The following is a 144179-nucleotide window of genomic DNA, read 5'->3' on the forward strand; positions in this document are numbered from 1 at the left end:
CGACTTGAAACACTTGAACAATAAGTGGCCCGTGGGTCTTGGAGATTGAGCTTGAGCTCGCCTCTACATTTTCATTATGTTATCGGAATAACATATTCAAGCCTTGAGTGCTTGCACACTCCGAATCGAGCATTGAAGTAGGATTTTCCCCGAACTAGTGCTTGAGGTAGATAGGTAGGAAGTGACAGAGTTGAAAGACGTATTCAATCTCCGTAGGAAGTGACAGAGTTTAAAGACGTATTCAATCTCCTTAGCAAGTAGTTTTTGGTTTTTGGATTTGGAAAAGTAGGTTGGAGTAGTGTAGGTGTTCTCTTTGTGATTTGGATGCATTAGGGTAGGAAAAAACAAGGAAAAAAAGGAAAACATGCATTACGGTTTCTGTTATCGCAATAGGGCAAGAGGGTTTGATTCATTTGCAGATTTGTATTTTGGAGTTTATTTGCTATTCCACGTATACACAATCCTTCATTAAGGTCTATTCTTACATTCTAGAAGTTTATGCGACCCCTCATAACCAAAATCGTTAGAATCCAATTGATTTTTGTCATCCTTGAGACTCATCTATAGGAACCGGACACTGTTACCAGAGTCCGATTTCCAAAATTGAACTCGGTCCAATTTTCGGACTCGAACCAACCCATCCTATCTGATTGGACATACCTTGTCTGATTTTGAAAATCGATCATCCCAGAATCGGTCACACAAAAATTGGACCATCCAGAATCGGACACTCCAAAATCAGACACCTATCAAATCGGACGTCCGATTCCTAGAATCGAACGCATCATAATCGGACGCACCAAAATCAGACCACCTGAATCGAACTATTAGAATGACTCAAACCGCCAATCGCTGCCGATCAAACCAACCCAAAATCAGACGTCCAATTTTGATAACTGGACTCCTGAGAATCAGACCTTTGAGAATCGGACAGAAAACTGTCAAAATCAAACAAGTGAGCAAAATACAAAATTGACGCATCAAAATTGGACCACCTAAATCGAACTACTAGAATGACTCAAACCGCCAATCGACTGCCGATCGAACCAACCCAAAATCAGACGTCCGATTTTGATAATTGGACTTTTGAGAATTGGACAGAAAACTATCAAAATTGAACAAGTGAGCAGAATACAAATTTGACACATCTAACCCCTGAAATCGGCCCAGAGACTGTATAGAGTCGAAAGCACATCATAGATCTATCATTGGGCTGAAATCTAAAGCAAGTAGTTCAAAACTTGGCTACGAACAATCCTTCAAATCTCACATGGTGTTTACTGTAATGGCCCTACAGGCCGAGGGGGATCGCCCCCCCGAACCCCCATGGAGGGGGCTCTGCCCCCTCGCCCCTCCACACCTCCCCCAAGTAGGCTAGAGAGAGAACGCGTGCCATGATAGGTCCTCCAAATTAGATCCTAGTGTAGTAATGGCTCTACAGAAGCATAGATTCTCACTTGCAAAACAATAACTAAAAGCCCATACCCGAACAAAGACAAATAGAGACCTTAGAACCTCAATGGGCCAATCTAGCCAACAAAAGCAAAAAGGACAATCTAGCCAACAAGGGAAAAAAGATTCGGACTGCATCTAGTCAAAGCGAAAACGAATAACATCAAGCTACAACTGCAAGGATGACTAGACATGACAGTCCTAACAATAAATACACATTGAATGGCATTGCACAAATGACCCAAGACATCAATAGAGAATCCATATCTGGTTGTGCAATTGGGGACTCAAAGGCATGTATAAGAAGGCTTGAATTCATAAGCCAAGACCCAGAAGCCAACTTACCTTAGGGTCAAACTCACCACAAAAAGAGAGAATAGTGTCGATACTCTCATCGATGAAGGAGCAGATTTCAATACCTTGACCTATGAAGCATGGATGCGACTAGGCCATCTAGAGCTCACACAAACTAATGCAATTCTTAGTCCTTACAAGGGACACCCACAAGCACTTATAGGAAAGTGTAAAATCCTTGTAACTATTGAAACTGAAAGCTTGCCTATCCTATTCCATGTTCCTCCAAATAGTGTTGATTGTGAAAAAGAAACCCTCCTAGAAAGACCCCTCAAAAGGGCGACGAAGTCTGAGGTTGATTATGTAGCACAGAGGATACACTTGACACTACCAGGTGTGAGGACAATCACAACCTTTAGCAAGGGTGACCTCATTAAACCTCAAGGGAAAGACAAGGAACATTCTGACATATCAGGCAAGCCTAGTAATAAGAGCAAGGACTTGTTGAAAGAGTTGATACAAGCGCATGTTGAACAGAGAAGAGAACTAGTGAGCGAGGCCATACTTGAAACAAGAAGGTTAGGAGACAATGCCAAGGATAAAGGCTTTGGACTTACAAATATTGTAGAAGACCACAAAAGAAGCCCAAGCCTTATAGACAAAGGTATCGATGGAGAGTTAGCAGAACGCCGCAATGGATATCCAAAGCGTTGCTATGCACTCAAGGGTATTACGTAGGTAACTGATGGATTTGGGTGCCAAAACCCCCTCCTAAACCACCTCTATCAGCTCAAGACTAGATTGTATCAAAAGCAAAGATGCGCAGGAGGAAATCTAAACAAAAATCCAAGTCTTCACTCAACAAGGTTGGAGTGATTAAGCCCCTCATGATTGAAATCAAGAAACCAAGCATGATTGTTCGCGAAAGGTAGATCCTCAACCTAGCATGCTTAACAAGTGGATATCGGATGTAACCGTCAAGTGTGCACAAAGACCACTAGTGCCCAAGGAGCCTTTCACTTCCCAAGAGGATAATGAGCACCACATGCACACCATTGCTCATGACAAGGCTGATTGCTCAACAAAGCAAATGGCAGAATTGTCAAACAGCAACAAGCAAATCTTCTAGCCAGTGCCAAGTCCACCTAGGCGTCCCAAACATCCTACACCCTCTTTCCCTAAACAGACACAGGAAAGGCACAACAACACTCATCAAGTGCAACTACTCAATCCCAATCTCTATCTCCATCTAAGCTTCCAAATGTCCAAAGTGCGGGACATGACAGCACCCCCTAATTCTCAACCTAGGGATATGCCTATGCAATCCACCATGGCTAGCTTGGTCTGCACAAGTGAATACTCAAAGGGAAACAAAAGACATGACCATTTCCGATCTGCCTAAGGACTTAACACCACAATCCACCAATAGTAGTTAGTCCACTGAACTAACTGCTACTACTTCCAATCAGGACAGTCACACGGCTTTTGGCCGTGACAACACCCCTTGTAGAACATGTCCTTAGCAATTCACCTATGGAAGAGGTGCTGCAACCAACATCCTTAACACCTTCAACACTTTCAAAGCACCTAAAGCCTAAGCTTGAGGAGAAATCTCTCAAAGATTTGGCCAAGGAGATGGCACATCTAACCAATGAACCAGATGTGAAGTGCATGATGAAGCTTGCCCATAAGCTGACAGCCATCACATGGGTATACATCCACGTGGATATTGGAAGGCCAACACCAGAGCACACAAAGCTCATAGCCAAACCCCTGACTTGGGATGAGCAACAACATGTTTACTCCTACTATGTAGCTATTGCTGAAGAAGTCATAAGGACATCCCAAAGGCCACAACTAGAGAATTGTGCTTAATACCCTCACTCTATACTGCTCAATGTGAGACAAACAAGGAAAACCTCGAAGCAATCAAACAAAAAGGGAAAGGACAAGGTGAGTTTGTGTAGAAATGATACTCTAACTAGAGTTTGGTAGTCTGAATTGGCTACTGACTAATGACACTCACTGAGCAGAGAAAAGCCATTTGGACATCAATACATGATCCCACGTATGTTGCCCCAACCTCATTATGAGTGTTGGCAATGGTCCATGAGGTCCAGCTTTCTGCCACTGTCCAAAAACATCCCTTGTACAATAAACTACTTCTAGAAGAAGATTGGCACGTGGCTAGCAGGCTAGGAGTAGAAAGCATGGTACTTGATGTTAGCGTATATGCCTCGCTCAAGACCCTGCAATCCTAGATCTTTATGCTTCCCATCAATACAACCCTGACTTCTTTAGTTGGTTTCGTCCAAGCTTACATGATAGGAATCCTAAACTGTCTCTTGTTTCTACACTAGAGTCACCCGAACCTCTAGAGCAAGAGAAAAACAACTCTAAACATGACACTCGCTCTGATAAGAAGCAATGGAGGCATGTTCCAGTGGATAAGGACAAGAGTCTAGAGAAAATCCCTAATGAGGAGCAATTGCCAATGCAATTGAATGAGGGGTTAAATGCAGGGGAATTAGCTGAAGAGCTAGACTCTTCAAAAAGAGAGGGAGTTGTACCCTCACAACCTAGCGAGTCCGTTTAGCAAGGCCGCAGCTATGTCCCATGGGGACACACTAAAGAAAGAGAATGCTGAGGCCCAACCAAACACATCAACGGCTAACCTAGTTCAAGGTCCTGAGTCTTTAAAGGATACACCTCCATTGCCCAAGAAAAAGAGGAGAAAACAACGAAAACAATGGCAGTTGCAAGTGGTTGTAGACACCAATAAGAGTGAGGCCAAGAACATTAAATAGCTTGGGAATAAAGCATTGAGTCCACCCACACTTCCATCTCTCCTAACAGTGGTGAAACATTAGACATATCCGTGTGTTCTGATAAGTCAAAGCAACCATTACCATCAACGGTTGCTTGCAACACTCAATCCATCGACAACAATAGAACTTGCATTGACCAATCAAGAGAGGATACAACACTGTCACAATAGGGTGACAAAACTATACCAGTCACATACGAGGAAAACCAGGACACAATAGCAGCAAAGCCTCAAGAGAAGAAACATGAAAACCCCGAGGACATAAGCAATCCTAGCATTGACCAATCTTTCTCATCTAGGCATGAGCCCCTAGCTATGCTAAAGCCTAGGGAAACTCCCAGAACCTTGCATGAGATAACAACCGAGCAAGCCTTCATAGAACATAAAAGTGTCACAGAGTGCTTGACTGAGTTAGATGCTAAACTCAAATTATTTGCACGTGCTTACGTCCTTGCAGATATGGGCACATTCCCTAGGGAGCAGCTTGAGGAATACTTGCCATATCCTCTATCCTTGGAAGAGCAAAAATATCTTGACGAGCACTATGACAAGCTCCTACATGAACGCATGCAACTCATCTCTGGCGAGGAAGCCGACGAACTACGCTTAACTGTGACATTCAATGATGTGCTTTGCCAACCAAATCTCTCAGAGATAGAGAAGCTAGAGTGACAATCACAAGGTCAAAGTCAATTTGAAAAATGTTGGTTTGAAAACCATGCTACAATGGCAAAACTTGGAGCCCAAATTATGGCAGTCTCAAAGAAGCAATTGGCCAAATGGCAGTCTCAAAGAAACTCGACCTATGTAGTCCCAACTTCCTTTCAAGTATTGACTGTCGTTTGGGGTATGGACTTAGCCGGAACTAGCGAAGAGAACTCTCTGATTGATAAAATTCTCACTAAGGAGGAATTACATGTTGCCAGTAGACTCGGTCAAGGTACCATGCTACTCGATGTTACAAAATATTTGTTGTTAAGCAATAGGTTGCCATGAGTACTAGATGTGTGTGCCACACTCCAGTACAATCTTGAGTTCTACAATTGGTTTTTATCCTCATAAAGTGACATGGATTTATAAATGTGTATATAAATAAATAATGTGTTTTGTGAGTGTCTATAGATAATACCAAAAAAGTAAAGCTAGCACATACACAAGTGATAATAATCAATCACAGGTGATATGAATCAAAGTCAACACCACATAAATCAGATAAGTGATGTCTTTTGAGCTAAACCTATTCATTATGATTAAAGCATATGACTCGCATAGAAGAGCGCAAGCAAACGCCAAAAGAGGAGGAAGAACAACTAAGGCAAAAAGGGAGGAGGAGATAATTGAAGATTTAGCCTACAAGCTAGCACATCACTGCAACATGGGCTCCATGCCATGACAACTAAGCCTAACACTGGCTTAGGAGTAGAGGAGCAATGTACTCCCCTAATCTCAACTAGCTGAACCTCACAGGAACTCTCCTTGCTAGGGGCTTAGGGAGCCAAAAAATAGCAAATACAGTTGCCTCAACAGGAGCCACTAGAGCTGGTCCACGAAGAAGGGCGTGACTCTAAATCAGATCAATGAAAGAAAGAACGAGTGCAGGAACCAAGCCCCCTCCGTGGCCACAACAAGTATAGTCATAAGAGAAAAGGGCTCCATGCCAAGCCATGCATTTCTTGTGGTAAATCTCTTAGGCTCCCTCGGAATGTAAACTACTGTAGAGCATCAGGATCTCCTCCCTATGCATCTCCAAATACAAAAAAAAAAACAAAAAAAGAGAGAGAAAAAAAAGAGGAAGTGCAAACAAACAAAGACTCACACAAAGAAAAAGGAAAGAAACACTGAGCTTTTCCATGTGTATCAAAGTGCCACAAACACTACACCTAGGGATCCTCAGGTTAGACATGTCCAGTGGCCTTAATTAATTGGCTTCGTGCCTAACTCTCTAGCCCTTCTTGTCCACCCACTTCACACTTAGGGCACATTAAGGGCATGACACATTTGGGGAGTTTGTGCTCACCTACAATTAGATCTGTCTCCCTAAGTGACACCCACACACCCCCCCGTACACAAACTGGATCCTCAAGTGTGGAACAACACCATAGGCTCCCTTGAGGTTTGACCCAACTCCCAGTTTCACTAGCACAGAAACCATGCAACACTACACAGTGAGATAAACACACCCCAGGTAGTGCACTTCCTTTTTCTTTTTTCAAGTAGACTCAACATTGGAGATCCACCACCGACATTGAAGGCCACCACTACCCAATCAAATCTAATATCGGCATCAATGAGCTCAATTATGCTCCATTGTGTTGAGAAAAGCACAAATAATGTCTCAAGAAGCCTTCAAGTGTACTTCTCCTCAACATCAACAATTTTTTCCACCCCATTGAACCCTTGCTTTATCCACACATTGCTACGAGGAACCAGACCAACAATCTTCTAATTATGTAATATCTAAGTATGCATGTGCACTCACATAATATCTGCACCACAATCTATACACAATTTGGGTCCTCAAGTGCGGGACATTACTCTCAGCTCGCCTCGCCTAGAGTTCAACCTGTCTTCCAAACTAATCAAACTATGTCTTGTGCACGATAAGAAGACTAGCACTACCCCTAGGGAGAGACTACATATGAGTGGTTTTCAATTGCAGATAGTGAAGACTCCAACAAAAGTACCATCAACTCTTCATCAATACTCAACTTTGAATTCTTATCCTTTATCATCCTACAAGCCCACCAAAGAATCGTCGCCTACAGAATCCCCAAAACATCAACACCTGTGCCAACCCATGAGTGCAACTCCCAATAAAAACCAACCCTATCACCAACTTCAATAACCCTATGACTAACGAATCATGCCAACAAAGTGCCACCAACCACCTTCATCCGCACCACCACCAAAACTCCTCCAAGGCAAACCATAGCAGTCCCTTCCACCCACATCTTCAGTGCATGCCAAAGCCTACTACCTAAGATAGTGAGTGCCATGGGATTGGCACTCATTAGGGGGGGGGGGGGGGGGTGAGGGGGGGAGGGGAGGGGAGCTAATGTTAATCCTCAGACGAACAAGGTGGAAAATCCACAAAATCTAAAGTAGAATACAAGGCCAAGGCAAAAGTGAAACGGAAGATGAAGATGCGCCAATAAAAATATGGAAACAAAAGAAGTGCATAAAAGTCCTAAATCAAGGAGAAAGACGCACAAGTCAATAATTTTGTAAAAGAGCAGAAGGCACACCATGAGTTATTTTAAGAGCACCCATCTCTCACCTATGCAAATTGTAAAGGCAGATGGGTGATAGGAAGGAAGCTAGGAAGATAGGAGGACAACAGGAAAAAGGGCCTAAGCCACGGCCGGCCATATAAAAAAGGGGATAAGGGGATGATTGCCCAAAAGGGATTCAGGGTTTTGTATATAAAGTTGAAAAGTGAATGAGAAGCTCATTCTTGTGTGTGGCCAAAAGTAGCTCTCCTCTTTTTCTTCTTCTTATTGTTCTTGCTTGCTTGAGCTTGTGCTTGAGAGAGAGAGTGTGAGAGTGTGAGGGAGTGAGTGTGTGAGAGTGAGGGACCGTGGTAGAGAAGCTCACCATCTTCTCCTCTCTTCTTCTCTTCTCTTCTCTTCTCCTCTCTTCTCTTGCTCGCAGCAATGGAACTTGAGAATGGAGCTTGCTTGAAGCTTGCACTTGGATCATGGAGCTATCAAAGTGCTTGGGAGAGGAGGCCACTCGATTGGGCATGGAGGTAAGCTCACTACACTCGTATAGAGAGATAGTGCATCGGCTATGTGAGAGGTAGCCATTAGTGCTCGACTTGAAATGCTTGAACAATAAGCAGTTCGTGGGTCTTCGCAATTGATGCCTCTACATTGATGTGCTTGTCAAACCAACGTTTATGTCTTGCCTTCTCGCATATTAGCTTGTGGGTGGCTAGAAGTCGAGTTTCCAAGAGGCATTATAGCTCAACTAGATGCTCAATTCATACCTCCTTTACATCCCATCTCTCTTGATGAGCGATTCTCAAGCTAGGAATGAAGAACTCTACAAGTAGAATTGCTTCAATCCCGTAGGTCAACTTGAAGGGAGTCTATCACATAGCCATTTTATAAGCAGTATAGTAGGCCCATAAGGCTGCCATGAGTTTGTCATCCTAGTCGTTGCATGAAGCAGAGACTATATTGGTAAGGATGCTTACTAGAATTTTATTCATAGACTTAGCCTAGCCATTAGCCTGAGGATAGTATGGTGAGGTTTTTCGATGGATGATTAGAAAGGTGGATAGGAGATGAGCGATCACTTCATTGATGAAGTGTGTGCCTTGGCCGCTAACGAGTTCGATGGGGCAACCAAATCTTGAGATCACCTGCTCCCAAAGGAACTTGGCAGTGGTCCTATCATCATTCTTTCTTGTAGCTCGTGCTTCCATCCACTTCATGAGATAGCCTATGGCAACAATGATGTACTTCGCTTGTGAGTATTGTGCTGCGGGACTGATTGGTCCAATGAAGTCGATTTCCCATTTCTCAAATGGTTGCCTTGCGATGATTGGACTCAACTCCATTTTTTCCTTAAGCGAATTGGTATATTTGTCCTTTGGCACTCATCATAGTGCTTCATGAATTGTGTTGCATCTCGAAAAAGAGTAGGCCACCATAGCTGAGACTACAACACCTTGTAGGCTGTTGTGTCTCTTCTAAAATGTCCTCCTATTATTTTGTCATGTGTCTCTGCAAGTGCATCGTCTATTTCATGCTCACACACACATTTGTGCAGCAATTCATCTTACCCTAGTCGATAGATTTGACTTGCTATCAATTGATAAGGTTGGATTTTGAGAATGAGTTGCCTAAGTTGAGCTTTTTTTGTTGGTCGTTTAGGGAGTTCGTGCTCAAGTACTTGAACTATGTCATCTACCCAATAAGACATCAAATTAGCTCTAAACAAATCTCATTTGCTATAGGGTGAATAGATGGGTGTCAGGTAGTTCATCTACAATGCCTTGTCTAGCAACTTCTCCCCTGGGGATGTGAGTCACACAGTCAACCATATAATGTTGCTTGACTTTACGTACAACCATGGAGAAGTTGAATTCTAAAAGTAGAAGTAACCATCGAGCTATGTGTCATGTAGCCATGGTTTATTAACAAGGTAAAACAAGGCTTGATGTTCAACAAAGAAGGTGAAGGGCGTAGCCAAAAGATCATGTCAAAACTTATTTATAGCAAACACCATGGCTAAACCCTCTCTCTCCATTGTCAAGTAATTCATTTATGTATCTGTGAGCTGTCAGAAGGTGAAGGGCGTAGCCAAAAGATCATGTCAAAACTTATTTATAGCAAACACCATGGCTAAACCCTCTCTCTCCATTGTCAAGTAATTCATTTATGTATCTGTGAGCTGTCTGCTAGCACAACTCACAGGATAGTCTAAGTTGTGTTCACCAAACTGTCACAACATAACTCCTACAGTGAATTTAGAAGCGTCAATGTGAACATAGAAAGTGATTGCCAGTCTGGGGCTCATAGAATTGGCATAGTGGTTAGAGCCTCTTTCAACTCATCATATGCACATTGGCATTCCTCAGTCCATTCAAATATAATCAGTAGCTTGTATAAAGGTCTAGCAATCAATGCATAGTTCAACACAAACCGTCGATAATACCCTGTATGGCCTAGGAAGCACTGAACTCCCTTGTAATTAGTTGTGGTGGAAGATCGACAATGACCCTGACTTTCAAGAAGTCGGTGGCAATGCCGTTCTTTGATACTACGTGTCCTAGGATGCATCTATGCTTTACCTATAATTGACACTTTATGGGGTTCAACAAGAGACAATATAATTGACACCGTTCAAAGACATCCAAGTGTTCCTTCCAAGTAGAGTGAATGCACAGATCATCAACGAAAACTCTAACTCCTTCCTAAGCATATCCTTGAATATAGCACACATGAGCCCCTAGAAGGTGTTTGGCATGTTAGTCAACCAGAAGGGCATGACTATGTAGACAAAAACTCCCCACTCAGTGGCAAAGGCGATCTTAAGCCTATCGTCAGGGTGCACTTGCACCTGATTGTACCCCGAGAAGCCGTCTAGGAAACTGTAGACCTCTTTACTAGCCACTTTCTCGAGCATCTGCTCGGTGTATGGCAATGGATAATTATCTCTCTTTATAGTAGCATTTACCTTTTTGTAGCTAATGCACACTCTGATCTTCCCATTCTTCTTCAGTAGTACGATTACTATGGGTGAAACCCAGTCCATGTGCTCAATCTCATAGATGAATCCTACTCTCATTTGCTTATCAATTTCTTCCTTGACAACGTGAGCATGCTTTGGATTCATGGGATATGATTATTGCTTGACTGGCATTGCCTCGGGTGTCATGGGTATATTATAAGTCACTACACTCGAATCTACCCCTTTGAGTTCCTCCAGGGACCAAACAAAGATGCTTATATACTCTCGCAAGAGAGCAATGAGACTTACTTTCTATTTCTTGGTCAGGTCATCCACTATAAAGACAGGTCAGGGTGTCTCCCCCTCCTTGGCTAAATTGACCTCCTTAACCTTGGCGGGTCCTTCTATTGGTTCACTTGCTTGCCCCTGGCATTTGACTTCTAGCAAGATCACTAACCTATTGCCTTTCTTGAACTTAGTGAATCTCCTTGGTAGGTCTTGCGGTGTTCTTTGCTCCTCTACCTGCATGTCCTTAGGTTGTTTCATCCTTTAACCTCGGTGCTTGAGGTGGATGAGTAAGTCCCCTTTGGTGCATCTAGTCTTAGAAGGTCGAGGTATTTTGGGATCACTATCTGAGTTTACTTCCAATTCGGAATCAAACTCTCCATCTTCGCTAGAAGAGGAAGTCTCTCCCAGTGGTCGTAGTTCCAATGGTGAATCCATCCTAAGCAATGGCATGGCACTTGGTTGGCCTAGGCCTGCTTGCTCAAAATCTATTGCACCTATGTGCTTCAACCAGGTGCAATCGCAATCCATGTATATGACTCCTCTTTCGATTCTAAAGGTATTTCCCTTGCATGGTTTGCAGGTCTGCTCATATTTGCTCTATCACTCGTCCCTCATTTTCGTATTCTATCATGTCAATTTTCCCTTCACTCTCATCACTGAAGGGATGACAATCCTCATATTCATCGTTAGAGCTATCTTTGTACGACTACTCGTCATCTCCTAGATCTTGATATGTCTTGTTCTTCTCGTCGGTGATTAAGGCCCAATTGTACATCAAGTTTAAGTCGTGCACTTTGGTCCATCGCTACTTAGGTTCATTCAAGAGATCTTTGAGTGGTTTAAGGTTACCAGCTAACTTGTCGATCAGGTACTCCAAGATCTCATGGAGCTCTCGCTTGTTCTCCGGTACTTGGAATATAAGTGGATTAGGTCATCTTTGCACGCTCCTAGCCATCATGCAGATTGGCACTGAGAGCTCTTCTCGAGCCTTGCCAATCGCCTTAGTAGCTTTCTCATATTCCTCGTACTTTGAGAATGGCACGTCGATTGTAGCAAGGACATACATCCAATCTCTCTCGTCCTCAAGTCAAGGGATATACTTAGTCAATGGCCCATAAGATTTCCTATTATGGCCGTCACCCTTTAGCATAATGGAGATGGCATCTAGGTCGATCGATGTGGTTTTCCAGGTGTCCATCTCTACTATTATGGCTTTCATTTGATTACCTAGGAAGATTAGACTATTGCCCCAATCTTCTATGACTCTCGCATTGTGCATCTAGGATCGGTCTAGCAAGATGTCATAGTCCAATCCCTTCATGACTATAAAATCAATCGAGAATCAGACTCCTGTGATCTTGACTAGCCAATTCTTTGATATACCAAATGGCTTCACTTTCATCCTATTAGCCAATGTGACGTTAAACCTGGCTGTCTCGATTGGTGGGTTACCACAGGTCTGGAGCACTACATGGCTCAGTACACTGACTTCTAATCCCATGTCTACAATTCCTTTCCTTATGGTATCACCTAGAGCCAAGATCGGCAAGACAACATGCATTTCAGTGCTATCCCAAAAAGCATTGATGTGTAAGGATTTTGGCACTGAGTGTAGCGTTAGACTTGGTATCTGCGTCTCTACAGCATGTTCGTATAAGTCAACGGTAGCTTGCTCTATTGACCCTTCAACCCACTGTTTCAGCTCTTGCCACAATGGTAGATACTGCCTTAGTAGATCTCCTAGGCTTAGCATCAGAGGGGTGGTCAATAGAGTATTGAGGAGGTTGCTAGTTACTCACCGCTCTCCTATCCATGTGTTTCCTGGCCAATGGCCTTGACCGATTCGCTAGCCCGTAGTGTTTAGGCTTTGTCTAAGCAGTAGTTGCTCACCGCTCTCGTATCCCTGTGTTTCCTGGCCAATGGCCTTGACCGATTCGCTAGCCCGTAGTGTTTAGGCTTTGTCTAAGCGGTGCTACTTGTGGTGCAATTGCATCTCTCAATTTCGGTCCATGGAGGCAACGTTGGTGTGTTAATGCTTGAGAGATCATCGATCTCGTCTTCCAATATGGGCTCGGCATCTTTTAGGTGTTCTTGGGCTTCATTCATCCACTCCTTCACCTTTTTGATGGCTTTGAGTTGGCGCTTTGGGTTGGAATACTCCCCGCCTTCACATTTCCCTTCTCAGCCGTCCTTGGAGCTCACATTTCTGCTTCTGCATCTGTCACTTTCTTTCCAGCAGGTAGCATTGTAGCACTCATAGTTTTCAGTGTGACCTTTGCATCTAGTTTCTTTTTTCTTCTCCTGCTGATTTTCTTTCCAATTGAGGTTGCATCTAAGTTGTTGGGCCTTAGCAATGATATGCTAGTCTGCTTTGTCTATGCACATGTCATGACATACAATGGGATATGCGTGGCCTCATAGATGTGGCCTCCCCATTGAGTGTCTCAACACCAAACAACCCCAATGGGGCCGATGGCTTGTTTGCAGAATTAGAGAATGGCTTCCATCTAGGGCAATCAACAAAGAGATGTGTGATTCCACATTTATTGCATCTCAAATCAACCTTGCCTTGATTTGCTTGCTTCCTTTTGAGGCAGTGCGAAGAGACATGTCCTGGGTGACCGCAAGTCCAACATGTAATTGGCTCTTGGGTCTACCCTCTTAAGCCTCTACCTCTTCCTTTGTCTAACGCTATCACTGGTACTGATCGGTAGTCCATAAGGACTGCATTGCTCTCTTCATTATACGAGACGTAAGGGTGCATCTAAGGCTCTTCGTCGTTCGGCTCTTCCACATATTGGACTAGAGTGTCACTTGGTGGATGGGTCACATAGGGTCCAAGTGGTCTCGGTATGCCCATAGGGTTTATCTCCATCCTAGGAATGGTTGGCTTGGCATCATTGGGTGCTGGGAGAGCCAATAAGGCCCCCCTTCCAAAGAAGTTTGGCAGCCTATTCGCTAGGTAATGTTGATTATATGGTTGCGAGTACAGGAGTCTCCTCAGCAATTTGCAATGCATGGCATCGTGGCCGAACCTTCCACAATTGCTGCAAGGTCAAGACCAAGAAACCTGACACTCAGCTATTGGTAGGTGGTTTCCGCCACAATACACGCATTGGACATGAGGGTTTGTTGATCATCTCATCATCTCTTGTAATCTAGCTAGCTCCATCTTTATCTGCAATAGCTCTTGGCTTGAGTTAGTGCCCTTTCCTTTATCCTGAGTACTTGGGCCTGATCTTTTGCTTGTCATCAGAACTCTCTCGAAATTCCTAGAGGTAGTCTCCTCTCGATTTGAGCTCCTGAAACTTCTCTCCTTGAGTCCGTCGTCCACTCTAATGGCCTCTTCAAAGATCCTAGCCAACACGTCTCGATGTAAGCTCGAGTTGCTTACCAAGGCCTTGTAGAGATATTTGCTTCGTATTCCATTAATGAATATTGTGGGTACTGCTCTTTTGGTTGGTCACTCGTCAGTTGTTGGGATTCTCTTGAAGAGGCTCCTCATGTGGGTCACGTAATCCCGGATATCTTCCTTATCCCTCTACTTGGCATTCATCAACCGCACTAGTAGGTTATCAGAGTATTCTAGCTTGGAGAATTTCTTAATGAAGAGATTTTTAAGGCTATTGAAGGTGGCTCACTCACCAACATCTAGACTTGTGTACCAAGTCCTTCCCTTATTGCTTAAGCATAAACTGAATGCTTGCAAGCCTTGAGTAAGGTCAGTGAGATCGTTGGTCTTACAAACTCGCTCGAACTACTCCACGAAGATGTACAGGTCGTCACTCAGTTGGTATTTATCTAGTTGTTTCGAGACAACAAGGATTTTTGATTGGCTCTTAGAGCTCTGGTTAACTCCTAGTCCTGCGAGTTATCTAGCAATCACTTTATTAGAAGTTCACTCAAGATTAGGTCCCCTTCTAGTGCTCTCTCCCTCTCTATGTTTGGTCTTGTTCGATTTTTGCTTACTAGGGCTAGCACTCGTTGGATCTCTCGCATTTCCATGTTCTGGCATAAGCTCCTAGACAGTTGATCCTGGTTATAAGCCATTATGCCCTACAAAGCCTTGCGTGCTAGCTTTGTTTCCTCTTCTTGAGATGTACTATGACAGCCTCCACAGGTCTGCCATGGTGGTCTAGCCAAGTTTAAGCACCATATTCATTCACCATTTATTGGATCTTCTCTGGGAAACCTTCCAGATCAAGCTCCTCATCACATTTGCAATCTAAGTTAGTCTCTGCCATTTTCACGGTCTTGTGCTCCACCAAGTTGTTGATGAGATTGATTAAGTCAAGGAAATCCACTTCTCCGATGGAGACTATCCTTGCTATACCTGGCTTCTCTATTGCATTTTCAGCTTGGTCCTACGTTTGGGGTTTCAATCATCCAACTATGTCTTAGGGTCCTCTTCTACTGATGGGTTCCTTCAGGTTATTACATCTAAGTGAGTTCCTAATTACAGGAAATTCTCAAATTTTAGTCACTCAATGTGTGTATGTGTGTACTCTTTTCCATGCACCGTGTGCAATTAGGCTTTTAACTTTTATTAAGTGTACTTCAAGTGTTGGAAAATAGTACGAGTGCGAAGGCAAGATGGCCATTCAGCTTCTGCACTCCTACTTGTGTTCATGGCTTGATAGGGCTCTAAGCTTGGTTACTAGCCTTTCTTACAGCTTGCTAGGGTATGTGTCATGTCGTTTAGTTTGTTCAGGGTCATGGTTAGCCTATGGCTCCAAGCATGGCGAATTTGTTGCTAAGTGTGTCAACACTGTTCCTCTCGACCATTTGGCTACAATTTCTAGGTCTGAAACTATCTGTAAGGCATTCAGTGAATTCTCCTAGTGCGGATCATGCTCTACGTCATCTGAAATGTGTCAAATTTCTAAATCTATCCGTTAGGGTGTGTTTGATTGTACAAGGTTCAATTTTGGAAATCGAACGTTCGATTTACCAGTGGTTCAATTGGTCTAGTCCAATTTAGGTATGTCTGATTGTCACAATCGGACAAGGTGTGTCCGATTTGGGTATGCCCAATTTTTGGGATCAAACGGGTCAATAGTGGGTCCGATTCTCACCTGTCCAATTCTCAGAATCAAATAGGATGAGGTGGTCCAAGTAGTGACATGGTAGAGTCTAATTCTAGTAGTCCAATTTTCAAAATTGGACAAGGCCTTTGGTCCGATCGTCCAATTCTAGGAATCAAACACTTATAAACCCGTCCAATTTTGACGGTCAAAATGCACATTCGATTGTGATTTGATCCTTAAGCTTTCTACTCTAATTTCTCGATCCTAACCTACTCTAAATGCAACAAAAATCAAAAGCAAAGTACCGAAATGATTTCTCCCGCTCAACTAATCATTAAACACCAAAAAAACTTACTTATGGCACATATTAAAAACCCAAAACCTCCTATCTAACTCAAGCTCCGGTTCGAGGATGAAACTCTTACTTCGATGCTCAATTTAAGGCGTGTAAGTGCTCAAGCTTGAATCTGTTGGTTCTAGCAATGGAACCAAAATGTAGAGGGAGCTCACACTCAACTGTCAAGACCCATAGACCTCTTATTCCTCCAAGTGTTTCAAGCAAGCACCTATGGCTATCTCATACCTAGCCAACACACTTTCGATCCTACTGGGGTGATGCCCAAATGAGTTGCCTCCTCTCTCAAGCACTCCGATAACCCCCTGATTCATGATGCAAGCTCAAGCATCCTCAAGCCTCCTCCTCCAATATCCATCCTCCATAGCCATGCATGAGACGAGAAAATAGAAGAGAAGAGAAGAAGAAGAGAGGAGATGATGGAACGCTTCATCTCCAAGATCCCTCACCCTCACACACTCATTCCCTTGCTCACTCACACTCCCTCCCTCAAGCACTCACAAGCGAGCAAAGAGAAGAGAATGAGAGAAGAAGATGAGTCCACCTTTGCCACACACCAAAGAATAAGCTCTCATTCATTTTTTGGAGTTTATATACATGCCCTAAAATCCATTGGGCGCCCATCCCCTTTTTACATGACCGGCCACTGTGGCAAGGTTGTCTTTTCCATTTTCATTCCATTTGCCATACCTTTTACAATTTGCATAGGAGGGAGCTTGGTGCTCTTTTACAACAGTTTTAGGGGTGCCTTGCATTTAAAAATGCGCTTGTCGTTCCCCCTCCTGCCTCTTCCATTGTGTCCGATTTCCTACTGGGCCACCTCTTTTAGATCCCAACTTGCACTTTTCCACTTTTTTTCACTTTCTTCTTGTGCTAAGGTTAACGTTTAGTAAGATTGACTAGTGTCACATTAAAATGAGCAATCTCAATAATAGGAGGATTGTCCCAAGCTTGCAGAACCATATGACTGAGAATGCTCACACCTACTCTAGTGTCCATAATCCTTTTTTGGGTTGTATCTTCTAATGCAAGGATGGAAAGGACTACATGCATTTTGGTTCCTTCCCAAAAGGCATTGATTTGTAACATTACTAGCATGGGGTTGAGGGTTAAGCTAGGTATGTGAGTTTTGGTGTTTTGCTCTTGCATGATTAAATCAATTGTTCATCACACAAGTCCTTCAATCCACTCCTTAAAAGCTTGTTATAACTTCAGGTTTTGTTTCATTAGAGGGCTAAGTGGGACTAAAGCGACTAGTGAACTTGCATCCCTACCATTGTACTCTATGCTTTGATCCCCTATCTCTTGGGCTCATAATTGTGATATGGTAGGGCTATGTTATTTCTTGTCTCCTCAATGTACTGGTCAGATGCCTAATTCCCCTTTAATCCTATGTACATGAGAGAAAGGTGGGCTCGTGCTAATCAATTCATGTATCTCATCATCTCCTATTGAATCAACACCTATTGACGATCTTATGCTTCTGAACATGGTTTCTAACCTTCTCCACAATCTTGATCTACTGTTTGGGGTCGTGGTATTCTCCTATCTTCATGCTTTCTTTCTCTTTTCTTTTGGGAAGAGAGGTTTTTATCTTGGAATCTAGGACTTGTCTTCCCATAAGTACTATTATCGCACTATTAGTTTTCAAGGTGAGCTTGGCTTCTACTCTCTTTTTCCTCTTCTTTCCTATTGATAATGCATCTAGATTGCTTGGTCTAGGCACTGAGACACCTGCTTGCTTTGCTTGGGGGCCCTTGTTAGTACATTGAGTAGTATTAATGTTGCATCATCTTCTAGGTTTTTTATTCCAAAGAGTCTTAATGGAATTGCTAGTGCCTTTTGAAGGTATCAAGATGATATGTGCATTGGGTGGCCACAATTCAAATAGGTCATTGGATCTTGAGATTGAGTTTCTCACGTGCCTTGACCTCTTCCTCTTCCCAATGCCATCATTGGAATGGAACGATAGTCCATTAAGATTGGATTTTCATATTCATCATAGGACACATAGGGGTTCACGTATCCTCATCCATTAGTTCTTCCACATAATTCACCGATATGTCACTTTGCAAATATGTGACAATGGGTCCAAGTGGTCTAGGGATTCCAATTGGATTTATGTCGATCCTAGGTATGGGGGATTGTAGCTAGATTTATGTCCACATCCTAGGTATGGGGGATCTCTAATCATTCAATTTAGTAGTGCCAATGGAGCTCCTCTTCCCCATAGTCGAGCTACATGTTCCTTGGATATAATTGTTGTGGGTAAGACAGGGCATACAACAATCTTCTTAGCATTTAGCAATGCATGGCCTCATGCTCAAATATTTTGTAATTAGTGTTAGTTATTGACAATGGATCATTGCATTCCATTGAAAGGTGGTTGCCTCCACATTTATTATTCGGGTTGTCTCAAGGTATCCTAGAAGTTTGCAAGTTCTAGCTTAAGATTTGACATTTCTTGAGTAAGGTCCATTCCCTTCCCCTTATCCTACAATTTGAGTATTCTTTACTCACTATGAATAGTGGATCTTTCACTATCTATGGAAATTATGCCTATTGGTTGCATTGTCTTGGCATTCCTCTCTTTCATTAGGTCTTAAACTCTTATGGCTTTGTCAAATAATATATCTCTTATAGACTAGAGTTGCTAGCTAGGGTTCTATATGTCTTTGTTCTTGATCCCATTTATGAAAATAGTAGATATAACTTTTTGCATTTGACTTTTAGCTATGGGGGTCCTCTTAGAAAGGTTTTGTACATATGTTATGTAATCATGAATCTCTTATTTGTCCTTCTAGTTCACATGCATGAGCTTGATAATGAGGTTATCCACAAATCGCCCTTCTAATAATCTCTTAATGAAAAGGCCCTTAAGCATATCAAAGTTGTTTCTCTTGGCTTTGTCTAGACCAATGAACCATGTTTTGCCCTTTTTCCTTAGACGCCACTCGAAATCTTGTGCTTGTTTGTTTGTATTCTAGAGATGATTACCCTTAAAAACTGGCTCAAATTCCTCCATGAAACTATAGAGATCATCTCCCACCATATACTTCTCAACTCGTTTTGTCACAATAGTGATCTTCAAGTGGCATATTGAATTAGAAGTCACTTTGGCTAGGATAGAGGCAGCTAATGAGGCATTACTTACAAAGTGATCCAATAACTAACTAACATTCAGATAGATGAGGTCTATCCTCAATGGCTCTTTTCGTATCAACATTCTCTCTTAGCCTCATCCTTCTTGTAAGAATTAGGATTCGTTGGACTTGTTCTACCTCAACCTCTTTCCTTTATTTATCTAGCCTTTGGGTCAATGTAAATCTTGCAATTTGTCTTAAAAGATCTCTACTACTTAGTCTTCTTGATTTCTAAATCCTCGGTTGAGTGTTTACTCTCTCCTAAGCTTGTTTTTCTTGCCATGAGCTGACTATCCCACATCTTTCTATGCTCTTTAAGTTTTGATATTCAACTCTAATTAGCATCTCTCTTCCACAAGTTTTTCATTGAGTTTCATCCAGATTCTTTAAGGGGTTTCACATCTCTTGATGAGCTTGCAAATTCTAGGGTATGGGTAGGTTCAAATTAGTTATTGTTTCCCAATTTAGCTCAATGATATGTGGTGAGTTCCATCCTTGAGCTTATCCCTTAAGAAGTGATTTCTTGTTGAGTTCAAACAATGGGTGGATGAGATGATAGAGAGACCTTTTAAGGCTAGGCGAGTGTCATTTGAGCTGGCATATTGTCACATAATGGATAAGTGGGCCAAGCATGAGTCATAAGGGGCCAAAGTGATAGCAATGGCCAAATAATAGGCAGTGTGGCATGTTCAATTTGGCCAAGGGCCATGTGGGGGGTGGCCAACTTTGCATTGGATTGAACACCCTATTATGGGCTAAGTGTTATAACGTGAGTTGAGTCAGCTATGGCCATGCGATCAAGAACCACTTTAGGGTGATGAAGCTAGCCCTATGCTGCTTAAGGTGTCAAAGTAGGACATGAGCTGGGGGCCAAGTCATTGAGTGGCCATGGCCAAGTGCCAAGGCCTTTGGGTGGCCAAGTCAACCAATGGCCACATGGCTAGCAGTAAAAAAAAGTGCGTTAGTATCCTACATAACCAAGTTGGTTGTTGTTGGAGAGGGTGGACAATGGTCTAGTGAGTGACTATACTGAGAGTGTGGGATAGGGTGATTCGAGTGCTAGCTATGGGATGCCAATCCAAGCAAGGTGATGGTTGAGAGCTATAAGGCCATGTGGCTTAAGTGATTTCTAGTGAGGTTGAACATTTGTAAAGTGGGCCAAGTGGTGTAGATAGGGGTGTGTGGTTAGTAGTTGGCCAAGGGCTAAGAGGAAGTGGCCTAGCCAAGAGGGCAAAGGCTTTAAAGCCCATAACATTGGGGGATCAAGGCAAGGAACCAATTGACTATGGTCTATACAATAGTCTTTCACATAGTAGTGACCTCAATAAGGCCTATACACTATGGCCTATGACCATGATTATGATGAGCATCATGTGGAACAAGGGTGATTGAGTAGGTCAATTGAGCTATGTAGAATCGTAAGAGCAAGATAAATAGTCAATAGCTGTTGCATGGAAAAGTTTGTTTATCCACTAATGGAGAAGGCATTGATGCTGATGGTCTCATCTCCTTTTCCTCTTTGTTGCGCTATTGTTGAGAGTAGCAACACAATCTCTTTCTTTTTCTTCTCTTACCTTCTTGCTTTTCATCCCATGTAGAAACAAAAAACAAAAGTTGGAAGCAACCTACTTTTCCTCCAAGACAAACACGAAATTAGGTGCCCTATTTCTCTTGCATTTTTTTTCTCCCAAAAGCTCTCTTCTTCTTATGGTACACTACCCTTTATCTCAGACTCTCAATTTTCCTTAATATTCAACCCATAGAGGCTTAAATAAAGAGTGTGAACTCCTATTGCATTGCACAATAAGAAATTGTGGACTTCAATAGTTGATTCCATCCTTAGTCCCATCAATGGAACCAAAAATGTTGCATTTTATGATTGCAATGGTAGGACATTGGATAAAACTCTTATTGTTCAAGAGCTTTGAACCACCTTGGTCAAAGCTACCTCTCACTCTCTTGCTCTTTCTCTATAGAAGTCAGAGTATAGTAAGAAGCAAGAGTGCTTCGATCAAAGTTGCTCAACCAAAAATAAGCTCCTCTATTACTTTTTAGCATTTATATATAAGGTATTGAATTTTAAGGCTCTCTCCAAAAGTTGGGCAAGTTAGCCCTCTTTTTGGCCTTTGATTGGTCATCCTTAAATTTGCAAGCTACTAGGATTAATTGGATTGTCCTCTTCCAAAAGTGAATAGAGACACCATGCCCACAATCTCACGTCTCTCCTCAAAACATAGTTACATCATAATATTCTTGAAAATTTTACAAGTGCTTCAAAAAATAATCCTTAACAAGCTCTTGCAAAATTTATTATCATCCTTTGATTGCAACACCTGTATCTTTGCTTTGAGTTTGTGAGAATCATGAGCTTTGCACATGACTTCCTCAACCTTGATCTTGAAATATTGAACCCTTTGAACTTGTGAGATGGGTAATAAAGCGATTGATGTTGCATAAAATAACCATGTTATATATGCACGTCTCTTCCCTTTAGAAAATTTCTATCTAATGCCCACCTGTGATGACATTTCATGCCCCCTATTTTGCCTCCCCAAACAAGAGTGTTGGATTTTGTTGTCACATCACAAAATTATGTCACTAAGTCAAAGCGAGTTTTAACAATTTATCAATACTTGTTTTCCTTGAAAAGGTAAGAAATAGATATCTTCATTGGAAATAAGGAAGCCCTAAGGCCATATCGATATTTTTAGATAGTAAATGGTTGTAAGTCTTATGCTAGATTGTAGATGTTGTTGGGGATAAAGGCGCCTCCACCTAGCCGCCCATGTATCACTACACTGACAGTATTCACCACCACTGCACACTACAGGTGACAAGCCCCCGTCACGGTCACTTATTCTTTATTCTTTTAGTGACAGTTTGAATAAAGGAAGGCTCGGCCACACATTGTGGTTGTTGGAGTTCCCATTTCTTCTCTCTCTCTTTCTTGCTCTTGCTCTCCCGCCATAGCTCTTGAATGCAAGCTTCGATCTTTCTCACCTTTCAACTGGTATCAGAGCAGGTCCTTCGCGAGCGCTTCTTGGACTTCCTTGACATGTACACGAGGTATAAAAGCTTGCTTCTCACTCAGTTCTCAGCCATTCTTTGACATGAACAATAGGGTTTCATGAAGAGGCAGCCATAACTTCCATTATTGAAGCTTGTTCTCTTCACCTCTTGCTTGGGCTTGTCCTAGGCTTATGTAGGCCTATTGTAGGCCTTCATTGGGCTCTTGCTTATCCCCTACCCACCTTGATTTGGCCCCTCAAGTACAGCAACATGCTCACATTTTATTTGCGCCTGTTTGCAAAAATAGCTCAAAAATCACTCTTTTTTGTCATATCTTGGGCATTTGGAACCCGATTCAGGCAAGGTAAGAGTCTAACTTGGGGCTTTGGCATGCTCTAGATGCAATGGTGATGTCAGATTTACCAAATTCTGATGATAGAATATTTTGCAAGAGATTTCAGGTTTGAGACAACATGTATTTGTATGCCTATGGCTTATGTGATGCTTCTACTAATGTCTATTGATACCGGATCACTTGTGGATGTTATGCCTCTTATGTGAGATGCATTTGGAGCTGATTTAGCTCAGACATTGATTGTTTTGAATAGTCCCAGATCTGGCCAAAACAGGGCAACACTTATCTCTTGAAGTTTATGCTTACCGAGATTGATCACTTGATGTATATTGATGCTCGGATGATGTCTACATGTATGGAGATGCTATGTTAATGGATTGCCATCATTTTGGTACTGATTTGAGGCCTGAAATACTTAATCTGGAGTAGTGAATGTCTGCTGTAAACAGTTGGGGCTAAAGCTATTCTACTCATGTATGTTTATGCCTATGCTATTCGGGTCATGTCTTGGAGATGTACATTGATGTGTTGACCATTGGGGATTGGAAAAGAGTTCGACATTTCTTCTTAATCATTAGTTGAGCTTGAGCTCTGCTTTCCATAGCATTTGGATATTTATATTAGATGTATCTTGACACTTATCGGCCTATGCTTGACCGCTTTGGACATGCACTTATGCTCATGTCACCTACCTATGTCAGTTACATTGTTTGAGCTTGGATGCTATTGGAGATTTACTTGGGCTTGACATTCGATTGTTTGGAGCATATTTTGGAGATTTATTGGCTTGCCAGAGTTTATTTTGGGATATACTTGATGTCTATGCATGCTACATATGGACGTCACACCGCCTCCATGTTCGGGATGTCTCATTGATGCCTGATCTTGGACACTTGTCAATGGTGCTTGTACATGCTTTGTTCGAGCTTTGTTGCTTTATGTTTACAGCCTTTGTGCTAGTGGGAGCATCTTTGGATGCTTGACAGATATTGAGTAGGCGGTCTATGCTATTTGAGCTTTTGAGACTATTTGGGATCTCTTACCTTTGGGATGATGCATGGTTCATATGTCTTGGTTTATTTTCGATGCTTATGAGTTGACTCTCTGACTTGGGTCCCTCTCTTTGTGAGCTTACACCTACTTGTCAAGTCTTGGTTTATTTTCGATGCTCCATTGAATGGGGGGTGTGCCTACTCATTGGCAGATATTTCATGACATGTTTGGGTGTTGGATTCATGCTTATCAACTGTCATATGCCTATGTTATGCCGGCATGATGCTGGTTATGGTCTTGGCAGTATATGATTGACTTGGAATCCGCTTCTAGCACAGTTAGCTCTCATTTACTAAAATCTGTCATTTATTATAGCAAGTAGAAATCTACAGATTTTGAGCACTTCTCTAAGGGCAATGCTTATTATTTGATGTTATCTTGGTTATATTTGGTGGATAAGTGATTCTCTTGGTAAAATCCACTCTTTCAGCCAGTTTTAGTAGTGGTTTTAGTGCATTTTCTGCTAATTACAACAACCTGCAATTTTACCTTTTTGCATTGATTTGAGTGCATTGATTTGAGACAGTATGGCTGGTCATCTGAAAGACACAGCTCTCTTTAACATTGCCAAGTTGGATGGTACTAACTATGGGTCCCAAACATGGCAGGTTTTGATGCAGAAGTTGTAGATTAAACCCTTGCGTTTCAAAGGTGTCAAACCTGAGGATATGGATGATGATGTTTGGATGGAAGTTGATGAGCTATGCAAGTCTACCATTATTTTGTCACTCTCAGAAAAGGTCCATCATAATGTTGTTGAAGATGAGAATTAGAGTGCATGGGATTTATGGGAGAAGATTCAGGAGCTCTATGCATGGCAAAGTCCTACGTTGCAGATGTATTGGTTGAAGCAGTTAATGGATCTTCGCATGAAGGAGGGGTCATCCCTATCATCTCATTTCAGTCAGTTTCATGCTGTCATGAAGAATCTATTGTCGCAGGTTATTGAGTTCAACGATAACTTGCACCCGTTATTTCTGCTTGGCACCCTTCCTGAATCATGGGATGTATTCCGTACTGCCATATGCACGAACAAGCTTGATGGGTTGAAAATCAAAGATGTTGAGAGTGCTTTATTGACTGAGGAAATCAACAGGAGAAACAGTGATGCTTCCCGTTCTTCACATGCATTGACCGTTAGAGGTGGTGGAAATGGTAGGCATGATAATGATCATAAGGGCAGGGACTCTCAGAAGTCTAGGTCTAAGTCACGTGGTCGCAGTAAGTCCCATGGACGGAAGTCTGATCTTACGTGTCATTATTGTGGAAAAGCAAGACATATTAGGCCGTAGTGCCATAAAATGCGCAATGATAAGTGCAAGAAAAATGAAAAAGATAAAGTGCAGGAAAAGTCTTCTAAGCGCAGTATAGTACCTGCAAAGTCTAGTGTGAAGATAGAACATGTTAATGTCACACAGTCCACTAATTTAGATGATGATTACATACTTGCAGCTTCTTCATGCGATGCCTTACAGACTTTTGAGATACATTCTATGTATGCGCAGTGCAGGCTCTTGGATTCGGGTGCATCCTTTTATTCTGGGCATTGGAGATGCTACGATGCAGTTTCCTTTTGGCAGCTCTTTTGTTTTGCATGATGTACACCATGTATCTGCGTTGACTCGCAGCCTTATGTCAATTGGATAGCTTGATGATGCAGGGTATTTTGTGTCTTTTGGAGACTCTGCATGGAAGATTACTCGTGGCAAACTTGTACTTGCAAGAGGTGCCAAGTCTAGTAGCCTCTATCCCTTACTTGTATCAGGAGCTACATTGGATCATGTTTTGTCTGTGGGTTCTATTCCCCATGTATCCCTTTGGCATGCTCGTTTGGGACATATATCTCTTAAAGAAATGAACATGCTCTGTGCTTTGCAATATCTTCCACCTTTTGACTCTTCACATTTTGATTCTTGTGATCATTGTTTGTATGGCAGGCAGACTAGAAATACGCATAAAAATTCTGGTAAGAAACACATGGGTGAGCCCTTGGCTCTTGTGCACTCAGATGTATGTGGGCCCATGCCCTGTCAGTCACTTGGTGGGGCAAAGTACTTTGTTACTTTCATAGATGATTACTCACGTAAGGTTTGGGCTTATCCCACAAAGAGAAAATCTGATGTCTTAGACACATTTCAGCATTGGCTTGCATTGGCAGAGAACCAGTTTGAGAAAAGGTTCAAATGCCTAAGGTTAGATAATGGGGGTGAGTATGTATCACATGCTTTTTAGCAGTTTTGTGATGAGCGGGGTATTAAGCGTCAGTTGACCGCCCCTTACACCCCACCCTAGAATGGTATGGCTAAACGCATGAATAGGACCATTCAGGAAAGGGTCCGTAGCATGCTTAGCCAGGCTAGCTTATTGCAGCACTTGGGCCGAGGGAGTTACTACTACATTGCATCTCATTAACTGGCTGCCTAACAGTGGCATAGACTTTCAGGTTGCAGAGGAGGTATGGGCAGGCAAGCCCCCCTCTTATGATCATTTGCGTGTCTTTGGCTGTGAGGCATTCTGCCATGTGCCCAATGACAAACGCAATAAGCTAAATCCTAAGAGTGTCAATGCATTTTCATTGGCTATGGAGATGCAAGAGAGATGGGTTGCCGTCTATGGGATCCGTAGGCGCAGAAAGTGATCTGCAGCCATGATATCATCTTTCATGAGGACAAAATGCATATGCAGCTTGAGAAAGTGGTTGAGGTACTCAGAGTTATCTTTTAGGAGGAGCCACCTATTCCCATTTAGCCCGCTCCACGGCCAACTAGACACTGCACAGTATCACTTGATGCTCATAGCTCAGATGTTAGACATGTTGATGCTAGACAGGATGTTGGTCAGGTAGTATAGCCTGGCTTGAGGCGTTCTACTAGAGATAGACGACCTTCTGACCGTTTCGCGGCCTTTATGGATTATGTACTGGTTACAGATGTAGGAGAGCCTCTTACTTATGATGAGGATATGCGTAGGGGCGATTGTCACTCTTGGGAGAGGGCTATGCAGTCAGAGCTTGACTCATTGCATAATAATAAGACTTGCGATTTGGTTTCCTTGCCTCAGGTTAAGAAGGCTTTGCCATGCAAGTGGGTATGCAAGTTGAAACGTACCCCTGGACACCCCAAGCTGGCATACAAGGTTGGATTGGTTGATAAGGATTTTAAGCAGGAGCATGGTGTTGACTTTGATGAAGTATTTTCTCCTGTGGTCAAGATGACCACCCTACGCTTAGTCTTGGCCTTGGTTGCACAGCTTGACATGGACTTGTACCAGATGGATGTCAAGATGGCTTTTTTACATGGAGACTTGCATGATGAGATTTACATGGAGTAGCCTAAGGGCTTTGCAGACCTTGGCAGGGAACACCTAGTGTGCAAGCTAAAGAAGAGTCTATATGGCTTGAAGCAGGCACCTAGGGAATGGTACCATAAGTTTGATGTATTCATGCAGTCACAGGGCTACAGCTGCAGTGCTATGGATCCATGCTTGTACATGAAGAAAGCCTATGACGGTTCTTTACTGATTTTGGTACTCTATGTGGATGACATGCTTTTAGTAGGGACAACTCATGAGGAGCTCGATACTCTTAAGGCTCAGCTCAAGAAGAGCTTTGAGTTGGTATGTGCATCACGTGCGATAGATCTCAGGGACTCCTCTATTTGTCATAGAGGGAGTACATACATAAAGTCCTTGAGCGCTTCCGTATGCAGGATGTTAAGCCTATTGGCTGTCCATTACCTTCTCATGTGAAGATTTCACAGGCTGATTGTTCGCAGACAGATGAGCTGAGGGTCGAGATGGCCAAGATTCCCTATGCATTAGCCGTGGGTAGTCTTATGTATTCCATGATAGCCACCCGTCCAGATATTGCTTTTGCAGTTGGGGTTGTGGCACGTTATATGACTACACTTGGCAAGAAACATTGGGATGCCGTGAAGGGTATCATGAGGTACCTGAAAGGCACAGCAGATATGTGTCTTTGTTATGGGAGCCAAGATACAGGAGTCATGGGGTACACTGACTCTGATTATGCAGGACATGCAGATAGTAGAAAGTCCACTTTTGGCTATATGTTCACTTATGCTGGAGGGGCTATCTCTTGGATGTCCAGGGTGCAGAAGTGTACGTTCCTATCTACTACAGAGGTCGAGTATATTGCAGCCATAGAGGCTTGCAAGGAGGCTATTTGGTTAGGCTGTTTGATTGCAGACCTTGGAAAGACAGATGCTATGCCTACACTGCATTTGGATCTATGCCATTCAGTTGGCCAAGAATCCGGTATTCCATGCGAAGACGAAACATATTGAGGTGAGGTATCACTTCATTCGCAAGGTCGTTGAGGACAAGTCTATTGACCTTGTCAAGATTCTGACTGAGCAGAATCCTGCAGACTTGCTCACGAAAAGCCTCACTACCGAGTGCTTTGCCTTCCTTAGGAGATTGATGGGCATTGGATGAGATGACGTCTTTTTCCTCATTCTGATGTACATGTGTACATGTTGTAATGTCTTTTCTTTTTTCTCTCTCACTAGGGAAGATTCACCTTTAAGTGGGAGGTTGTTGAGGGTAAAGGTGCCTCCGTCTAGCCGCCCGTGTATTACTACACTGAGAGTACCCGCCACTGCACACTACAGGTGGCAGGCGCCCGTCACAGTCACTTATTCTTTATTTTTTTAGTGACAGTTTGAATACAAGAAGACCCGGCTACACATTGTGGTTGTTGGAGTTTCCATTTCTTGTCTCTCTCTTTCTTGCTCTTGCTCTCCCGCCATAGCTCTCGCGTGCAAGCTTCGATCCTTCTTACCTTTCAGATGTGATGTGAATACAATAAACATTTGATATTTCCATTGTCTTTGCTTGGTGCTAAAAGGATGATTAAACATGGAGAATAAAACATTTATTGTCCCTCCATAACATTGCTATCAAATAAAGGTGCGAACAACAAAAAAATGTTAGGAGGGATATTCTTATTATGAGGTTTTCAATTTTTGGTTCCACCATTTGTCTTAAAAAATTGGAAACTGGTCCATCTCAAAGGACGGGTTTTTGATGTTCAATCAAAAAATGGTATTCGATTTGGAACACAAGCTTATCAATGTTCTCAATTGAAAACCACATTGAAAAGAAGTGTGTTGATGCAAAAAAAAAAAAGAAAAGAAGAAGAAAAAGAAAGAAAAGAAAGAAAGAAAAAAGAAAGAAAGAAAGAAAGAAAAAAAAAAAAAAAAAAGAAAGAAAGAAAAGAAAAGAAAAAAAAGAAAAGAAAAGGATCAGTGTTGCAGGTGCGTGAGTTCAAGCCTTGGATTGTGCTTCTGAATAGCACTGAACTATTCATGTCTAAATACTAATATCTTAAAAAGATTTGGTGTTTGGAACCCACAAATGTGAATGTGTGTTGAATTTGAAAACCGAAAACCGATCTTCGATCTTGTGGTCTATGTGTGTTGAATTTTAAAACCAAAAACTGATCTTCGATCTTGTGGTCAATGTGAACAGCTCCTTAGAGAAGGAGCGATGGTTAATAGTTATGTTTCACGATTACCAGTGAAGTCAAAACTGGAGATGGATTTGAGTTTAAATGGAGTGCATGGGGTTGATGATTACGCCGCGTTTAAGAGGAGAAAGAGGAAGAGGCTCATCAGATGAGAGAGAGAGAGAGAGAGAGAGAGAGATTTTTACTGATGGGCGAGAGTCTCTTATTTTAGCACTCGGCATCCGGATTCCGCATCGTCATTGGGGGAGAAACCTTTTATGTTTTGAGGAAGACTTTCCTGACACACAAATTAATATCATATTCTGAAATGCGTTGCCCGGGTTGGTGAGAAAGGATCCCTCTCTTTCGTTTCAGGATTTGTGGCAACAGTCTCACCGTAACAGGCAAGGAAAGGTCCTTCCATTGCTGCCTGACTCGAGGTCGTGTTTCCATTGCTACCCGACTCGAGGTTCTTTCTGCCTCCATTCTCAATACTGTCATCGTGCTTCCATTGCTGCCTTACTCGAGGTTCTTTCTGCCTCCTTTGTAAAGATCATCTTCGCGCGCAAGGCGTTTCATCTCCTGCTCCGAGATTATCTCATCCTGCTTCAACGAGACACAGGCTCCGTCGACAGTGCGTGCCGCAGCTATCTCCTTTTAGACCGTCAAGCTGAAGCTTGATCCGATGCATCGCTCCTCGTCCTAGAAGGCACCGTTTTCGGAGAAGAAAAGTGAAAGGCGAAACGCTTCATCGTTATGCAAACATGTGACAAAGGCCTATCTGCTCCCTCGGCAGTATGTTATCCTTGTCCGAATGCAGCTCTCCACTATCACCATTATCATATTCCTCGTACGGATAATCGCAGTTGCCGTCTAGTTGAAGTTTCTGGCCATGTCGACAGTGGCTTTCGAGAAGTTTTATGTGCAATGGCTAGAGAAAATGAAGGCTCTGTTTGTACAGCTCAGGCAGGCTCTGCAGTCTAAGTCAGATGATGAAGAACAAATCAAACAGCTTGTGAACGAGTGCTATTCTCACCACAATGATTACGTGAATGAGAAGCTAAAACTTTGTCAGGCGGATGCTTCCTTTGTTGTTGCAGGGATGTGGCGTACACCTTTAGAAGCTGGTTTCCTATGGATGGGAGGATGGAGGCCAACAACTGCAGTAGTTCTGGCATACTCGCTTATGGGCATGCAAGTTGAGAGTGAACTGCAGAAATTGTTAGATGGAATTGAACTACCAACGATGGCAGCATTATCAGGCAGACAGCTCTCAATGCTAGACTCTTTGCAGCAGAAAGTTCGTGTCTCTGAAGATATTCTATCCAACCGCCTAGCTGTGTTGCAGGTACTTGATGTGATCCAGCTGTACTTGTGATATCAATCATTAACATCCTTGCCTTAAATGTGTATTTGCAATTGTAGATGCTATTGGCTGACCAGCAAATGGCAAAGGCTACTTCAACCACACCTCCACCAAGTGAATCCAAGGACCTTACAGATGTACAAGAAGCTATGGAACCTAAATTAGCTGGATTACGTGATCTTTTAATTGAAGCAGAAAAACTAAGGCGAGAAACTGTTTGGGAAATGCTGAATATCTTGAGACCTGTACAGGCAGGACAGTATGCTTTGGCTGCTTATGAGATGCTAATGGCCGTCCAAAAGTTAGGGAATCAAAGGGAAGGGAACAAGCTTTTATCTATGCCAAAAACCAGACCACCAACAAGTATTACTGAACTTGCATCACAAGGTGATGTTGTGAAGTTACAAAAGGCATTAGAGAGTGGAGTTGACCCATCTGAAGGTGATTATGATGGTCGTACACCATTGGTAAGAACTGAGTGCTCGTGATGATGTCGATGTCAGATTATGGAAATTATGTTTGGTTTTACTTGTTTGCATGTGTGGTGGCATGATCGTGTGCATAGCTGTGCATGCAAGCAAGTGTAATTTGTGAAGAACGTGCCAACTAATAAACCAGAATCGTCCTTACATGGTAACGTAAGTTCCTTCTCATGAAGTTGGGCTGACAAATAAGTAGGGAAATTTTCCTTTTACTAAAATAGGGGGAGTTCACTCTAGACTTCAAAATATGGAGGAATGGAAGAGTGTGGTGCTGACATTTGATGTGTGCTTGCCATCATCCACAAAAGCCTTGATTAGAAGTTCTAACTTGTAAGTTTTGTGTCAATTTTTGGAAGCTTTCAATGTAGAACATGTGAAGTAAAGCTGGTCATTGGATGCTCTCATTATTTTTAGGCCCATAACCAGAGTCCATAGGAAAAATATGTGCATTTTTAACTTGATTCTTTCTTTTGGGTGTAAGAATTATTCACTGGGACCTTTTGGTCTAGTGCAGATGAATTTGCTACTTGGATTGATTTCATGTCAATGATTCTTTTTTAGGCCCATAACCAGAGTCCATAGGAAAAATATGTGCATTTTTAACTTGATTCTTTCTTTTGGGTGTAAGAATTATTCATTGGGACCTTTCGGTCTAGTGCAGATGAATTTGCTACTTGGATTGATTTCATGTCAACGATGCTTTTAAGTGTTAATATCACTTTTTGGAGATGTTGGACTTATTGCTTATTGAAAGTTTCCTACTTTTCAGCCCAAAGTTGTATTACCAGTGAAGACATTGGTATATTTTGCACTAGTGTCTCACTCGTTTGAGGCAACAAGTTTTTGAAACTAGGATTTCTAGAGCATTTCCACATGTGAGCTGGTGGCAAACACCGACTTGTCCTAGCCTTTGTTGCTTGTGGGTACCCTCCTTAGCAATTGTTTAATGTTTGGATGCTCAAGGGTGACTCAAATTGTAATTAGTGTTATCGTTGCTTACTAAATGCTAGTCCTTTTATGAACTATAAAGAGGACTTGCTAGGTCAATTGGACCTCTAGTGTTTGCCCCACTCACATAGCGACATGGAATGGAGAGAGCATTGTTTTGAATCGGGGAATACTATTCTGTGACGGTCAAGAATAGAGAATGTGTTTCAAGACAAGGGAATATCCTAGTGTCCATTGCTCTACCATTGTTCTCCAGTGGAACATGCCAATCCCATTTCCCTTGGAGGGAACTTGAGGCCTTCTCATTCTTATGCCATTCCCCATTCTTGCTAGTTGTGTCCACTCATTTGTATTTTTGGTTGACTACCATCTAGCAAGTGCGCCACAATTTAGGTAATCTACCAATGCCTTTGTTTCAAACACCATTGGAAGCAAGAGCAAGAGTAGTCAACAAATATGAGAAAAGATGAAGGCTTGACAATATAAATAAAGGACCACTTAAGTACAATATCAACTTTTGCATGAGGAGTGCTTAAGGAGCTGGAGAGAATGAATTGTTGAAAGGTAGAAGTGGTTGTAGTGAATTGTGATGGCACCTTAATGACAACCATATCTTTATAGATAACACACAAAAGTGGTTGGTATAGGCTACAACTGTTAATGAGGCTAAAACTTGGCAAACGCTCAAGTCATAAGCTCTAATCAACATAGCTCTAACATTCTCCATTGACTTAGTAATAGAGGATATTGTTAAATCCTGGGCGTGTGTCAACGCTCTAGGATCTTGATGATCAAGAATAAGGAAGAGCCTACATGAAGAGTTTCCGCCCTATCATTCATGGTAGGAGAATACATAATCTTTAGCTCTTGATCAAGTACCCACTTTTGGATGTATTGATATTTGACCTTAATGTGCTTTGAACAAACATGAATCTTGGGCTTTTGGATTGGAGTTGGGAACATGTGATTCTTGAATGAAAAGAATTGTATATGGTATGCTAATGCCATGTACTAACAAGAATTTGTTCATTTTGTCGAAGCAAACCCCTCATTATCCTTGGGATGTGGTGCCCATGTGAGGATTAAATGTGCAAGGTACCACTATCATGCATGTGGAGTTCATAGGTATGGAAAACAAGGAAATGGAATTGATAAGGCAAACAACAAAATTTTGGAGTTTGTAGTAACTATAGAAATGAGAAAGATAAGTACGAAATCATGAATATGTATAGAAATGCAATTGGTGAAGTGACAAGAAAGTTGAGTTTTGGGAAGTTTCCAATAACTATGGCGGACTTTGTTACTTAGCTATTGCTTCCATATGACCATCTCAATATAGCAAAATGGTGGTCTTGTGAAGCATGATTGCCAATTGTTGTTCATATCAAGTGTCCAATGAACCATACGAGCCTCCTATAACCATGTCGAACCAAAGGTGCTTGGTGCAGACATTAGTTCAAAGTATGTGATATTCTATAGGACTACCAAAATGGTGTGAGTGTGGAGATATGCTAGGGTTTGCAAAAGAAAACACCAAGTGTACAACCATGATTGAAACACAATGAGTTTAAGCACTCATGTAGAAACACAAAATTCAGGAATGAAGATTACAAAATGAATGAAAGGTATTGAATGATGAATGAATGTATAGAGATTGTTCAAGGATAGAGTTGTTCAATAGTTGATGGCTCTTGTGGAAGCAAGCTAAGGGAGATGTTGGAGTGTGACACCCACCGAAGGCAAATCTTGAGTCCAGAAACCACTAGTTGGTGTTAGCAGTTATGTGTGTCTTGTGTGGTCATCTCCTGCCTATGAGTCTCAATTTGAGTCAAATGTGGACATTAGGAGCTTTGATGTTGTCTTTGTGTGTCATTTTATGTGTTTTAGACACTTTAGATGGAGGGCACATTAGTGTATTTCTTTTTGTGCACTCTTGGCTATTTTTTAGGGGTTTGACCACATTCAGGGTTTTCTTTCTTTTTTGCCTATATGTGGGCAGCCTGCCCTCCCACTTTCATTATCCATTATCCATCATTGAGCCTTCGTGATCAGCAAGCCCTCCTCATTCTCTCATCCCCTTGCTACCGTCTGGTGCCCACATTGACATGTAGAGTTGTGTGCTAGGGCTGATTGTTGCAGCCTTGTACCTTTAGCCATTGCAGTCACATTGTTTCTTCTCTTTCCTTTGGTCTCTTTGTCTCCTTCTCTCCATGTTCACTGTCCTCTTTCCGTTGTGCACTTTTACATGGTATCAAAGACGTTTGGGAGCTAGAGATCTTGACGAGGAGCCTGCTGTCCATGACAAAACCAGCTGGATACCATCCACATATGTTGCAGTCCTTGCGTTTGACATTCAAGAGTGCAAGGCGGTTTGTTTCTAACCTGTAGCAGGCTGCGTTTGGCATCAACATTTTGCGTTTTGCATGAGGGCATTCTTCCCAGGCTGGGTGGCCATTACTAAGTGCTGATTTGCATTATAGCAGCTTGGGCAGCCTGTTTTCAGGCAGGTGCACTATTGCCACATCTGTGTTTTGATCCTGCTGGGTAGTCTCCAGGCTGGGTGGTCCATTTCTCAGTTGGGCGGCCTGTTTTCCGTGCTGGCCAGACATTATTCAGACTAGGCGGACGCATTACAGAACTGGGCAACCTATGCGGGCATGGGTGGTAGGTTCTTGGCCAGACAAGCGGTCAGTTTTACTGTGTTTCATATTGGACTTGTTCTTTTGACCTAGGTGACATCATATTTCATCTAGGAGGCCTCCATTGCAAGCCAACTTCTAGGTAGATCTGCATTTACTGTAGGGACTGACTTTCTGGGTACTCTTGGTCCTTGGCCAGCCCCTGGATTGGTTGTGTTACAGATTGAAGATCTGTTTTCCTCTGCATTTACTGCTCCCTTTCTCTACCGGACATTATGTGTTCCCTTCGGCATTGGATACTCCCTGTCTACCTTGCCCTAGTCTCTCTTCTTTTGTATGGTGGCCCGGTGGACCCTGATTATCCAAAGACACCTCTTATTGGTTGCCTTTATTCTAGTGGCAGCATCTTCTTTTGTTTTCTTGTAGGTACTTTATTGAAGGACATCTATGGCCGACGTTTATGCTATGGGGGATCGTGTGGTTAGGGATCATTTAGAGTGACCACCGTCTTATTAATCTTTCTTGTTATATTCTTCCAGGGCTTCTAGTGTTGATTGGCATTGATAGCATCTCTTGAGCAGGTGCCAAACCTACCCTCTCTTTCCGCATTCGACAATTTGGATGGGACAAACTACCCTCTATGGTCGTTCTGCATGGAGTGTCTCCTCCACGATTGTGACCTTTGGGATTTTGTTACAATCCCTAGGGCACAGTAGTGGATTTCTTTTTGTGCACTTTTTGCTATTTTTTAGGGGTTTGACCACATTTAGGGTTTTCCCTCTTTTTTGCCTATACATAGGCAGCTTGCCCTCCCAGTTTCATTATCCATTATCCATCATTGATCCTTCGTGATTAGTAAGTTGTGTGTTGGGGCTGATTGTTGTAGCCTTGTACCTTCAGCCATTGCAGTCACATTGTTCATTCTCTCTCTTGTGTTCTCTCTTTGTCTCCTCCTCTCTGTGATTACATTCCTCTTTCCATTGCTCTCTCATAGTTGGAGCTGAATCTAAGGGAGGAGTGGCTAAACAACAAAAATGTAGCTTGTAGGAGTGTAGTTGGAGCAGGATGTGTTGAGAAACCACTTTTCCAATTTCTTCACTTGAGTTAGGGTTTCATCATGGATAGCCCAAAAAAGGGCTGGGTGTCCATATTTTGGGGCTCCATTCTAGAGTGATCAGCGGGGTGCCATCCTAGAGTAATCAGTGGTGCATCACTGTAGATAGTATGGTGCCTATAAATAGGCAATCTCTCCATTCATTCGATATCTTCTCTCTTTTCATTCATGCCACACCACCCCACTAAAATCATTCTTTACCCCTCTTCCTTCATCACTTCGACACACTTCCCTCTTCGCTCCACTGCTGCCCATACCCCTAGTGGAGGACATTGTAGTTCATGGTTACTCTTCCTTTTCTCCTTCAGGCACCCTGTTTCCATCATCAAGTATTGCGTTTGGAGGCTCCACCCTGTTGGCGTCATCATCAGACTACTGTGGGCAGCTTCACTCTACATGGCGACAACATTCACACCTTGGTGTGAGGATACAGGCTTGTGTTTCCACTTCTCAAGGATCTCCACCATCAGGGGTCTTGGCGTCATCTTGATTGTTACATTTGGTAGATTCGAGGGTTCTCCGGTCATTGGTGTCATCACATAGACTATTGGTGCTTGTGTTTGCAACTTGCCATCACTTCTTTCATTTGGCGTCAGCATCCACACCCCTAGCATCTCCATGTGCGCTATAAGCATCTGTGTTTTGTAGCTTACACGTCTTTGGCATTCGCGTTTTGTATCCAGGCCATTTGTCTAGCATTTGAGGATCGTGTTTTTTTCCCTCGACAATTCGTGATCATCTTCCTCATCTCCGATGGCATCGGATGTAATATCCCTTGCGAACCACAGAAGGCCCCCCCTTTAAAATTAAACGAAAAATCCTCCCCACCCAAATCGTCGTCGACAGGTGAGGAGGGGGAAGAAGTTGACGTGGCGGGGAGAGAAGATGACGGCAAGGGGAAGAAGGGTGGTGACGAGTATGAGGAAGGAAGGAGACGCCATAATGACACCGTGGAAGGAGAAGGCGGAAACGATGACGACAACTGAGGGATAGGTGACGTAGATGGCGGTGCTGCAGAAGGAGGCCACGTGGCCTACATCTTTCCCCCCCTAACTCGTGACCAGTTCGCCATGCATGTCCCCCACCAATCGTAATGATAAATATGAAGCTTTGCGGAGGCGACAACACGTTGAAGGAAGACAAGGAGAGGGTGATAGACAAGGTGAGAGAGAGAGAGAGGGAGAGGGTGATAGAGAGGGAGGGAGAGAGGGTGTGAGAGAGTGAGAAAGAGAGAGAGAGAATCCTTGAGAAGATTCTCCTTCTCTTTCCCTCCTAAGAGGATGGCCACACGCATCTCTTTTTCCCATTGACCGCGAATCACTATACCCTTTCTCGCGAAAATTATCCTCCCTGCGCAGCTAAATTCTCTCCCCAAATTGGGTCCGCTAACCAAGAAAAAAGTGTCAAAGTCTTGTGCAACTCGCGTCCAAGAGAGACAAAGATCGGGAATGGCCCCAAAATGGAAAACGTGACACGCAAATGGCAATGCCACAACTAACAACGAAGCTTCGAGTGAAGGCATCATTGTCAAATCAACTGTGGTACCGGTCATAAGTAATGTATTTCCAAATTGATAGATGCTTGCTTTGATTCTCGTATGAGATAGACCCCATTCTATGATGCACGAGTATAGGTCATCCAAAATGATAAATTTCATCTCACTTACTCAAAAAATGGAGCTTGCAAAGTGTATGCATGAAAGAAAGTTAATTGCACCTAGTTGCATATGACTTATTCGTCGATAGAGCAATTACAAGGAAAAATTGGTTAGGGGTTATGAATGGCATAATAGTTTAAAAAAATGACATTAAAAATTGTGCATACAAGTGCTAAGTAAATTTTGCATAGAATCGCTCTTTGATCCCAAGGGGGAGAGCAAATATGCGATGGAATTGTTATCGCATCTATTCTTGTATTGTTTGGGAAAAATACAATTGGTTTTTGTTGGTTGATTGAACAACTCCCTAAATGCTTGTACATTTAACTGATTGTTGGATTGTGGTTTGGATGATTACTCCAAGTACTTGTGATTGATGGTAAATTCATGGTAGGGATTTGTGATGACAAATTGCCATGGGGAATAAATGAATGTTTTCTTGGAAGATGATATTAGGACTGAATGCCTTGATTGTGCTTGATTCTTAATTGGATTAATTAAGGAAAGATATTTTGTGCGGGTGGATCATCTCCAAGGTCACGCCGCACTTCAACCCGAGAGGGCACTGCTCAATTCACGGGTCGAAGGTCGAGTGGTGAAAAGGCCAACCACGGAAGTTGTGTCTCACTCCTAGGTCGCTTGGGGTCAGTGGAGCTCTGGACATCCCTTGCCTAGTCCGGAACGAAGTTGTAGGCTGCCGTGAGTCCAACGTCTAGGGCGTTAGAAGATTCTATTCTAGATAATGGATGGAAATTATGGTGCCATGTGATTTGAATCGGGTATTTTTGTTGAACAGAAGGGATACTTAATTTCTCCTGTATGGGCTGGAGACAAAGATTAAGTGGAAAATAAGTTAAGGAACTTGTTTGTCAAAAGGATTGCTTGCTCTGTATTTGTATATGTGCCGTAAATTACGTGAACGAACCCTGTTCCTTAAAAGGCCTAATTAAGGAAGTTGATTTTAGATGTCACACATAAATGTGATAGGACCTAATTAGATAACTTAAGAATGCCTATTGAGGGAAGCAGATGGGCGGAATCTCGGACGGGTCCGTCCTACAGTAGGGTGGTCCTAGAGAACTGGGAGGCTTCTCACAAGGTTTTACCGACATTCGACCTTTAGGTATTGTTAGGTTAGAATCCTAATTCATGTTGTTTTATGGGACCAGAATGGGACTATGCCCTATGGGCAGAGAGGTCGAGCAGCGCATCCCTCTCGTTTTCCATTCTCTTTGAACCAAGTGCGGTATGGGTCAGCTTTGGCTTGGGTATCTCTGCGTAAAGTAGGATATCCAAGACCCGATACTAGAATGCTATTAGGAGACCTTGACCACCAGGAACCCAAATTTCAAGTTGATCCTAGTGGGTTTGACCGCGAACGTCTCGTTGTGAGTCGGACTCGGGAAACCCTAGGTGACAAACCCCGTAACATTCCATGGAAGTGCCAGGTAGTGACGCTTAGATTCGTTTCTCAATGGACCTCTAAAATGTGCTTGGATAGTTGATAGGCGGGCACGTTACATCAGAGGATTGCGGTTCGCTCCCTTGATAGCTGTTCTTCACCTTCCAGTGATTACTTCGATTGCCCATTGCTCGGAAGACAACGTTTCACTCTGTTCAGTACGTGGATTCCCATAGGTATTGTTGCTTGTTTAAGATAGGACAATGCAATCATCTTTTAAGCTTTGGCTCCATTGTATTAGTTTTTCTTCATATAGCATGATTTAGTGCTTCTTCATCTTGTTCTCTTGTGTTTTTGAGTTTCCCTTCTCTCTCAGTGTTTGTTGTACACACTGTTTCTCTACGAAAACCCTACCGTCTCTCTAGTCTCTTCGTCATTCTTTGACATGGTATCAGAGCTAGAGGCGCTCAACTCGAGCCATGAAAATCCTCTACATCATCAGAGAAAGCAAAGACAGCTTGCAGACTCGGTATCATCTACTAATTTTCCCTTTCATTTCTGCTGGATCACTAGGAGATAGAGATACCCTTCTCTTCCTCTCCCACCCTGCCTTTTACAGGTTGACACTTTGGTGCTATGTCTTCATAGGCAAATGGAAAGACCATTAGGTGCTCCTCTTCTGGCATCACTGAACTCCCCTTCAATGCTTGTTGCCATGGACCTTTGCTCCTTACACTATCGGAGTATATGTGTCTTCCCCCAGACACTTGTTGTACCACCTCTCCCTTTTGGGCCACAAAGTTTATTTCGCACCAGCTTTCAGATTTTTATGCTCAAGGCAATAGGACGTATCCGATGCGCACTAAGTCTTCTTGAGCAAAAGGAGGATCGTCAAGGGCCAGGGCCTCCTCGAGACCGTCCCAACGTGCTACGGAGGTTGCTTCTACTTCTTCTAGGGTTTCAAAAATGCTACCTCAACAACCTGCGATTTTGCAGTTTGCTCTTCTGAGAGATGGTGATTGTTGGCTACCGTTCTCTTAGCAGTCCACTCCTTCGAGAGACTGGCTACTTGATAGCTTCCATTACTTCGGCTCTATAGTCCACTCCATTGAGAGATGGCAACTGTTGCCCACCCTTGGCTTAACATCAGCCTACCCTCTTCCCACCCTTGACTACTTACTGTTAGCCGTTGGCGTGATGCATTATGTTTGCCCTTAGTATGGTTTAGAACCTTAGTCATAGTAGTTCTATGTGTAAAGCGGTCTTAAAATGCCTTATGAATTTGTATACCTCATGAAGTGGATTTTGTAGGCAGTTGTAAAACATGACGTGAAGAGGTATTGCGTGTCTTTTCTCACATATGGATCATCATTCTTGATCACGACTAGTTGAGTTTCTTGCTTAGCAATACATTATGACAGTGGGCGCCATGACTCGTATCTCTACTCTTTTCCAGCATATTCTCTAGTTTATGTATTTGATTTATTGAGTATTAGTCCTGAAGTATGCGTTCTCTTGTTCCTATGTCATTATTTCTGAGTTTCCTGCTAGTTGCTTGATGAGGCATTAGGTATTTTCTGCACTACCTGATGCAGTTTACTCTATTAGTGTATGAGGTACTTCAATCCTATTACGCATTCAGCATAGATTTGGGGCTCAAACACTCAAGTTCGAGAGGCCATCTGTTGGAGTTCTTCATCATCTTTGGCACCCCAGATACCTTCTTCGGCATGACCGGCAACACTTCCTTTGTCATTAGATGATTCGGAGTCTGTGGTCCATGAGTTCTTAAATTTCCTCTCTCGTTGAGGGGAATTCAGAGGGGGATGTGCTTTCTTTGCCCTCCGCAAGGGCTTCTACTTCTTTGGTTTCAAAGGGGACTTGTGCACCTCCACCCTCAAACGGGGTCTCTCCAAATCATGAAGTTTTTCACCCACCATTTACTCTTTGGGGATGGTTGTCTTTGAGCAGTCATTTCTCCTCTTGATACCCAGGATCTTTATGTACCACCTAGATTGGGACCTTGGAGGTTCAGCTGCAACTTGGTAACAAGGCCTTCAAATTCCTCCCAGCATGGAGTTATAGAGCTAGTGGCTTTTCTCCGGAGGTGGAGTCGGGTTTTCTAGTTTATCTTGTCTATTGTTCCTTACTATAGGTAATCTTGCAAGTGGAAAACTTGGATCTTTGGGATCCTTCATATCTCTCCACTCCTCTTTCTTAATCCCTTTTTGGGCTTGAGAGTGGGTGTTGAGAAACAACTCCTTTAGTTTCTTCATTGCAGTTAGGGTTTCATCATGGATAGTCCCAAAAAGGGCCAAGCGCCCACATTCTGGGGTGCCATTCTAGAGTGATCAGCGGGGTGCTATCCTAGTGTGATGAGTGGTGTGCAACCCTAAATAGACTGGCACCTATAAATAGGCCACCTCTCCATTCATCCGATATCTTCTCTCTTTTCATTCATTCCACACCACCCCACTTTAATCATTCTTCACCCCTCTTCCTTTGTCTCCGATACTCTTCCCTCTCCACTCCTTTGCTGCCCATACCCCTATTGGAGAACATCGCAGTTTGTGGTCACCCTTCCTCTTCTCCTTCGTGCGCCCTATTTCCATCATCAGGTCTTGCGTTTGGAGGCCTCACCTTACTGGCATCATTATCAAACTGCGCGTGATTTCACTCCTCCACCTAGTGATAACATCCACACCCTGGCATCATGCTATAAGCTTGCGTTTGCACTCTTGGAGAATCTCCAACATCAAGCGTCACCCATCCCACTCTTGGCATCATCTTGGCTGTTGCGTTTGGTAGATTCGAGGGTTCTTTGGCCACTTGCGTCATCTTGGCTGCTGCGTTTGGTAGATTCGAGGGTTCTCCAGCCATTAGTGTCATCACACAAACTATTGGTGCTTGCTTTTGCAGCTTGCGATCACTCCTTTCATTTGGCGTCAGCATCCACACTCCTAGCGTTAGCATCTGAGCTGTCAGCATATGTATTTGGCAGCTCACACATCTCTGGCATTTGCATTTGCATCTAGGCAATCTCCCTAGCATCTGAGGATTGTGGTTTACTCCCACAACAGTTGGTGATCATCTTCCTCATCTTGGATGACATCAGAGGATTGCGGTTCACTCCCTCAAAAGGTGTTTCTTCACCTTTCAGTGATTACTTTGATAGCCCACTGCTCGCAGGACTGTGTTTTACTCCCTTCACTATGTAGATTGCCACAGGTGTTGCCGCTTGATTTGGACAAGACAATGTAGTCATCTTTTGAGCTTTGGCTCTACTGCATCATCTTTTCTTCACATAGCATGATTCAGTGTTTCATCATCTTATTCTCTTGTGTTTTTGAGTTTCTCTTCTCTCTCAATGTTTGCTATACACACTATGTTTCTCTACGCAAACCCTACTGTCTCTCTGGTCTCTTAGTCATTTTTTGACAGGATGGTCTAGTAAGAGCAAGGCAATAGCAGTGGGACTTGAGTTGAATCAAAATGCAGCTGTGTGGATATTAGCAAGGTGGCAGCTAGAGAGGGCAGATTAGGTGTTGAAGATCTTGACGAGGTTGTTTGTGGGATATAGGGAGTGACTAGTAGTTAGACATCAGTTGGATAGTAGAAACACAGGCTGAAAGTGGTCGGAGATGATGTTGGAACTGATGACAACAACCGCTGGGGCAAAACACAGTTAGTAGATGCCTCCAAAATGGGAGGTTATAGCTGAGGATGGCCATTGTAGGATTTGAAAGCTGATGACAGTTGGCTGGGAACAAACGTAGTTCTTTGGAGATAGGAGTGCAGCTGAAGGATGCCCATGGTAGTAGCTAGAGATGATGAGGAATGGGTGGGCTACAATAGGCAATGGAGCTGGCAGCCATGTGATGATAGGGGATGAACTTGGATAGATTGGGATGACAAGGCATGCAAGTGGCCTAGCACACTCTCTATTTATATAGATGGAATCAACCAAAGTTGGGGAGTTAACTTATGGGGCACTGAAAGGCACTAAGTGCATTTGAGTTTTGGGGTTGTTTAATAAGCTAATGAAGGCTTAATGTGTAATGCATCTTTTTAGCTTAACACCCCCTCTTAAGCCCAAAATTGAAAGTAGGAGGGACAACAAGCAAAGCTCACTCCATTTTGCCCCAAGGGGTCACGACTTCCACCCCAAAGCTACAAGAGCATTAGCAAATGGGTGCATGTTGGCTGCCCAAGACCTGCCAAGCCTACAGAGGCAATGGTTTTCTTCCCTCAAAACTCAAAAGGCCACCCCAGAGAGGCCAAAGCATCGGACAAAGGGTGCTCATTGACTGCCTAGTGGCCTACCAAGGTTTGCAAAGGTGATGTGTTAACCACTTTTTTTTGGGTGGATGTGATGCCGCCTATGGGGGGAAATGGATGGTTGGCTCACAAATCACAAAACAGAGAGCATGTACAAAGATACTTGCAAGGGTGTTGATGATGAAGTAAATGATAGGTAGGGGAATATAGGGATATGGAGGTTGGTTGAGAGATTGCTCATGATTCGACGAGAGCAAGGTGCTCATAGATGCTTTACTCAATGAGATGCATAGAGTGATGTTGCTCAATACAAATAAGATTGCTCATGCAGCAAGGTGCCACTTGGGGGGGGGGAAATTTTCACTTGCCCCAAGTGCTCTTTGAGAAAGATGACGATCAGGCAATGCAAAGGGTAGGTACAAGGAAGGGATGACAATTAAGAAGACAATGCCGAAACTTGAAGATACCAAATGAAGGATAGAAACCTCCTCTCCACTTGTGAGCAAAGTACATCTCATGGGTGTACGAGACTCTGCAATTAGTCACATTTTTTGTTTTTATGTGAGAGTATTTGTGTAACTTGCCCGCCCCTCAAATTGTGGGACATGTCTTAGCAGTCCGTTGAGAGATATATCTAGAAGGCGCCGCCCGGCACTCCCAAGGAATGACACGGGGTTTGCCAACTAGGGTCTCTCGAGTCTGCCCCACAACGGAACTTATCCCGTCGTTCCCACTAGGATCGACCTGAAGTCGGGATTCCTTGTAATCGGGTCTTCCTAATAGTCTTCTAGTGTCGGTCTACAACTGCTCCACTTTGCGCAGACACAATTGGGCCAAAGTAGACTCATACTGCACTTGGTTCAAAGAGAATGGGAAACGAGAGGGATGCATCGCTCGATCTCTCTGCCTGTAGGGCATAGTCCCACTCGGTCCCCTGAAACGGTATGAATCAGGTTTTTAACTTTCAAGTTCTAAGATCCTTGTCTAACTAACGTTCGCATCAAATAAATTCCATTGAGGAAAGCTCTCGGCTAACCGAGACCACCCTTCCGTAGGATAGACCCATTGGTCTCATCCACCACGCTTCCCTCGGGGGTTGTTTTAGTTATCTAATTACCTACCACATTATGTTTGACACATAAAAGCAACTTCCTTAATTAACCCGTTAATCACAGGTCCCTTTACGTAATTTAGGGCACTGACACGAAGACAAGATAAAACAGGATCAAACACTTCCTTAACTTATCTTCAGATTAATGTTTGTCTCTTGTCTATACAGGAGAATTAAGTGTTCCTTTTTGCCTCCGTAGAAAAATCCTTCCGTCTCTCGGCAATAAAATCTGAAGGTTCATCTTACCAAGATTCCGCCTTGTAACTAGTATCAAGGCCTCGAGATCCCATCTCGAGTCACGTAGAACACTTGTGTAGGGTCTGGAGGCATTGGGATTTACGGCCAGAGCTCCCATTGGCACCCAAGCGTCCTCCTACGCCAAGTAATTTCCACGGAGAGACCTCTCGTAGCGGGTTCGGTCCACATTCCCGGCGCGGATTCACAGCCCCCTTGGTTAGGGTTTGGCGGTTTGCGGGGGGTAACTAGCGCCATCCTTCCTTAATTATCCCTTTAGGAAATCAACCACAGTTGAAGCAACCAGCTTAAAAACAATTACTAGGGAAAAGATCCCTTTTGTTTCCATGGCAATCAGTCATCTCAGACCCGGCCATGCAATCATCAATCACACCCCACTTGGGTTAACATCCAAAACCACATTAACAAACAGTTGAATGCACAACCTCTTGCTTCAAGGCATCGCAATCTCATTGCATGTACAACCAGAATTTAACTTGGATGTATCAAATCACTCGCTCAAGGGATTTACAACCTTTTCAAACAACCAAGCATAACTTGGGTCAACAATCCATTTACGGTTAGGTCACCAGCTTCAATTAAGCTAGGAGCGTATCCATTTGCGATAGTCCACAAAAAGATCGATAAAACAATTCGTAGGCAATTATACTTATTCCTAATGTACCGGATCTCATGAAGGTCTAGGTTTCTATCCATCGGTGCAATTGCATCCTATGAACGGAAACTAACATTCCGTGTGTTTAATTTTTATGCAGATGCAAATCATGATTTTTATTGGTTAATTTAGGAATTGCTCTACGTGAAGGTCTATCATTTTATGTAAAAATTTATGAAAACCTTATCATTTCATGTGCGTCAATCCATGCAGATTCCATTCTATTTGTCCCCTTGACTCCCATACAATCATCCCGTATTTGCAAGATTTCGTGTAACAATATTTCATGTACTAGGCTAGTCAATATTTCATGCAACTCACGCACTTGAGTTTTCATAATCATGCATTTTAAGTATAGAAGAGAAACCATGAACAGTAAGCAACAAGAATAGCGGGAGGGTTAGAGGACACCATTTTCGAGGGGGGGTGGTCAATGTCGTCTTTTGATTTCCCTTCAAGTTCTCTTCTTTCTCATCTTCTTCTTCTTCTCCTCTCTCTCGCTCTTCTTCTCCTTCCTCTTCTCCTTCTCTCTCTCCCATCCTCTTCTTCTTCTTCTCGTACCCTTCTTCTCCTTCCCTCTTTTCTCTCTCCTCTTCTTCTCTCCCTTTCCTCTTCCTCTTCTCTCTCTCCTTCTCTTCTTCTCTCCTCCTTCTCTCCCTTTTTCTCCTCTACCTCTTGTTCCTCTTTTTCTCTTCTCTCACCCTCTCCTTCTTCTTCTCTTCTTCTCTCTCTCTCTCTCCCTCTCCTTCACAATGATCCACCGGGGGGGGGGGGGGGGTTCTCTGTCGGAGCCCAGGAGGGGTGCAGTTGCAGTCCATAGCAGAGGGGGGGGGGGGGGGCGCTGTACGTCACGGCTAGGGGGGCGGCGCCTGCACAGAAGACGGAGGGGGACCGTGTTGCAGTCCAAGAGAGGAGGGGGCGATGTGTAGTCCAGGAAGGGGGGGCACTGTCATCGATGCAGGGAGGGGGAGGCTTTATAGAGAGAGGAGGTGGTATAGAGGGGGAGAGGCGGCCGTCTAACGGCTCCACCCGCCACCTAGGGGGGCTGCATGCCTCCTTTTCTTCATTACTCTCACTCTCTCTCTCTCTCCCCGCCATGTAGTCGGCAGGGGGGGAGAGAGGGAGTAAAAAAATTTCAAAAAAAAATTTGAGGGGGGGGGGGAGTTCTTATGGGGGGATAGTATGGGGGTCATGGGGGGGGGGGGGACATTACATCCTCTCCCCCTTAGAGGAATCAAGATGTCCTCATCTCGAATGCGCTTAGGGTTCATTGATATCAAGTTATCATTGGGTTCTAGAACCTGTGGGTTAGGACCCATCACGCTTCTGCTGCGCAACTCTGATCATGTAGCACAACCCTTAGCTTAAGTAGTTTTGCTCTGATACCAACTGTAACGTGTACGTCCCTCAAATTGCGGGACACGTCTTAGCAGTCCATCGAGAGATATATCTAGAAGGCGCCGCTCGGCACTCCCAAGGAATGACACGGGGTTTGCCAACTAGGGTCTCTCGAGTTTGCCTCGCATCGAAACTTATCCGGCCGTTCCCACTAGGATCGACCTGAAGTCGGGATTCCTTGTAATCGGGTCTTCCTAACAGTCTTCTAGCGTCGGTCTACAACTGCTTCACTTTGCGCAGGCACAATTGGGCCAAAGTAGACTCATACTGCACTTGGTTCAAAGAGAATGGGAAACGAGAGGGATGCATCGCTCGATCTCTCTGCCTGTAGGGCATAGTCCCACTCGGTCCCCTAAAACGGTATGAATCAGGTTTTTAACTTTCAAGTTCTAAGGTCCTTGTCTAACTAACGTTCGCATCAAATAAATTCCATTGAGGAAAGCTCTCGGCTAACCGAGACCACCCTTTTGTAGGATAGACCCATTGGTCTCATCCACCACGCTTCCCTCGGGGGTTGTTTTAGTTATCTAATTACCTACCACATTATGTTTGACACATAAAAGCAGCTTCCTTAATTAACCCGTTAATCACAGGTCCCTTTACGTAATTTAGGGCACTGACACGAAGACAAGATAAAACAGGATCAAACACTTCCTTAACTTATCTTCAGATTAATGTTTGTCTCCTGCCTATACAGGAGAATTAAGTGTTCCTTTCTGCCTCCGTAGAAAAATCCTTCCATCTCTCGGCAATAAAATCTGAAGGTTCATCCTACCAAGATTCCGCCTTGTAACAGTATCAAGGCCTCAAGATCCCATCTGGAGTCACGTAGAACACTTGTGTAGGGTCCGGAGGCATTGGGATTTACGCCCTCTTGGTTAGGGTTTGGCGGTTCGCGGGGGGTAGCTAGCGCCATCCTTCGTTAATTATTCCTTTAGGAAATCAACCACAGTTGAAGCAACCAGCTTAAAAACAATTACTAGGGAAAAGATCCCTTTTGTTTCCATGGCAATCAGTCATCTCAAGCCTGGCCATGCAATCATCAATCACACCCCACTTGGGTTAACATCCAAAACCACATTAATAAACAGTTGAATGCACAATCTCTTGCTTCAAGGCATCGCAATCTCATTGCATGCACAACCAGAATTTAACTTTGATGTATCAAATCACTCGCTCAAGGGATTTACAACCTTTTCAAACAACCAAGCATAACTTGGGTCAACAATCCATTTACGGTTAGGTCACCGGCTTCAATTAAGCTAGGAGCGTATCCATTTGCGATAGTCCACAGCAAGATCGATAAAACAATTCGTAGGCAATTATACTTATTCCTAATGCAGTGGATCTCATGAAGGTCTAGGTTTCTATCCATCGGTGCAATTGCATCCTATGAACGGAAACTAACATTCCGTGTGTTTAATTTTTATGCAGATGCAAATCATGATTTTTATTGGTTAATTTAGGAATTGCTCTACGCGAAGGTTTATCATTTTATGTAAAAATTTATGAAAACCTTATCATTTCATGTGCGTCAATCCATGCAGATTCCATTCTATTTGTCCCCTTGACTCCCATGCAATCATCCCGTATTTGCAAGATTTCGTGTAACAATATTTCATGTACTAGGCTAGTCAATATTTCATGCAACTCACGCACTTGAGTTTTCATAATCATGCACTTTAAGTATAGAAGAGAAACCATGAACAATAAGCAACAAAAATAGCAGGAGGGTTAGAGAACACCGTTTTCGAGGGGGGGTGGTCAATGTCGTCTTCTGATTTCCCTTCAAGTTCTCTTCTTTCTCACCTTCTTCTTCTTCTCCTCTCTCTCCCTCTTTTTCTCCTTCTTCTTCTCCTTCTCTCTCTCCCTTTCTCTTCTTCTTCTTCTTCTACCCTTCTTCTCCTTCCCTCTTCTCTCTCTCCTTCTCTTCCTCTTCTCTCTCTCCTCTTCTTCTCTCCTCCTCTCCCTCTTCCTCCTCTATCTCTTGTTCCTCTTCTTCTCTTCTCTCACCCTCCCCTTCTTCTTCTCTTCTTCTCTCTCTCTCTCTCTCTCTCTCTCTCTCTCTCTCTCTCTCTCTCTTCCCCTCCTTCACGATGATCCACCAGGGGGGGTGTGTTGTCGATCAGGATGCCAGGGGGGGTTCAGATGACGAAGAGGGGGGGGGGGGGGGCGCTGTAGTCATGGCCAGGGGGGCAGCGCCTTCACAGAAGACGGAGGGGGGGACCATGTTGCAGTCCAAGAGAGGAGGGGGCGATGTGTAGTCCGGGGGGGGGGGGGGAGCTGTCATCGATGCAGGGAGGGGGACGCTTTATAGAGGGAGGAGATGGTATGGTGGGGGAGAGGCGGCTGTCTAACGGCCCCACCCGCCACTTGGGGGGGCTGCATGCCCCCCTTTCTTCATTACTCTCACTCTCTCTCTCTCTCTCCCCGCCATGCAGTCGGCAGGGGGGGAGAGAGGGAGTAAAAAAAAATTGAGGGGAGGGGGGAAGTTCTTATGGGGGGATAGTACAGGGGTCATCGAGGGGGGGGAGGGAGGGCGTTACAATTTGTAGCTAGCTAACTCACATTTTTGTGCGCCAGTTTTGCTGGCCAATTAGTCATCTTGTTTGGTATAATTTTAGTATAGGCTGCTCCTCTCCCATTGTTAATCAGTCATTATAGATACACATCCTTCAGCGTGATTGCTTCCAAGTGGAGAGAGGGAGATTGTGCACATTGCTAGTGACTCAATGCCCAAGCCTTTATACTATTCTTGAGCCTTGGTATATCAATTCCATTTGGCGAGCATATTCTTTTTGAGTTCTCGTATTCTTGTAGTGTTCGTTTAGTGCCTCTTTGCTTCCATTGCTGCACACTTTTCTGTCATGGTATTAGAGCATGTTCCATTTTGTTTTGGTGTTGCTTGTTGGCATTTGACTGCTGTTTTTCAGATTTGATCACGCGCTGACTGCTCCAACCTAGCTGCGTTTGTTGCTGATCCTTCTCTAGAAGGTCCAGGCTGTGAGTGTGTGCAATGGAAGGGAACACGAACACAAAGACAAAGGAACAGAGAGACTGCAAGAGAAGAAGAAAGAAATCTTCATTGAACAAGGAACAAATGTTGAATACAGAAGGATTAATCAGTCCTCCTTGCATGTAGTCCACAACGTCAACGAGGGCACCAGATTAGCCAATGGTATCCAATGCTGTGTCATTTCCTAGTCTCACAGAACCTGTAATGCTATGATAGGTACAAAACCAATCACAATGCAAGGCAATATAGAAAGAAGCCTCCGAATCAAGCAACAAATACATGAACTAAGAGTCCCATTATCTCAAAGATCCAAGCTCTACCAAGTACTACAAGTCTCTTACTGGAAGCATATTCCAAATGCAAAGTGAATAAGCAAAGCTCAAGATATATACACCAAAGCATTTGGGAAATTAGGGCAGCGCCGGAGATGGAGGAAGATGACGGAGGTGGAGTATGCACTTGCCAAGGAAGAAGGAAGATGATCAACAAAGTTAGTGGGGAAGGCTATAGATAGCCATATTGTCAGAGTGCAGCGGTGCGGAAGCGTAGGACTGAGAGAGAGAGAATGCAGAGAGAGAAGAGAGAGAAAGAGAGTGGACGATGAAGATCTGCTGTATAAAGAATGCTGAATACAAAGATATGCAGATATATACACGGGCGCAGTGCGCTGGACTGCGTGTCTCCACCTCGACGATGCAACCTGCTGTCCACCTCGAAGTCCGCTGCAGTCTGCACTGTCTGCTGTCTGAAATCTGCGAACAGAGACAGAATCTGCACGTCACCGGTCTGTAATCTGCGAGCAGAGAAGTGTGTGTCAGATTGCTGAAAGTACCAGGTATAAATAGCCGAGAAACGGGGGAAATAGGGCGCCAGAAATAGCCAGGCGGCTGCATTAAATGCAGCCGACTGGCTGCTGCAAGTCGGACTGCCACGTGGCAGTCCGACTGTGCAGTCCGACTGCACCAGGCCACCTGCTGCCCCGTGCTGATCTGATCTCTAACACCCCCTCTCAGAGCCTGGGCAGGGCAGAAGCCTGAGGGATCTGGAATGTCGTCGAAGGAGAGCCTGAGGAAGCGCCTTCGTAAACAAATCCGCAAGATTGTCCTCCGTTTTGCAATACTCCACAGTGATGGTCTCATCCAGAAGCTTTTCTCGGATGAAGTGGTACTGGATCTCAATGTGCTTCGTCCGGGCATGAAAAACAGGATTCCTTGCCAAGGCAATGCAACTCTCATTGTCACATCGCAGCAATGTAGGACGAGTCTGGGGGCACCCAAGCTCCTCCAATAATCTCCGAAGCCACACAACCTCGCATGTGGTGGAAGACGCGGCCCGATACTCCGCCTCAGTAGACGAAAGGGCTATCGTGGGCTGCTTCTTGCTACTCCATGAAATAACACCTGTACCCAAAGTAAAACAGTAACCTGTAGTAGACCGCCTGTGGTCCACGTCACTGGCCCAATCCGAGTCGCTCCAACCTGCAAGTACAAGATCTGACCCATCTGTCCCTGTGGGGTAATGAATCCAAATCAGACGTCCCCCTCAGATACCGAAGTATCCTCTGAGCAGCCTGCCAATGCACCGTCTTAGGTTCACTCATGAACCCTGCCAAGGGGCCAACAGCAAAACATAGATCAACCCTCGTGTTGAGAAGCCAAATCAAAGATCCAATCAACTGTCGATAGCGGGACGCATCCGCCAAAAAATAGGCCCTTGTCATCCTGCTATAGTCATCCACGATCAGCATGAAGTACGAGCTCCCACGCAAGGACTCATTCCTCATAGGGTCACATAGATCCGTAGATACTAGCTCCATCGGTGAAGTAGACCGCCGCGAAGCTGTGTGGGGAATGGCATCCCTATGCTGCTTCCCCCGAATGCAGGAGACACATGGCTGCTGGCTCACCACTATATCCGGCAACCCTCGAACAAGCTGTCCACGTGACGCCCTCCGAAGATAGTCATAGTTCAGGTGACCAAACCGAGCATGCCATAATTCTGACTGTGACTGTGAGGTAAGAAGAAGAGTAGAGAGGGCGGTGGAAGACTTCAGTTTGTAAATGCCGTTCTCCTCATATCCGGATGAGAGAACCTTCCTCGATCCACGATCAAGGACTCGCACCGTAGTACTATCAAACTCCACCAAAAGACCAAGGGAGCAAATCTTATGAACTGAAAGGAGATGGTACCCTAATCTTGGTACATGCAAAACCTTTGAGGTATGGGTACTACCTCGTCCATCCGGAATAAGCTGCATCGTACCCCGACCTGCAACAGAAACTGAAGAGCTGTCTCCAATGAGAATCTGCCCACGCGAGGGTCACAGCTGGGCAACACCATTTGATGAAGGAGTCATGTGCCGTGAGGCACCGCTATCAACAATCCACTCTCGAGCCTGGGGAGCTGTCATCGCAGCATCAGAAGCATTCGGCGAAGCGTCCTCAATGACAGCTAGATGAAGAAATGCAGCTGATGAGGGTGCAGCCACCGCTCCAGAATCCTTGGTGTCCTTCTTCTTGGTGTCCTTCGTGTCGTTGTCAGGGCAATCCTTCTTCCAATGGCCAGTCTTTCCACAAATATGGCATGTGGAGTCTTTGTCCTTGTCCTTCTCCTTGTCCTTCTTGGACTTGTTATCCCCCTTCTTCTTCTTTTGGTCCTTCCCCTCCTTCTGAGAGGCTTGACCTGTCAGCGCCTCCGACTTGGAAGCATTCTGTCCCTTTAACTGTTCCTCTTGGTCCAAGACCATAGGAACCAACTCTTCCCACCGAAGAGTAGACTCTCGCCCCGAAGCGATAAGGGTAGAGTAAAATGTACCGAATCGTGGCGGCAACTGGGACAATAATGTGATCGCCATGTCTTCGGAGGAAATCGGCTTCCCCGCATTCTGAACCTGCATCTGAAGTTGCCTTAGCTTGTTAATGTGCTCCCGGAGCGAAGAAGACTTATTTACGGACAAGGTCCGCATTTGTACCTCCAAAAAAACCCTTTTCATTAGGGTCATCCGATTGTACATCTGATCAAGCTCCAGCCATATCTCCCGAGCCACCGTCAAGTGCTCGATGTGAGCGATCACGGCTGTAGTGCATGATAGAAAGAGAAAGGATCGAATCCTGGCATTCAGTTTGTCCCAATGAGACTGGGCCTTGGCCAACTCCGCAGGAGCATCGGAAGAGAGTTTGGACTCATCTCTTACCGAGGGCCGGTCAATCTCCTCCTGTACCAACTCCGCCAAATCATAGGACTCAAGGATGGCCAACATCATGACGCGCCAAATGCGGTAGTTGTCGCCGTCGAGCTTCTGATCTGTAGGAAGAGCCGGTAAGACAGGCACCTTCTGGTCCATAATCGCCTGGAACTCCAAGTCCATCTCTGTAGACATCTTCACCTGCAATGCCTTCACAAACGCAAAAGCAGCCCCCTCTGACTGGGAAAACTCAGCCTGCTAAGGCTCTTCCGCGTCCTGAAGCTTCTTCACCCGCCGGAGGCGATGAAAAAGCAAAACCTGCACTTGTAGGCTGAAAATTCAAACTTCCTCCGCGTCAAACAGCAGTAAACAGCAGCAAATCCACCACCTGTACTCCTTTCCTGTGCGCCCACACTTGTTTCAGCCTTGTTCCAAGGCGCAGCCCTCCTGTCTGCCCTTAAACGCAAAAAATGCAAATTTGTGTCGCGATGGAAACTCCTCTTCGGGTTGATTCTGCGCTCAGTCAACCCTCAAACCATAGTTACCTGGAACGGGGAACGGGAACGGGAGCGGGACCCCCTGGAACGGGGGGAACGTCCAAGGTGGGGGAACGGGAACGGGGGGGAACGACACATATCTTAAGTGCCCCAAATATGCCCCGCATGATCAAGTTGCCCCAAAGAATGTCCCTCTAATTGCCCCAATACCCCTCAATGCTCCAAATTGACCCAAATGTCCCAAAATTGACTCGATTACCCCCACAGCTCCAAATTGCTCATGAATTGCCCCAATTATTCTAGTTTTCCTTGAAATTAGACAATATAAATGGATAATTACCTTGGAATTGAGAATAGGCTGAAATTTGATTGTGATTTGCAAGAGTTCATAATGCATCAAATTTGAGCTAGAGAGAGAGATTAGTGTGTGCACATTAGGCAATGGAGATAGGTGAACATGTAGTAGTAGGAGTGTGATATAAGCAAAAAGAAAAAACGTGGAAAAATGTAAATTTTTGGTCGACAGGCCTGGAATGGCCGTTCCAAACAGGGAACGGTAGGGAACGGCCCAGGGAACGGCAGGGAACAGTAGGGAACGGCCCAGGGAACGGCAGGGAACGTTCCCTGGCCGTTTCACCCCCTCCAAGGATCTGGAACGCGTTAAACCGTTCCTATAGGCTGGAACGGCCGTTCTCTGTTTTTATGCCTCAAACACTGCTCTGATACCATGTCAGAGTGCAGCGGTGCAGAAGCGTAGGACTGAGAGAGAGAGAACGCAGAGAGAGAAGAGAGAGAAAGAGACAGTGGACGATGAAGATCTGCTGTATAAAGAATGCTGAATACAAAGATATGCAGATATATACATGGGCGCAGTGCGCTGGACTGCGTGTCTCCACCTTGACGATGCAACCTGCTGTCCACCTCGAAGTCCGCTGCAGTCTGCACTGTCTACTGTCTGAAATCTGCGAACAGAGACAGAATCTGCGCGTCACCGGTTTGTAATCTGCGAGCAGAGAAGTGTGTGTCAGACTGTTGAAAGTGCCAGGTAAAAATAGCCGAGAAATGGGGGAAATAGGGCGCCAGAAATAGCTAGGCGGCTGGATTAAATGCAGCCGACTGGCTGCTGCAGGTCGGACTACCACGTGGCAGTCCGACTGCATGCAGTCCGACTGCACCAGGCCACCTCTGCCCTGTGCTGATTTGATCTCTAACACATATAACCCCAAAACTGGCCGACCAGCAATTTGAGCCAAAAAAGTGGCCGACCAGCATTAACTACTAGTAAAAGTGCCAGATGGGTTGTCATGAAGACATATATTTTTGAAACCTCACTTGACATGTGGATTAATTTTTAATCACACGGTGAAGCAAATGTTGTACATGTGAGGTATAACTGGGATTAGAGTAAATTTACGAGCCTGGGACCTGAGGTAATCACGGGATGTCAAAGGCAAAAGTTGCTATAAGTTGTGCCGTACAAGTACTTGGTGGTATCTGGTGCTAGTTGTTGGCCTAGGTAATTCATTTGGCAATAAGTGTCAGTTGTTGGTGACACTAGAGAAATGACGTTTAATGGTACCTAACGCCAATGTGATGGTCAAAGATGGCGCAAAGACACTTGGGAATGGAAGTTGCCTAGCCAATTCAATTATTGGCTAGTTAAATTATTTTTCAAGGTATCGAAATAATTATTCCATTCCCGAGTGTCTCTGCGCTATCTTTGGCCATCAGACTGGCATTAGGTACCATTAAACGCCACTTCTCTAGTGCCACCAACTGACACTTATGGCCAAATGAATGACCTAGGCCAACAATTGGCACCAGATACTACCAAGTACTTGTGCTGCATAACTTATAACAACTTTTGCCTTTAACATCCCGTAATTTCCTCAGGTCTCGGGCTCGTAAATTTAATCTAACCCCAGTTACACCTCACATGTGCAACATTTACTTAACCATGTGATTAAAAATTAATCCACATGTTGAGTGAGGTTTCAAAAATACATGTCCTCATGACATGGGTACAGAAAAATCCTAAAAATTGTGGACAATGTTCGACAGGTGAGGCTGATTGATGTATGTAAAAATTGCCTAGGAAATGCACACAAAATCCTGATTGGAGGAGAAAATGCATTGAATGGCAATAAATTGGCTGCTCTAGAGTGAGGAATGAGCTACCTCCTTTGTCAAAACAAGTGACAAACATGTCAGAGCTTCTAAAGTCCTTGTCTGACTTAGATTGAGGCTCATAGGTAGGAGATGACAAGGCATGATAATTACGATTGCTAACCCCCCCCCAAGGCCATAAATTGAGAGGAGTGGAAAGGATGCTGCCCAGGTCTGAAAGGGTGCTGCCCAAGTCTGAATAGACCCCCGCCTTGATCTGGGAGGTGCTGCCTGGTCCAAATAATGGACTCTCAGGGCAGATAAAAGGCTGCCCTAGCTGAAAAGATGGCCGCCCAAGATAATTGACAGGTCCTGCAGGAAAACACAAGGGGGAAAGCACCGGTTTCTGTGCAGGAGGGACTGCCGAATGCAGAGACAAGCACGAGCAGACCTGCCATGCAGCCTACCTTGCAAAAGGCAGTTTGTAGAGGGCAGGAAAGATGCTGTCCAGCACTGTATAATGCCCACCCAGCCTGGTAGAAGTTGCCCAGGTACAGAACACAGCCTCTCCTTGGAAAATGCAGCCTGTAGTGGCCTGTAAACAGGCCGCCCTGCGCTGTTTGATGCAAAACACAGGGTTTGCAACGTGTGGATGGTGCCCAGCTGGTTTTGTTGTGGCAGCATGCTCCTCTTGAGATCTCTGGCTTCCACGTGTGGCTTTGATACCATGTGAGAGTGTGTAACGGAAAGAGGGAAGTGGACACAGAGAGGAGACAAATAGAGAATGTAGGCGAGAGAAGGAACAATGTGATTGCAATGGCTGAAGGTATAAGGCTGCAACAGTCAGCTCCAACATGCAGCTCTATGTGTTAGTGTGGGTGCTAGATGGTAGCAAGGGGATGAGAGGATGAGGTTGTTGAGCTAAAAATGCATTAGCTTCACTTAAAGAGCCCCAAAACATACTTAATTAAGGAAGGAACCTTGTTTATTTAAAAGGAAATGCGTTCTTGGAGAGTGTTTGTATCCCATAAGCACAAATCCACTTGGGAGGGCCCAAACTTTCTATAAATAAGTATGTTGCCTTCCATTCAGCCTTAATTTCGTTTTTGCAGATTTCAGGTATTTCGGCTTATTACCCAGACCCCAAACGTGGAGGGCATCACGGTCCAAGTTGGCCATTGCTATCTATAATAGTCTGGTACTTGTTTCTAGCCTACCACACATTGTTCGGAGGTGATTTCAACATGTTGACTGCTGTTGCTGGTTTTTTGTGCGTTTTTTGTTTCTCTCTCATGCAACCTGCGTTTTCGGTTTCTCTCTCCTGTAGTCAGCGTTTTTAGTATTTCTCTCTCTTGCATTGCCCTCTGCATCAAATCCAGCCTTTCTTGGCTGTGTTTGCTTGTGTGTGACATCTCCACCACCACCACCACCATCTTATTCTCCTCTATCTTACCCCACATTCCCGACATTTCATGGTTTTATCTCATCTTTCGCCAAGTATGCATTCAATGACAAGACTCGTTTACAACTTGGTGGAACTTGATGAGACATGTCCTTGACTCACAGAACCTATGGGATCTTGTGCAGGGTTTGGAACCCCAATCTGATCCCGCACTTGCTCCATACGAGGTTGTCCGCTCACAGAAGGCTAGGAATGCCTCTGCTATTGGCAAGGTGATGCATGGCTTAAAGGCGAGAGACACAACACCAAAACCCAAGTCACAGATTCCCGCTCCTTAGTTGGGTAACCTCCATTAGGGGAGGTAGGGTGATGGGAAGGGGTAGTGGAAAGGTCAGATTCACATTGCCACATGCGTCAACCATCTCAATCGACAATATTCTCAACTCCAGTGGGCTTGTTTGATTGGTCTGTTGAGGCCCACATTGTCTCCGTAGAGATATTCGATGCGACTTTCGTGCACATCTGTGAGTTGCCTCCTGATGAGGTTGCTGCAGAGGCCCACTCGTCACAGTTGTGAAGGGGAGAGTGCCCAATGGAGTGCGAGATCAAGGCGTGAGTTGCAGAGCAAAGTTGAGAGTTAGAGGGAGTGAACGCAGAGATAGGTATACCATTTCATGATGGTACACAAAGAATAAAAGAATGTATTTATATGTTAGGGTACAAGGTACAATAAGGGTGTGTTCACACTCGTAAGACTATTTACACGGAGACGAAGGGTTTTTACACCCAACAACCTCCCACTTAAAGGCCCGAAGTGGTACCTTTAAGCTAACCAACTCCCACTAAACGAATGCAATGCTTATGCTGAGCCTTTGCAAGACACTTAGTGTAAACATCTGCAGGGTTATCTTGGGTTTTGACCTTAGTCAGTGTGACAAGATCATCATCTAGGACCTGTTGAATAAAGTGATACCGAACATCTTTGTGTTTGGTGTTGAGCTAAAGTATGTATTACTTGCTGATTAGCCTCTTAAACAGCCCCAAAACACACTAAAAATGCTATTTTAGAGTAAAACCCTAAAACGGGGAGCGGTTCGAGAGAATTCAGTGGAAACCCTAAAATGGGGAGCGGTTCGAGAAAATTTAGTAGAAACCCTAATTTTTGGGGCGCCCTTCCACATCTATAAATAGACAAGCTGCCCCCATTCAGCAATCATCCTTGTTTTGCAAGTTACACCAGCCAGGATACCCTCTGCTACTGTTGGCGCCCAGTTTTCAGCCTGCAGCCCGTCTCCATCTACTGTCCAGCCATCATCGACTGCAGCCACATCATCTTCAGCTTGTCCATTGCTGTAGGTGACAGCTCTCAGCTGCTGGCGACTGCTCCAAACTGTCCCAGACTGCTGTTCAGCCTGCTGTCCATCATCTCTAGGGTCAGCCAGCTTGTGTTTTCAGCATTGCAGGCCCTGACACTCTCAGACACTGTTTCAGCCTGCTGTTTACAGCAGACTGTGCACAGTTTCCAGGCCCCGATTGGTGGTACATTGCTGCGTTTACCAGTTTCCAGCCTTCAGACTGTTGCATTTTGGTGACCAGCGTGCTGCCATTCACTATTCAGCACTCCTACACTCCGACTGGTGTTCACAGACTTGGGATCCGTCTTCGGTAGACGTCACACTCCGACATTGCTCTGCCCTTGAGCACACTGTACACTCTTACATTCATTTACAGCATTCATTCACTTCAGAGTTGTGTTCTCTCTCTCCCTTCTTCTGTTTGTGTTTGAGTTTTGAGTTTTGCGTTTAGGGTTTGAGTTTTGCCCTCTGTGTCTGTGTTTGTGTCTTTGTGTTTCTGTTGTGGTCATACACTTTTTGTGTCCTTAGTGCAAACCCTAGCAGTCTTCTTAACATTTGGTACGTGCATGGAACATGGCATTCTTAGCCAGACATATTTCACTTTGGCTATCACAACCAAGCACCGGAGTATGTGAAGAAAGACCAAAATCCTTGACCAGACGACCAAGCCAAATAGCTTCCTTACAAGCTTCGGTGGCTGAAATATATTCAGCCTCTGTAGTACTCAGTGCCACAATTTTCTGCAATCTTGAACACCAAGAGATAGCTCCACCAGCCAAAGTAAAAACATACCCACTAGTAGATTTTTTAGTGTCAAGATCTCCTGCCATGTCTGAATCACAAAATCCTTGCAACTCTAGTGTATCCTTTCCATAGCATATACATTTTTCTTGTCTACCTTTCAAATATTTGAAGATGCATTTCACTGCTTTCCAATGTGGTTTGCCAGGGTTAGACATGAATCTACTAATAAATCCCACTGCATGAGCAATGTCAGGGCGAGTTGCAACCATGGCATACATCAAAGATCCACAAGCTAATGCATAAGGCATACCCTTCATGGCACTAGCAGTTGCATCATCCTTAGGGCAATCAGCTTTGCTAAGCTTTGTATGTGGTGGTAAAGGCACACCAAGAGGCTTAGCATCAAGCATATTAAACCTATCAAGTACTTTGCTAATGTACTTGTCTTGTGAGAGAAACAACAAACATTGCTTTTTGTCTCTTTTAATGCGTATGTCCAAAATGTGTTCAGGTGCTCCCAAATCTTTCATAGAGAAGGTTAAACTCAATTGCCTTTTAAGAGCATTCAAAATACTCTTATGCTGTCCTACAATCAGCATGTCATCTATATATAAAACCAGCACAACTTCCATCATTAGTCTTTTTAGTGTATAAACAGTGATCTGCATGACTGCGTTTAAATCCATGGTTGAGCATAAAGGTATCAAATTTTTTGTACCATTGTCTAGGAGCTTGTTTCATCCCATTTAAGCTGCGTTTCAGCTTATAAACCAAATGGTCTTTTCCTTGGAATAACAAATCCTTCTGGCTGCTTCATGTATAGCTCTTCATCCAAGTCACCATGAAGAAAAACAGTCTTCACATCCATCTGATCCAACTCTAAATCCAAGGATGCAGTGAGAGCAAACAAAACACGGAGCGTAGTCATCTTTACCACTGGTGAAAAGACTTCTTGGAAGTCTATGCCTTCCTTCTGTGTATAGCCCTTAGCAACCAGTCGTGCCCTGTACTTTGGCTTCCCATCAATACATTTCACTTTGTAAACCCATTTATTAGGAATAGGTTTCCTATCCTTGGGCAAAGGTACAAGCTCCCATGCGTTATTTGCATATAGAGACTTCATCTCTTCTTGCATAGCAAGCTCCCACTTTCTCTTGTTTTCACATGATTGTGCCTGTTTAAATGTTAGAGGCTCACCCTCATCAGCCAGCAAAATGTAATCCAAAGATGGCTGAAACCTTTGCGACTGCCTTCTGACATGTGTATACCTTCTTACCCAATGATCTGTATTGTCAGGCAGTGGGCCTACATCTTGAGGAATGTGCACACACCATCACCAGGTGGCTGATTTTTAGCATTTTCTTGCTGCTGTGATCTGTTTTAAGCATGCTCTTCTTGCTGTCCTATTTCATCCTATGCATCTATTTGCTGTCCACGATCTTCTGGCTGTAGCACAATAGGTTGTTGCTCATTTTCAGCATCAAAAGGGACAGAATTTTCAGCTAATGGCTGCTAAATGACTGGCGATTCATGCTGAAATTTACCTTCTTTTTGTCAAGATCACCATGTGTAGTATTTTTCAGCAACTTTACCTCATTAAATACTACGTCTCGGCTGTGTACTATCTTCTTGCCATCATGGCAAACTCTATAACCCATCTCTCCCTCATCTCCATATCCCATGAAGATGCCCTTGATAGATTTCGTGTCTAGTTTGGTCCTTTGTTCTACAGGTACAAGATCACCATGTGTAGTATTTTTCAACAACTTTGCCTCATTAAATACTACATCTCGGCTGCGTACTATCTTTCTACCCTGAGGAAGCCAAACTCTATAACCCATCTCTCCCTCATCTCCATATCCCATGAAGATGCCCTTGATAGATTTCGTGTCTAGTTTGGTCCTTTGTTCTACAGGTACATACACAAAGCATCATAACCAAAGATACGTGAATGGTCATATGAAGCAGGTTTGCCAGACCAAACCTCTTCAGGAATGCCATTTTCCAATGCACGATTGGGAGAGCGATTGCATACATGAACTGCAGTTTTAAGAGCCTCTCCCCAAAACTGTTGTGGGAGATTAGTTGTGGACAGCATGCATCTGACTCTCTCACAAAGTGTGCGATTAAATCTTTCAGCCACGCCATTTGATGCAGGATTATAAGGGGCTGTCAACTCCCTCTTAATGCCATGCATCTCACAAAATTTGTTAAATTCATTTGAGACATACTCACCCCCATTATTTGTTCTTATGGCTTTCAACTTAAGTCCTTTCTGTGTGGTAACAAAAGCATGAAAAATTTTAAAGGCATCCAACACTTCCTTTTTGCTTCTAAGTACATACACCCATGACTTTCTACTGAAATCATCAATTAAAGTAACAAAGTAGCGTGCACTCTCATACGAATTAACATGCATAGTGTACATATCAGAGTGTACTAAGTCAAGAGCATTAGACTTCTTAACGACACCAAAGTAATAAGGAGATTTCACTTGTTTTCCATATAAGCAATCATTACAAAATTCGAGACCAGAGCCGTTTACATCAAATTTTCCTAAAGAGGAGAGAACCTAAAGGCCTTTCTGGCTCATATGACCAAGTCTTTTGTGCCAAAGCTCCATCTGTGAATGGACTTCAGCCACAGCCAAGAACTTGCCAGTTAATGCTTTACAATGCAAGTAATATAAAGTCTTCCTTTTGTTGCCTTTAACAATTAGCATAGAGCCCTTATGGACCTTTCAAGATCCACCACCAAAGGTAGTAAAGTACCCTTTAGCATCAAGCTACCCAACTGATTGTAGACTTTTCTTTATGCCAGGTACAAATCTAACATCTTGCAAAATCAGCTCTTGGCCATTTTCAAGAGCCAAGTGAATGGTGCCAACACCCTCTATCTCACATGCGTAGTTATTATCCAAGTAAACCTTGCCTAGGCAACGTGCAATGTATTCAGAAAATGACTCCAAAGAGGGGGTAACATGAAAAGAGGCACCGTTGTCCACTATCCATGATTGTGACAGCCCATCATGAGCTGAAAGTAAGGCATTAATTACCTTCTTTTTGGTGATGTGCATATTACTTGCTGTTGCCATAATATTTGCATCATTACACGAGGCTATAACAAGTATCTCTTCAGTGTCAAAAAGCTCTTCAATCACCACACTAGATGCAACATTTGCCTTTGAAACTTCTTTTGAGGAAGAGATGTCATCATCTTTCTTATCATCATTCTTTTTCTTACCCTGCTGTTTCTTTCTTTCTTACTTTTTCCTGAAGTATCGGCAATTGGGCTTTTTATGCCCTTTACGCCCACACTGATAGCATGTGACATCCTACTATTTGCCCTTGCTTTTGCTTCTGCTTTTCCCTTTACTGGCTGCATTACCCCTCTTTTCAGACCTGTCTCTCACATGGTAAGCTGAGCCATTGCTTTCACCACTGCTTTCATCACCAGACTTTCTTTTGATTTCTTCATTAAGGATTGAATCTCTTACACCATCAAAAGTCAAAGCAGGATTGTTGCTAAGTGACACAACCAAAGATTCCCAGTTGTCAGGCAAAGTTATCAATAAGAAAATAGCTTTCAATTTATCATCAAAAGCCGCCAAACTAGAGTTCTGCAACTGACTCAAAACCCCCTGTGAAAGCACTCAAATGCTCAGATGCTGGCTTAGACTCATCCAACTCGATGTTTACAAGTTTACGCACAAGATGCACTTGATTCACAGGAGTTGTATTTTCATAAGTGCCCTTAAGCTTTTTCCATATAGCATAACCTGTATCAAGACACTTGATGTCTGTAAGTACATCATCAAACACTGCCATCTTAATGTATGCAATGACCTTCTTATTAAGTCTAGCCCAATCCACATTTGTCATAGCTGTAGGCTTAATCTCCAAGAGAGCATCTTCACAGTCCTTGAGAAACAAAATGCCTTGCATCCTATCCTTCCACAAGTCAAAGCCAGTGCCATCAAACCTCTTGATTTCAAAGAGGGATTTTAGTGTCTCTGCTGCTAGAAGCATTTGCAGCCATTTTTCAGCAACAAACCAGAAATTCAATGCTGCAATTTATGACAGCAAAAAATGAGCTGAATATTCAGCTGATTTCAGCCAAATTTTTCAGCAAATAATAGCAAGATTCAGTCCAAGTACATGTACAGCAGTAGAATGAATGCCTTTCAGCAGTATGACTGCAATTTCAGCATACATTAAATGCATGCATCACTGCTAGGTAACTCCCACTTTAGCAATATCACCAAAAATACATGTGCACCAATCCCAGATCTGCAAATGATCACTAAGACTGTTGCAACATGAATAATCAGCAATACATCAACTCAATGGGAGCTGTCCAACATGTGTATTACATACGTATGTGATTGTATCATCTTGTGATGCACAAAATACGAAGAAATCTCTGCAATTTCTCCAAAATTGCACAAGGTGGAGATAAAAAATGCTCAAATCACTCTGCTTATAACCACAAGATTGCTTCAGCAATATTCCCAAAGTGCATTTCACGCATTAACTTTGCGAAAATCCACAAATTTCAGCAAAAGCCCCAAAATTTCACCGACCGATCTGCCCCAATTGCATTAATACATGCCCCTGAAAGCATAAAACGGGCAAAATTAGCAAAATTTCACAAAATTTTGCAAAAGCCCCAAAATTCTTGAGTCCAATTGTGCACCAATGTCAGCCAATTTGACTCAGTTGAACAAAATTTCACCAATACAGCAAAAGCCTTAAATTTCATGGGTCCAATGTTGAGAAATTTCACTCAAATGAGCAAAATTTCAGTAAATTTGGAAAAATTCCCAATTCAAACGCGCACAATGTTTGCAATTTCGGACGTAGATGCCTCAATTTTGCATGAGCAGCACTCGATTAGAAAAGCCCCAAGTTTTTGGGCATAAATATGTACAAATCTCAACTTTGTGCTTATGCGCGTGAACCCTCGTCATACCAAGGGAAAATTCAAGAAGAATTTTGAAGAAAAATGAATTTGTGACCTTAAGGAAAAATGACTTGACGAGGTTCGTTGACTGGCCAGTCACGTCCTGACTCATGCTTGTCCTTCTGCCCGTCACGCAGGTTGCGTCTGTCTGCTGCCCTGTCAGTCACGAAGGTTGCGGCTGTCTGTTCAGGTTGCACGATCATTGGCGCCCATTGGTCCCGCTAGTCTTGTCGCACGCTCCTTGGCGTCCCTTGGTCTTCTAGTCGATCTGGTCGCTTTTACTTTTCAACTCCGTCTGGTCGTACGCTGGTGCAACGGATGCACGCGTCTTGTGTTGGTTGAATGCACGTGACCTGTGCCTAGTCACCTTACTTCTCAACTTCGTCTGCTGCACTCTGTCTTGGTTTGCCTCACTTGTCGAGTGATGTTTGTAGACTGTTGTCAATCCTACGAACTAATACTCTTGGGAAGAGCGAGCGCTATAACCTAGCTCTGATACCACTTTGAAGGGAAGAGCGCGCAATGGAGTGCGAGATCAAGGCGTGAGCTGCAGAGCAGAGTTGAGGGTTAGAGGGAGTGAATGCAGAGATAGGTGTACCATTTTGTGATGGTACAGAAAGAATAAAAGAATATATTTATATATTAGGGTACAAGGTACAATAAGGGTGTGTTCACATACGTAAGGTTATTTACACGGAGACGAAGGGACTTTACACCCAACAAGTCGAGTGCATCAATACATGCTTGGATTGTGGACAGTGAAGCTATATATCACATGACTTTTATAGAGGACATCTTTGTACTTGAGCCCTTGCAGTCGGGCGGGTTTGTGTAGGAAACAACTCCTGGGTCAAGATCCAGGGTCAAGGTTGCGATAATTTTGCCACTAACAAGGGTTTGGATTTGGCTTCGCTGGATAATGTATACAATGTCCCTTAGCTTGGGGTGAACTTGTTATCTGTTCAGTAGCTTCGCCGGTTGGAACGAGCAATTTTCTTTACAACGACCACAATCGAGGTCCTTAGACTCTCAGACTGGTTTAGTGATTGCCCGTGGTGAGGCATAGCCTAATGGCCTATACCACATGACCCATTTTCTTACCGGGTTGACGGCTGAGGGTTCCGTGTTTCATAGCTTCCATGCATTAGGCACATCTCGAGAGCCTACCAACAATGAGTATCTTTGACATTTCCGCCTAGGGCACCTTTGCTATGACTTTCTTTATGAGTTGTCTCGCCATGAGATGATTGAGGGCCTTTCTCGGTTGAAGCTAGCTCGAGATGTCTGTAAAGGATGTCAGCTCAGGAAGCAACACCATACCCCATTTCCTTAGCAGTCTACACATAGAGCTGAGGCGCCTCTTAGATTGATTCATGTTGATCTTTGTGGGCCCGCATCCATTGTTGCCTTGAACGGTGCGTTGTACTTTTTTTTGATCGTGGATGATTCTTCGAGATACATGTGGGTGTACTTCCTCAAGGATAAGCTCGATGCTTTCACATATTTCTATGCATGGGTATTGTTGGTTCATACCCAGATGGGTCGTTGTGTTGGTTGCATGAGGAGTGATAGCAGTGGTGAGTTTATCTCCCACAAGTTTTCCGAGTTTCTACAATAACATGGTATCTCTCGTGAACTCACCTCTATCAACTTCCCCTCTCAGAATGGAGTCATAGAGCGTCAGAACAGGACAGTCATGGAAATGGCACGCTCTATGTTGTTTCTACAACAACATGGTATCTCTCGCCAGCTCATCTTTATCAACCTTCCCTCTCAGAATGGAGTTGTAGAGTGTTGGAACTGGACAGTCATGGAAATGGCACGCTCTATGCTGTTTGCAACAGAGCTTCCTGAGCGTCTTTGGGTTGAGGTTGCTAATAGTGTGGTGTACATCCTCAACTTGCTCGACTGTGGCTCTTCCTCAGAAGACCTTGTACGAGACATTCTTTGGCTCTCGGCCTGTCATATCCCACTTCAAAGTCTTTGGGTGTCGTGCATACACACACACACACACACGTCTAATGATAAATAGAAAAGCTCACTCCTTGAGTTGATCTCTTTATCTTTGTCAAATATTCCTCCGATCGAAAGCCTTCTATCTGTTCGATCCTCGAGTGAGCAAGGTGAACGCTAGGAGGGACATCATCTTTGGCGAGAGGGATATCTTGCAATCCTCTGTATGAGATTTTGATTCGATTTCTCCTTCCATATCATTGGAGATCGTGCCTATTGAGCTTGGTCTACTATCCGCTTCTAATCTATCTGTGGATTCTTTAATTGCCAGTTGCCAGGCCCCTTCCGCGAGATCCATTATCTTGCTAGTACGAGTAGACCATACGGGATTCAAGGATCTTACTGCTAGATTCCACTTCGCAAGGACTTAGAAGATCTGTTCGGCTTGCATCTCAGACATCATTTGTGTCGTTGTTTACAATTGATTACATAGCGCATTCTGAGTCGGATACATGGCAAGAGACTCTTCAATATCCTCAATGGCGAGATGCCATGGAGAAAAAGCCAGAGAATATTGACGGAAATGAGACTTGGACATTGGTGGATCGTTCGAGCCACAAAAAGGTCATCGGGATGAAGTAGTTTTTTAAGACTAAGCTAAAGATTGATAGAACTTTAGACATGTACAAGGGTTGCCTTGTTGTGTAAGGGTTTCGACAAGTATGGTGTTGATTATGAAGGGACCTTCGCATCTACTGTACAGTTGACATCTTTTCGGTCATTACTTGCACTAGCCACTGACTATGGTTGACCGATACATCAGATGGATGCTAAGAGTACCTTCCTGAATGGTTATTTGGAGAAGTAAGTCTATGTGGAGCAGCCACCAGGATTTCCTTCTGCGAATCCGAGGGATAAGGTATTCTGCTTATAGAAAGCTCTTTACGGGCTGAAGCAAGCACCATAGTCTTGGTTTCATAGGATGGACGAGTTCTTACAGACTCACGGATACCATTCTATCCCTTATCACGTAAACTTATATGTTCGATCTATTGTAGAGGGGGACTAGCTATATCTTGCTATATGTTGATGACTTACTCATCACAGGCTCAGATTTTGCTGGCCATAGCGGAAATCAAGGCAAAGCTTAGTGCTATATTTGAGATAACAGGCCTCGATTTTGTTGTCTTATTTCTTGGGAATGGAGGTAATTCGATTTGGGGGTTGTATTTTATATCATAGCAAAAATACACACTTGAGCTCGTTGAACAGTTTACTATGGATCAGACATGGCCAATGGCCACGTCTCTCGATTCTGTTGTCCACTTGTCAAAGGATACCCTAGGTCAGCTTTTCAATGTGCATACCTATAGGTTTGTTATAGGAAAACTTCTTTGTTTAATTTATACTAGGCCAGACTTAGCTTACGTAGCTAGCTTTGTCAGTTAGTATTTCACAGCACCTAGGATGTCACATTAAATTGCATGTCTTCATGTGTTGCGTTGTTTATGGTGTACTTATTTTTACGGTCTCACTTATGGTTCTAGTTTATATTTGCAGGGGTACATTGATTTTGATTGAACAAGAGATCGTGACACTTGATGTTCCCATGGCGGCTACCTCTTCACCTTGGGCACGGTTCCCATTTGCATGTGGTAGTTCACTTTGACTTTTCTAGAGAGCAGGTTGAGCTAGGTACTATCCGTCTAGAGTTTATGTATTCATTAGACGACTTTGCAGAACACAGGATTGGCTTGGGTACACCCTCTCCTACTTCTCCAGATTGATGGGGAAAGGGTGCTTTCCTCTTGCTTTCCCTTGCAGTTTGAGAGGGGACGGCTACTTTTCTTGATAGTGACAGTGATGATATTTACAGTTTTTAGACATTCATTCATTCATTCATTCTTTTGTATTACACTTATGGACATTTGTAACTTCATCCGTACTCTCAGGATGACATGATTGTAAAAGGGTACTTGGATAAATGAATAATTTCCCTGCGAGGGCACTGTCCAAGTGGCACTATTGCATTGCATTTTGTGTGAGCATGACATCTTGCATCTGCCTTTGCATTAGCATTATGTTCATGTAAACATGCATCTGTGCGTATTTATCCCTTTTTGGTCTTTTGGAGTGGTCGATTCTGGATCCACAGAATTTGTGGCCTTATATATGGTAGTCTCCAAGGCAATTCTTCCTAGCTTGCTTGCTTGCTTTGCTCGTCTTGCTTGCTCGATACCTTTGCTATATTTATGCCACGCTCACCTTAGTCATTTTTCTTATTCAACAACACCTAGTAATGGTAGGTCTTGGGTTTGACTATCCCATATCACTCTCCTGTTTGGGGCACGGATACTCAATAGGACGAAAATTGATTTGAAACCCTTACTTAATGTTAAATCTATCAAAACTACCAAGCCCTCAAAAAAGAAAAAGAAGAAAAAAAAAGTCCATAGTTAATTCCATCCGCCTTTGCAGGACTTGGTAAGCCATTGGGCAGTTGATGTGCACCCTTTGTCCAATGCCTTGGCCTCTCTGGGGTGATCACTTGGGCTCCCTTGGTGGTAAGATAACCATTGCCTCTGTAGTCTTAGTAGACCATTGGGCAGCTGATGTACACCCTTCGTCTGATGCTCTAGCTGCTTTGGGGTGGGACATCTTGGGGTAAAAGATAAAGAAAAAAAAGGCTTGGTTGGCCTACTTCTCGTGGCACTGTTGTTGGGCTTGAGATTGGGTGTTGAGCTAAAAATGCATTAGCCTCACTTAAAGAGCTCCAAAACATACTTAATTAAGGAAGAAACCTTGTTTATTTAAAAAGAAATGCGTTCCTAGAGAGTGTCTAGACTGTGTATCTCATAAGCACAAACCCACTTGGGAGAGCCCAGACTTTCTATAAATAGGTATGCTGCCCTCCATTCAGCCTTAATCTCGTTTTTGTAGATTTCAGGTATTTCAGCTTGTTGCCCACACCTCGGATGCGGCGGACATCACGGTCTAAGTTGGCAATTGTTGTCTACAACAATCTAGTGCTTGTTTCCAGCCTACCACACATTGTTCGGAGCTGATTTCAGCATGTTGATTCCTGTTGCTTGTTTTTCTTGCGTTTTTAGTATTTCTCTCTCATGCAGCCTGCGTTTGCTGTTTTCTCTCTCTTGAAGTTAGCGTTTTTAGTATTTCTCTCTCTTGCATTGCCCTCTGCATCAGATCCAGCCTTCCCCAGCTACGTTTGTTGGTGTTCGATATTCGGAGGCTACCTTGCTGTGATTCAGGATCCGTTCGGAGTACAACACACTATCTAGCTCATTACTCTTGCCCTGATCCTTGAGATACAAGAGTTCGAGGTACAGGATTCGTTCCATACATAGTGTGTTTGCACATGAGCATTGTATATTCAATAGTCATATCATTTCATTCATTCTCTGTGTTCATTGTCTTTGAGTTACCCTAACCCTAATTGTGTTTTTCTATTAGTCAGTGCTTTGTCGTACGGTGTTATTTGTGTTTTGTATTAGGGTATTTCTTCATAGAGGGTTGGCTGATCTCGAAATATCAATGATGGATAATGAGAGCGGGAGCGTAGACCGCCTATGTATAGGCAAATTGGGGCCAAAAGTGGCCAGACCCAAAATAGGGCGTCTAGGACAGCCAGTGCCCTCCATCTAAAAAACACATAAGATGATAGACAAATACAATTTCAGAGCTTCCAATGTCCTCGTGTGACTCAAACCGAGGCTCACCGGCAAGAGACGACCACAAAAGATGCACATGATTGCTAACAAGAAAATCCGTAGTTTCGGGTCATTTTGATCATTTTGCCTTCTTGGGTGCAATTTGCACCTGTTTTTCTCTACTCTCTGCCCTCTTTTATTGCTGCTTGCTCTCCTTAGTTGCTACTGCTGCTCGCTTCCCCCCGCTATCTATAGCCCTAAACCCCAAATCTCTTATCCTTACACTGCCTTATCCTTTTCCCTTCCTATCCATACTATTTAAAGTTGCTTTCCCTCAAATTTGTAGTTGTTTTTGCTCAAATTTGGATGATGCGGAGTGACTCTTTAGATCATAGATGATAGTGGATACATTATGATTCATATTAGATAGATTTGAGAATCAAGATCATGATCATTTTGACAATATATTCTGTAGTATACTCTTTAGATAATAGATGATAGTGGATCCATCATGATTCATATTAGATAGATTTGAGAATCAAATCATGATCATTTTGACAATAGCGGATCATTGATATTTGGATGATGTTGCATATATTTATTTTTTGTGTCACTGTTTAATAAGTGCTCTCCTTTTTGAGTCCATATGACATATATGAAAATATGAGTCTGTGACTGTTCATTGTTGACATCATCACTCACGGCATATTGTAGTGTTGAGTTCTAAATCCTAATCTTGAAAGTTTTTGAAACTCATGGCTTGTGATTTTATGGACTTTGGTAGAATCATATAATATGAAATATTCTTAGAAATAGACATAAAATCCGCTTCCTTGTTTTGCAATGTTGGCCTTGGGCCAAAATTTTGTTTCACAACTCCGAAATGCATTTTTGTTTTGCCATTTCTGAAACTCCAAGCAACTATGTATCTAATATAGGTGTTAGAATGGCAATGGACAAAGGAACACTTGAATAGAAGACCAGAATGTTGAACATCAAATATGAAGGTGATGAAGAACTCATTGATGATGAACAAGGCTGATACAGTGAAAGCCCATACACATACTATTGCATATAGCGATAGTGAGGGTGTTTCAGGAAGAGGGGAACAAAACCACAACCCACTGTGTGGTGTCTAGGTGAAAAGGCAAGAAGAGAGAAAGCATTAGGGGAAAATCCTAAATGCAGACTAATGTGTGGGTAGATGTAAAAGTGTCAAAGCACAACACATCTGGCTGCAACAGACTAAATGACCAAACTGACCACAGATGAACTAAAAGTGTCAGAGCTTCATAATATCCCCCATTAACCTAATGATAGGGGTCACCACTAGGAGATGGTGTACACATGTTCAGCTAGTAGTAGGCTCCATGTGATGTGCAAGCTGCTTTTGCAAAAGTTTTGCTTTTATGGATTTATCAAACCACACTATCAGAGGATAGACACTAGTTGGGAACCCTATTTTCTCCCTTTTAATTCAACTGGTTTGAATTTGCATAAGTTAATAGCCTTAGATGGAAGCTGTTTCACACAAGTGTGTTATGTCACATTCTAGAAGTGACAACTGATGGCTTACCAACATGTCCGAATCCAGCACTTTGGGAAAAAGTGCTTAACAGCTTCATTTTTACTTTCTTGAGCTAAGCTTTCTCCCTCATTTCTAATGCACCCTAGAGGATCTTGAATTATTTGGGGTCAGTTCCTTGACTTGTTCCAAGAGCTTGGAAACCATAATGCTAGAGCTCTCATGCTTTACATCTTCATGAAAAGGTAATAAGTCACATGATTTGTTGAAAAAGGACTTTCATCTTTGTACAGTATAGTAAATTATGTTAGTTCTATCCAATTTTTCTTAGCTATTCAGTCATGGTCTTTTACAAGGTTTATACTTGGTTTAGGCTTGACTCAGCCTGAGCAAGAGAGGAGTTGAAGTGCTTTTGAGTATTTGACGCCTGTTACATTTGTCATATTTTCTTCAGTGCATGCTGTGCAGTGTGTCACCATTTTCACATTGTCATTTGTTTATTTTCAGTGCGAAGAATTGAATACTTTTTTGTAGGTTTATTTTGTTGTACATCAATCTATAGTACTTATTGCATATTTTGTCTTGTTTTTTGCAGCACCTAGCTGCAGCCAAAGGCCACACTGATTGTGTTTCCTTTCTTATAAGGGAGGGTGCAGATGTCAATAAAAAAGGTTTAGCAAGTGAATCTAATACCTTCTCCATTTGTCAGCAAGTTTTGTGTTGCTAATACTTGCAGTTTGAATATAACTGTTTTCTTTGGGATGTTGTGCTGGTCTTAAGTTGTTGCTGGCACTCTCTGCTGATGTGTGCATATGCTTACTCTTGTATACATTCACACATTTTATACATACCTCTAGAATATGTATTGAGCGCAAATGATGGTGTTCATTCAATGTCGACACGCAAACTGTGTTCGAAGCAATATTGGCATAGAGACATGAACTGAGGTTGACTGCCTCCAAAAGGTGTAGCATAACAAGAAGTATGAATGCAACTGCTGTAGCTTGGCAAACTGTTGTCCCACATGTTGACAATAACCAAAGCCCATATTTTGATCACTTTAATCAGAGGATGATGCCTGTGAAAACTGCAGCATGATGGGGATACTGAGTATGCCCCCAATTACATTACCTGTGATGTTAGTATGCTGCCTGTTCTACTTACATTATTGTTGGCTGGATTGTTGTCTGGTTGCTCCACACTGCTGGTAGGCTACACCTAGATTGCCTGTGTAACTGCACTATGAATGTGTTAATAACTTAGGAGGGTTTACAACCTACAGTCTGTTGCTTGTGTGCTGTACAGTGTGAACAGTCCTTCACTTGATAAAGAAACAAAATGAAGATGTTCTCCAATCGTTTAGCCTTTCTCACTTCTGAAAGAATGTACATTTCAGTGTTAAAATGTGTCTTACATTTCAAGGTGGTAAACCATGATTCAGGCTGCCTCCTCCTAGAAAAGCTCCCCCCCTATTGTGTCCACAATCTTTAAAAATGTTAGAATTCTTGCACTTACACTTTATCTGATATGGCAACATTTGGTGCTGCTATGTTGACACGATGAGGCCCCAAATGACCAATCAGCGAGAAAAAAAAGCAGGGAAAAGAGCTCCGGATACTGAGAAAACAGGTTGCAACAGAGAATACAGAGAATACAGAGGTTTGGACCTGAAAACTGTCAGTCACAACACACAAAACCAGGAAACCAGCAACACTGATTGTCTAGTACTATGTGACCACAAATGATCGGAAGCATGAAAGAAAAAGAGAAAGAACACATGGACACAAGAAACTTACAATGAACTGACAATGAAATCCGCAAGATGAAGTACATCATGTGCAGTACAATACTAGAAGAGTACGCAAAGGGATGACTGGCAGCAGCGCCTGCAGGCTCCCTCTCTTTGAGGATGCAAGATGATGTGATACAACAACTGAGAGGGGAGCGAGTCATATATAGTAGCATCAGGATGAGACACAAGACAATTGAAAAAACTCTAAAATGGACTAGCTTTATTTGGTGCCCAATTGAAGGCTAAACACAGTACCTAAAGCCCGTGATATATACTAAACTAACACCTATTTATGGGCTCTGCATCTCAGTATGAAAAATATCCCCTCTTAGCAAATGAGCAGTCAATTGTGTTAATTAATGACTGTGTATATCATTCATTGTATCATCAAGTTCTTTTTTAGTGTATGCTCATTCTTCTCTTCTAGTGTCCCTTCCTCATTCTACCAGCGGAATTCGTTCTAACATGTTGAAAGATTGCTAGACCCAATGGGGAATCTCTTTTAAAAAGGAGATGGCCTGCGTCCTTAAACTGAAGGGTGCTTCACCAACTTGAAATGTGGGATAGTGAAATGTTTTCTTTCACAAGTGAACAACTGGTAGACAAAAATTTGTGTATGACTCTCTTCTGTTTCATCATCAATGCAGTGCTTATATCCATTGTATTGCGTGATTTGTTGGAGCCATATGAGAACATTGCTACTACTTTTTCTTTCTTTGCAAAAAATAATACTGATTTATGCACTTTTGATTTTGATAATGGAAGTCTCTTTGCTATTACAAGAAGAGTAGTCTTGGGTTAATTGCTTGAGCATGGTCATGGATAATCACACATTTGTAGCTAGCCATAAAGGCAAAGGGAAACATGACAGTAATCAAATTCTAAGGGCAAAGGCAAGGCAGCCCCTTCTTCCAACTCTCATAGCAGCAAGAAGGATAATAAAACTAAGAAGTGATGTTGTGAACAAAAGGGACATGTTATTGAAGAATGCAAGAAGTGCATGGCAAGCAAAAAGAGGGAGCAATCAAGCATGGCTGTGGCTGAACGTTCAGCCAATGTGAAGGATGAAGTAGCACACCTGGGCTGCTTGGACATATGTCCATTGTATGCATTTGTGGTGAGATGCTCTTATGATTTTTCTTCACATGCACAATGCTTATTTGTTTGTGGAAGCCAAGGATACATAGTATTTTGATAGTGGTGCTTCTAAGTAGATCACTTTCTGCAGTGAGCTGTTTGTCTCACTTCAAGATGCACGGAAAAATTAGTCATTTGTGCAAATAATGCTTTCTATATAATTAAAGGCATTGGACAGATTCCTATTAGTGGAGTGAATGGGGCTACCATTATGCTTAGAGATGTAGTGTATGTGCCTAGGCCCTAGTATAAAAAAGAACTTGCTTTCGGTTTCAGCCATTGCATGTGTTCATGGTTAAAATTCACATGGATAGATGCAATGCGCATTATTGTAGTGATGGGTTTTGAGGAAGACCTTGTGTTTACGGGCACGCTATGCAATGGTCTCTATTAAGTTGACATGTGTGAGAGGAGAGCATAGGAGGATATGTTAGCTGTGGATGGCAAGGTTATGGATGTTTCAAGTCATGGCATGCTACATTTGGTCATCTTAATTATGGTAGCTTCCTTTGTCTTAGAAGCAAGAAAATGGTGCTAGGGATGACATTTAGTTATGGCATACTCGGTTTGGTCACCTTAATTATGGTAGCTTGCTTTGTCTTAGAAGCAAGAAAATGGTGCTAGATGTTTTGACTCTTGTAACAAGAAGGATGAGAACAAGAAGAATAACTGATACTGCAAACAAAAGCAACATGTTATTGAAGAATATAGGAATGCATGGCAAACGAAAAGAGGAAGCAATTAAGCACGATTGTGGTTGAATGTTTAGTCAATGTGAAAAGGTGCAATAGCACGCATGGTTTACTTGGACATATGTCCATCTTATGCGTTTGTGGTGCGATACTCTTATGGTCCTTCACATGACAATGTTTATCTATTTTCGGAAGCCAAGGATATACAGGTATGTTGACATTGGTGCTTCTAAGCAAATCGCTTTCATCAGTGAGCTATTTGTCTCCCTTCAAGATGCATTGAAGGGGGAATTAGTCATTTGTGTAGATAATGCTTTCTATATGATAAAAGGTATTGGGAATATTTCTACTATTATTAGTGAATGGGATAACCTTCATGCTTAGAGATGTATTATATGTGCCTTGCATTAAAACAAACTTGCTTTCAATTTCAGCAATTGCATGTGTTGGATTCATGGTTGAGTTTCACATGGATAGATGCAATATGCATAATTGGATTGATGGGGAAGACCTTGTGGTCATGGGTAGGGTACGCAAGTATTGACATGTACGAGAGCAGAGCATCAAAGGATGCATTAGCCATGGATAGCAAGGTCATGGATGACATGCATGGTTTGGTTGCCTTAATTATGGTATAGCTTGCTTTGTTTTAGAAGCAAGGAAGTGGTGCTAGATCTCTCTCATTGAAAGCACTTGTAAATGATGTATATGAGAGTTGCATTTTGGGGAAAATGCATTGTGCCTCCTTTCCTAAAAATGGATCTATGTGTGGTTCCATGTGTATCCCATCCACTAAAGGATGCTTGTAATTTGTCACCTTTATTGATGACGTGACTCACTATTGTTGGTTATATGCATTAAAGCACATATCAGAGGTGTTTGCATATTTCAAAAATTTCTTGGCTATGGCTGATAATACAAGTGGATGTAAGCTAGTAACTCTCCGTATTGATTGATGAGAGAAATATACGTTGAAAGAATTCAATGCTTTTATTGACCATCAATGTACTACACCTTACATATCTTAGCAAAATGATGTGGTTGAAAGAAAAAATAGATTTATCATGGAGATGGAACGATAATGCCAACTTGTAATAAGCTACCCCCAAAATTTTGGTTAGATGCTGTCCTGTATTCATTCAATGTACTTAATTGCACTCCATAAAAGCATTGGCTGAATGTATGCCTTATGAGGCTTGGAATGGCCGGAAGCTAGTGGTGTCAAGCATGTGCATCTTTGGCTGTTTGACATATGCTTTGGTGCATCAACAACCACGAAGATTTAAGTTGCAAGATAAGGTTGTCAAATGCGTTTTTATGGGTTTTAGTGCATAAAGTAAAGGGTATTGCTTATACCAACCCTTTACTTTATGCACAACCTTGACCAGCATGTCCGTAGGGGTTTCTCAATTCACATGCTTCATGCACAACCTTGATACTAAGCATTGGGAAGCAATTAAATATGCTTTTCGATATCTCAAAGACACTCAAGTCATTGGACCTCCTCTATCCTAAAGCCAATTCTCTTTGCTTTCATGCATTCATAGATAGTGATTGGGCTGGTTGCTTTGACATCCAAGTATCCACTAGTGTTAATTGTTTTTGTTTCATGCATGGTGATTCATGCATCTCTTGGCTGAGCAAGAAATAATCTAGACTGGCCACATCTAGCTATGAGATTGAATACAAAGGATAGCATTTACATCTACATTGGAATGTGTATTGCTTAGATGCCTATTGGTTGATCTCAGTGTGAGACGATAGTCTAGAGTGGCCACATCTAGTTGATGAGATTGCATACAAAGGATAGCATTTGCAGCCACATTGGAATGTGTATTGCTCAGATGCGTATTTGTTGATCTCAGTGCAAGAAACTCAATGTTTCATAGTTGCACTAAGCACATAGAGGTGCATTGCCATTGTGTCAGAGAGAGGATCAATTCGGGGGAGATTAACTTGGTTTATGTCCCTACACAAAACAATTTGGCAGATGTATTTACGAAGGCTCTTTCAAGAGAAAAGTTTGAAGCCTTCCACAAGGCTTTAGGCTTACCCCCATTTGGGGATTGATTTGCCATTCTTTGTATATGGTCACATCATTTTCCAGGGGGTTTTGTTACACTTATTGTGTTCTTTTGTTGTTCTAGTGTAAATGCTCCCTTATCCATGGGTACTTTTCGCCTTCTAGTTGAAGAAGGGATTTTTCCCTGTGTGAACACCCACTTTGGGTGTGGTACTATAGTACCTTAGGGATTGTACCTTCATTCTCTCATTCTCACATTAGTGGACCTTCCACCAATCTGCTCTCTTGCTGTTCACTGTTCATTGTGTGTGTGTGTGCATGTGTGTGTGCATGCGGCTGAGCATTGACCCAACAATTTCCTGAACCTTAACAGTGAGAACACATAGATGTAATACACTTTTTGACATCTTCTCATTCTCACAGATTAAAAAAGCTATCAAGTACTATGTGTTTGTGCTGCTATCAAACATAACATTACATAATCTGTTAATATGTTCTGTGCCATGCATTCACCTTTTTATGTGGCTGGTTGCAGATAGTTTTGGGATGACTCCTCTTCTAGAGGCTGTGAAAGCAGGACATGACCCTGTTGCAGAGATTCTTGTTCAGAGTGGGGCAAAGACACAGTTAGAAGTAACCACTATTTTTGTTACAGCCCTCTAGCATCTCCTTTTATTTTGTCTTCAAGAAAAGGGCTTTTAATGATGCTAACTGAAGGTGGCAGATAATCAATTCTTTCAGACTGCTTTGTTGTTTCAAGAGTGCACACTTATTTAGTACCTGTGACTGTAAATAAGGTAGTGTTGGAAAGCTGTTGTTGAGTAAGCACAGTGCAGTATTTTTTTGACATGTATATGGTTTTGCTTTTGTTCGTGTTTGCTTTTGTATTTTTTTGCTGTGCAGCTTGTTGCATAGTACGATTTTTGAGCAAGGTGATCGTGAAATGTTTCACTCCCGAAACGTTGTGTTTCAGCCTGAAATGTTTCACCCTTGGGCATGTCCTAAGGGAAATGCCACGTGAAACGGCAAAATAACATTTAAAATGCAGGCATTCAGCAAATTTGTAATAGAAATTGTTCATTTTTATTGGAGTGAAATGGATAGGCAAAATGCTGAAATGTGCTTCATGTTTCAACCTTGGTGAAACATGTTTCATGGTTACTATGTTTTTAGAGTTTGAGTTCTTGGTAGATAAAGAAAGGATAGAGATTAGTATTTTCTCATAGCCAAGGAAGGGCTAGGTCTTTATGATTTCCATCATCTTAACTTCTCTTTGCAATTTTTAGTGGACATGTCTTCTTTTGCTCTATAGTTGGGAGCTCATGCTTATGTGAGTATTGTGATTGTAATATAGTTCAACGTGTGTATTTGAGGTAGCAAACTTCACTCTTATGAAAGGGTGAAAGGTTCTTGTTTCGGCACTTCACGAATTACAAAATGCCTTGCATGCTATGACACAAATTAAATTCAATTTTAAGTGTCGAACTTTAGATTCAATGTTTTGAGGTTGGACTTTCCATTTTCGTATCTGTTTGAACTTTGACTGCCTATATATCTACATATCTGATTGACTGCCTGCCTGCCTGCTTAGTTACATATCATTTTGTGAGTTTTTCTGTAGTAGAGGAGTTGGCATACTAGTTACTGACTATATCCTGAGTATGATTAATACCTCCTAGCTCTCACTCTTAGCTCTTCCATTGATATGTGGTAGCTTAGTCTCCTCTCCCATTTGTAAAAATTTTGCAATTTAAGGTGTAACCTAACCAATACTTTTTTCCAGAAAGATGTATAATGGGTTGTCATAGGGATTATTTTGTACTTTGGTTGTTTTAGGATTGCATTTTGAAAAACGATTTTGATGTTGCCTACTATGTTTATTACCCTTGCATATAGATGGTGGTCCTTCGTAACTACAAACTATGACAATGGGCTTATTTGCCTGATTTTTCGGAAGTAGATGATTCTTGTGATGAATATGCATTTATGAGCTCCTTGTTAGATGGTGATGAGCCTTCTTCCTTGCAAGAAGCCCAATAGGATATACATTGGATACAAGCCATGCAAGAAACATTGGATTCTATTGCCACGAATCATACATGGAAACTTGTTGAGATGCCACTTGGCAAGAAAGCCATTGGAACCAAATGGGTCTATAAACTAAAGCGCAAGGCTGATGATACTATAGATACATTTGGTAGCCAATGGCTATGCATAGAAGAAGGGTGTCAATTATGAGGAGACATTTGATCCTACATTCTGTATGAGTACAATTAGGTGTGTCATTGCTATAGTTGTAAATTGTGATTGGAAGGTACATTAGTTAGACATTAAGACTGCATTTTTGAATGGTGACCTAGATGAGGATGTTTATGTGTCACAACCTCCAGCGTTTGTGGTGAAAGGCAAAGAGCACTTTGTTTGCAAATTGCATAAAGCTCTTTATGGCTTAAAACAATCTCCTTGTGCATGGTATGCTAAGGTTGATACTTCTTTGGCTAGCATTGGATTCACAAATAGTCTAACTATATCTACTCTCTACACTAAGAATGAAGAGGGGGGCATGCTAGTTATCGTTCTATATGTAGATGCAAGGTTGTCACATCTGATGGTGTCCGATTAGTATAGTTCGATGCTAGTATGGTACTAATTGGACTAATAAATCTTGGACATACGTTCGATGTTACATCTAAGGAAAGAAAAAATACATATAATTTTAAGTCTATGCGTAATGTTTGGACTTGAAAGTTAAAACATAAACTTAGAGATGCAAGTCAAAAGTGCAAAAGAGAGCTAAAACAAGACTCAATAGTCAAGGCTCAAGAGCGTAGCATGAATAATGAAACCAACAACTTTATTATGAGCCAGATGTGCAATCTCATACAAAAAGTATACAAAAATGGACTGAGATAAAAGGCATCATTCATGGCTCAATCCGAATCAAGATATATGATTACTCTAGGTGCTCATATCATTCTCGTTATCGAAGGTGGAAGTATCCTTGTCACTACTTGAGGAGCCATCAGTCTCCTTAACAAAATCACCCTCACTAATGACATTGCCCTCGTCATCATACTCGGGCTCTCTAAGCTCTAGGTGAGAGGTAGTGATAGGTATGTCCTTCTGGGCCGAACTAGGAGTAATTCTCGAGCTACTCCTATATCTTGTGTAGTATCTAAGGGTCCCACAAGTATCATGGGCAGTTGATGTGGGATGCTGAAGTTAAAGCTCCATCGCTACTGGCGTGAGGGCGAATAACAACACGGGCATGGCGTGCTCAAGTGCGAGAGACCCGTCGGTCTATCTCCTCGAGCTCCAAGTAAAGCTTCCTAAAGATTTGCTCCTCCTCCAAGTCTCTCTTGTGAGTTACACTTTTAAGTGTGCTAACGGAGAGCTCGTGTGAATCCACATTTATCTATACATTTAAAGAATGGAAAACTCAAATTAAACAAATGAAACTTTTTTAAATATATTTCATAATCTATGAATAAAGTTATGAACTAAAAAGTATAAAAATTGGATATACGATACTTGTCTTGCCATAGACATCTCATGCATGTTGCATAGCATGCGTAAATTGGAGCGACAATAATTTAGTTGCTCCGATTGTCGCGTGCTAAACTTATTACGAATTTTGGTGTGCATGAGAGAATAGACGGATCAATTCCTCTCACATGTACTCGACGAACAATCCTAAACCATGTGAAGAAAAAGTAAGTTTAAACTTTAAACTTGCAAGTTGTAAGTTGTAACTAGAATTAAATGAGAAAAGAGAAGAGATTTTCAAACCTGTGTAAGAATGCGTAGGGCCACTCTTTGGAGGTGAGACAATTGGTAGCCAAATGACTCCCACAGAAAAGAGGCTTCACCAACGATTTCTGCTTCCAACAAATGGTAGATGCCAAAGCGGTGCCCCTTTGATCACTATGGTTGATGAGCTCTTGGAGGAAGGCACCATGGTGCTCTTCTGCGAAAGCCTTTGGAAGAAAGGCATCATGATTGGCAAGGACATTGGTATCCATGTAGAGAGAGGGTTTTTTGAAGGTGGGATACAAGAGTGCCGCAAAACCATGTATGGGTCGCCTCATTCATTCCCATCTTTTCTTTATCAAAAAGAGATATGGGTGCCTCATTCATTTCCATCTTTTCTTTGTCAAAAAGAGAATATCATCTCTTTTAGGGGTGGTATCCAAGATATCACTACAATAGGTATAAGATGATAGAGAAAAAAAGAAATAAAAACAATACCATAAAGAAGAGGTCTCCCCATCCAAGATGGTCGATGATTGTATCTCCTCTATCGCATCCGCCATAAGATGATAGAGCAGGCCAATAGTAGCCCCCTCCATCTCTGTCATGCGAAACATCTTGAAGATGGGAGTGACGACAATGACAATGCCTTTCACATCCATCCAAAATTCCTCCTTTAAGCAAAATCTTTGAATGGTCTTTGTTTCCACTTGGCTTGATGTGGACTTCCCTTCAAGCCACTCCTTAAACTCATTTGACACAATCATTTTTTGTAGCTTATTGCGAACATCATAGAGATACTCGAAAAAAAGCCATATGATCGCAAACCGAGTCTTCGAGGGCTTCTTCAACTCCAAGTCCGAGTATGAGCGATAAATTGCAAGAAGTTGACAAAGCCAACGATTGTATAAGCATCGTTGACAATCCTCGCCACCCACTTCAATTTGCCTATATCTTCCAAAAGAAGATCTGGACAATTTGTAGCACATGGTGCCCATACTACGTATGGAAACTCGGCCTTAAGTTTCCGCTCCATGGATGCACAATTCGAGGTGTTGTCCGTGACAACTTGCACCACATTTTGGGGCCCAACCTACAAGATTATACACGATGAAATTAGAATAAGTTTGGGAGGTTAAAAGAAAAGAGAGATTACAAAATAATGGATTTAGAAGCATTACCTCAATGATGGCTTGCCATATGTGCCGATACATGAACGAGCTTGTGATTCTCCTTCCCCTTGTGCCCGCATCCACTGCTCATAGGAAATATGTGCCAAGTGGGCAAGAGATGAGGATGTTGATCATCCCTCTTTTTTGGCGGTCACTCCATCCATCGGATAGGATAGAGCATCCATACTTTGCCCAATCGGCATGTACGAGCTCAAGGAACTTATTAATCCTCTCTCTCTTCTCATCGAGTTTCTTGGTACGCATGTCATTGTATGTGACACCGTATCATCCCTCACATGGACCAACAACAGCAATGGCTTTCACCATCCGCTTCCATTGATCCACTTTGAGAATATGGAAAGAGAGATTGCACTCAATTACGGTGCATGCAATCTCTATTTCCGCTTGCCTTTGCCTCTCCTTGAGAAAGGACCGAGGACTAGAAACTTGCCCCGTCGCTTGAGCAAGAGTGGCTTGTCTCTTGGGCATAGGTGCACCACTAGAATGGCTTTTTCTAGATGGGATAGAAGAGGCCCCATTAATGGAGGAAACCGAGACAGTTGGAGAGGGATCGTCTTCCGCATTCGAGATCTCATTATTGAGAGAGATCGCCTCCTCACTTGCCCTTGAAAGGCCTTTGCGTTGCTTCAATGGCAAGTATTTCCAACAACAATCTTCATAGACATTGTTGGGAATATCTGGGCATGGTGTGGCCTTGCCTCCTAATTTGTAAGGTGGATGAGAAGGTGAGTGACGGATGAGATTTGGAGCTTTGGGCAATACTTGCCTTGCCACTCGCAAGTGTTGGATTTCTCCTTCATTCTTTTGAAGTAGGCACAATGCAAACGAAAGGCCTCATGGAGAGGGGGTGTCATTAATGATGTATAGAGAGTGCTTGGAAGGTCACGGGTAGAGGGTGAGATGATTGAAGAAAGGAGTGGAAAGGGTAGAGAGCTTGAGGGAGTAGAGAGAGGCTAGAGCTTGATAGAGGAGGAGGTTGGAAGGGTTGAGAGGTTAAGGGAGGACTCGAGGAGAGTAGGAAGGATGGAGAGCTTGAAAGGAGGAGGAGGGGTAGAGAACTTGAAAGGATGAATGAGATGGTGGGGGAGGGGAGATTTTTATAGAAAGGAAGAGTGCTTTGGGGTTTAGGGTTTCACAAAAACAAAGAGAGAGAGATTTCAAATTTTGAAATTTGAATGGTGGCCCATCATCCATGGGAGAGGATGGTTGCATTGTGCCATAATCCATTGTGTGTATATGAGAGAGAGAGATGGATCAAATTTGAATCATGAGAGAGGGAGAAGGAAGGAGAGAGAGTTTTTCAACTTAGTTTAAAACTTTAATCTTTAATCTTTAATCTTTTCTTTTGAGTCTTTGTGTGTGAGAGAGAAAAGATGGAGAGAAAGAAAAGAAAGATAAGAAAGAAAGAAAAAATAGAGAGAAAGAAAAGAAGAATAGAGAAGGTTTAAGAAAGAAAAGAAGAAAAGAAAGAAATGGGCCACGGGTTATGAGGCTGGGGGGCAAATGGTAAAAAAAAAGACTGTTTGTTGGCTGCAGGGCCCAGGCGTACAGGACTCGGGTACTGTGGGGACACGTGACTCGGATAGGGCGCAGTCGGTAGGGCGCAGTCGGGCGACTCGGCAGGACCGGACGGGTCCAGACAGGACCAGACGTGGCGGACAATATCGGATGGGTCAAACAAGTTGACCCATCCGTTGGACGTGGACAACCCTGTGTAGATGACATGTTGCTCTCCTAACCAAAAGAGCATAAAATTGTAGATTTCAAGTCTGAATTGAAACACGCTTTTGCTATGTCAAGTATGGTTAGTTTACACTGCTATTTAGGGATTCAATTCACCCAAGATCAGCATGGCATCATGATGTCGCAATTGCAGTATGTGGATAAGCTTTTGCATAGGTTTAATATGTAAGACTGCAAACCTATGTGCACTTCTATGGAGCCAGGGCTCAAGCTGTCCATGCATGATGGTGAAGAGGTATCTGATGTTGCAATTTACAGCTAGGCTGTTGGCTCTCTAATTTACCTTTGCAACATATATCTCGACATAGAGTTTGTAGTATCTCAAGTGAGTTACATGCTTACAATGGTTTAGATTGGGCTAGACACTAGCCAATCTACTAGTGTACACTGTTTCTTTTTGTTCCGTTTATGCATTTCATGGCTAAATAAGAAACAACCTATAGTGGCTACCTTGTCTTGTGAGGCTGAGTACATGGTAGCCTTGAATGTGTATGGCTACGTAGATTGTTGACTGATCTATAGATTTCTTTGGAGGGTCCTACACCCATTCTTTGTGATAGTTAGAGTGCTATTGCAGTGGCATGGAATCTTGTATTTCATGCTTGCACAAAACACATTGAGGTACATTACCATTATCTCAAAGAGAGATGCTATTCAGGAGATATTGGTTTGATGTATATCCCTACACGGGAGAACGTTGCCGACATTTTCACCAAAGCTTTTCGAAAGTCCTTAATCTTGCTACCCTTTGGTGATTGGTTTTCATGTACTTCCATCACATTGGCACTCTAGGGGGTGTTAGAATTTTCCAATTCTATGTGAATGTCCAATGTTTTAGTCAGTTAGTTTGTTGTGTGAACACCACTAAGTTAATAAGTTGTTTCACCTCATTTAGAGTTAGTTCTAGAGTTAGCTAACTTCTGTTGAGTTAGGGGTTTGGTCTACCTTAGACCTCAAGGTGCACTTTCATTCAATCCTTTTCAGTTCAGCAAGTACATTCTATCATTTTAACTCACACTGTCTACTCCACTATCTACTCTCACTCTCTCATTTCTCTGTCCTCCATAGTTGGTTCAGTTTCAAACAGATTGGACATCCACATTGAAGTTGATCTACATGCAAGTGTACTAGATTCAATTTGTGCCCCGAATTGTGTCAAAACCAAGGGGCGAATTGGATCTTGATGCTATAGAGGTCAGTTTTATCTCAATGTGAATTTAAGCAATACAAGTGAAAGAAATACTTCAAGAGATACTAGTTTTGGGGGCAACCGGGTGTTGGCTGTCCAAGGTTAATGTGTGGTAATGTATTTATTTTAGATTTGTGAATTTATTTGCTTGCTGTAATTAGTGTTAAATCAGGTCATCTACAGACTGCCACCCTATCCAAGAAGGAAGGCTAGTTACAACAAATTTTCTCTTCTATGGAATTTGTACCATCGAGTAGGATAACATCTGCACTGCAAAAATACTTTCAGGGGTCTAATTGGAGATTGCACACACACTTCAAGGGAGATGGGAGAGGACTCAAGGAGACTTTGAGCACATGGGGAGGAGAGATGCTAGAAAGCCTTTCTAGCTATTTTGGAAGTAGGCACCTTCTCCAAGATTGAGAGCATGCTAATAATATGGTACTTAGGGTAAACTCTTATGGTAGATGTAGATTTGAGCAATAAACTTGCTTTGCAACAAAGGTGTTTCTTATGGAGATGCTTAGAGGAGGTTTGCTAATTGACAACTCACACCGAGAAACGAACCATTTCATATGGCTCAATGTAAAATGTTTTGGGCTGTTAGTGAAGATATGCAACATCTCCTTTATAGCTGTCCTCATTCTTGTAGATTGTTAGACATTAGTAAGACAAAATTTCTGGACATGTCATTTGAGAAATACCTTTTACTCTTTGGCAAAACATGTGTTCCTTCAAACTTGGGGTTGCCATGGCCTGTTCTTCCCTCAACAGGATGGAAAATCCCAGCAGTTTTATACTCCTCCTCCACCATGGCTTCTTCTTCCCATCCCCCTGAGACCATCGTGAGAGGCCTTGTATATAGGATTTGATGACTTTGAATTGCATGTGACTTCAGCTAGGCTGTTGAGCATTTGTACTTTGTTGTATTTTCTTTCGAGTGATATAGTCTGTCACATCTTTTCTGCAAAAAAATAATGTGTGCTCTGAATTCAAATGTCTATTACTTTTTGCATGGACTAGTTTTGGGGTTTTAGATACGGACAAGACAAAATCATGCGAATTTCGTGTGCTGCCCTCTTTTCAGCCCTTTTTCTTCTGTAGAGCTTTGCAGCAATCACTTTATGACTGTTTTTCTTTGGGTGGTGGTACTTTTTCTATTTTCTGTATGTTTTCCCAGTGATACATGCTTCGTACTGGTAGTAGCTGTGGCAGCATTACTCCTTGTACAGTGACCTAATCAAAGCATTCGTTTCACAAATCTGAAAAGGATGTTTGCTTGTCTCTGTATGCATGTATTTATGTGTGCATAGTTTATATCAGTTAAGGGGTTAAGGCATGTATCTCACACATATTTATGCAATCGATTCCATTCGCTAGTATTCTGCGTATGTATCTATCCGTACACATTTATTGCCAGAGATCCTCTTCGCTAGTGTATATGTACTTAGGGTTTTGAGGAGACTAAGGATGCCCAAAATAGGTTCAACTTGAACCTTGTGTCAACTGGTAGGTTTTGATCTTTTGGTAACTGGTGTTAAATTTAGTGTTCTTAACATTTTTGTCTGATAACCATGTATGCAGTGTAACTTGGTTCATCATGTAGGATGCAGGTGTGGAACTCTGCAAAGCAGCAGCTAGCAGGGACATAGCGTATATGAGACGGTTAATCCAGCATGGAGTAAATCCGAATGCTTCAGACTATGCAGGTCGCACTCCACTGCATATTGCAGCTTCGGAAGGAAACTCTGAAGCTATTCAACTTCTTGTGAGCAAGGACGCTGATGTTTTTGCTAGAGACAGGTATTTTACGAGCACCCATGAGAAGAGCTAGTACTTATGTGCATTCAATCGCACTAGAATTGGGATCCTTGTGCTGACCATGGAAGGATGCCAGGGACAAATCATCTGTTAGGATGTTCTATCACACACAGTTTTTGGTGGTTCTGTTTCTGACAGTCCTCACATTACTTACTACACCATGGGCCAGTCATATGCATATATACTATCAAAGGTATGACGTAGTTTGGCTTGTTTGATGATTGTATTGTGCTTTCAAACAGGCATGGATTTACTCCATTGGATGATGCCAAGGTGTCAAATGACCCTGCCACCATTCGAATTCTTGAAGAGGAGGTTGCGAAACAAGAAAATTGCAAGGGATGCAAAGAAGTGGGTTCTTTTTGTTCAGAGCAAGATAGTGTGGCTGGAAACAGGATTGAAATGGAGACCAGGTATGCTAGAGAGGCTAAGTAAAATCTGGTTTCTGAGCTAAGGTGAAGATATGAAGTTGCAGTGCCGAATATAGTGAATAGTTATTTTTTCAAAATTTTACTTCTGAATGTGTTAGTCTGATAGTCCCTGTGTCTGTAGTTGGTAGAATCGCAGTGGGAAGTCTCTAATTATCTGGATTTTAAAAGAATGAGCTGTTGGTAGAATTTTAGTGAGAAACCACAAATTATTCTGGAGTTTGAAAGGAGGGGTGAACCGTTTGCCATTGAGTGCTATGTCTACATCTGTCTTATTGATAATTGGTGAAAAATCAGGAGAAGATATGATTAGTGAAAGCATCCTTGAGAATTGTAGTTAGACGTGTGAAGAAGCCTTTAGAATCGGTCTACCATGTCTAATATGCTATTTCCAGCATGGCATCGCTATCAATAATCGTTTTTGGATGGATGCACTCCACTGCTATAGTACATTTTGGATTGTTCATACTTAGGTCACTCATACAGAGTGGAATTTAGTTATTAGGGTTGATACAGATCGTACATGGATGCACCCCCCTAGAGCCCCTCAGCTCAAAGATGGCACAGTACCAATTGTGATTTAAGCATCAATTGAGGTGACAGAATGAAATAAAACTGAAAACAAGAACGTATGACTCATATGACTCACATATGATAGAGATCAGAAACTTCGAACTCCAATGGAAGGGAATATATGCAATTACTTAATAACTCTTCATGTCTATGGCATGTAAAACCGGTTTGCAGCAATTTATAGATGTATATACATGATGGTAGAGTGCTATTGTAGATGCATTGATGTGCCCAAATGTGTAAATTTGAGGGGTCCCTAGGGGCATGATCAAGATGGAGGTGGACACTATCTCGACAACCTCCCTCAATGACATTTTGGAAACAAAATGAAGATGCAGAACATGAAGGAAGTTGGAGGAATACATGCTGATGTACAAAAATCAAATGAGATGAAAAATGGTGACATGTGAAACTCTGCCATGATGTGCTTTGAAAAATGGAGCCTTTGAAGGAAAGTGGGTAAGCAGTTTGATCTCAAAAACGGAGCCTTTGAAACTCTGCCATGACATGCTTTGAAAAATGGAGCCTTTGAAGGAAAGTGGGAAACTTTGCCATGACGTGCTTTGAAAAATGGAGCCTTTGAAGGAAAGTGGGTAAGCAGTTTGATCTCAAAAGATGTGGTAGGTGTGTACTGATGCGGCAAGAGTTTCTGCATCGATCTTGTGTCTTACACGTTGGAACTTTTGTTTTGCCTCAATTTGGAAGTGAAATTGGAATCTCTTTGATCCTTTGGCCACTCCTCTGCAAAGATAAGGTATTGGGGCTTGGTAATCGTTGGTTGTTCAACTTAACTGTTTTTGACACCTGTAGAAATCTAGCTCATAAAATATTTTCTGGAATGTGATAGCCTATGTGGGGCATGTATCGCGAACTTAGATAGCTTGCTCTAGGATGTGAATCATGATGATCTCCTCTACAATTGGAGAGCCTTTTCAGGAGGTTAAAGTACTTTCACTAAAGTGTCCTCCACATTGTCTTGTATAGAGTCTTTTGACCATATGAAATCCTCTTTTAAGGTGCCATCTGCACATGAAGTATTCTATGAAATATCCCTCAATTGAAATTGTAGTCTGTGCAACATTTGTATGAATTAAAGAATCCTTCAAAGATGCATTGTCTCACAAACTGAGCAACATCCTTAAGAACACCATGAATCGAAGCTTACTGCATGATCACAAACTGAGCAACATCCTTAAGAACATGACAAGTACTAACCCTTGTTACTAAAATGAAATCATGGCATGAATGTGGTTCAGAAACTCATCAACATTATTATCAACTGAGTTCAAAAATTCATGCATAGATATGACTCAAAGATCCTTCTCTAACATTTGACCATCGCATATAATCTCTGAATTTTACGAAGAATGGTGACCGAAAACATGTATCTCAACAAATATAACCTCTAGGAAACTTGGATAGCCTCTCATGTTCTAAAGTCAATCCCCTCTATCTGTCTGACATAAATGAAGTAGCCTCGCATCAATCAAAGTCTCAGATTCCTCTACTCATAGACTCTCTCCAAAGAGTCTCGAGTCTTTATATTTGCAAACATAGATGGGCTTATGTGAATACACTAGGTTTTGCAGAGTAAACACAGAGTGTACGAACAACCAAGTGACTAACAAGTGAACTCAGGTGTGGAATGAGAATGTAGCAGTAAAGGAGCTCAATGAATTAGTATGAGAGGTATGATACAAAAAAGACTGAAGGAGTAGAGAGCAGTCTTACATCCACTCCTCTCTTGAGGGAATGGGCTGAGAAAATGCTGGAGGAGTGTATTGTACTCGGATGGATCTTGAGGCTGAAGCTTGAGCAGCTAGCCCAAAACCCATTGCTAGATGATAATGATGATGCTGGTCAGCTGTGGGCAGGATTGGACAGAAAAAACACAGTTGTTTCAGGCTTTACAAATTGGGTGCAGGCTGCTTTTTCTGATGATCACAGCTGGTGATGGGTCCTGGTGGTAAAGTAAGGCACAAGCTTGTAGTTGTGATAACTCATGGAAAGATGACAGCAGCAGCAAGGATGAAAACGCAGCAGGGGGCTGGTTGATGGCAGCAAACAGGTTGCTGATGTTTGGAGCAGTAGTGTGAGTGTGTAGACTAGAAAAAGCAGCATTGCAATGCTATCACCTCTCCAATCTCAGGAGCAGCACATGCAGGATAGAGCAGCAGTGACCAATGACTTGCAGCAACAGTACTGGCATGGTCTCTTGGGCTCATCATTATGTCCATGCCAAAGCAGAAGAGGAGCTAGAGTCTCTGGAACTAACCTTCCTTCTTGGCAAGGGTGGTGATAACCTGATTTGGCTCAAATTACAGGAAGCATTATATACACAAATCTAGAAATACACACATTACCACTTAATCTTGGACAGGCGATACTTGATGTTGAGAAACCCTTCACCCGCAGTTTGCCTTCTTTCATTTTTGTGTTTTTGTGTTTCATGTTTAGGGTTTGCATTTAGGGTTTGCAACCCCAAAAAGGGACTGTTACATCAATAAATGTAACTTATTGGGAAACAAGGCAATTAGTAAGTGAGTTATAAATTAGTATAACTCAAGAGAAAACGACGGTTGGCAGGATGCTAGGCACGCATTGTTCTTGAATCTTCCTTAGTGTGGCTGGGAGGTGAATCTATAGACTCTCGTGCTTCCTGACTCAGGGTGATTGCAAACGTAGAGATCCGCTACACTACACTGGTATCAAGAAAATATTAAGAAAGCTCAAGACCGAGCTAGAGCTTATGCAGATCCTCACCGAAGAGACATCTCCTTTGAGGAAGGGGAATTGGTTTATCTTAAAGTGCGTGGACAAACTAAAACCATGAAAATGAGATGATGTCCAAAGCTTTCACCCAAGTATTGTGGTCCTTTCACAATACTTAAGAGGGTGGGGAAATAGACTTACAAGCTCCAACTACCTGTTGGCAATAAAACACATCCAGTTTTCCATGTAAGCAAGCTAAGAAAGAAGCTGGGTGATATGGATAATCTAGTCTTAAATGATAACATTGAGGAGCTATTCGGTGACCAATCTATTCCACATGAAATAGAAAGAATTTTAAATGTTCTCAATAGACAAACAAGGCATACTATTTATCAAGAATGTGTGGTAAAATGGAGGGCTCGTTTAGAAGAAAGCTCAACATGGGAGCGAGTAAGCACTTTAAGAAAAAGGTTTCCCAATTTACAGTTGGACCTTCCAAGTATCTTTTTTGAGGACAAAACTGATTCTTAAGGGGGAGGAAATGTTACATCAATAAGTGTAACTTATTGGGAAACAAGGCAATTAGTAAGTGAGTTATAAATTAGTATAACTCAAGAGAAAATGATGGCTGGCAAGATGCTAGGCACGCACTGTTCCTGAATCTTCCTTAGTGTGGCTGGGAGGTGAATCTATAGACTCTCGTGCTTTCTGACTCAGGGCCACTGCAAACAAAGAGATCCGCTACACTACAGGGGTGCTATCCTAGGCTGATTGTGCCTATTTAAAGGCCACTCTCTCACTCATTCTTTACGGCTGATTCATTCAGACCTCTACCTCTTCTCTCAAGCCTCTCCATTGCCCTCACACCCCTTTCAGGAGGACATTGTGATTCGTGGTTCGTGGTTCGTGGCTGTCTTCATCATCTTCCTTGTGCTACGGCACCCTTGTTCCCTTGTATCACATTCACTCCATGATTTAGAACTTCATCATTCCATTTTTCAGAGTTTCTTCTCTCTTCTCTTCTCTTCTTTATGTTTGTCAAGTTCACTCCGTGTTTCTCCCTGCAAACCTTACTGTCTCACTGGTATATCATCTTTTGACAAGGTATCAGAGCTAGATTTGCTCAAACAGTAGCAAAGATCCTCCACTCTAGTGACGACAAAGAGCGATGGCGGGTTTAGCATTGCCAGGCACTCTATCCAATTGAGCCTGTCACACTCCTTGAGGTGGACATTGTGGTTTGTGGTTCATGGTTGACCTCTTCCACCTCTTACTTCTTCAGGAAGCCACACTCGTACGCATGGCTTGTTTACCAATAGATGATCCGACTACTGGGTGCTCCTATTGTGGCATCATCAGACACACCACCGATACTTGCCAACTTCGACCTTTGCTCCCCTCCCCCCTCGGAGTATATGTGTCTTCCTCCAGGCACTCGCTCTGCCACCTTTTGCTTTTGGGCCACAGAGATCGTTCTGCATTGGCTATCAGAGTACTATGCTCAAGGTACTAAGACGCCTTGAATGCGCACTGAGTCGTTTCGAGCACATGGAGGATCGATTGACTCTACGACCTCCTGGAGATCGTCGCAATGCTAGGGGCAATCTTCTCCCATCTTTATTTGGGTAGAGTGGTTACCACGGTCCGTGGTTCTGTGGTCCGCTCCATTGAGAGATAGTGATTGTTTGATACTCTCTCCTTGTCAATCCGCTCCTTCGAGAGATAGTGGTGGTTGCGTTATTGCTTGCTCTTCTTTGGCTTCCCGGTCCGCTTCATTGAGAAGCAGCGACTGTTGCCCACTCATTGCTCAGTCCACCTTTTATCCTTGCCTACTCAGGTTCGAGAGGCCACCTCTGGGAATTCTTCACCACCCCAGATACCATCTTCGGCATGATCGGCGGTACTTCATTCATCCTCAGACATTTCGGAGTCCGTGATCCGTGAGTTTTTGGATTGCCTATCTACCTCAAAGGGGGTTTCAGAGGGGGCTGATCTTTCTTTGCCTTTCGAGGGGGCATCTACATCTACTGCGACTTTAGAGGGGGCTCTTATTTCTCCAGTTTCAAAGGGGGTCCCCACCCACCGCTCAATCCTTCGCACGCCCTAGTAGAGGCCTTTACCTTCTTCTTCTACCCTTGGATGGGGTGGCTTCCTTCCAATGGTCATCTCACCTATTGATACCTAGGATCTCGAGGATCTACCTAGATTAGTGCCTTGCAGGTTCAGCCGCGACTTGGTGACCAGGCCTTGGTATACGTTCTTACTTCGATACAGGGAGCTAGTGGCTTCTCTCTTGAGTTTGAGTTTGGGTTTTACAGTTCACTCTGTCTACTGGTCTTTATTGCAGGTTACCTTTCAAGGGGAAATCTTGTATCTTAGGGATCCTCTACATCTTCTTCCTCCTCTTCTTCTTGCCTTGTATCACTTGTATCTTAGGGGAAATCTTGTATCTTAGGGATACTCTGACTGTGTCTATTTATAGGCCACTCTCTCACTCATTCTTTACGTGTGATTCATTCAGTTCGTCACCTCTTCTCTCCAGCCTCTCCATTGCCCTTACACCTGCTTTAGGAGGACATTGTGGTTCGTGGTTCGTGGTTTGTGGCTGTCTTCATGATCTTGCTTGTGCTACGACACCCTTGTTCCCTTGTATCACATTCACTGCATGATTCAGAACTTCATCATTTCATTTATCAGAGTTTCTTCTCTCTTCTCTTCTCTTCTCTTTTTCATGTTTGTCGAGTTCACTCTGTGTTCCTCCCCGCTAACCCTACTGTCTCGTTGGTACGTCATCTTTTGACATGGTATCAGAGCTAGATATGCTCAGGCGGCGGGAAAGTTTCCCCAGTCGAGTGACGACAAAGAGCGATGGTGGGTTCAGCATTCACTTCTCTTCTTCTTTTGGTTCTTTAAAATCTCGTTTTTGCAAGTTTGAGGTGTTTTCAGCTTGCTGGCCACACCCCTTTCGTGGAGGACATCGCAATCTCAGCTGTCCTTTGCTGTCATCTACAGTCTAGCGCCTGTTTCCAGCCTTCCACCTCTCATTTGCAGCTGTTTACAGCAGAGTGACTGTTGCTGATCACTCTCCATTCAGAAAACAATCTCGTTTTTGCTGATTTCAGGTATTTCAGCTTGCAGCCCACGCCGCTTTTTCGGTTTCTGCTGTTTCTTGCTGTCATCTACAGTCTAGCGTCTGTTTCCAGCCTTCCACGTGCAGTTTGTAGCTGTTTACAGCAGAGCGACTGTTGCTGATTTCTCTCCATTCAAAAAACAATCTCGTTTTTGCAGATTTCAGGTATTTCAGCTTGCTGCCCACACCCCGGACGTGGAGGACATCGCGGTTCAAGCTGGCCATTGCTGTCTACAACAGTTGGGCACCTGTTTTCGGCCTATTACACAGTGTTTAGAGTCGATTTAGTATGCTAATTGTTACTCTTGGTTTTTCTTGTATTTTTTAGTCTCTTTCTCTTCTGCAGTTTGCGTCTACTGTTTTCTCTCTCTTGCAGCTTGCGTTTTTAGCATAGAAACAGGGAACGGCCGTTCCAGCCTATAGGAACGGTTTAACGCGTTCCAGATCCTTGGAGGGGGTGAAACGGCCAGGGAACGTTCCCTGCCGTTCCCTGGGCTGTTCCCTGCCGTTCCCTGTTTGGAACGGCCATTCCAGGCCTGTTGACCAAAAATTTACATTTTTCCATGTTTTTTCTTTTTGCTTATATCACACTCCTTCTACTACATGTTCACCTATCTCCATTGCCTAATGTGCACACACTAATCTCTCTCTCTCTCTCTCTCTCTAGCTCAAATTTGATGCATTATGAACTCTTGCAAATCACAATCAAATTTCAGCCTATTCTCAATTCCAAGGTAATTATCCATTTATATTGTCTAATTTCAAGGGAAACTAGAATAATTGGGGCATTTCATGAGCAATTTGGAGCTGTGGGGGTAATTGAGTCAATTTTGGGACATTTGGGTCAATTTGGAGCATTGAGGGGTATTGGGGCAATTAGAGGGACATTCTTTGGGGCAACTTGATCATGCGGGGCATATTTGGGGCACTTAAGATATGTGCCGTTCCCCCCCGTTCCCGTTCCCCCACCTTGGACGTTCCCCCTGTTCCAGAGGGTCCCGCTCCCGTTCCCGTTCCCCGTTCCAGGTAACTATGGTTTTTAGTCTTTCTCTCTCCTCATGTGCGTTTTTAACCTTTCTCTGCCCTCACCTACGTTTTTTTGTTGGTTGTAACCTCATATTTGTTGGTAGTATCCTCCTCCCAGTGGCAGCTCACTTCCAGCCCTTCCACTGTCCTCACACCCCTTGAGGCGGATATTGCGGTTCGTGCTTTACACTGCACTCATACCCCTTGAGGCAGACATTGTGGTTTGTGGTTCATGGTTGATCTCTCTTAGCTCTTTCTTATTTAGCAAGGCACACTCGTACCCATGACTTGTTTACCCCACCCCCCCCCCCCCCCCCCCCCCCCCCCCCCCCCCCCCCCGAGTATATGCATCTTCCACTAGGCACTCCTTATGCCACCTCTCCTTTTGGGGCCAAGGAGATTGTTTTGCATCAACGATCAGAGTACTATGTTCAAGGCATTAAGATGCATCCAATGCACACTAAGTCCTTTCGAGCACATGGAGGATCAATTGGCGCTATGACCTCCTGGAGATCATCGCAATGCCAACGGCAGTCTTGTCTCACCTATTTTCGGGTAGAGTGGTTACCACGGCCGGTGGTTTTGCGGTCCGCTTCATCGAGAGATTGTGATTGTTTGATACTGTCTCCTCGTCAGTTCGCTTCTTCGAGAGATAGTGGCTACTTGACTCCTTCCTCTTCTTCGGATTCCCGGTCCACTCCATTGAGAAGAATGTTGGAAAATGGCAGCCTTCTATGGAGAGAAAGAGGAGAGACAATGTTAGCAAGAGAGTGAGCTGAAGCAAAAAGACAAGAGTGTACTTGTGCAAATGAAAGATAGAGTGGAAGTACAATTTATGTTTAGGTCAAGGATTGACCTAACCAGCCTTCCACTAACTAACTAGAGCTAGGTTTATTTTACTTTAGAGCCTAGTGTCACTATTTTAAGTTTCTAGGACACTAGGTGTATACACCTTACATTGATACTTTAATAAGTGTCCACAACACACAAATTACATTGGGCGTTGTCCATAGAATTGACAAATTCTATGATGGAGTACAAGGATGATCAATCACCAAAGGGTAACAAGTTTAAGGACTTTGAAAACCCTCAATTTTCTCCCGCGGTAGTGCCTTGCTAAAAATGTCTGCAATATTTTTCTGCGTGGGTACATACATCAAGGTGATCTCTCTTGACATAATGGTATTGCATCTCTATGTGTTTTGTGCGAGCATGAAACATAGGATTTCGTGCTACTGCAATAGCACTTTGGCTATTAGGAAGAATGGGTGTAGGACCTCCGATGGTAAATGTAGATTGGCCAACAATCTGCGCAACCATACACATTTCACTGTTGCCGTGAAGGCTGCCCTGTACTTAGCCTCACAAGATGAGGTAGCTACTGTAGACTGTTTCTTGCTTAGCCATGAAATGCTTGAACTGTCAGAGTGCAGCAATGCAGAAGCGTGGGACAAGACTGAGAGAGAGTGAACATGGAGAGGAGAGAGAGAGAGGAGACAGTAAAACACAGAAAATCTGCGGTGTAGAATGTTGTATAGGAATGCAAAAATATATACGGGTGCAGAGAGAATATCTGTGTATGTCTCTGCCTTGAGGATCTCGATCTCCGTCAGCCCACATGCTGGCAGTCACCAGCAGGCTGTCTCTATCAAATGTTAGATGTGTGTGTCCAAGTGCTGGACTGGACTGCTATAAATAGCAGAGGAAAAATGCCAAAAAAAGAAAACCAGAATTAGGTCGGTTGCTTGAAACTATTCGACTGCTGTTGTATCTGACTAACTGTGCTGATGCGGCGATTGTCCGCTGACTGGTCTGGCCGTACTACACCTGCTGACGTGGCTCCTGCAGTTGCTGACGTGGCACTCTTGCCCGCTTAGATCTTGGACAGGTCAAAAGGCTAAGGGATCTTGTATGTCTTCGAAGAAGATCCTGGGAAAGCGCCTTCGTGAACAAATCTGCAAGATTATCCTCCGTCTTGCAGTATTCCACATCAATGGTCCCATCCAAAAGCTTCTCTCAAACGAAGTGATACTAGATCTTAATGTGCTTCGTCCGAGCATGGAATACAGGATTCCATACCAAGGCAATGCAACTCTCATTGTTGCACCACAAAAGAGTAGGAGGAGTTTAGGGGACAACCAAGCTCCTCCAACAATCTCCGAAGCCACACAACCTCACATGTGGTGGAAGACGCGGCTCGATACTCCGCCTCAGTAGAAGAAAGGGCTACCGTGGGCTGCTTCTTGCTACTCCAAGAGATAACACCTGTACCCAAGGTAAAACAATAGCCTTTAGTAGACCGTCCGTGGTCCACATTGCCAACCCAATCCGAGTTGCTCCAACCTGCAAGAACAAGATCGGAAGCATTTGTATATGCTTGATAAGAAATCCCTAAGTCAGAGATCCCCTTCAAATACCGAAGAATCCCCAGGGCAGCCTGCCAATGCACCTATTTCAGTTCACTTATGAACCCCGCCAAAAGGCTCACAACAAAACAAAGATCAACACAAGTGTTGAGTAGCCAAATCAAGGAATCAATCAACTGATGGTAGTGGCAAGCATCCGTCAAGGGAGAATTTGAGTGTGAAGTGGCCTTCTAGTTTGGATCCATTGGTGTAGAAATGGTCTGACAAGTCTCTATCTCAAAAGTCACCAAGAGCTTCTAAATGTATCTCTGCAAAGAGATGAAAATCCCCCTTTGAGACTGATAAATCTGTTGACCCAAGAAGAAATGAAGAAGCCCAAATTCGTCATCTCGAACGTCTGATGTAAAGCTGTCTTGGTCTTGTGGATCTTCTGTGCCTGGTCATATGTAAGAATCAAATCATCAACATACAAGACAAAGAACACACAACCAGCCTTGAAAGTGTGCACATAAAGCTGCGGATTGGCCTTGGAGTGCCGATATCCCAACTGTGATTGAACAAACGAGTTAATCTTCTCGTTCCATGCATGCGGAGCCTGCTTGAGGCCATACAAGGCCTTGTAAACTTTCCCGTCCGAGGATCCAAAGCCAGGAGACTGCTCTATATAGATCTCCTTCTACAAGTCACCATTGAGAAAGACCGACTTCACATCCAATTGATAGACATGCCATTTCCTATGGCCAATCAAGGCAAGAACAACTCAAATAGTCACCATATGAGTAGTGGGGGCAAAAGTATCATGGAAGTCAATGCCTGGGTGCCGAGCAAAACCTTTAGCAACAAGGCAAGCCTTGTGCTTGTCCAAAGAACCATCGCTAAGGTACTTGGTCTTGAGGACCCACTTGACGCCAATCACCTTCTTGTGAGAGGGACGAGGCACAAGGAACCAAGTGCCATTCCTCTCAATAGCCTCCAACTCGGCTTCCATAGCCTTCCGCCAATGGTCAGATTGCAAAGTCTCCTTCATAGAAGTGGGCTCTCGATCTTGCATAACACGGGTCATTAAACAATAGTTAGAGCAAACAAGCTCCGTAGAATGTGCCTGATTCCTCACTGACCTCCACGGTCCATCCTGTAGTTCCCATTGCTCAGGGACCCCCTTGACCCCTGAATCTCAGAGTGTGTCATGGGCCCAATGAGGAGGAGGCCGGACCTCTCCCCGTCGCTCTCCATCTACTGAAGACTCGGGTACATCCACTGGCGGAAGCTCCATGGGGGTGGCCGATGGAAGGGAAGACTCGGAATCAGAAGAAGAATCTCCATCAAGAGGCTTTGGCTCCAAAGGAATTGTCTTAGGAGCCCAACTATCCCCTAGGTCTCCAAGGACGGGGTGCTCCTCACCCCCCTCTGTGACTGGAACTTCTACGAATCGCACATCTCAGCTCGTGTAGACATCCTACTTGACGGGATCAAACAGATGATAACCTTGGGACTGGGAGTTGTAGCCAACAAAAACTTGTTGTCAAGAAGCCGCCTCAAACTTGCACATTGCATCTTCAGGATGTGCACATAGGCATCACACCCAAAGATCTTGCAATAAGAGACATCAGACTTAGTTCCGAAGTAAGCCTCAAAAGATGTCATCTTGTCAACGGCCGAAGTTGGAGATCGGTTGAGGATGTGAACTGTAGTAGCCATTGCCTCAGCCCATAGAAACTGAGATGTCTGTCGGTGCTTCATCATGGTGCGTGTCATCTCGATCACACTTCGGTTCTTCCGCTCCAAAATGCCATTTCTTGAGGAGTGTTGGTGTTAGCAAACTCCTGGTGAATGCCCCTATTTGCACAAAAACGAGCAAACTCATTAGACACAAATTCACCACTCTTGTTTGAACGCAAGGTCTTGAGTCTTTAGCCAGTTTGGTTCTCCTCAAAGAGAAGCCAATCCTTGAAGTGGGAGAAAGCCTTTTACTTCAACATCAAGAAATAGGCCCATGTCATCCTGCTGTAGTCATCTACAATCAATATGAAGTACAAGTTCTCCTTTAGGGACTCGGTTCTCAGCGGGCCACAAAGATCCGTAGATACAAGCTGCATAGGTGAAGTAGATTGCCGCGAAGCTTTGTTGGGAATTGCATCTCGATGTAGTTCCCCACAAATGTAGGAGACACATGGCTGTTGGCTTACCACTATGTTCGGCAAACCTCGGATAAACGATCCTCGCAAAGCCTTTCGAAGGTAATCATAGTTCAAGTGGCCAAACCGAGCATGCCATAGCTCGGATTGTGTCTAAGAGTTAAGAGCTGTAGAAGACTTCAATTTGTAGATGCCGTCTTCCTCATATCCTGAAGAAATAACCTTCCTCGATCCACAATTAAGAACTCGAATAGCATCACTGTCAAACTCCACCAAGAGACCAAGAGAACAAATCTTATGGACCGAAAGCAAATGATACCCCAAGCTTGGCACATACAACACCTTAGAAGTGTGGGCACCACCACGTCCATCCGGAATCAGCTGCATCTCACCTCGCGTAGCAATAGACACAAAAGAGCTGTCTCCAATGAGAATCTGGCCATGCGAAGGTCGCAAATGGGCAATACCAACGGGAGAAGGGGTCATGTGCTGTGAGGTACCACTGTCCACGATCCACTCTTGAGTTTGGGGAGCTGTCATCGCAGCATTAGAAGTCTTTGGTGTAGAGTCCTCAATGACCGCTAAGTGTAGAAAAGCAGTTGATGAGGGTGCAACCACGGCTCCAAAATCCTTCGGGTCCTTCTTCTTGGTGTCCTTGTCCTTGTCGGGGCAATCATTCTTCCAATGACTGATCTTACCACAAATATGGGAAGTCAATTCCTTCTCCTTGTCCTTCTTAGATTTGTTGTTCTCCTTCTTCTTTTGGTCCTTTCTCTTCTTCTGAGAGGCTTGACCAACCAAAGCCTCCGATTTGGAAGTATTCTGTCCCTTCAACTGTTCCTCTTGGTCCAAGACCATAGGAACCAGTTCTTCCCACCGAAGAGTCGACTCCTGCCCTGATGCAATAAGGGCGGAATAAAAAGTACCGAATCGTGGCGGCAACTGGGACAATAAAGCGATCGCGGTGTCTTCGGAGGAAATTGGCTTCCCCGCATTTTGAATGTGCATCTAAAGCTGCCGAAGCTTGTTGATGTGCTCTCGAAGCGAAGAAGACTTATTCACGGACAAGGTCCACATCTGCACCTCCAAAGAAACCCTCTTCATCAGAGGCATCCGGTTATACATCTCGTCGAGCTCCAGCCATATCTCTCGAGCCACCGTCAAGTGCTCGATGTGAGCTATTATGGCTGTAGTACAAGACAGAAAAAGAAAAAAACGAATCCTGGCATTCAGCTTGTCCCAATGAGATTGGGCCTTATTCAACTCCTCATGAGCATTGGAAGAGAGTTTGGACTCATCTCTCATGGAGGGCCGGTTAATCTCCTCCATCACAAGCTTCGCCAAATCATAAGACTCTAGAATCGCCAACATCATCACGCGCCAGATGCGGTAATTGTCACCATCAAGCTTCTGATGCTTGAAACTTCAAGTTGGTCTCAGTAAATATGTTCACCTGCAATGCTTGTTCAAACACAAAAACAGTCCCCCTCTGACTATGAAAACACAGCCTGTTAGGGTCCTTTCCTCCACTTCCCAAACCTTCTTCAGCCGCCAGAGGTGATGGAAAGGTAAAATCTGCAATGGAAGGCCTAAAACACAGCCTTCCTTTCCTTCAAACAGCAACAACCTACAACAAATTCACCAATTGGACTCCTGTCCCGCATGCCCACACTCACTTCAGCCTAGTTTTGATGCACAGCCCTTCCTCTCGCCCTTGAATGCTGGAAATGCAGCCTTGTGTCGCACTGAAATCTTCTCTTTAGGTAGGTTCTTCAATTAGTCTGTCTGATTTCACGGCTCTGATACCATGTCAGAGTGCAGCGATGTGGAAGTGTGGGACCAAGACTGAGAGAGAGTTAACACAGAGAGAAGAGAGAGAGAGAGGAGACAGTTTGTAACTCGATGGCTTAGAGCCATCGTGTATCTTGTAATCATGTAAACTTGTACCTTTTTTCGTAATTAATACAATTACCTTTTACAAAAAAAAGAAAGAGAGGAGACAGTAAAACACAAAAAATCTGCAGTGTAGAATGCTGTATAGGAATGCAGAAATATACACGGGTGCAGAGAGAATATATGCATATGTCTCTGCCTTGAGGTTCTCTATCTCCGTCAGCCTGCATGCTGTCAGTCACCAGCAGGCTATCTCTGTCAGATGTCAGATGTGTGTCCAAGTGCTGGACTGGAGTGCTATAAATAGCAGAGGAAAAATACCAAAAAAAAAAGACGAGAATCAAGTCGGCTGCCTGAAACTGTCCGATTGCTGCTATACCTGACCGACTGTGCTGACGTGGCAACTGTCCGACTGGTCTGGCCGTACTGCTGCAGGACTGTAGGGTCTCCTGAATGAACTGTTTATGCAAATACTTTATGAGTACCCATTATCCGAACTCATTGTGTGTCCTCGAGGCTTGAATGGATATGAGAGTGAATATCTGACACGTCACATCAACAAATATGACATCAAGAGATTTTGACAGATTTAAAGTTTAATGCAGCTATGAAAGGTTGAATAGGTGCTTACTCCTAAGATGTTTTATGCTTAACTTTAGTGTTTTGTTTCATAATAGGCTAACGAATGAGCCAGTCAAGGAGAGTGAGATAGTACTTCAACAAATGAAAACTCCGAAACTTTTTTAAAGTAAAAAAACATTTTGCTGTTAAAGATAGCAAAGGCAAACCAAGTTTGACCTATACGCGCATGCTCCTATGACCTTTGGACTTCCACTGCAGGCCTTTGCCTTGGTCATCCTGTGAGCAACTGCAACAGGTGTCTATGTGGGGTTCTGAGAACACCTGGACTATTAAGGCAGTAACACCCTTTGAAAGCTAAAAAATGGAAGCTGCATCTGGGCTTGTACAGCTATACGATCATAGAATCAGCCAAAGTTTAAATTTTGTATTTAGTGCTACTCCGTTGTTTAAGCTTGTTTGTGTACATCCATGACAGGAAACAACTAGAACTAAGGGAGCGATTGATGGTTTAATATCTTTGAAGAGGGTTTTTCTTAAGAAACTCAATTAGCGTGGCTCATGATTTTCTTGCCAGCTTCATTTTAAGATTTTTTTGCACTCAAGTTTGCATGTTGGTTATAGTTTCTCTGGTAACTTGGTTTTGAGTTGACATCACTCCCTTTTTTTTAATGGTGGTTTCTTTTCAAAGTTCACATGCAATCGGAGAATCCTGATAAAAGCGAAGGTTCAAGAGGAACACTTATAAAATAGCAGATTTGGGCAGAGGCCTTCATTATGCGAGGACTGTTGAACCAACTGAGTTATTATCATGTAACTCAAAAGCAGTCTGTGGAGAGAATTTGAAAAGCTTGTAAGCTTTTGGCTGGAAAGTGAACCATGTATTTTGCCTGAGCTCTCAGGCTCAGCTTACATATGCACCATTAGATGTCTAAATGGGAAGTTTGATTCATTCTTAACATAAGAGTGTATCATGCCATGTATGTGTGTGAATCTGCAAGCATGTGTGAGTACGCACACACCTCTTTTCATCATCAGTTCCTATGCACAATTCGCTTATCAATACTTATCGATTGTGGTGCCAATCTGTATTGAATAGATTGCATCATATTTTCATAGACATGCGGCCATGCTCAAGGATTGTTATTGTGGCATATTAGTTCCATGGTTTTTGTTGGTGAGATTCTCAGAGAGTTGGTTGCTATGCAGATAGATATCATTTGCATCACCTTGATTGTGCTAACTTTATGTTCCCCTTCTATTATTATAGCCCTATGTTTTTGTACCCTTTTGGCTCCATGTGTGGTTTTCTATTTGTCTTTGAGGTCACTTGGTTGTCCAAAAGGCCCTTTGTAAATTTTTTAGTTCAATAATTTAAATTTGAGAGAGAGAGAGAGAGAGAGGCACAAATCAAAGTTTCTACTTACAATCCACTTGGCATAAAAAGAAACCTATGCCAAGCCAGCATTAGCACCAAAAAGAAAACCAACTACTAAAGCTGTCAAAGTTACTAATATAGCATAATCCAAAAGCAACTTAGTACTTAGGCTTTTGAGCTCCTCTAGGGTGACATTGCCATCTCAATAAACTACCCATTTTTCCTCCTTTGTAAATGTCTTCATTTGCACAATTTCACTTGGTTGTGTGAAGAGTTGTGTTGGTGTAAATCTATTTGTCATCCGTACTTTTGGTTCCCTTAAAACCTTATGATTTCTTTAATACTTTGGCTTTATCTTCCATGTTGTGGGACTCTTCAGTTGCTTGATTCTTTTCTTGCGTGATAAATTGCTATGGTACCATTCATTTGAACTCTTTCTTCCAGTATTTTCCTTAGTTTGGTCTCTAACCTATGCATACTTAAACATCCTCGGTACTCTTCATCAACTAGTTTCCCTTATGTTTCTTGATGCGATCTCTTAGGAGGCCTCCTATACCTACATGGAAGGGAATATTTTTTTGCAAGAGATTCATTGACTACTAAAAAGACTAGTTGTCATGTCTTGTTAATCAACTTTCGTGTTTCATTTCATTATGTTTTTGTTGATTTTTCTTCTTTTTTGTTTCAATGTTCTTCTATACTTTCTCTTGTACTTAGGACATTATTTCCTCAATTTCATGTTTAATCTTTTTTATTGGTTTTAGCCAATGCTATTGTAGCTTTTCCGTAAGTTCCACCAAGCACATTAGCACTTTGGCAAGTAATCTTTCTAAAACACATTCTTTGTTTCCAAGTTGTGGACTCACGAATGTAAATACTCCCATGAGCTTGACTCTCAATTTGTCTTTGGTATTGTTGCTATGACTATCGAGTAAGTCTTTGGGTTCATCTCATTGTTAGGGCAAAAGCTTAGGGCCTTATCCTAGGGGGAGGTAGTGAGGGACATTCAAAATAAGTTAGCTTATCTAGGTGAACAAGGCCTTATGTAAAAGGGGGGTTCATGTGGATGGGAAAGAAATAAAGAAAGAGAAATAGGGGCCATTCAAAAAATAAAATGCAAAAATTGACATGGCTAAACTATGTGAGTAAGCTAGAGTCTAGATAAGTAATGCTAGACTTTCTAGTGGTGGGATGGAGTTGGTCTATGATTGAGTTGAGCTAGTTTTTTTATGTTGGGAGATGAGAAAATTTACAAAGTTGGGGTGTATGTGTATGTGCGTGCAAAGTTGAAAATATCTTAAAGCGTGTAGCGTCTAGCATAATCGAGGTGATGTATAATCATAGAGTAGATATAAAAACACAAAATTTGACTAAAAGTCAATCAAAGTGTAAAGATTTGTGATTATATTCAAAACTTGAAAATCTAGCAAATAATGTCATATTTTCTTATCTAGTAGCCTTGTGATAAGATGTAGATTTGGCTAATGGCACATATTGGACCATGTCAAAGAAGGTGGTCTATATGGGTGAAATTGCACAAATTTGGTGATATGAAGGTTCAAAATCCCAAAATTTGGTTATAATATGTGCAAATAATTATCCCTTACTACTAACTATGCTCTAAGATAAGCATTTTGACACCTTAGACATCGAAGAAACAACACAAAAAAGGTGAAGATATAGCCAAAGATGGTCTATTATCTACATGTCTTGCATAGTCTGAGTCTATGTGACCCATGGCTCTAATGTCTTGGTTGCCATAGCAAAGGTAGAAGCCTACTTTGCCTCAAGGTATCTCATGATACCCTTCATAACATCTCAATGTCACTTGCTAGGTGTTACCATGCAATGAGCCACAACTCCCATTGCAAATGCTATGTCATGTCTAGTGTCTATTATGGCATATACATCAAGGTGCCTACTGCGGATGCATATAAGAATAGGGCCATCTCGATCCTCATCATGTGATTGGAGAAAATTTGTGTGACTCAACCTCATATGAGACGGCAAAGATGTGCCAATCGGCTTTCCACTTGGCATATGAGATTGCTCTAGTACTTTGTAAATATATCTCTATGACAAGTAAATGAGTCCCTTGAGAGATTATACATAATGTGCAATACCAAGTATGCCAGAAGCATGTTTTATGTCTTTTATTTTGAAACTCTTCTTGAGTTGAGTCTTCAAAGAATCTAGCTCGTCATGAGCATTTCCAACAATTAACATGTGATTAATAAATAGTACAAAAATGATAAGGTTACAATCATAGACATTCTTCATATAAAGAAACAGATCCATATCACTATGAAAAAATGATTGTAAATGTGTGGAAGCATCAAACTTTGATGCCATTTCTTATATGCATGCCTTGATCCATTTATGCAATCAATGTTAAAACCAAGTGAAGGGTAGTCATCTTGACGATAGGGGAGAATATCTCATTGAAATCAACTCATTTTTCCTATTTAAGATCCTTAGTAACTAAACGAGCCTTACGTGTTGGCTCAGGGTAACCAAGGATGCTCTTCAACTTATACACTCACTTGCATGGCAAGGCATGTTTTCAGTGGGCAATGGAATCAAATCCCACATATGATTCTTCTACATTGAGTCAAACTCACATTGTATGGCCCTCTCCCAAGAGTGACTATCATCTTTGCGCATAGCATCCTCACAAGGGGCTTGCCAAAATTTGTCACCATATCCTAATGCATGGAGGGCTCATAACAATCAAAAGAACGGCTCTAGTAGAGCATCGCAAGCAAGGGGCATGTACATCCTGTACTCTTTGACCAACATCATGATCCTACACAACAGATGGATCCTAGGCCACTATATCATCAATAGCTACTACAGGATATTTTGCGAGAGCTGGTTGCTCAGTAATAGCAGGCCTCTTCACCTTATGCACCTCAATCACTCACTTTGGTTGCTTATACATCTTGTCTTTATGAAGAATATCAAAGATAGGGATAATCTTCCTAGCTTATGGATCCCAAGGTGATAGCCTATCTCATCTGCACCACCATATCTAAGAAGATATATTAGGCATACTTTGGATCTAGTTTATTACATTTATCTTTGGAAATATGGTAGGTTACCTCACATCGAAAGACTTAAATGAGCATAGGAGGGGTGTTTATTAGACCATATCTCCTCTATAACTCTACCATCAAGAGCCATGCATGAGGATCTATTAATCAAGTGAATTGTAGTAATGACTACCTCAACCCAAAATGTATGTGGTAAGCATATTGCAAACTCTTTCTTGAAGAATGTTAATTATACACTTTGCAACACCATTTTGGGGTGGGTGTAATGGGCAATCAACTAACACTTAATTGAGTCTCTTGGCACAAAACTACTCAAAAGCACATGAGATATATTCACTCCCATCGTTAAATATTTGGCATTTACTCTATGCCTAAATTGGTTCTCAAATATATCAAGAAAGTGTTGAAAAGTTGGAAAAACTTATGACTTTTAGTTTATGGAATATGTCCAAGCTTTATATAAGTAATTATCTATGTATGTAGCAAAATATTTTGCATCACCCAAGGGCTAATAGGACACAAGACCACAAACGTTCAAATAAATGGGAGCCAAAGGCTCACTCGTATGCATAGAGCCAATCTTTTTATGTATGTTACAAGTTTGTCTACCATATAAACAATGATCACATGAATCAAAACATGAAAAGTGGGGTGAGAGATATTACAAACAAGTAAATACTTTCATTTCTATGAGGGACATATGCCTAAGATGGCAATGCCAAAGAGATACATGTGGAAGGTTTGTCATAGCCAAAATATGATTAGTAGTACTAAATACAAGGGAAAAAAACTACCAATCTCAGACTTGACACATCTATCCAAAATGAGGTTTCACGAGTGATTTTCCATATAAAATTACCAAAAGAGACATGATACCAACGTAGTCCAATTGGCTTGTAGAGATAAGATTTTTAGTAAACACAGACACATGGTATATATCTTGCAAAAAAAAAGTACTTGTAGCAAATTGCAAATAAATATCACTGATATAAACAATATCACAAACATGATCATCTCCTAGTTGCACAAAACCTGTCATATAGGATGAGAGGTACAAAACATAGCACAATGCAAGGTCACATAAAAGGAAGCCTTCAAATCAAGCAACCAATATTGAGAGAAAGATAATTGAGTATTAGTCAACTGGACATCAGGTGGAGAAGCAACCAAAATGTACTCATCACAATTGTACTCCAATGCAATTATCTTTTGAATCTTGACATTAGACTTTGTGATATTACGATCATCTGATTTAGCATTAACTTGATAGGAGCAACAATGAAGTGAGTGTAGGAAGAATTGTAATAACCAACATAATACATCATATGAAAAGTGTAAAATGTGAAATCCTAGTGTGATTAGATTACAACAGCAAACAATTGCAGATTTTACTATATGTAGGAGCAATCCAACCACCAAATGCAAGTCCAATAAGTGTAAAGAGGGATATATGACACTTGGAGAAGCCTTGGCAAAGTCACAAGAATTAAGAGCAGTTGAAAAATAGGATAACCAGTAAGATGAGGTTGGAAAATAGATTGTCTAGGATCAAACACGATTGAACAACAGGATAGACATATTGATATTCATCTAGGCCTTATTTGAACATTGACGGCTGCTTGTGGCATTTAAGGCAATTCAAATTTTAGAATTTGGCCGAATGAGCTAATTTAGTTAGTGGTTGGGGACTCGGAAGACAATCAATTAATGACTAGGATGAGCAACTCAGATGGCATGATGAGCAACAAGACCACAACATCACTATTATCGCTACAATCAACGTAACATCACTATTGCATTTGGACTTTGACTTAGCTCATGCGATGGTGAGCTCTTGGCAGAAAGTAGTCACTGTATCTGAGTGGCACCCGGGAGTCTAGAAGTGGTGATTCTTCTCTAGCTCGTAGCATTTGGTTGTCTCCCTATGCTTTCGATCCTTAAATCACTCCTGTTCGCAGATGCCTGAGGCTCTCAAGAATGATTCACAATAAAGGTATGGATACCTGGAGCAACATCTGGGACCTTGTCACTTCTTAATGGATGCAACCCGATCATATCATGGATAAATTCATATTGACTCCCAATGAGTGTGAATGGTGTGCTGAAGTATTGGGACGGCTGAAAGAGAAATGGCCAACCTCTATGGCCATGAGCAAGGATAGTATTCTGAAAGATTTGAGGAGCCCACATGGCAAATCACGCTGGCTTTGCAGGTCATTTAGGGAATTTAAGGTCCAATCTCCTGCTTTCATTGTGAATGTCAATGAGAAGTGGAGAAGAGGATTTCCCATGACTAGTACTGAGACTTGGAGGAAGCATTTTAGGTTCATCTAGAGGGCTACCCCTTCCTTCAAACTCAATGTGTTTAGATGGAGGATCCTCTTGAAAAAGTTGCCTCTTCGCGGGCACATGGCTAGAAGAATGGATATGTCCCCAATTTGCCCATTCTATGGGAGGGCCTGCAAAATAAACACCTTTTTTGGGATTGTGTTCACATTGCCCCACCTTGGAAATGCATAAGAAGATGGTTAAAGGCGCCTAATTTGTAGGATACCTTTGGCTTGACCATTGCTCTCTTTGTTGATAAAGTGAAATTGGATGATACTACTTGGTAGTTGATTTGTGTAATCTTGGGTGTCATCCACAAGTTTATTTGGCTCAAGAGAAAATCTGCTATCTTTAGAGTTTGTAACAAAGATTTGCCTAACTACTGTATTAGACAACTAAAGTTGGAGATCACTTCCGTGCTTAAGCCTCTGATTGTGAAGAATCGGATAAGTTGGAAGCCATGGCATGAGCCGCGCTACATTTGCAGGATGATGTAACTATATACTTCTTAACACAAATTTTGTGCATTACAACATCACTATTGCATTTGAATGATGTTGATGTGCTTTGACAATTGGATTGTGCCAACTTCAAGCAAATAATCAGATGAAGAATCAAATAACAAATAAAAGGATCAAAGGACTACTGTTTGATGCTTTTCCCTTTGTAATCTATTATTATTATTATTATCCCGTCTAATCTATTATTACTATTTTTTTCTTCTTTAAAAAAGAACAAAAAATAAAGGGTGTGATTGCTCATCGGCCATTGTTAGGCCCACACCCTTAGCCCTTTTCAAGGGTGCCCTAAAAGGCAACCTTAGTCTTTAAAATGGTCACTCCTCGTCATGGCTTCCATTCTAGACGACCACATAGGCCACCATTCTACTCAGTTGAGTAGGCCATCCAAATGATCACATACATGAGGCATAGATGTGAGGGGTACAATCAACATGTCGATTGCAGCTCAATGGTCTTGGTCCATGTGTTTATGATTTGATAGGACCACCTAATAAGCCTTTTATAGGCTTGGAGTTATACTTGCATGGCTACCCGTGATCGAATCAACCTATCAATGGCCTTTTTTTTTCATTAAGGCCTAGTTAAGGATTTAAGGGTATCCGGCCATAAATGCCTTAAAAAAATTTGTAGCCCCTAAGGCTTATTGATTTTCCATGATAGGTAAGGACAATTAGACTGATTAGGCCTCTAGAAGGTCACCTAGGGCCTATTAGGTTGTTGACAACCTAAGGTCATTTCATTCATCCAAGGCCATTTAAGCACATGCACATGGAATTCAAAGTGAGAAACCACATAAAATTGAACCATAATTTTGATAGGTCAATCCTTCAACATACCAAATGGTCTTATGTTTGTTCCATTGATCAATTTAATGTTAAAACATGCAGTTTTCCACAAGTGGGTTGCCCTAAGTTTGCAATACTATGTGGCTAAGGATGCTAACCCTTGCTCCTATATCTACAATTCCCTTTTTGGTGGAGTCTTCCAATGTGACATGACAACATGAATTATTGTATCTCCATTTCTTCCCAAAAGGCTTTTACTTTTAGGTTCTCCATTGTGGGATTTAGAGTTAGACTAGATATGTGTGTGTCAGAAATGTTGCCTTGGGGAATTGGTGTTTCCAACTACATTGGTCTTTCGATCCAATTTTTCAGTGCATTCTAAAGTGAAGGGATTTGCTTTAATAATAGCTCTAATGGCAAGGACATCGACATTGAGGTCAAAGTAGCTAGCAAACTAGCGTTCAGTTTCTCATGTACATATTCATTGATGTCTTGTTTCCAACGGTCATGTTGTGGCAAATGTTGAGTTGTGGCTCTGCTTTCCTATAGAGGAGTTGCATTGGGCATGTAGTTTTTCTCTAGTCCCATCTCGTAGGAGAAGTAGGTGGGCTCATTATTGACATGTCATGTAACCTTTTGTCCACTATGGGCTCAATGTCCAAAAGGTGTGCTTGAGCCTCTTTTACACAACTTCTCACTTTATTGATAGCATCTAATTGTTGCTTGGGATTTAGATATTCCCCAACTTTAGTGCTGCCTCCCTCCTTTGTTTTGGGAGTTGAAGTCTTTGTTTTAATGTGAGGAACTTATTTCCCTTTTGTCAAGATGGTTGTGCTGTCAGTCTTAATAACTATCATATTCACTTTGTTCTTTTCTTTTGATTCTTTTGACCTATGGACGAGACATCCAAGTTGATGAGTCCAAGCACTACAATGACGGTGTGTTTTACCTAAGCTTTAGTCATGACATTTAAAGGTATTGGTGTGGCCTCATCATTGGGTATTTCAATACTAAAGAGCTTAGTGGCACCAATGGTATGATTGCCAAGCTAGTGAAGGGTATATGCCTAGGGCAATCGGTATATATGTGTGTGTCACCACATTTTGGACACCTCAAATCCACCTTATCTTCAATTGCTTGTTCCCTTTCTAGACATTTAGATGATATATGTTCGTGATGGCTATATGTCTAGCAAGTCAGCAATTCTTGCGGTGGGTTTCCTCCCATGCCTTTGTCCCTCCCCTACCTAAAGCCATGACTCTTTGTTATAAGTGACATATGGATTTATGTACGGTTCCTCTTTGATTGGTTCTTCCACAAAGTGTACTAGTGCATCACTTGGTGGATGTGTGACTATAGGTCTAGGTGGTCTTGGTATTTCCAGCAGGTTGATGTTAGCCTTGGGAGCTATGGATCATTGGTTGTTAGGTGTAGAGAGAGTAAGCAAAGCTCCTTTTCCATAGCTAAACTACCTTTTCAATTTTATTTTCTATTTTTTCCCATAGAAACACATTTCATCCACGCGAAACGACAAAACCATCATTTTGCCCTTAAAAACCACATTTTGGGTTTTGCGGGATTCAAATAGCACATGTAAATCATTATGAAATCAGAATTTTTTGATAGACAACAATTAAACATGATGCAACCAGCACTCAAGCAATTTTTCATCGCATAAGAACACCAATTACATCATAAAATGTCAAAAAACCTTCATTTCCTTCATTAAAAATAGTAATACTGTGTTTCTATGAAATCCGAGATGCATAGAATGACTAAATGACTAGCGGACGGAGCCTCCATTGGTCTCAATTCCATGCTACATAGCAAGCTTCAACATCTCCATTAATCTCCATCATCATTTGCTTCAATCTCCTTAACCGATTCCTCCTTCAAGATAATGCGCATGAATAGCCCATAGAGGGGAGAGAAAGGGAGAAGAGAAAGACTAAAAAATGAGGTTTCTAATCCTCCATTAAAATGGGCAAGCTTACAGCCATCTTGTTCCTCTCTCTGCCATGATCGAGAATCTCTCTCTCTCCAAAAACGGGTTTGAATTGGAGAGGCATTGAGCAAAAATAAGGAGGCACATTGACGCTTCCCTCTTTTCAACAGTTTTTGCATTAGTTTCAAGGTTTTTATTAAGCCTAAGGTTTAAAACCTTAAAATAACTGATTCATCTTTTTGTGTTCACATTATCCCGCAAGTGGATATTTTGATTTTGAGGGGGCAAACGAACTCTGATTTGCAATTTGATTGAAAAGGAGGCTTGGTGGAGTCGAACTCCATCAACTTGGCCTCTCCCACGCACTTTATGGCTTTCCGATCCCGTAGCTGCTTTATAACACCGAACCTTGCGGGGATTAAATGGAGGGTCAAACAACCTTCAATTGACGAACTAAGACTTGCGTTGGATTCCTGATGTTGAAATGCATCTAGGAAAACTCTAGCTTGTCCATCCACCACCATTTGATTTTTCATGAAAATTGACTCTTTAACGCCTCTCGGGAACTTTCTGGCTCCAAACGAGCTTCAACGCTTCAAGAACGGATCCAAATCGAGTCCTAAAATCCAGCTCTCAAGCAGGTCTCTTTGCTTTTCTCACAGTAAAGGCGATCCTTGCAAGAAGAAGGTAAAGATGGCAAGTGATGAAGCACTTACAAGTGAGCAATTACAAGCTCAATTGATAGAGTACCGTAGCTTGATGGAAATTCTCGAAGTACGTCAATTGATAGCTTAAGGGCAAGGGAAGAAGCTACTTACAAGGGACCAAATCTTCCAAAAGATGGTGATACTAGAGGAAACACCATTGCACCAATTGATGATAAAGGTGCAAAGCATCCAATTGTAGAGAAGCTTCCTAGAAGAAAGAAGGACTCTCAGGTCAAGAAGAGTAAAAAGACCTCACCTCGAGTGAGGCCATTAAGGAGGGAGTCATCTCCCTCAGCAACCAACTACTGCCCTGATTACTCAAGTTCCTCCTCCTCCTCATCGTCTTCTAGTTTCTACTCTCTTGGTTCTAAGTCTCATGCAATTCACAAACGGACAAAGAGGGACCATAAGAGGAGTAATCTTAAGAAGACTAAGACTTTTAAGTCTGGGGATAAGGACATAAAGCTTAACTCTTACTTTGGTAAGAGAGATATTGCTAAGGCATTAGCCTTTGTCATGCAATTTGAAGTTGCTTTTTCTGATGGTAATTTCTCAGAAAGTCCAAGCTCAGGCATGCAGGCATGCACTTGAAAGACACTGCTAGCAATTGGTGGTTGACTCTCATTTTGGAGGGAAGGAAACCTACAACTTGGGAAATGTTCAAGAAGAAGTTTTATACTCAGTTCTTGCCTCTTGATTTTTAGAATGATGTTAAGAAGGAGTGGGATTGGCTAGGCCAGAAAGAGCATGAGAAGGTCACTAGTTATGTGGACAAGTTTTGGTCTACTCTTCTCAAGGTTACTCCTTTCATGGAGATCAGCGACGATGAAGAGAAGAAAATGAAGTTTGAAGCTGGCCTACTCCCTCATTTACACAGAACCATGAAGGTGTATCCACATGAAACCTTATCTCGCATGATGGAGTACGCCATCATAGCTGAAAGTTTGCATACACCTAGTACATCTCGAAAGTTGGAGATGAGTTCTAACAGAGTTAAACAAGAGCAGCTCTATGATCAACCAAGAGACAGGACTAATCGAAGAAGAGATACCTTCAACCATGACCAATATTCAAAGCCAAAGGGTAACAAGAAGAAGTACAAGTATCTCTCACCCTCTGAGATACAAAAGTACAAAGAGGAAGGAATGTGCTTTCTTTGTGGTGAGTTAGGGCATATGAAGCTTGATTGTTCTCACAACACAGAAAGGAAGTAAATGTGGTTAAAGATCCTCCTCCGCCATCCTCAAATTCTATTCTGGATGTGCAAGCTAACACTCATTCAAATGAGAAGAAAAGACAACTCTGAAAGGGTTGGGGGACACTCAACAATCAACGAGTTTTGATACTCTTTGATCCAGGGTCCACATATAATTTTGTATTAGCAGATACTACTGAAAGCTGAAAGACTACAAATTCCATCGGATTGATTGGGAACACCAATTGGATTAGGTTTGGCATCCGAAGGACTTACAACCAATTCTACTTCTATCCATGGGAAGTTGAATCTTAGAATTGGGGATTATCGTGACCAAGAATCTTTTTTACTTGCACCCATTGGTAACTGTGATGTTATCTTAGGCATGCCTTGGCATTACAAGATTAGACCTCTTCCCGATTTTGTTAAGAAGACCCTTGCATTTCAATTCAAGGGTTAGAACATACTATGCATTGCTGATGCTGGAGATTGGCATGTGCCAATGGTTAGTCATGTTAGCATTTCTAAAGAAATGAAGAAAGCTATTTTATCGTACATGATTTTTGTGAGAGAGTCAAAAGAAGGTAATGATTCAAGGGCACTTGATGCCTCTAATGAACGCACAATACCAACTAATGCTACTAAGTCTCAGACTTTAAAAGAACCCCTCTCTTCAATGGATCAAGCCACATATGATTTTGTTAAACAATATGAAGATTGTTTTAGTGATTCACTCCTAGGAGAGTTACCTCCTAAGTGCCCGAAAGATTACACAATTGGTCTTATCCCAGGTAATTCACCACCTAACCAACCGCCTTACAGAGTAAGTGCAAGTGAGAAAGAGGAGATCCTAAAACAAGTAAACGAACTGTTGGAAAAAGGGTTAGTTCAACCTAGCTCTTCTCCATATTGCTCTCTAGTCTTACTTGTTCAAAAGAAAGATGGTTCTTTCCGTATGTGCATAGACTATAAATCTTTGAACAAGATCACAATCAAGAACCGTTTTCCTATCCCAAGGATAGTATCTTTAGTCACATTGATCTCAAGAGCAGCTATCACCAGATACAGATAGCACCTGAAGATGTTCATAAGACAGCTTTTCGTACAACATTTGGACTATACGAGTTTTTAGTCATGCCATTTGGTTTGACTCATGCACCCGCCACATTCAATCGAATGATGGAGAGAAATTTCAGACCTCACTCAAAGTTCACATGTGTATTCTTTGATGACATTCTAATATTTTCACAGTCTGAGGAAGAGCATAGAAAACATCTATCTATTGTTTTTCAAGAGCTTCACAAGCATAGACTACAGGTCAATGCTAAGAAGAGTGAATTCTTCCTTTCGGAAATTCATTACTTGGATCGTATTGTTTCTCTCACAATTTGGTGAGAATGGATTTTGAGAAGATTCGAGCCATTGTTGATTGGCCTACACCTACTTTTGTACATGAAGTTGGGCCTATGTTCATACTACAGGAGGTTAATAAGGGGTTTTTCATATGTTGTATCTCCTCTACATGACCTAACTAAGAAGCGAATGCATTTTCATTGGGGATCAATGCAACTACAAGCCTTTGAAAGAATTAAGTTTCTTGTGACTTAAGAACTAGTGCTCATAGTTCTGAATCTTCAAAAACCTTTTGAAGTTCACTGCAATGCTTCTAGGGATTGCATTGGAGTTGTGCTTAACCAAGAGCATCATGCAATAGCATTTGAGAGCCGACACCTCAAGATCCATGAGCTACATGCTCCAGTTTATGAGAAAGAGCTTATGGTAGTGATACGTGCTCTTCAAGTATGGAAACACTATTTACTTGGTGCAGATTTTGTTATTAAAACAGATCATCAAAGTCTAAGATACTTCCTCACTCAAAAGAATCTCTTAGAGAAATAGATGCGCTAGGCAAATTTCTTATCTATGTTTCATTTTCAAATCCTTCATACATCTGGAACTAAGAATGTGGTAGCAGATGCTCTATCATGGTGACCTCGAGTGAATCTAATCACAACTGTTTACCATAACGAGTTCATGGATTTACCCAAAATGTATGCAACTGATTTCGACTTCTCAACCATATGGGATCAACTTAACTCAGGTCAGTCGATTACACCTTACTCGATTCAAGATGGTTATTTTTATCATCATCAAGCAATTTGTGTAGCATTACCATTGCGACACAAGGTAATGGATGAATCACATGCATCCCCATATGTTGGACATAGGGGTATTCTACCCACTACTCAAGCATTGGAAAGATGTTTCTTTTGGCCCACTCTTAGAGCTGACATTGAAAGATATGTCCGCGAGTACAAGATATGCCAAAAAGTAAAGTATGACAAGCATAAACCACCTAGTCTATTGAAGCCATTACCTATTCCCAATGAGCCTTGGGAAAGTATAGCCATGGACTTTATCATGGAGCTTCCTCGCACACAAGCAGGCAATGATGCAATTTGGACTATCATTGATAGATTCAGTAAGCAAGCTCACTTTATACATGTGCGAAAGACAATCAAAGCTGATCATATGGCTAAGCTATTCATTTCTCATATTTTCAAGCATCATGGCATGCCTAAGTCGATTATAAGTGATTGAGATCCCCGCATGACCAGCCTCTTTTGGCAAGCTCTCTTCGGGAACCTCGGGACGAAGTTAAAATTTTCATCCTCTTATCATCCTCATACGAATGGGCAGAGTGAAATTGCTAATTCTACTGTTTTGGACCTTTTGAAATCCTATGTCTCTGATAATCAAAGAGAATGGGAAAAGTATTTGCCTTTACTAGAGTTTGCATACAATAATACGGTGCACTCTAGTGTTGGTAAGGCACCCTTTGAGATAATCTATGGTAAGTCTCATTTACCACCCATTCTTCTTATGAAGGATAAGATCTTTGCAGTAGCGCAGATGAGTTTGTTAGAGACATTGATACAGTTTTCACTCAAGTAGAAGTTGCTATCCAAAGGACACAAGAGAAGCATAAACGTGAAACTGATAAGTATTAGATCTCTAGTTGGGAGAATATGTTCTTCTTAAGTTTGAGAAGGCTTACTTGAAGAAGCAAAAAGGTCAAAAGGGTAAAGTGGTTAAGCTTTCTAATCACTATTATAGCCCTTTCAAGATCACAGATAAGATAAACGATGTGACTTTTTGTTTGGATCTACCAAGTCATTGGAACATTCATAATGTGTAATGAGCATTGCATTCATTATGGGTCATCCTCTCCTTTACAAGTCAAGGTTTAAGGTTTTTTCTTTCACTAAGAAAGACGAGTGACATGATCCTTTGGAAGTGAGAAGAGAAGTGATTTTCTCTTTCTAAGGTCTAAAATGACACAAGCTTTTGTGTGGATGGCTTTTTGTAATACCCTGCCGTTCGAGCGGAAAGACCCTACTTATGTGGCGTACCCTCGAAGGGTAGGCGTAGATTTTGATGCCACCCTCCACGGGCGATATGACTTTCCCGTCATTTATAACTCCACTGTAGCATCCCTTGACAACGCCCTTCTTTTTACCGCAGAAAGCCTAGACGAGTCTATGATGCGCTTCCTTGCGGACTTTTCCTCATGTCCTGACCCCACTTTTATAACCACCTGTAACTATCTTAGGCTACTTAGGCTACTTCTTAAGCAGGACTCGACTATACAAGAGTGTGGCCTGCCTCCCCTATTCTTCGATCCTAATGCTATAGATAATTGTGCCATGGCTCGTCTCATGATGAGGGCTACTCTCCTTCCCTCTTTTTGCCTAGCCCTCCTAGAGGACATGAACGACAGCCAGTTCACTAGATGCAACCACCCCTTTCTCTCCACTACCTCCCTACATGTCCGCATGAATCTAAAGAATTACATGCATAGTTGCCAATTTTTGAGCAAGTCTCTCCGCCCACCTTCTCCTTCTCATTCCGACTAAGATACTTGGGCCTATGCCTCATCTCAAAAAAAAAAAAAAGCACCTAGGGATCTCCCTAGCCCCCTCCCCCACTTCACGCTTAGGGCCCATCAAGGGCAGGACTTCCAGACCTGTCACCCTAAGAGTGCACCGCACCTTCAACGAAGCACGAATTGGGTCCTCAAGTGTGGGATATTACCAAGGGCCTACCCAAGGCTAGACCCATCTCCTAGTTCCACTGCTACAACCAACACACATTACACGGCAAGTAGGCATGCCCCTTAGGGAGTGCACAACTTTTCTTGCAGGCTATATTCGACTCTCAAGAGATGACTACCCGCGGAAGATGATCACCACGGTACCCTTTAATGACCCACACGTGCCGGCATCCAGCCATCCGCCTCTGCTGATGGCCACCATGATCGAACCAGGTCAAGGTAGAACTGTCGTTGGCATAGATCTTGGAACTGCATCATCCAACTATCCAGACCCAACGCTTCAAAGCTCCACGGATCGCCCATCGATTCCACAAGCCTGAAGACCTTCAACTCAACGACAAGGATCTTCAATAGAAACCACGGGTTTTCAAGGGAAAACAGCATTCGAGGGGTTTTCTCCAGAATAAATCCCTTCAATACCATCATCCTAAGGGATTGCTTATTACTTCAAGCGTTTCTCATCCTTAAAGACAAGCGACTATGTAACCAGTGCCACAACCATGTGACAGAGCCCGAGTGTCTTCATGGAGCCTAAAGCACGCCGGTCCCTCTCCAAGTCATCACCCCTAACCACCCACCTACCTGTTCCACCTAACAGCTGACCTGACTTGCCACCATGTCCCACCGCAATTCCATGGGACTGGCACTTGGCTAGGAGGGGGTTAATGTTATTGTGTTTCCGCAACACAAAGGAGCGGAAAATGGAAAAAAGGAAAATAGTAAATAAGGCGCATGATAAAAGCAGAAGAAGGCGCCTTGACCGGCAACCAATCCCTGAAAAATTCAAATGTTTGGGCACGACCCTCAGAAAGCTTCGGTGTCGGGCCAAGGCAACGAAAGAGAAAAAAGGCGCACCATTAAAATGTGAAAGCGCCCCTGAATCTGTGTAAAAGAGTGCCAGGCTCACTCCTGTGCAAAGTGTATGCATTAGTTGGGAATATGATAAATTAGAATGGTGGGAAATGGGAAAAAGGGCCCAGGCTATGGCCGGCCATGTAAAAGAGAAAAAAGGGGATGACCGCCCAAAAAGGATTTAGGGCTTTGTATATAAAGTTGAAAAGTGAATGGAAAGCTCATTCTTTGGTGTGTGGCAAAAGGAGTCTTCTTCTTCCTCTCTTCTTCTCTCCTTCTTGCTTGTGTGTGCTCTTGAGAGAGGGAGTGTGAGAGTGTGAGGGAGTGAGTGTGTGCGAGAGTGAGGGATCAAGAGGGTGAAGCTCTTCACCATATCCTCTCCTCTTCTTCTCTTCTCTCCCCTTCTCTTCTCTTGTGCGCGCGGCTATGGAGGATGGAGCTTGGAGATGGAGGAGGCTTGAGGATGCTTGAGCTAGCATCTAGGATTGTGGAGCTACCGAAGTGCAAGAGAGAGGAGGGTACTTGATCGAGCATCAAGGTAAGCTCACTACACTCGTAGGATCGATGGTGCGTCGGCTAGGTGAGAGATAGCCATTAGAGCTCACTTGAAATGCTTGAAAGAATAAGTAGTCCGAGGGTCTTGGCGGTTGAGCGAAAGCTCCCACATTTTGGTTCCGTTGCCGGGACCAAGAGATTCAAGCTTGAGCACTTGTGCGCCTCACATCGAGCATTGAAGTAGGGTATTCATCCCCAAAACGGAGCTTGAGATAGGTAGGAAGTTGGGTGCTTTTAATCTTCGGAACAAGTAAGTATTTTGGGATATTTTGGTTGTTTGAAAATTGGAAAGCATGGAGGATCTATTCCTATTTTTTGCCTTCGATTTTTGTTGCATTTAGCGTAGGTTAGAGTTAGGAGATCGAACCGGAAAAGGGTAGGGTTCACTATTTCAAAACAGGGTAAAAACAAGGAGAAAATCGTGCAAAATGCTCGCTAATGAGGACTAAGATCGACAAGAGAGCGATCAGGGGCGTCAATGCCACAGTTGGGAAGGCATATAAGAACCAGGAGGCCAAAAGAGAACTCATTTGTGCCATTTCAGTGTGAGAGAAAGAGAGAGAGAGAGAGCTAGAAAGCCCCAGGCCGTGTGATTCGATCGCATCACCGACGCACTCACCGACCCATTCAGGTATATGAATCCCTCCCTCAAACCCCCTAGATAGGATCTGGATGTTTGTGCTTGGAATGGTTGAGTAGATCATAAGAATCAGGCAAGATCGGCATCGCGTTGTTTCCATCGCGCCGCATTCGGCCCGTCCGAGCGACCCGCCTGAGCGACCCGTCCGAGTTCCAAAATCGAAATTCGGCCACACCCGGGATTCGACCCTCGGCCAACTGCGGTTCGACCCGTCCGAATTATCCTATCCGAACCTGCCATTCGGCCCGTCCGAGTAAAAATCGTCCGACCCAAATTTGGAGATTCGGCCCTTGCCCCTGTGCCATTCAGCCTGTCCGAGTGACTCACTCGGACCCTGCAATTCGGACCACTTGATCCGAATGCAACTTTCGGTCAAAGTTGTCAGAAACTTGACCCGACCCGGCAAACGCGCATTAGCGTAACTTGTCGAAACCCTTCGGGCGTTCAGAACTTGATTCTGGCACACGGGATAAGAGAAATTGTAGTACACAGTCGCTTAGCGATGGGTGGTAGACAGTTGAGGGATCCACGGACTAGGACGCGAGCCGCTGAGCCAGGAAGACCTGATTGATCGGGAGCAAATAAGGAAACATACAAGGAGTCCTAAACCCTGACTAAACGGCCAAAAAATGGACCTACAAGCCTATCAGGCCAGAAACGAGTGAGAGTGAGTGAGGCGCCGAGGAATTGCTTGCTAAACTCACATTGAATTTTGCACTTGAAGTACACTTAAGGAAACTGAAAGCCTGATTGGGCACAAGTGCACGAGGAACAACACACTCATTGAGTGGCTGTAAATTAAGAATTGTATTCAGTAATTAAGGAAACTCATTCAGATAAATCGCTCAAGGAACCCACCAATAGGAGAGGACCCAGGACGTAGACAAACACGCGAAGTGCACGAGAGAACCAAGTGAGGAGCGCCAACGACAAGGACCTGTCACGACTAGTCAACCTGATTGACAGCACAGCGAGGCGCAAGAAATCGACCCATGACGGAGGAAGGCTCAGACCATCGGTTTACCGAGGAGCTCAATGTGAGCGCATTCCCAGACACTATACAACAGATGGTGAGCAGTTACGATGCACATGCCCGATACGAGCACTATGGCAGGACGGCAGATGCAATCATTGCAGACCTAGAGGAGGAGAGAAGGCTAGCCTGCAAGGCATTGCAAGGCATAGCCGAGTATAATAGGGATCAACAAGCCAGGAGCCTAAGGCAAAGCATGGAGCTACATGAGGTGCAGCAAGTGCTAAACTTGGCTGGCCGGAACCGAACAGACTAGGAAAGAGCACTAGAGGGAGACCTGACGTTGAGCGAGCTCCTTATGAAACGGCTGCTCGATAACACCGTAGTAGAGCAGAGTGCCACTACACTAGCGACGTTGCTGCTTGCAGTATTAGGGGCAAACCAGGGCTCAAAGAGCCAGGCCAAAATACCGATTGTTGCCAAGTAACTCGACAAGTACCAATCGCATGATGATCCATACAGCTTCGTTGAGCAATTTGAGCAAGTCTGCGAAGCCAATGGCCTCAACGACCAAACTCAACGTTCGCAAGCATTCGGACTTTGCTTAAGCGATAAGGGTAGGACGTGGTATACAAGCCTGGATGCCGTGGAACGAGCCAACTTCAATAACCTTAAGGATCTCTTCGTCAAGAGGTTCGCCGAGCCCGGATACTCCGACAACTTGCTAGTACGCTTGACGAATGTCAAACAGAAGGAGAAGGAGGGCATCCGCGATTATGTGACCCACGTGAGAAGTCTCTTTAAGAGAATCCCCTTAGGCGAGCGACCGACTGAGAGAGCAGTGTCAACTGTTTTCATCAGCGGAATTAGAGATGAGGAGTTATATAAGGCATTGGCAGGCAATTCAAGCTTGCAGCGAGACGTGGTGGCTAGAGTTTTCGAGGAAGCCATTAGAGTCGATGACCAGCTGAAAGAGCGGAGCTCTAGGAGCTCAAATCTAGAAGAAACCAACCCACGGAGTTTAGAGAGAACGCCAGCCTCTAGTGAGCGGTCAAACCCATCATCCCAAGATAAGGGGAAAGCCACCGAGATAGACCAAGGCTTGGCAGAGGTCAAGATGGAATTAGCCAAGATACAGGACATGCTGAGATGACCAACGCGCCCGCACATCTAGTGCGTATACTGTGGCGAAAACCACTTGCCGGCCAAGTATCAAGACCCTAGGTCAAGACCTTGTGCTAACTGCAGGAGGTTCGGCCACGATACCGCACAATGCAGACTACCAAGAAGGTTTCCATACTCGCAACCCTACGGCTAGCCTTATCTAGCTAACAGGCCACAGCCATTCTTCGGAAGGGGAGCCCCATTGGCTCTACCCGCGCCTAACGATATGAAACCAGCAGTCCCTAGAATGGATATAAATCCCACTGGCATTCCTAGACCGCCTAGTCCTTATGTGACCCACCCACCGAGTGACGCTCTAGTGCATTATGTGGAGGAGCCAAATGATGAAGAGACCTACATATACCCTTACGTCTCGCATGATGATGAGGGTAACGCAGTCCTCATGGATTATCGACCCATGCCGGTGATGGCGTTAGGACGAGGACGGGGTAGAGGCCTAGGAGGGCAGCCACAGGATCCAGTCACTTGTTGGACTTGCGGACACCCCGGTCATGTCTCATCACGCTACCCTGAAAGAGAGAAGCAAAACAGGGACAAGGCTGACCAACGGTGCATAGAGTGCGAAATCACCCATCTTTTCATTGATTGCCCAAAGTGGAAGCCGTCCTCTAGCGCAGCTAATTTGCCATCCGTCCCATTAGGGCTGTTTGGTGTCGAAAACCCCGATGGGGAGGCCACACCTATTCCCTTACGAGTTATGACCCGAGCCCAAACCAAGCAGGCCGGCATCTCTCTGCCAAGACCTAGCAATCTGGACGCAGCCTCAATAGGAAAGAAAAGCCGCAGGTGGAAAAAGAAGAGATCGGAGATCGAGAGTGCTATGACTTTACCTGCTAGGAAGAAAGTCTCAGACGCAGAGGCAGAGACTTCAGCCCCTAAGACAGCCGAAAAGGGAAGCGCTAAGATAGGGGAATACTCGCACCCCAAGCGACAATTGGAGGCCATAGAAAAGGTGAAGGAATGGGTGAGGGAGGCTCAACAGCACCTCAAAGATGTCGAACCCATAATGGAGGACGAGATCAATTATCTCTCCAGCATAAGCACGCCAATGTCACCGCCTCAACCTAAGTCGGCCGAGGCTACTATGCCACAAGCAGTGCCACTAAGACCAAGCCTAGACGCAACAGAGCCGCAGATTAGTTGCGGCCATTGGCCCGGATAGTCTAGGCTAAAGGAAGGACAAGTATTTAACAATCTCCTGACCACACTAGTGACCACCCCTATAACATTTGGCCTTGGAGATCTGCTTAAGCAACACCCTACCCTATGGCAAGACCTTAGGTAGTGGGTCGAGGGCTCACAAAAGCAGGTCACGGTAGATCCTCAAGACCAGGATGCAGAAACACAATTGCCCAGTCTAACGCTGCACTCCGTGCCTAAATCTTTGCACGTCAACGCCTTTTGGGAAGGCTCTGAGATGCACGCAGTCCTGCCGGTCCTAGCCCTGGGTGATGCAACAAGGAAGGGAATCATAGACACGGGAGCTGGGGTTAGTGTGCTTAGCCACGCGGTGTTGCAGTCTTGGGGAAACCCGCTTGTTGAAGCTGCTAGGTTTAACATCACGCTAGCAAACGGTATGAGAGTGAAACCATTCGGGGTCCTGAAAATTTGGCCAGTGAAGATCGCAGGTGTCAGTTCTTTGTTGACTTTATAGTCATGAAGGGAGTGGACTACGATGTCCCATTAGGCCGACCCTGGATGCGCAACGCTAGAGTCATCGAAGATTGGGGTAACGGCTTGATCTTCCTTGGCAATAGAACTAACACCGTAAGAATAGAGATGGACACTTGGAAGACCTCACCAGTCGACCTGGACGCCATCTCTGCTATGCTCAAAGGGAACACTCAGGTCAGGAAGCCCTATGAGTCCTTGACCAAGTATATCCCATATCCAGAGGATAAGCGGGATTGGATGCACGTCCTCGCTACAATTGACCTGCCCTTCTCTGACCAGGAGGCGTACGAGCAGGCCATCAAAATGGTCGGCAAGACAAACGGAACACTTCCTTCGCCACTCTACATGATGGCAGCAAGCCTCCAGGGAGGGCCTAAGCCTGTTACCTTCCAAGTGCCTTCCAACAAAAGGGAACTCTAGGGAATACTGGAATACTTAACGGACCAGCTAGCGGGCAACTTAGCCGCCAACTTCAAGCCGCTCCAGGACCTCTTGGAGGATTCCGAGTGGCAGTGGACCAGGGTGCACGAGCTGAACCTCATGTATAACTAGGCCTTGGTTCCCGACCAATGAGACGAGGTAGAGCAAGCCTTGGGAGACGATGAGCAGTCGAGTGACAAAGATTCATGTGATGAATATGAAGACTGCCAATCCTTCGGTGATGAAAGCGAGGGTGAAGTGGATACCATAGAGTACGACACTGAAGGATGAGAAATTGAGCAGATATGGGCAGATGCCAAGCCACAGAAAAAACAGGCCCTTAGAATGGACCAAGGAGTCATGTGCATGAAATGTGATCGTGCTTGGTTGGAATGCATAGGAGCTGTAGACCTTGAGCAAGCCGGCCTAGCCCAACCAGGAATGACATCAATACTTAGAACCGAATCGCCATCTGAACTGCGGCCACCAGGGGAGACCACCTCTTCTAGTGAAAACGGAGGGTTTGACTCTGAATCAGAAGTTACTTCTGATAGCGACCCAGAGATCCCCATGCCACCCATGACTAGGCACACCAAGGGGGACTTACCCGTCCACCTGAGGCGCAGACGGTTAAGGCAGGATAAGGCAAAGTGTCCCAAGGATGCACGATCAAAGGAACAACGAAAGCCGCAAGACCTCCCTAAACGCTTCACTAAATTCAAAAAAGGGGATAGGGTAGTGGTTCTGCTAGGTGCCAAGCGCCAAGGGCAGACAAGCAAACCAATCGAAGGGCCAGCCAAGGTCAAGGAGGTAAACCTAGCCCTGGAAGGGGAAGTACCTCGACCAGTGTTCATTGCCGATGACTTGACTAGTGAAGAAGAGTTGAGTCTTGTCGCTCCCTTGCGAGAGTACATGGACATATTTTCTTGGTCCTTAGAAGAGCTACGGGGGGTAGATCCGAGTGTTGTGACTCACAACATACCCATAACATCGGATGCAACGTCGGTCAAGCAACAACCGTACCCAATGAATCCAAAGCATGCTCATGCTGTCAAAGAGGAAATCGACAAGCTGATGAGAGCTGGATTCATTTACGAAATTGTGCACACAGACTGGGTGTCACCCATAGTCATTGTGATGAAGAAGAACGGCAAAATTCGAGTGTGCGTCAATTACAAGAAGGTGAACGCTGCTACGAAGAGAGACAACTACCCCTTGCCGTACACTAAGCACATGCTTGAGAGGGTGGCAGGCAAGGAAGCCTACAGTTTTCTGGATGGCTTCTCAGGGTACAACCAGTTGCAAGTGCATTCTGTAGACAGGCACAAGACCGCCTTTGCCATTGAGTGGGGCATCTTTGCGTATGTAGTCATGCCCTTCGGGTTAACCAATGCCCCCGCCACCTTTCAATGCCTCATATGCACCATATTCAAGGACATGCTTCGCAAGGAGTTAGAGGTCTTTGTCGATGACCTGTGTGTCCATTCGACCTGGATTGAACACCTAGACAAACTCCACATGGTCTTTGAACGGTGTCGCTTATATCGCCTCTCCCTGAACCCCTTGAAATGTCAGTTTTGGGTGAAGCACAGATGCATCTTAGGACACGTGGTGTCGAAGAATGGCATTGCCACGGACTTCTCGAAGGTCAGGGTTATCGTTGACCTTCCACCCCCAAGTAATTACAAGGGAGTTCAATGCTTCTTAGGTCACACAGGATACTATCGACGGTTTGTACTAAACTACGTGCTGATCACTAGGCCATTGTACAAGCTGCTAATCGTCTTCGAGTAGACCGAAGCATGCCAACGGGCGTACGAACAATTGAAAAAGGCTCTAACAACGGCACCGATTCTACGAGCCCCGGACTGGACCATAACCTTCCACGTACACATTGACGCCTCTAAGTTTACCGTGGGAGCAGTGTTGTGCCAACCTGGTGAGCATAACTTAGACTACCCAGTAAGCTTTGCTAGCAGACAACTCACTGAAGCGGAGATGAATTATTCAACAACAGAAAGGGAGGGACTAGCCATGGTGTTTGCCGTGAAGAAATTCCGGCACTATCTATTGGCCACACCTTTCATTTTCTTCATGGACCATCAAGCCCTGCTCTACTTAGTGAACAAACCTTGTGCTACAGGACGCATAGCTCGATGGCTCCTCCTGCTCCTGGAGTTCGATTTCTCCGTGGTGGTACAAAAGGGAAAACAACATTACATGGCTGATCACATGTCCCGTATACCCACAGGAGAAGCAGCTGGACAAGGCATCATTGACGAGTTACCTGACGCCCACTTATTCCACCTGTCCAGAGAGAGAGACCTATTTAAGGTTGATCTGACGCCATACTGGGCAGATGACATAGTCCAAGTGCTCGAGCACGGACTACCTGAGCGACCAATAGAAAAGGCACGACTTAGGCACTTGATCTTGAAGCTCCAGCCCTACCAGCTGATTGCAGGCCAACTCTATAGGTTGGGGCAAGACGGATTGCTGCATAGGTGTGTGTGTGAACATGAGATGCATGATGTGCTCTCAGAAGTGCACAGCGGCATTGCAGGTGGACACTTTAGCGGAGACACGACAGCACGGAAGGTGTTGTAGTCCCAACTATGGTGGCCCACACTTTTCCGCGATGCCAAGCGATTTGTCAAGCATTGTGACGAGTGCCAGCGGGCAAAAGTTCCGATTCGTAAGGATCAAATGGAGTTAACCCCAATTATTGCTCGTCAACCCTTCGAAAAATGGGGAATTGACTTCATAGGACCAATCAGCCCCGCAGCGCAGTACTCACAAGCCAAGTACATCGTGGTGGCCACGGATTACCTCACGAAATGGGCAGAGGCAAGAGCAACACAAAAAAACGACGCTAGAATGACTGCCAAGTTCTTATGGGAGCAAGTGATCTCGCGCTTCGGTTGCCCCATCGAACTGGTTAGCGACCACGGCACACACTTCATCAACGAAGTGATAGCACATCTCCTATCCACCTTTCTTATCATCCATCGCAAATCCTCGCCATACTACCCTCAGGCTAATGGCCATGCAAAATCAACTAACAAAATTCTTATTAACATCCTGACTAAAGTAGTCTCAACCTCAAGAAGCGACTGGGACAACAAGTTGATGGCAGCCTTGTGGGCCTACCGCACAGCTTATAAAACGGCCGTCGGTCAAACCCCCTTTAGGCTGACCTATGGGACTGAAGCAATTCTACCAGTAGAATTCTTCATCCCTAGTCTGAGAATAGCACTCCAAGAACGATAGGAAGGGAATGAAGCATGGACGCAACGCCTGACCGAGCCGGAATGCCTATCAGAAACTCGTCTTCTAGCCACCCACGCGCTCATCTACGAGAAGGCTCAACGAAAGATGTGGTTTGACAAGCATGTCAAGCAGCGAGACTTCGAACAAGGGGATCTTGTTCTGCTATACTCGGTAAAAGGACACAAACAGAAGATGAAGTTCCGAGGACTAGGGCCTTTTAGAGTACGCATGATTGGTAGAACTGGGAATGTTAAGTTGGAGACACTTGACGGTGAAGGAGTAGGCTTTTTTAATGGCAGCCGCGTAAAGAAGTACTATCCTCCTTCCCATCCATTACATGAGCCACCCATGCTAGAAGCCCCATTGAACGTCCGCATGGTGTATTCTTTCGAAGCCTTGATTGATGAAGGGACCGACTACAACATCTTGACGCATGACCATTGGACACGCATTGGTCAGCCGATGCTACAGCCCACTAATGCCAACCTCACCTCGTTTGGGGGTACTGCCTATTCACTCCTGGGAAAGTGCAAGGTACTTGTTTCCATCGAGACTAAAAGCTTACCAGCCTTCTTCCATGTGTTGCCTAACACTAAAGCAGCTGGTAATGTGTCACTATTGGGTCGTACCTTCAAGAAGCTAACGCACTGTAATGTGGATTACAACCTAAACCGCATTCATCTTGCCATCGGCAACACCCGTATAGTGACGACCTTCAGCAAGGGCTGTCATGATTCCTCCACCATCACGATGCCACCGGTGGAAACCCCTAGGACCACGCTCCAACCCTAGTCTGAACTGGAGAAACCTGTGGCTTTGTGCCATGCTCTCGACCCCAGGCCCAAATCCACCAAGAATGCTCACAAGGCCAAGGAGTCCAAACTTATGTGGGTGCCAAAACGGCAGAAACCACATTCGGGTACACCACCCAAATGGGACCCTAACCGCGAGAAACATCAGCCGCTCCGGCCTAGGAGGCAGTATAGACACTATTGCCATAGACGAACAACCACGCCGTGATGGATTCCTAAGGATCTCTTGCGGACACAAGGATACTACGAGGGCAACCCCTGGATTTGGGTGCCTAAAAATGGCCGCTAAAAAGCTCATCTACAAGTGATATCACCCTAGAGCGGAAGGCTTGCACACGTGGTACCCAGCACATAATCAGCACGCCATTGCCAGCTGTGGCTAGTAAGCCTCAGCTCATCCATCGACCAAAGCAAATGCCACAAGCCTTAAACTTGCTTAATCCAGAGGGCTTAAAAAGCCCTATGACTGCTCACTCAGAACCTAACCCAACCCCAGGCCCCCAGAGCTTCCTGCAGCACCTCAATGTGCTTCAGAGTGCAAAGCCCAACCTGTGACACCGATGAGGGAGTCAGCACTATCCAGTCTAGTTACACCATCCCCACCAGCAGGTCTTAAACCTTCATATGCAATACGACCTTTCCTCTCCTTGGCTAAAGACCTTGCCATGACCTCTGGGGATGACTTAATAACCTACATCAGGATGTTGGACGACACTTTCACCACATTTGCTAGAAGCTATGAGAGGCTAGACCTAGGCCTTCTTGACAAAACCCTTGCTTCGAAGGTTCGTGCATTACCATGCACTTGGGAGGAATACGAACTTATTACTACTAAATCCCCCAAAGTCGTCTGCCGAACTAATAGCCAATGATGAAATCTCAAAGGAGCAGGCGGCCCTTAGACACCTAGTCACTTCATATCGAAAGCCTCCCCGTTCTGTTCCTGAACATGAGATGCACGAGCTCATGCAGATGGCAAGCTCGCCCTCCACGTTCTTACAGCAGTGGTTTGCTCTGAGAATCCAATGGGAGAAAAAAGGTTGCCGAATAATGACCAATGCTGAGCAACGCAGGGCAATTAAAACCATTGAATATGACCCCACTTATGTGGCACCCATCTCGTTTAGGGTTTTGGCCATCACCCACAATCAGCAATTGGACGACCATGTGCTCGCCCACCCCTATATTGACCAACTCCTCACCAAAGAGGAATTACATGTCACCAGCCGCCTTAATACTGGGGATCTCTTTCATGATGTCTTGACCTACATCTCCCAGGTCTCTATCCAACCGGCTGCTCTTGATTGTCATGCTCAACTAGAATACAACCCAAGATTCTACACGTGGCTTCTTCACACGTAAAGTCCTACCCCAACAGGACCAATGCCACCCTTTAACTCCCAATCCTAGGAAGGATTCTTCTCTTAGCCGGAAGAGGGGTGGGTATGTATGTGGGGTATGTGGTGAAAGGAATCAGATAGGAAATGAATAAAAGGGGGTATGGTAAAGTAAAAGTAGTGAAAGACATAAGCATTAGTATGAGAAAAATGGTTTCCAAAAATTCAGTCAAGAGTTTAAAAACGGCAAAGTGCTATGTGGAAAATACTAATGGAGGTTACAAATTATGGCAGGAGTAGAAAATGTCGCAGCAAAACCGTGCCCATCGACTCCCATTCACTGACGAGGAAAGGGAGCTATATTGCATCCAATTGGAGAACCGCGCCTTCGGCCAACTCAAGTTCCGAACCATCCACAACATTGGAGTCGTGGTGGCGAAGGAGGAGGCAGCCAGGAGGGTCGTGGAACAGTGCAACCTGACAAAGTACATTGAAAATTTCTCGCAGGAGCCGGATCACTTTAAATGCGTAGAATTCCTTAGAACATACAATTCGGACCAAGAAGGGGGCATTGTAACAGTAGGCCAAGGAGAGGGCGCAAAGAAGGTACAGGTCCGATTGGACCCAGCCTTGGTGGAAAAAGCTCTGGGATTGGTACCTAGGACAGAAAGGCGACAAAAAAGGGATGTTTATGCCTTGCTAAAAATGAAGAAGGAAGAGGTACTCACGAACGACGGCATAAGCATCCAGGACATCCCTGACACTGATGCCAGGCTGCAGGCCAAGTTGGTGCACGTGCTCTTCTCCAGCCAACATTACAATTCCTTAATGCATCGGATTAGTGTGCCAATGTTGGAGAATGTAGCAGCCCACACTCTAGACGAGGTGGATTGGAATGGCTATGTGCGGAAGACTATCGATCAAGCGGCCAAAGCACTAGCCCTGGGAAGTGCACCAACAGGAGGAGAATCTTCGGCTTCTAAGGTGACAGAAAAGAAGAAAGCCTCCTCCAAGGCCTCTTTCATCGGCTACGGAGGAGTCTTGACTGCACTCATTCAGGAGGCAGTAAAGGCAGCATAGGAGCCGGAGGAGGGAGAAGGAGAAATGCCGGAGAAGTCGCCCCCTCGACAGGACAAAGACAGGTCCACCGACAGAACGAAAATAGAAGAAGAAGGGGAGGGACAAACTAGTAAGAAGGCAATCAGGACAACGAAGAAGAAGGTGGCGCAGGGAAAGAAAAAGGGTGATGAAGGCAAGAAGAAAGAAAGGGAAGACTTGGAAAGGGCGAAGAAGAAATCCCTGAAAGAAGCAAAAGAGAGAGAGAGAGAGAGAGAATGAAAAAGCAAGAGGAGTAGAGGGAAAGAGAGGAGTTGCAGAAAGCCAAGGAGGCGTCAAAACAAGAAGCTGAAGCGGAGAAAAGGAGGGAAAAATAACAGAAAGGGAAAAAACAGGAGGAGCAGAAGAAAAGTCAAGAGGAAAGGGAGAGAAAAGCGGAGGAAGAAGAGGAGGAGCTGCGAAGGAAGGAGGAGGAGGACCTGGCGGAGGCCACACGACGGTCCATCGAACAGCAGTGCCGAGCAAACGAACTAAGAAACCTGAGCCCATGCAGAGAAGAGGGGCCTGGATCCAACACACAGGTGCCAGAGATCATGCCACCTCCAGTCTCCGAAGGCAAAGGCAAGGCCCCACTCCATCCGATCCCTACCCTCCTGGTACCTCCCACGAAACTCACCACCGTCACTCCCAGCATCCCCACTAGCGCAGATGTGTCAAATTTCGTGGCGTGGATGCAGTATTTTATCAACAAAGAAATGGGCCAGGGGCAGAGTATGGAGACTATGGCCAAAGGACAGAAAAGGCCAACCACGGATGCAAAGTCCAGGCAAGAGCCCAAAAAGCAAAAAGTTGAAGCCTCCACCTCGCCTATTCACGCAACGATGATGCCACCAGCTAATTACGACGAATACGTCGCCGAGCTACTCTCCCAGTTGGAGAGAGCGAAGGAGGAACGCAAAACAGCCGTGGCTGAGTTAGCAACCGAGAAGGAAACCATGGCCGCCTTCGAGTTGGACAAGACAAGAATGGTAGCCTTGTAGCAGCGCGAAATTGCAGAGCTAAAACAGGAGCTGAAGGCTAGGGATGAGAGGGAGGAACATTGGAGGCAGCTACTCGAAAATGAGATGCAAGAGTTAGTAAACATGCAAAGAGGGCACAAGCTCCTAATAGTGCAATACCAGGAGCTTGCTGCGAAAGCTGCTAAGGTGGATGCACTCAAGGTGGAGCTGAGTGCTAGGGATGAAGAAAGGCAACGAGGCATGGAGGAGCAGGAGGAGGAGCTCAAGCGCCTAACAGATCAGATGACCTTTGAACGACAAGAACAAGAGAGGCTAGTCAGGGAACTAGAGGATTATGGACAGAAAATCATGATGCTGACCTTAAGACAAGGGGAGGGCCTGGAAGTGATGAAAAAAAGGGCAGAGGAGTGGGCCGCGCACAACGAGAGGAGGGTGAAGACACTGGCGTGCCAGCTTACTTTAACAAAAAAAGAGAAAATCATCGCGGAGAGCAAGGCGGAGGTAGCCCAAGTGGCCTTCAGCGCTCAACAGAAGACCTTCCTCGATACCATCTTGGACGCCACCCACACAGCACAAGGAGAGCCGCTAGAAGCAGTGCAGAGGAAGCTCGGCATGGCAAGAAGAGCCCCACACGCTGGACTACAGATGCCACCACTACCGACGGAGGTTAGGCTGGGTCTAGAGGAACAGCGGAAATACCTGACGAGGGCCGGTCTAACCCCCTAGGAAATAGATGTCCTCGGGTTCGAGGAAGAAGCAGTACACGCAGAACGGCAAGGGGAAGAAGCAGAGCTGGAAATCGATGTGAATCGCTTCAGGGAAGATGTGGTCCTGCAACCCCCCTCGCCACAAGCCCAAGACCTACCACAAGCAGATCCAGCTATATAGAAAGAAAAGCCATCTCTAAAGAAAGCCGAAAAAAGCTGGTGGAGGAGGCTAGACAAAAGCTGAGAGCCAAACCAGCCGTGCTACCATCCGCGCCTCTCCCTCCGTGCCCAGATGATCTCCCAGCGGGATTCCACGCAGAACTGGTGGTGTGGGAGGTGCAGGAACCAAGAAAGGAGCCATTCTCCTTCAGTTTCCTCCTACCCAACAATCTGCGGAGGGTCCTGCCTCTCAAAGTGATGGACGAGGTGATTGCAGTTCGTGACCGGCTGGGGAAAAAAATGGCTGGAAGAGCGGGAAAAGACCCCAACCTCTTGGGGCACCGAAGCGGCCGACTACTGGCAAGATAAAATTTTTGAAATCCCCCACACTGTACAAAACTATAGGGACCAACCCCTGTGGAGGAGACGAGTATGCGACATAAGCATGCTCGCCTGGATGGCTTTTTGTAATACCCTGCCGTTCGAGCGGAACGACCCTACTTATATGGCATACCATCGAAGGGTAGGCGTAGATTTTGATGCCACCCTCCACGGGCGATATGACTTTCCCGTCATTTATAACTCCACTGTAGCATCCTTTGACAATGCCCTTCTTTTTACCGCAGAAAGCCTAGACGAGTCTATGATGCGCTTCCTTGCGGACTTTTCCTCATGTCCTGACCCCGCTTTTATAACCACCTGTAACTATCTTAGGCTACTTAGGCTACTTCTTAAGCAGGACTCGACTATACAAGAGCATGGCCTGCCTCCCCTATTCTTCGACCCTAATGCTATAGATAATTGTGCCATGGCTCGATGAGGGCTACTCTCCTTCCCTCTTTTTGCCTAGCCCTCCTAGAGGACATGAACGACAGCCAGTTCACTAGATGCAACCACCCCTTTCTCTCCACTACCTCCCTACATGTCCGCATGAATCTAAAGAATTACATGCAGAGTCACCAATTTTTGAGCAAGTCTCTCCGCCCACCTTCTCCTCCTCATTCCGACTAATATACTTGGGCTTATGCCTCATCTCCAAAAAAAAAAAGCACCTACGGATCTCCCTAGCCCCCTTCCCCACTTCACGCTTAGGGCCCATCAAGGGCAGGACTTCCAGACCTGCCACCCTAAGAGTGCACCGCACCTTCAACGAAGCACGAATTGGGTCCTCAAGTGTGGGATATTACCAAGGGCCTGCCCAAGGTTAGACCCATCTCCCAGTTCCACTGCTACAACCACCACACATTACACGACAAGTAGGCACGCCCCTTAGGGAGTGCACAACTTTTCTTGCAGGCTATGTTCGACTCTCAAGAGATGACTACCCGCGGAAGATGATCACCATGGCACCCTTTAATGACCCACACGTGCCGGCATCCAGCCATCCACCTAATGGCCACCATGATCGAACCAGGTCAAGGTAGAACTGCCGTTGGCATAGATCTTGGAACTGCATCATCCAACTATCCAGGCCTAACACTTCAAAGCTCCACGGATCACCCCCCTCCATCGATTCCACAAGCCTGAAGACCTTTAACTCAATGACAAGGATCTTCAATAAAAACCACGGGTTGTTAAGGAAAAACAGCGTTCGAGGGGTTTTCTCCAGAATAAATCCCTCCAATACCATCATCCTAAGGGATTGCTTATTGCTTCAAGAGTTTCTCATCCTTAAAGACAAGCGACTATGTAACCAGTGCCACAACCGTGTGACAGAGGCCGAGTGCCTTCATGGAGCCTAAAGCACGCCGGTCCCTCTCCAGGTCATCACCCCTAACCACCCACCTACCTGTTCCATCTAACAGCTGACCTGACTTGCCACCATGTCCCACCGCAGTGCCATGGGACTGGCACTTGGCTAGGAGGGGGTTAATCTTATCGTGTTTCTGCAGCACAAAGGAGCGAAAAATGAAAAAAATGAAAATAGCAAATAAGGTGCATGATAAAAGCAGAAGAAGGCGCCTTGACCGGCAACCAATCCTTGAAAAATTCAAATGTTCGGGCACGACCCTCAGAAAGCTTCGGTGTCGGGCCAAGGCAACGAAAGAGAAAAAATGCGCACCATTAAAATGTGAAAGCGCCCCCAAATCTGTGTAAAAGAGCGCAGGCTCACTCCTATGCAAAGTGTATGCATTAGTTGGGAATAGGATAAATTAGAATGGTGGGAAATGGGAAAAAGGGCCCAGGCCATGGCCGGCCATGTAAAAGAGAAAAAAGGGAATGACCGCCCAAAAAGGATTTAGGGCTTTGTATATAAAGTTGAAAAGTGAATGGAAAGCTCATTCTTTGGTGTGTGGCAAAAGGAGTCTTCTTCTTCCTCTCCTCTTCTCTCCTTCTTGCTTGTGTGTGCTCTTGAGAGAGGGAGTGTGAGAGTGTGAGGGAGTGAGTGTGTGCGAGAGTGAGGGATCAAGAGGGTGAAGCTCTTCACCATCTCCTCTCCTCTTCTTCTCTTCTCTCCCCTTCTCTTCTCTTACGCGCGCGGCTATGGAGGATGGAGCTTGGAGATGGAGGAGGCTTGAGGATGCTTGAGCTAGCATCTAGGATCGTGGAGCTACTGGAGTGCAAGAGAGAGGAGGGTACTCGATCGAGCATCAAGGTAAACTCACTACACTCATAGGTTCGACGGCGCGTCGGCTAGGTGAGAGATAGCCATTAAAGCTCACTTGAAACGCTTGAAAGAATAAGCGGTCTGAGGGTCTTAGCGGTTGAGCGAAAGATCCCACATGGTTGCATGGACCATAAGTTAAGAGTACAAGTTTGAGAAGTTATTTTTTTAATAAAAAAGACATGGTGAATCCATTTTTAAAATATCTTGCGATAGAAAGATAATCTCTAAAAATGGCTCACAAAGGTTATCCGTAGCAACAAGATCTACAACTTTTGTGTTGAATGTTTTCTCATTTGAGCAATATACAGAGAGATATCTTGAAATTGGTGTTGCAGAGTAGGTCCTAGAATAGCCACATCTTGCATGAAAATCAACTCAAGTCTCTCTCCAAGAAGAGAAGCTCTTGAAAGCCTATAAAAGAGGAGGCTCTCCTTGGAGGTGTGAGAGAGGTGAAGGAAGCATCACTTTGCATGCATCCAAGAGGAGAAGAGAAGGTGCAAGTGCTATGAAAACTCTGCTGAAATCAAGTGTTGCGAAAGCTCCAAAGAAATCAAGTTCCAAGAGGAGAAGAGAAGGTGCAAGTGTTGTGGAAGCTCTGCTGAAATCAAGTGTTGCAGAAGCTCCGCTGAAATTAAGTGTTGCAGAAGCTCCGTTGAAATCAAGTTCCAAGAGGAGAAGAGAAGGTGCAAGTGTCCGCAACTCCGCTGAAATTAAGTTCCAAGAGGGGAAGAGAAGGTGCAAGTGCTATAGAAGCCCTGCTAAAATCAAGTTCCAAGAGGAGAGCCCTACACATATTGTGTAGGAGAGAAGGAAACTCAAGAAGGATCAAAAGGTGCCAACTTCCAAGTTGTGCAAGTGTTAGCCATTTGTATATCATGCAAGGAACCATGATCTTGTCTCCAAGATCTACAAGTAGGAATTGGTTTATGTGTAACAGAGGAGCTTGCTCCTTGTCAATAATATAACTCCACAAGGGGAGGGGGGTGGGGGGCAGGAGGGGACTCGCTCATCTTCCAATCCCTAGTGTGTTGTCAATCTCTCTCTCTCTCTCTCTCTCTCTCTCTCTCTCTCTCTCTCTCTCTCTCTCTCTCTCTCTCTCTCTCTCTCTCTCTCTCTCTCTCTCTCTCTCTCTCTCTCTCTCTCTCTCTCTCCATTTTTCATTTCTCATATGTTCTCTCTCTGTGCTAGCATAATATTCACCATATATATTTTAAGTATATAAGAAATTCGAGCAAAGGTGATAGTCACTCTTGGGGGAGGACAATGCAGTCAAAGTATGACTCATTGCAGAAAAATCAAACGTGGGATTTGGTTCCTTTGCCTAATGGAAAGTGTTAACCTTAGCACAAGAAAAAGCAGAAAAAGTGAAAAAGTGCAAGTCAGGAGCTGAAAGAGATGGCCCAGAAGGAAATCAGACACAAAGGAAGAAGCAGGAAAGGAAATGACCGAAAGTGCAAGGGCAGCCTCAAAAGCTAAGTTAAAGGCAAAAGCACATTTTTAAATGCAAGGTGTCCCTAAAACTTTTGTAAAAGAGTGCTAGGCTCCCTCTTGTGCAAATTGTAAGGATATATGGGTGGTAGAAAGGAAGCTAGCAATATAGGAGGACAATAGGAAAGAGGGCCTAGGCCATGGCGGTTGGCCATATAAAAAAGGGGATGACTATCCAAAAGGGATTAGGGTTTTGTATATAAACTCAAAAAGTAAATGAGAAGCTCATTCTTTGGTGTGTGGCAAAAGTGATCTCTTCTTCTTCTCTCCTTCTTGCTTGTTTGTGTATGCTTGAGAGAGGGAGTGTGAGAGTATAAGGGAGTGAGTATGTGAGGGTGAGGGATCGAGGAGAAGAAGCTCTCCATCATCTCCTCTCTTCTTCTCTCCTATTCTCTTCTCTTGTACATGGCTATGGAGGATAGAGCTTGAAGGTGAAGGCTTGAGGATGCTTGAGCTCACATCATAAATCGTGGAGCTACCAGGTTTCTTAAAGGAGAAGGCTACTCATTCAGGCATCAAGGTAAGCTCACTAGACCCCTTAGGATCAAAGGCGTGTCGACTAGGTGAGAGATAGTCATTTGTGCTCACTTGAAATGCTTGAAAGAATAAGAGGTCCATGGGTCTTGCTGGTTGAGCGTAAGCTCCCACTACATTTTGGTTTCATTTCTGGGATCAACGGATTCAAGCTTGAGCACTTGTGTGCCTCAAATCGAGTGACAAAGTAAGGGTTTCACCCCCAAACTGGAGCTTGAGATAGGTAGAAGATTTTGGGGATTTAATCTTTGCAACAAATATCTTAGTTTTTTAATGATTACGCAAGTAGGATGAATCATTTCAATATTTAAGATTGGATTTTTGTTGCATTTAGAGTAGGATAAGAGCAAGAAATTGAAGGAAGAAATGCAAGGGTTTCTATTGTAAAACAAGCCTAAACAAGGCACAAACAAGGAAGAAATGAGGGAAAAGAGTTCTTATATGTGTTAATGTTGTAAGGGGAGTGATCCGAAAAGTCAAGCCGCAAGGGTTTAAAATTTAGAGAGCTCATTTGCAACAGTAGCTCATTTGCAAGGGGAACTCATTTGCAACAGTAGCATTGAGAGATAGAGAGAGAGAGAGAGAGGCCAAACCCTTGTAGTAGATCGATCAATTTGTTCCAAGCGGTTTTTGAGCACGCTAGGTATATGTAAATCTTGGTCTTTGTCCATTGATCTATTCTGGAAGTGCTTGCCACCTAGTATGCTATAGATCACGCAAATGAAGCAAAAATTGTCTTCACTATTCTGCCTGGTCAATTTAGACTTTGGCCCACCTTGCCATGTGTCATTCTGATGGTCGGGGCCCTCAGACACTTGGCCCTACTAGCATTCGGCCTCCTTAGGCCACTCGAACGGACCGAATCTGACACTTGAACCTTGCAATTCGAGCCAATTGGGCCGAATCTAGAATTTGTCAGATTTGACATTTGTAGACCCTGACTGACCTGGACCATAGCCAGCGGATGAACCCTTGGGAGTGATACACAAATGAACAAAACACCTTTCTGGCACAAGAAATGAGAGAACCAATGAATTGTAGATCTAGCAATGATGCTAGCCAGCTTGCTAGCTGTTCACCCTGCCGAGAGTGCCAAACTGAGCCATGGACCCTCAATTAGACCTTGACTGAGCGAAAAGATGCATCGCAAACCCTAGAGACTAGCGAGAGTGGCCAACAACCGAGCAGTGCTAAAGTTACATTTACCATTTTGCATTGCATCCCACATTGTTTTTCGACACTTAAAGTGTACCTAAAGAAAAGCTGAAAGCCTGATTTTGCACAATGCACAGAAAAGAGCACACACACACACACATAGTGACGACAAATTGAGGATTGCCTGCAAATAACAAGGAACTCACTCAAACTTAAGAAACTAAACGAACCCACCAATAGGAGAAAAGCCTGAAACTTAGACGGGTAATTAAGAACCCTAAGTGAGAGTGCCCAAGATGGACCCTACAATGCCACTCTGCCTGATGACTGGAAGTACTTGTAGCCGATCCAAACCTATCGCATTCCATATCCCTGGAAATAGACTAGAACTCCATGAGCGCTTGGAGTATATGATGGGAAAGTTAGCTAGCAACCTTACCGCTAACTTGAAACATCTCAAGGATCTCATGAATGAACCTAAGTGGAAGTGGACTAAGGTGCACAACCTAAACTTGATGTATAATTGGGCCCTAGTCACTAATGAGAGTGAGGCTAGAGACGAGAACCTAGGAGATGATGAGCATTTAGAGGGAAATAGTTCGCATGATGAGTACAATGACTATTGTTCTACCAATGAGAAAACCAAAAGGAAAATTGACATGATAGAATACGACACTGAGGGACATGTAATTAAGCAAATATAGGCAGACTCCAAACCTCAAAAGAAGAACACTTTTAGAACCGAGAGAGGAGTTATGCGCATGGATTGCGATTGCACATGGTTGGAGCACATAAGTGCAATTGACTATGAGCAAGCAGGCCTAGCCCAACCAAGTGCCACCTCATTATTTTTAGGACAGAGTCACTACCTGAGCTACGCCCACCAGGAGAGACTCCCTCTTCTAGCAAAGGTCGAGAGTTTGATTTTGAGTCAAAAGTAAGCTCAGAGAGTGATTGTGAGAAACCTCAACTGTCTCTAAGACTAGATGTACCAAGGGGGACCTACGAGTTCACCTAAGGTGCCAAAGGTTGAAGGAGGAACAAAGGGGATAGCCGAGAGAACCGCAAGCTCAGGAGCAAAGAAAGCCGCAAGACCTATCGAAACAATTCACAAAGTTTGAGAAAGGTGATTAGGGTAGTGATCTTGCTAGGAGCCAAACGACAAGGGCAAGCGAGTGAACCAATAGAAGGGCTAGCCAAAGTCAAGGAGGTTAATCTAGCTAAGGAAGGGGAGATGCCTCAACCTATCTTTATAGCCGATGACTCGACTGAGGAGGAGGAAGCCAATCTCATCGCTCTCTTGCACGAGTATATAGACATCTTTGATTGGTCCCTTGATGAGCTAAAAGGGGTAGATCCAAGTGTAGTGACTCACAATATACCCATGACCCCCGATGCAACACGGGTCAAAGCAGTGAGCATATCCTATGAATCCCAAGCACGCTCACCCTATCAAAGAAGAAATTGATAAAATGTTGAGAGAAAGATTCATCTACAAGATTGAGCACATGGATTGGGTCTCACCCATAGTGATTGTATTGAAGGAAAATAGAAAGATCAGAGTGTGTGTCAACTACAAGAAAGTCAACGCTGCTACCAAGAGAGACAATTACCCATTGCCATACACTAAGTATATGCTCAAGTGAGTAGCTGGTAAAGAGGCCTACAGGTTTTTGGATAGCTCCTCAAGGTACAATCAGGTGCGAGTACATCCTGACGATAGGCACAAGACTGCATTCATCACTAAGTGGGGGTCTTTGCCTACATAGTCATACCCTTTGGGTTGGCAAACACACCAGCGACATTCCAAAGACTCATGTGTGTCATATTCAAAGACGTGCTTAGGAAATAGTTAGAAGTATTCCTTGTGGATGATTTGAGTATTCACTCTAATTGGAAGGAACACTTAGACAAAATCCGAGTGGTCTTTGAACGATGTCGATTGTATTATCTCTCATTGAATCCCTTGAAGTGCTAGTTCTGGGTAAAACATGGATGCATCCTAGGGCATGTGGTGTCAAAGAATGACATTGCTACAGACTTTTTGAAATTCATGATTATTGTCAATCTACCACCACCATCTAATTACAAGGGAGTTCACTGCTTTCTAGGCCATACGGAGATTTGTACTAAACTATGCATTAATTACTAGACCTCTGTACAAGTTTTTGGTAATATTCTAATGGATCGAGGAATGCCAGCGCACATACGAGAAATTAAAGAAGACTCTAACCACAACACCAATCTGACAAGCCCTTGAGGAGTAGACCATAACCTTCCACGCTCACATTAATGCTTTGAAGTTTTTCGTGGGAGCTATGTTGTGCTTGCCCTGGTGAACACAATCTTGACTATCCAATGAGCTTTGCTAGTAGACAACTCACGGATATGGAAATGAACTACTCAATGATAAAGAGAGAGGGTTTAGCCATGGTGTTTGTTGTAAAGAAATTTTGGCATTATCTTTTGGCTATGTCTTTTACCTTCTTTATTGGCCATCAAGCCTTGCTTTATCTCGTGAATAAACTGTATGCTACAAGACTCATTGCTTGATGGTTACTGCCACTCTTAGAATTTGACTTCTTCGTCATTGTATGCAAAGGGAAGTAGCATTACATGGCTGACCATATGTCTTGTATACCCATCGGAGAAGCTACTGGATAGGGCATTACGGACGAATTGCCAGACACACATCTATTTAACTTGTCTAGTGAACGAGATTTGTTTAGAGCTGACTTGACACCATATTGGGCAGACAACATAGTCCAAGTGCTTGAACATGAACTGCCTGAAAGTCCCATCGAAAAAGCCCAATTTAGGCGACTCATTCTTAAAGTCCAACCCTATTAGTTGATAGCAAGCCAACTCTACAGACTAGGGCAAGACGGCTTGTTGCAAAGATGCATATGAGAGCATGCAATGCATGACATACTTGCAGAGGCACCCGGGGGAATTGTAGGAGGACACTTCAGTGAAGATGCAACAGCCCGCAAGGTGCTACAGTCTCAACTGTGGTGGGCTACTCTTTTTCGAGATGCAGCATAATTTGTAAAGCACTGCAATGAGTGCCAATAGACCAAGGTGCCTATTCGCAAAGGACAAAATGTAGTTAAGCCCAATTATTGCAAGACAACCATTGAGAAGTGGGGGATTGACTTCATTGGGCCTATTAGTTCCACAGCACAGTAGTTGTAGGCTAAGTATGTCATCATTGCTACCGACTATCTCATGAAATGGGTGGAAGCATGAGCCACGAGGAAAAATGATGCTAGGACCATAGCTAAGTTCCTATGGGAGCAAGTCATCTCATGATCAGCTGCCCCATTGAACTTGTTAGTGAATAAGGTGGCATGCACTTCATCAATGAAGTGATCGCTCACCTCTTATCCACCTTTCTGATTATCCATCAAAAATCCTCACTGTACTACCCTCAAGCAAATGGCTAGGCTCAGTCCACAAACAAGATTCTAGTAAACGTCTTGACCAAAGGAGTCTATGCTTCATGCAGTGACTGGGATAACAAACTAATGGTAGCCTTGTGGGCCTATCAGATAGCCTATAAAACGGTTGTAGGACAAACTCCCTTCGTGTTGACCTATGGAACTGAAGCAATTCTACTCATAGAGTTCTTTGTTCCGAGCTTGAGAATAGCTCTTCAGGCTAGATAAGATGGAAGGGAGGCATGGACAAAACGCCTAATCGAGCTAGAACGCTTATGCAGACTTGACCTCCAGCCACCCATGTGCTAATATGCGAGAAGGCATGACACAAGAGTTGGTTTGACAAGCATGTCATGCAACAAGATTTCGAATGGAGACTTAGTATTGTTGTACTCAATCAAAGGTCATAAACAAAAGATAAAGTTTAGAGGACTAGAACCTTTTAGAGTTCGCACCATCAGCCAAATCGGTAATGTAGAACTCGAAACCCTACAGGGTGAGGGCATGGGCTTCTTCAATGGTAGTCACATAAAGAAGTACTACCCTCCCACACACCCACTACAAGAGCCTCCATTGCTAGGATCTCCCGTCAAGTTACGAGTGGCAACTATCACTGAAAGTGAAGATGAAGATGAGGAAGTTGTAGCTTCGGTCTACCTACAAGTGACCATTGCTCAGCAAACACACACCTTTGATGCATTGATCCGATGAGGGTGCTGATTTTAATGTATTGACCCACGATCATTGGATTCAAATTGGCAAATCACAGTTACAACCCACTAACGCCAAACTCGACCCATATGGGGGCCAATCATATGCACTTCTAGGAAAGTGTAAGGTTTCTATCTCTATCGAGTCTGAAAGCCTGCCCATGATCTTTTATATGTTTCCAAATATGAAGGATGCGGGTATAGGAATCACTGTTAGGATGTACATTTAAGAAGTAGGCACTGTGCAATATCGACTACTAGTCACAATGCATTCACCTAACCATCAACAATTTACGTATAGTCACAGTTTTCAGCAAGGGCTGCGTGACTCCATCAAAGTCCACCAAGCCACTAGTAGAGAAACCCACTATAAAGCCTAAGGAGTTTGGTCGTGACTTGTCATAACACGCCAACCCTCAATGCCAACAAACCACGGAAACTAGAGCTAAGGCCTAGGAACCACAACTCAAATGGATGCCTAAGCACAAAGGCCCACCTCCTAGAAGTAGCCACATACGACCTTGCAACATTAAAAACTCACATCCAAGAGCTAGGAGGCCACAGAACAGCAGGCTATACAAGCGAAGACGAACGATCAAGCCTATGATGGGTTCCCAAAACCTTGTTGCAAGTGTAGGGCTATTATGATGGCAATGCTCGGATATGGGAGCCTAAAGCCAAAACTGTCAAGGGCACTACTCAAGTGCCACCCTCCAACCCATCCATGTGAGATCAAACATTAGTTAAGGAAGCAAGACCCCAAAAGACCCTCATATCCAAGCTTCTAGAGCCCAAAGCTACTAAACCTATATAGCCTAAGATCACTGAGCTGTCGGCACTACAAAAATTCCATCAACCAAAACTACAGCTAAAAAAAACTGCAATCGACTCCCATTGACTTGACCACCCACAAGGAGTCTAGTGACCCAGCTACTTCTCAAGCTGAGCGTAACACATCCTCTGAGCCGCAAGCCCAACCCATGGTCTCTAAGGATGCCATTACTTCTAAGGACACACTTGAGGGTCGGTCACTAGAAGCTCCCTTGTCTAGCTCATCTCAACCCTACTCACCAAAGTAGGTCTTAAGCCATCCTGTGAATGACTATCAATCCTCACGTTTGCTAAAGACCTAGCTGAAAACACAAGAGACGACCTAGTTGACAACACCTAGAAACAATGCCTAATATTGCAAAAAAAATTAGCAAAATTATAAAAAATTGGCACATTGTTACCAACTTTTTACATTAATTTAATGCAGATGCGGTGTTCATTGTTGTTGTTGTTTTTGGAGGACGTGTCTTTGCAGTCTGCTGGCCACGAGATGTCGATACAAGGAAGTTTTTGTATGGGAGAAAGGTGGTGTTATAGACAAAATTTGATAGATTTTCTTAGTGAATCCCAACCATGACCATCTAAAATTTTCCCATAGGGAATTATTATCACCTAGAGAAGATAAGATCTTGTCTTCTCTCCCATGACTCTCCTCTTTCCAACACCAAATTCGATTTTTCTTTAGTGAAAAGAGGCAAGTCTAGGAGCTTTGTGGTGGTTCGGCACATCACCTAAGTAACACTTGGATACCCCTCGTAACCTACAATGTAGAGCACATGATATCTCCATAACCAAAGTATCTTTGCCCTAGCCACCAAGCCAAAGTGTTACACTCTATGAGCTCAATGTGAGGATCATTGGACACACCCTTATTCTTTTAAGGGTTTGATGCATGAACCCTCTACGAATACCTCACACCTAGTCTACCCACAACTATATACAAATCTAACGACTCTATGTGATTTGGTGGTCAACAATGCAAACCAAATTTAGTCAATTTCAAAGTTCTAAAGACTCTTTGGAAGCATCTAATGGTAGCAACATCTTCAAAGCTAAGTATTCATTTTTTAAAAAAAATCTCACAAGGATACTACATTTCGAAGTAAGTCCAAGGCACCGTTTATTGCAAATTTAAATGCAAAAGGTGCATTAGAGCTCTAACTAGGATTGTAAGGAGTGTACATCCCCATTAGATGTCAAAGTCCTTAAAGAGCATCCATTCTAAGGTTTAGAGGGGGAGAGAGAGAGGAGTTGATTTGGAATTGTTCACAAATGGTAATGGCGGGTTGTGGATTGCCCTGTCAATCTAGGGTTAATACTATGTTCTATGCAGAAAATGCATGTGGGCAATGCCACATCAATCAACACACAAACAATAA

The 144179-nt window shown here is 43.5% G+C and overlaps 1 protein-coding gene and 1 pseudogene across 5 annotated transcripts; one reads left to right on the top strand and one right to left on the bottom strand.

The window, feature by feature from the left end:
* Positions 1 to 29627: 29627 nt before the first annotated feature.
* On the top strand, positions 29628 to 102617 carry LOC148020951 (uncharacterized). Of its 5 annotated transcripts, XM_087698777.1 has the most exons (8): positions 29628 to 29919; positions 30003 to 30798; positions 30876 to 31283; positions 71763 to 71847; positions 77347 to 77444; positions 86293 to 86489; positions 86750 to 86920; positions 101611 to 101997. In XM_087698777.1, the coding sequence occupies exons 2-8, from the start codon at positions 30343 to 30345 to the stop codon at positions 101708 to 101710; spliced, it is 1515 nt and encodes a 504-aa protein (XP_087554903.1). In that variant the 5' UTR covers positions 29628 to 29919; positions 30003 to 30342; the 3' UTR covers positions 101711 to 101997. The 5 variants fall into 5 exon arrangements, with proteins under 5 accessions (XP_087554903.1, XP_087554902.1, XP_087554905.1 ...); XM_087698776.1 differs by having other exon boundaries at positions 29628 to 30798; XM_087698779.1 differs by lacking the exon at positions 101611 to 101997 and adding an exon at positions 101448 to 101604 and having other exon boundaries at positions 29629 to 30798.
* LOC148020952 (uncharacterized) lies at positions 80945 to 82608 on the bottom strand (annotated as a pseudogene).
* Positions 102618 to 144179: the final 41562 nt, after the last annotated feature.

This window comes from Lygodium microphyllum, chromosome 18 (assembly GCF_053477565.2).
Source record: "Lygodium microphyllum isolate KBCC chromosome 18, Lygodium_microphyllum_v1.1.10, whole genome shotgun sequence".
In the NCBI taxonomy this organism is placed as follows: domain Eukaryota; kingdom Viridiplantae; phylum Streptophyta; class Polypodiopsida; order Schizaeales; family Lygodiaceae; genus Lygodium; species Lygodium microphyllum.

Excerpts from the sequence above, each read along its gene's own strand:
- LOC148020951 (XM_087698776.1), top strand. The coding sequence starts at position 30,343 with ATGTCGACAGTGGCTTTCGAGAAGTTTTATGTGCAATGGCTAGAGAAA. Across the intron at positions 30,799-30,875 it reads ACCGCCTAGCTGTGTTGCAG|ATGCTATTGGCTGACCAGCA; the intron begins GTACTTGATGTG and ends TTGCAATTGTAG. Across the intron at positions 71,848-77,346 it reads CAATAAAAAAGGTTTAGCAA|ATAGTTTTGGGATGACTCCT; the intron begins GTGAATCTAATA and ends GGCTGGTTGCAG.